This window comes from Corylus avellana, chromosome 4 (assembly GCF_965113065.1).
Source record: "Corylus avellana chromosome 4, dhCorAvel1.hap1.2, whole genome shotgun sequence".
Taxonomy (NCBI): domain Eukaryota; kingdom Viridiplantae; phylum Streptophyta; class Magnoliopsida; order Fagales; family Betulaceae; genus Corylus; species Corylus avellana.
Window position 1 is genome coordinate 24,008,834 of NC_142493.1, and position 142,116 is coordinate 24,150,949.

The window sequence follows — 142,116 nt, forward strand, 5'->3', positions numbered from 1 at the left end:
CTATTGAATTGTATTAAGTAATTTTTGATGAATAATATGATTGACATGGATTTGTCGTTCTCTTCCCCCTAAATTTCTCTCTCCCAGAGCGTCTATCTCTTCCTTTTTCTGGCTTTTCTGCTTCTCTTCTTTCTTCTTCAAGCTCTCTTCTTAACACTTGTTGTCCAGCATCACAATAATGTTCCCCTTAAGCTATCAACAAATTGACAATATCCCAAGGATAAAAATGACCCTAAATATTTTTCAATAACACAAAAATACTTCTCCAAAAAATATATATATAATAATTAATTAATTAATTTTTCTTTAATAAAAAAAAAAAAAATTCCACTCCCTAGTTTTTTTTTTTTTTTTAAAATCCACTTTGGAAAATAAATTCCAAATATGCTTTAAAACATCAGCTCTATTTCAACCGCCAACCCTTTTTAACCCCAGCCCTCCTTCATCCTCAGGGACACTTTTGCAGGACCCTCAAAACCCCGCCCCACAAAAATCTATTAAACTTTTGCACCAAGGATCTAATGACTTTCTTTGAAAGAATAAAGACATTAGACCAATAGATCTGAATCAATATTCTACTTTTAGAATCATGTACACTTGTATATAATTCCTTTGGCATCTCTTTGTAATGCATCAATGTAATTTTTTTTACTGGAAATACATATTATTTATGGTATCAGAGCCGGCCAATTCAAGGCTAACACCATCTATTCAAATGTTTTCTTCTCCTGCTCTTTCTTTACCAAGCATTACACACTTTAAATCCCTCAAATTGAATGAATTGGTTTTCCCAATTCCTTCCTCTTCTTAATTAAGAGCCACGAGCTCAATGGGCATTATTGACGGCACTGTGCCATGCCCTGAGAAACAGGTATATAACTTTGCATTGTATACTTGTAAACCCTAGAACACTGGTTCTAATTTCAACAAAAACGAAACAGCAACCATTTTGTCAACGTTCAAAAGGTAACTCTTTTCTCCAAAAATACTTCATCTGGTGATTCTAACCATCCAATATTATTGCAAGATCTTCGTGTTAGATTTGAAGGAAATAAGGACATCTAGCTCTTGACTATTTTCAGATGATGAATTTCTCATACCAGATGTCAATGCAGGCGGTTAAAAACCGTCCATCAACCGCTAACCGCCTAACCGCTATAACCGCCTAGCGGTTAGCGGTTATTGGGTTTACTAACCGTAACCGCCTTTTTATATAATATATTTTTATAATTATAATTATAAAAATATTTATACATATAACATAATCACTTGATCCTTAAATCACAACTTTTTAAAAAAATAATTAAATCACAATTTGAGTATTAATATATTATCACTATAATTTATATGATTATATCATATAATCACTTGATCCTTAAATCACAATTTTTTTTAAAAATAATTAAATCACAATTTGAGTATTAATATATTATTACTATAATTTATATGATTATATCACATGATCAATTGATTATTAAATCATTTGATTATATAATAACAAATTATACATATATAATATGACATAACTCATAAGTATACCAATTCATACTAATACAACAATTAAATATCTAGAGACTTATTTTCAATGTATGTTATAAACTTATAAGTCTATATAAGTCTACACATGTATATGAATAATATAAATGTATAATATCAATACTTAATCATATGATTCAATGACAATTCAAATACTTTATTCAAAACTTCAAGTGAATCATATTATTAATGTACAATGATGATATGATTCGTATAATATCAAATTTAGTAATTGACATTGGATTAAACAATGACCAATGTGTTACTTATAAGCACAATTTAAGTATTAATGTATTATCATTATATGTTGTGACAGTTGTCTGAATTATGAACTTTTTTTTATATATTGTGTTGAATTTTTTTTAAAAAAAAAGTTAACCGATTATGATTTAATATTTAAGGAAATTTTTTTAAAGTATAAGTAAATGTAAATTTTGGGTCAAATATTTTTGATTTTTCAATATGGGCTCTTTTTATAGCAATTGGGCCCAATAAGACACTAAAAATACCCCCAAAAAAAAAAAAAGGTAAAAAAAAAAGGCCCAAAAACGCCCCCCCCAAAAAAAAAAAAGCCCAATTTTGAAAAAGCGGTTAGCGGGTGGTTATCTATTTCACTAACCGCTAACCGGCGGTTAACCATTAACCGTTACCCGCTAGGCGGTTAGCGGTTGCGATTAGTGAAGTCTACTAACCGCTAAGGCGGTTACTGTTAGCGGTTATTGCCAATAACCGCTAACCGTAACCGCCTTGACACCCTTAGACGACACCCTCCTACTCAGCTGGCTGCTATGGTAGCCAAAACAAACTCTCAAATCTAGAATTCTGAATTCCCAAGAGCAACCATGATATGTTGACAATGGTGCCAACAACCACATCACAGCTGCTCTCGGAAATAAGGACACAATTATCATGTTGGTTATATATTTACAAATCTCAATCCTTGTAATGAGTTTGTTATTATATCCAGAAAACATGTACAAATTACATTCAATCTACCTTAGTCTAGTAGTGGTTTGTTAGGTTAGAATAAAATTGTAATCGTATGTTTTTCCCTGCACTTTAGTTTGTTATTTGATGTTAAATTTTATCACAAAATGACCAAATGAGAAGATTGTTAGGTTTTAGAAATTGAAGCTATTGACTGTTCAAACATTTTGTTACTAAATATTTGAGGACAAATTAAGAGCACGAGGACCCATAATTGAACCAAAAGAAAGCAAGTAATATGAGCCATAATGATTTCGGAAAGAGAAATGTTACACATACTCTTAAGTGTTGAATGCAGCAATAAAAATCATCATTAAATACTACATGTACTTTCATTTTTTATTTCATCCAATGATGATTTTCACAGCCACATCAAACGGTGAGGACTTGAGAGCTCCAAAGCCATGGCAGTCATAATTGAAGCAAGCTCCCAATAGCCAAAATTTTCAGCCATGTAGTCCTGGAAGAAGAGATGTCGAGGATCTTGAATAGCGTTCAAGGAGGGCCAAGACTTTGGCAGCCTTCCTCCCAACATGGCCATTCTCATGAACAGCCCTGCCAGTCAGACCAACAAGAAGTAATCTGGCCGCTGATCCATAGTGCTCAACCATTTCTTTTGACACAAAAACTTTCTCCAAGAGTCCCAAAGCCTCCTCCTTCAACGAATCTGTTCCCCACGTCAAAGTCTCTAATATTGGTTTTATGGCATCAGCCTCATGCAAGACATTGGCCCCTCTCTGAGGAGACCCTACCAAAAGAGTGGAAAGTGTCTGAATTGCTTCATAAGCAGTAGCATGAACCTCTCCATGTAAGAGCTTTACCAAGTCAGGCAAAGCATTTGCCTCCAATAGACAGAATGTAGAAGCCACGCTACAGATACCACCGTGTGCTAAGCATAAAGGAGCACGTGACGGCCGGAAGCACCAGCAACTAACCGATTTGGAGACAACAGTGAGCTTCAGGCTGCTCGTTGAAAGATTACCAATGAGTGCTGCTGCTCTCGCCTTTGCTGGTACTGAACCAATCCTGAGAAAGTTTACAAGTAAAGGGTACGCTCCTCCTTCAACCAAAATACGCTGCGACTCGAGATTTGTGGGATCTGAGAACCTGAAGAGTGCACTTAGAGCATTTTCTTTTGCTTCCATGGTCCCATTTCGTAAAATGTTTAAAATTGCATCAATTCCATTCAGTTCAGTCAACTTCATGGTGAGTGCTCTCTCTGATTTTGGTAGGTTGGCTAATAAACCAGCAGCAGCCATCTGTACATCACCCTTTTCATCATTCTCAAGAAACCCCACCAAGGCCTCCAGCCTTCTTGGCTTGAGAAGGTACTCCACAACCCCTTGTGGCTCATGCTGCGAGAATAGGAAGAGCAAACTGATAGCAATCTCCCTGATTTCGGAGTCAGAATCATCAAGAAGCGGAAGCACTAGCGATACACCATTAGCAGTGAGAACCGCCTTCTTAACCAACCATGCTTCAAACCTGCAAAGACCAAGAAGTGCATGCAAGGCAGGCCTCCGGACATTATGGCCTGAGTTAGGTTTCTGTTGCAAAGCTAACAAATTGGTGATGATCGGTTCTAACTCTAGTTGGGCCCCTTCTTCGTCAACAAAGAATTTAATTCCATAATCTTCAGAAGAAAGTTTCTCAAGGATTTCAGAGCATTTCGCAACAGTAAATGAGTGCACTTGGGGAGAGAACATTAGTTTCAGAACAAGTGGAACTCCACCAGCAGCAGCAATGAGCTCTTTATTGGCATGGCAACCTGATAATTTAACCAGAGCTGATAAGGATAAGTCTCTGGAATCAACATTCCCAGATACCATCTCAAGCAAAGGAGGTATAACCCCTTCCTCGCCAAGGAGCTTCAAGTTCAAATCAACTAACTCCATATTAACAATTGTTCTCACCATTGATATCCTTGAAGACTCTGGCCCTGAAAAAATTAAAATCATCAAATTAGATGACTAACCTTGCATTCAAAGGATTACAGTCAATCAGGCAAAGCAGCTTTATTGTGAAGACTGCTGAATAGAACACAGAAAATCTCGTATAGAGAATGACACAATGGTCAAACCATTTATCTATAGATACAAAGAATAAGACAAGAAGTGGCATATCCGGATGTTTCATGATAATGAAATCAATCAACAGTGTCAGGCGTAGGATTTCAAACCAGACATTTTCTATATCATAATTGTGCAGTGCCTTCTTACTCGTATACCAGGACATGGAATGGTGCTTGATGCTATGGGAGTTATGAAACAATGTTGTGAGGATTGATTACCACTAAATGCATTGAGAACGATGAATAATATTGCAAGGATTATGTGGTAATCTGCTGATTCTAATGACACATTCTCTGTTATTTCTTTACACAACTAATTGAATTGTCACAAGAAAGAATCACAAACCCTTTTTTTTTATAGTCAACAACGAATAACTTGACATTACAAAGCTCTTTCTCTTTGATAAAGTAACAAAATGTTAAAATATTAATTATATGATGAAATTTATCAATTCCTATTAGCTTTAGCTTTTGAGATAAGTGGTGACATAACATAGTATCGGAATAAAAGTCTTGAGTTTGAACTTTGTCTTCAAAATTCACTTTCCATTGCAATTAAATATTTCACGTGAGCCCTCACTTATTGAGGGGGAGTTTGAACCCACACGTGAGGATGAGTGTTAGAATATTAATTAAATGATAAATTTACATTTTCCTATTAGTTTAAACTTTTGGAATAAGTAGCGATTTAACACAAACAATGAAATGTTATCTCTAAGCCTAAAGGAAATAGATCCTCTTACCTTGGATTATGCGATCAATAAGTGGTTTATACCAACCAGACTTAGCAGCACGAGAAATGTTCTCCTCATCTATCTCAAATAGCTTCATCATGATTCTTTCTGCAGTCTCAGCTGACTCCATCAGAGGACCCTTTAACAGGGTAACAAGGAAAAGAATTGCACTGCATTGCTGAGAGAGTTTCCTGCAAACAGACACGTTCCAACCAGATCTCTCTTGCAACAACTCATATAGCAATTCAACTGCAGCCTTTGAAGTGCTTGAGTCACGTCCCAAGCAACGGATAATGTGATCCCATCCCTCAGATTCGATCACTCTTTCCTATGAATTTGATCCAATTGTTCAATTTAGAATGAGTTGAAGTATTTTTGTAATTCGCTTTTTCCGTGTCTTGTTTTTAAAATTAAGCAGTATTTCATGACAAGGGTAAAATAACAACAAATTTGACTTGCACAGGATCAAAAATCTATGCAGTACCACATCTGATTTAGTCCAGTTGGTACGAAATTCAAATTTTTTTCACTTGACATATGTAACACAGAATGAGAGTTAATAAAACTCAAAAAGAAGTATATCATAGATCCAAAGCTAGCAAATTCACATTAATATTCATTAACCAAACACTAAGAGTTGTCGGAAATATACTATTAACAGTGCATACAAGCTGTAAAGAAAACTTTACTCACATATAGAGATTCTATCCATAAATGTTGTACAAATTTTTTGCTACGTGAATTAATAGAAGGCATTGGATATAGAACTCATCTAGATTTTTTTTTTTTTAACATGTCTGCACAAGGGAGGAAAAGAGGGGAGCGGGATTCAAACTAATGACTTCTGCTACATGAGGCGTGGTCTCCAGCCAATTGAGCTACTCATTGGGGACATAACTCATCTAGATTTGGAAAACTAGACTGCATGCTCTACTCAATAACAAAAAAATAAAAAAGACAATAAAAAATGAAAGTAATCAAGAGCACTCTTTTCTATTGCCCTAGATGATTGATTGGTCGAACATTGGAAAATTTGAATCTTAACAGTGATTTTTTTTTAAAACCTCTTCTTACCTCTTTGTGCACTATGAAATACTTATTTCCCTTTTTTGTTTGTATGTTTCCTTTTCAATTCACTAGATTTATGAAAGTACCTTATTTCTTGCATGCCCTTCTACAATATCCTTCAATGTAATTAAAATCTTTCTCTTCACATCTTTGTTGCGTGAACGCTCTAGGATAGAGATAATCATATCAGTGAGCCCTCCAATGGAAATCCAGTCCTTGTTAATAGAATTATCTCTCATGAGACCCTGCATTTGGCTCAGGGCCTCTTCCACAGAAGAGTCCACACCTGACAACAACTTTGCATTGGAAGATCGTATATTGAGGCAGTAATTAAGTTCTCGCCACTCCTCTATTGATTGTCTCAGTGGAAGGTTAGACCTTAGAGAAGTATCTTCAAGAACCTCACCTGTTTCAGGGTCAGTTCTGGCCCCACTGTCCAACCAAGCTTCAATGGCAGCTCGCTCACATGTAGTACCAGTGCAAAGGCTGACAGGATCAACCATCACATTTCCGCAGATACGACAAAGAAAAGAATTAAGTGGTTGGATATACTCTTCCTTCTCATCATATCGCTCTATGACCTGAACCCTTTGGAGATATTGCTTCTTGACTTCTTCGTAATCCCTTGCAGCATCAGCTCGAGAGAGCAGCTCAATAATCTGCTCCAAGAAGAGAACTTCAGCCCTTTCTTTCCGGTTGGCAGCTTCTTCTTTTTCCCTTCTGAAGCTCGCTAGCTCTTTGCTTATCTCAGAGGGCTCAACAGGCACCCCAACTGCCCTCGCTATTTCTTCGAGCATGTCATTTGCAAAACCCTGGTCATGTTTCTGGTCCCTAAGACCTTGGTTTAACTTGTCAACAATTTGGAGCCGAGAATTGGAAGCCTCAAATTCCACTCTTTGCATCTCATTATGTAACCTACTCACCTGATCAGATATCCTAGATAGAACTTCTGTATTTGCAAGGGATAATGCAGCCAAAGACCTTCCAATATCCCTTGTGACGTCTTGTACCTCCTTGACAATGTAGCGGCACTTGACCAGCAAGTAGAAGCGGGCTCGGTTTTTATACTTATCAACCAAATTATTAGCCTTTTTAACATCTGCTTCAAGAGATTCCAGAGCAAGCCTCGCAGCTTGAGAATCATTTAATTCTTGAAGCTGCAATTCCTTTAGGACTGGTTCAATGTCAAACAAGTGCTTTGACAGGACCTTGAAACTCTCCTTCTCAATGAGAACATCCTTTGCCGCATGAGCTGTTTTGATGACCTGGTTTGTTAGTACGGCTAAGATGGTGCCTACAGGTATAAGCTCCATAGCCATATTGTAAGTCTATGCCAGATCCTCCATCAAAACTGAAGAATGTAACTTGCGTCCATGGCCTCAAAGTTGAAGATCAGTTCCCACGGTACATATCCTTCCCCTTCAAGTAACTTCCTCCATCTCGTCCCTCCTCCTGAGCATCAGAACTATTCCTTGTTTACCTATTCAACTATAAAAAATAAATAAATAAATAAATAAAAAGACCTAGAAGAAGCCTTGACTCAGAAAAGGGGGAAAGAAATTAAAGGAAAAAGAAGAAGGAAAGAACGAAAACGAATATCAATTTAACAACACCAATAGAGCTAGATGCCATTCTTTGAAAACCAAAATACATAAATTATGTGCAACTTATGAACTGAGAACATTGTCAATCGGTAAGAAAAGTTCCAGTAGTGTTCTCACATATTGGGGCAAAATTCAGGAGGAAATGATGATAGTTTCCAGAAAAACCAATTTTTTTTTAAAAAAAAAAATCAAATTCATGCACCCAGCAAGCTGGACATAAACCTCCACAAACCTATTTCCCTGGAAACTTTAGGGGAAGAGAGTTACCATCAACCCCTTTATAATATTCGCATAACAAGTTACAATAACAAAATTTAAAATTTAAAAACCACACAACTCAAGGAAGGGCTAAGTGAAAAATTAAAAGAAAAAACCCAATGGCCAAATAAAGCACACTGTATTCCCTCCTTTCAAATTAAATATGTACAAAAAAGAACATAGCGAGTCAACTAGATGACATAACTAGACCTTTCAGATTTCAAATAAAACGTAACTATAGGAAAATCATAATGCTCCGTTTGGTTCATGAGAAAGGGTCTAATAGAATTCAGAAGAAATTAAAGTGTTATAAAGTCCATAATCAATCCAACCATTTTGGCTTTTGAACCTTCCATTTCCAAGAAACAAAAACAACACGAGAACTGGATTTTCAATTCTTTCCCTCAGGTTTCTCGGCTGGCAAACAGAGCGTAATCTTCACCAATATTACTTAAAAGAAAAACCCAACAAAGTCCACACTTAACTATCTTCAATTCCTTCCTAGAAAGGAACATGAGAAAGCGAAAAAAAAAAAAAGTCAAAACGTGGGTGAGAAAATTTACCTCTTCAAGGCGTTTCAAATCCTCGTTTCTTTGTATCTCTGCCACTTTGGAATTGAAACCATGGCTCCAGAGGTAGCTGCCGACCTTAGTATAATACGGATGTTGTGTTGTGTACGGAGGGAGACGACTTGATCAAGTCAAGGCTCTAACGGGAAACCCCCAGACGAATATATATACATAGAAGAGCCTGTAATTGTGTCTACTATTTTTACGCACGCGGTGTGGAAAAAGAAAATGAGAAGAGTGTGTAGGGATGTTTCTGAGAAATTGTCATGCAGAGGGCCAGCCTATCAGAAAATTCTTCTTTTTTTTTTTCATTCTCAGGTCTTCTCCGGCAAAATGTTTTGCTGGCAGAGACAGTTGATTTGACCGTTAGCTTTTCTCTGTTTCAAGTTTATTTTGGTTTTTTTTTTTTTTTCTCGGCTACTGTAAAAGCTAGGATTACGGGATCAAAATTACGTAAGCACAGAACAGAAGGATATATATTTATTTCACTCCTTTTTAAATACTCCTTCATTCGTTGTAAAATATTTTGGAGTTCTGTTTTTCATTTTGTCAAATTTAATATCCGAATTTATGAAGGTTTTGAATATAAGACTTCATTTTATTTCTTTCTCAAATAAATAACAAAACTGATATAAAAATATTATTATATCTTTCCCTTTAAACAAATTTATTAAAAGATAAAGTCCACTTAATCCCTTCAAACTATCACCACAATGACATTTTATCCCCAAATTATCAATTACGACAATTTACTCTCCAAACTATCAAAACAATGACAATATACCCTCAATGCTAGCAAAATGATGAAATTACCCCTATAAAATTTTCAATAAGACAAAAATACCCTTAAAATTTTGAAAAAATAAAAATTTAGTATTTTTGTTTTTATTTTAGTAAAGGTAATTTCATCATTTTTTTAAAATTGGGGTCTGGGGGTACATTGTCATTGTTTTAGTAGTTCGAAGGGTAAGTCCCGAAGAGATAACTCAATCGGCTAGGACCACGCCTAATGAAGTGGAGGTTACTAGTTCGAATCCCTCTCATCCCTCTTAATTGATAGTTTGAGGGTAGATTATCATTAGGATGGTAATTTGAGAAGATTAAGTAGACTTTACCCTTTATTTTTCTTTATTAAAAAGAAAAATGTGAAGAGGGTGGGTCGCAATTTGCAACAAGCAATCGCTATCGGGGTGGCTCATAACCACCTGTATGTATTTTCTTTGTTTTGTATTTTTCTTTTTCTTTTTTTCTTTTTTCTTTTTTTTTTTTTTTTTTTTTGAAGAAAATGGCATAATAATATTTTTATGTCATTTTAGTTATTTATTTGAAGGAAAATTGAGGGAAAAAAAGGGCAAAAGTCTTTAAATTAAAATCTTCATAAATTCGGGTCTTAAATTTGTCAAATTGAGAAGTCGGGTCTAACATTTAAAAATACACACACACACAATTTCTGAAATATTTTTCCTGTAAACATAATCCAGCTAGGTGTTTTGTTTGAAACTGGGCAGATACCACTCTCAACAAACAAAATAAAAACAGGCATCGTATTGACCTTTTGTAACATTGAGATTCTTATGGAGTCGGTTCCAATAATTGGGATTTTATCAGCATTTTATTAGGCTTAAGACACTTTAATAGTTACTGTGTCAAATCATAGCATAAAGAGTGATAAATCAAAAAAAGAATACATTAAAGATGGGATAAAGGATTAGGCTAAATCCACTTGGAGGGTCACCATGTTTCCGAGCTTTAGAAGGGCTAATGATCAATCACAAAGAAAACCAAAAAAAAAATAGTAATTGTATTTTGCAGATTGATATAAGATTGTCATACAATTTGATGATATAACGTAAAAATCAGCCTTTAAATCAGCATTTATTGAATCTCACTATCATATCATCGGATAATAGTGCTTTATTTTACGTGCACATTTTGGACCAGTAGGTTCCAAACAGGGTATTGTTTAGTTTAGTTTATGCTTCTTCAATATGATGTAACTTTGATAGAAATTCTTCGGCGTGGAACTGTATATAAATATCAGCAAACATCATTGCATTATTGAAGAAGCATTCAACCAACTCCATTAGCTTTACTAATTAAATAGATATGCATCTCCCAAGCCAAAAACAGGACAGAAAACAGATGTATATACATTAGTAAAACCAACCAAGTTATTTGATTTTGGAAATCAATTTGGAGATGTTCACATTCTGCATAATAGATAATACACATCTCTTGATTTCTCACAGGCACTGGTAAGTTCAACTGCAAAGCTACAACATTCACTTACAATCCAAAAGAACATCACCGGCTGCTGTTCTTCTTGCGGGCTAGTTCCCGAGCCATCTCCCTCATTTCTTCGGGTGATGGAGGCCTTGGCGCCTCTGGAGGATACACTACATAAGAACGCTTCACACCAAAAGAAAAGGCAACAACGATTCAGAACTTTTGACCTTAGATCAAGACAATGATCCCACCACACCCAAAAGAGAAGGTAAAAGCAAAACTCTATAACATAGTAATTTAGCACAAAAAGATTTGCAGCCATACTCACAAGGATCAGATAATGTATTAGGCATAACGAAGAGAAATGGTTCCAAACAATTCCAACACATGAGCCAGCATCTTAAGGGGCAGCTGAGGTACTGCAATATTCTCTACCACCCCAAGATGTTGAAAATTGGTGTTCTTTGCAAAGCATAAACAAAAGCTTAGGTGGGGAATTAAAGTAATAGGCTCATTAGCTGAATGAGTATAAGTACCCTATAACCTCTTTCTGAAATGTCACGAAAAGCTATCTTTTTTTTTTTTCTAGTAATACTAATCATGAACAAACTCCACAAACTGCAAATAACACAAAATCACAAAAGATGTGCATTACATGGCACTTTGAATCAAATTCTTGCAAAACCCAAAAAAAAAAATTGTTAATTTGGAAAACTAAACAGTTCCATCTACCATCAATTCCCTAATAATGTTCCAAATCTAAGACAACATCAATTTCCAAACGCGTGAAAAAATCCCAACAAAATTAAACAAATTCTGATCCATATATCGGAAAAGGGGACTTCCAAAAGCAAACCCATATGCAAAAATGAACACAGAGAGAGAGAGGGGGGGTTACGTTTCCCATGAATCTCTGGAGATTCTTCGTATTGTTAGCGAAGGCGTACATGAGAACGATGGGAACGCTCACATAGAGCCCGAACTTCGCGATCTCCAAGACTCCTTTAGATGTTCCCACAGACGACATTCTTCCTTCCCCAACTCAAATTTTATTATTTCGAAAATTACCCAAAAAAATGTCCTCGAGAGAAAGAGAGAGACCTGCGGGTTTTTGTGGCTCTGAGGATGGAGACGATACCCTCGAAACGTGGGAGCTTCGGATTGTTACGAGTGTAATTATGAAACTGGGCAGCTGAGAAGGCCCAACCAAAGATCTGCCTAGGCTTCAAAATTTGTGGGCTGACTTTTAGGTGGGCTTGCTTAAGAACTCGACCATTCCAAATTTATATTTATTCCCCAAAATTTTAAAATTTAATAGAATATCTTACTTGAAATAACCATAAATTTGTAGAGGTAAGTTCGAACTCAAGATATTTTGTTCTTGGTCTGATCCATGTTCGTGTACCATGTAGTTAACCCCCTTGGGGGCAAGCTTTTTCTAATCATTAAACCGGCTCATACGACCTTAAGCCTTGCCCACTAGCAATAAAGATTACAAGTCAGCCGAATGCCACGACTATATTAGGCCGACCAAGCTTGAGTTAATGTAGGTTGGCCATACTCTTAACTCAATTAGGTCGACTAGTTCAAATTTGTGATAAATGAGTTAAGTGCATGAGGCATAAAGAGAAACTGCACAATATTCTCACCCTGACTACTTGGATTACTGACATCTATTACTATCAGAAAATGATAAAAGCATGAGCTAAGAGAGTGGGAGCCACAAAATCAAATTCTATTAGCCTCAAGCCCCTCGATCAATCTACTCTGCACAGAAAATGCTTTATAAAATGAAAGGGTTTGAATCATATGCTCATTTTCCTTCCCAAACGCTTTTACTCTCCTTGCTTTCTTTCTCAAAATCATTTACCGACTCAAGCATCCAAGTAACCCTCCACTAGACCTCATACAAATCACTTTGATCTTTCTCTTCTCCTTACTTTAAAAGTACAATTGACCCATAACTCAGTGTGCGATCAACCGACATCTGCACATGTTAAATTATTAACCTTTAAAGTTGACCTCCACAGATCCATTGGGCTTGGGAACGCAGGGTCCATTTTGATTTTTAACCAGGGCAGGACAAGTGTACTGTGATTAAAGAGGAGGAACAACAAAACGAAAAAAAAAAAAAAAAAAAAATACAACACAAAAACCCAGCCATAAAAGACATCAGCACCTCAAAGCCCAGAAGGAAATCCAAAGAGGTGAGGTGACAGTCACGTGGGAATGCAGCTTTTGAAGGCCACCGCCTAATATGATAGATAAAACCATCGAAAATACAAAAACCCTTAAAAACTTAGATCTAATTCGATACCCAAAGAAACTGAACAGACTAAGAGGTGGCAACTTAAATTTAGCCCGATTTCCATGGAAACCGAACAAACTAAGAAGAAAAAGAATAGTGGAAAGGGGATTTCTTACATAGACAAAGAGTTTGAAACTCAAACAATTCGGGTTGAGTTGTACAAACTACAACACCAACAAACAGAAAAATACAACAAAAAAAAAAAAACTCAAAAACCAGCAGCTTCATCTTCTAACAAGGCGGAGGAAGGCGGTGAGCAGAACCTGTCTGACATGTTGGACCCACGCATGAGCGCTGGTGCGTGGTTGTGTTGTGATTTGGAGCACTGATTCACATGGCACGCATGCACGCCGCGTGCTCTTTTGTTTTACCCTGTGATTTGTGATTGAATAAAGGGTCAGTTTATGAGGATCACAGCTTTTGGTTACACGAAAAGCTATCTTTGTTTCAAAAGGTAACATTAAAAAAGCACCTTTGATTATGGTAGAGCTAGCTTCCCTTTCCCTAAAAATCTAAAAATGTCCCATCAAACCACACATGAATCTTGCTAGCTTTGCAGCAAAAGGTTTTGGCTTCAACCTCCATGTCTATGGCTCACATTAGAATATAAAATTCCCACTTGTATTCATATACTATATATATACTATTTCTGATATTTTTATCATAATAATTAAGCTGTCACAAGGTGAACTATAACTTCCAAAAACATCTCTTTCATCTATCAATGAATTATACTTTAATTTACTTCCTTGATCTAGCTAATTGGGCACTAGTGGAAGTGGAATCATTGTTCAACAATTAATTAGAGTATCTAAGCACTTTGTTATATATATATATATATATATATATATATATAGTGAATATATTAAAATTTTAAAATTATATATACCATTAAATATAACAAAAATTATAAAAATAAACTCTCTATTTTCCTTGAAATAGGACATGTTCCAACACCTAAAGAACTTGCCAACCGCTTCAACATAGCTTCACCTTGTCAGATTGTTTATATTACATGGTCTTCATGCTATTCACTGCCGATATATTCTTCCTTTCATGTCAAATTATATATACAGTAAACAGTAATCCCCTTTTAATTACGAAAGACGCCAAAAGGAAAGATTTTTTTAGTCATTTACAACGACGAACCATGCACTATCGTTTGCTCATAGAAAAGAAAAAGAAAAAGAAAAAGAAACAGCATCCTTAATTTGTCAAAGGTAGCAATCATTCACTTGGCTCCTTGAGAAGGTTGGAGTTGATTATTTGTTACATAAACATACTTTATTTTCCAAATCAAAGACAGTGATATGATATCGACGTCAAATCTAATTCCCTCCCCAGTTAGTGGCCTAGTGGCCCGAATGGGTCATAAAAAAGACAAGGCCTCATATTTATGGAGAAGAAGACGATAATTCCGTTAATTAGCTTCAAGATTATTATAAGGTGCATAGATTTTGATTCAACTTCACCATGCATGCACCCTCAAGTACTTGAAGGAGAAAATGTTCCATTATCCTCTTGCATATATATATATATATATATATATATATATATATATTCGCACATTGTTACTATCAGTGGCGGAGAGAGGGGGCCGGCGGAGGCCCGGCCCCCCTCTAATACCATTGTAGGAATTTTGAAAGAAATAGAATTAATGCAAGTGATTGGAAGGATATTTCGCTGAGGGTGGAAATCTAAGAAGACAAAGAAAAGGAAACTATTCATAAGAAGATGCATGGTTTTTCTTCGTTAACCTCCATGAAAATTTTTATTTTTTATGGAAATGCTTAATTAGGTGTAAGATTGTCACACTTGTTTTTCTTCATAAAAAAGCAGTGGGAGAGAGACTAACTGTAACTATTCTACATGAACGTGGCCATTGTAAAACCTTCCTGTTGGGAGCCGCACATGAAAAGCCTAAACAATAAAAATTTTAGACACTTCCTTAAGTCCAATTAAATTGTAGCTTAACCCAACCACATCAAGGCATACGTGGGACATAAGGCAGCTACTACTAATAGATTAATTGAGGGATCCCATTTCGAGAGTCGAACTCTCACTCAGCCTATTACATGTCCAACCACTTTAAATAAATTTTTTTTAGGCCACTAAATCACCACCATATAATTATGTGCACATCCCATACATCATCCATTAATCTTGCTATTTTTTATTTGCCCCCAATATATTTTGAGTTGAAGTTCCTATCTTATACTTTGCAGCAAACGGTTTTAGCAATTCAAGAATCCCTTGCTTTATTTTGCTTGTCTTTCTTGTACAAAATTAGCACATATATTTAATCTCACATGCTGTGAAAGTGATATGCAATATAATTCTCGCTTCCTAGTAGTCCAACGAGGCGCATTTTCATCTAATGGTGCTGTTATTGGTCCAAATTGATAATTACGTCCAATCAATCCAACCAAAACGATGAGTTTTATGACTCAAATAATTATAATATAAAATTCCCGCTTGTATTTTACGATAATCAACTGATTTGAGATATTTTTACAGTAATAACATCATTTTCATTAGGTAAACAATAACTTTCTAAAATATATATATATATAGATATATATCACTAAATTAGAGTTTAATTTGCTTTCTTGATCTGACTAGTGGAAGAGAAATCATTGGTAGGCAATTAATTAGTCGGAATATCCAAACACCATGCAGAGTATATGCTTCTATAGAACCCTTAACCCTGCTCACCTTTTTCGGCATAGTCCGTACAAGAGGGAGATTCGAACTAATGGTCTTCGCTTCATTAGGCATGGTCCTAGTTGATTGAGTTACCTCTTAGAGACATGATTAGGGTTACCTATTAATGTTATTGGTGCTCATAATATATATATATATATATATATTATTTGTTACCTAAACATATCCTTTCTTTTTCCTATTCATCTAAAAAGAAAAAAATATATATAAAATGAGTAATTATGGTTACACTGATTTACAGTAAGCTCTCATGGTATAAAAATGATCTGACAAGTCCTTGTGGTAGCTAAAAATAACAAATACGTTCATGTACCCAACTTTCATATAAATTTTTTTTTTTTTTAAACGAAAACCGTCAAATGTCATGTTAGCACAAATTATATTATAACACATGGCATCCAAAATAAAAATAAATAAATTATAAATATTTATTAAAATAAATACTAGGGTGCTTGAACGACCCTTTCGGCCAAAATGGTGAATGGCCGAATTAACAACCAAAATCAAAAACAACAATAATGACATCGATGTCAAATCTAATTCCTTCTTGCTAGTGGAATAAATGGCCCATGTACAATTAGAAGCCAATAATTCCATTAAATCAAGTTTATACAGTTTAGGATTCAACGGGAGGATATATATATATATATATATATATATATATATATATATATATATTTTAAGGAATATTTGGAATATTCATTATCTGAAAAAGATCCGTAACAAGATCACACAAGTAAAAAAGATTGTTCATTCCGTACAATATTACTTACACTTGATGAGGCATCCAATGGAAGGATATATCTAATACAGTAATGCCAAACTGGACTGCTATATAATTGTGATTACGTGAAAGTAAAAATCTAAAAAAAACAAAGAATAGAAGTTGGAAAAGGATTCATCAAGACTTGACGATTCGATTCTAGATCTTTAATACTCATCAATGGCAAAATCTAAATTAACTGACCCATCATTAAATATGGAGCAAAGATTTTGTTTTTTTTTTTTTTTTTTTTTTTGCTATTTTTATATGGTTGTTGCGATTAGCCTTAATTGATGGATCATCTACCTCGTCTAAGAAAATCAAGTGACATCCATCAAAATAGGAGGTTTGTGATATTTAGATTTTATTTTTAAAATTTTTTAATTTCAGGTGAAACTATTTATCCATATATATTACTAAGCATGTCTATTTATATTTTATACCGGCATCAAATGCCTTGTTAATAATTTTGTGAACTACTCTACATTTGTGGAAAATAAAAGTATTTGCAAAATGAATAATATAATTGTTGACTCTCAATGAACGACAATGTGCTTGTGTGACATGATCACTTTTATTTAATAATGTGAGATTTATTGTGAAAAAAATCTATAGCATGTGCATACAATCTTTTATCAAGAAAATTATTAATCAATTCTTATAAATAGCGCCAACTAAAGAATCAATTGGTCGCATTTGGGCTTTAGGTCGAGATAAGTAGATGATTGCTGACAAGTTAGCATATAATAATTTCAAATATTTAACTCTACATTATGTTATTAATTTATTAATTTTGAGAGTAAAGTAAATGATGTAATCACTATTATAAATTAATCAAATAAAAATTCAATATTGACCCTAAATTTTATAATTTTCTCCAATAATACAAATTATATAACAAAAAAAAAAAAGAAAAAGAAAAAAGTAAAACAGTTTTCAACCACAACCTCCGAAGTCCGACCTTCCCAGTTCCCACCACCAAATTAAATTATTGGTTTTCATACGCGCATATAGCATGCGCGCCTACTCTTTTAGAGTCCACAGAACCGACTACCACGGTAGACCCGGTCCCTAACAAATTTGTAGCTTGTCCAGGTGGCAACTTCCCTGCCGTTAACTCAGTCCAACTGAGACACAACAACCTCTCCTATACAGCACAAACAGGAACCTTATGTAACGCCTTGGAAGTTGCGAACTCCAACATAGCCACGTTGGCAGCGCAAAATTACGTAGCAACCCTCGCTCGAAATGACTGAAAGCACCATTACATTTACGGCTCGAGATCTTTGATCACGCACCAGAGAAAAAGTGTTTCATAAAAGAGGCTGCTGATTAGCCGGATTTGACTGAATGGTGGGGCCAGGTTGCTGGGTACGTTAGTGATAGCCAGTTAATCGTTGATTAGATGCTTGGCAAATTCCACTCATTAACGAAGAAGATTCGTGTACCTTTTACTTCCTGGAACAGAAAATAAACTTGGCATTATAGTCTTAATTATTTTTTTATTAAGTAAATTATAGTCTTAATTCATTGTTAGTGGCAATCTACCTTTCACAAGTTGTCTTTCTCTTCCACTTGCTTATGTCAATAAAATTATTTCCTTAGTCCTCTTATTGTTTTCTTGGATATATTTCTTTCATTTTTTATTTTATTTTCAAGTAAAATGATCTGCGCAATGTGTACTATTTATTTAAATTGAAAATTCTTAGTAGAGAAAATTACTAGAGTATAATTAAAAACATAAAAAGATTTAGGTGGGTTATATAAATTTTACTTTCAAATAAAGAAAAAGGTTTTGGTTCATTTGAAATGAAAGATAGATTAATATAAACGTTAAACAAGATCATGTTTAAGTTAATGGAGTTAATCATCTACCTAATCACTAATAGGGGTTGACGCTGACATTATATCTATGCGAGAAGGAGGTTTCTTACCAATTATTGAGAGAAATTGATTAGATTTTCTTTCTTGTAAATTTATTAGAGAGAATATTAAGTGTGAATGTGATTTATAAAAAAAAAATAAATAAATAAATAAAAATAATAAAAAAGGAAAAGGGGTCATTTCGGAAGTGGCTTAAAACCATCCCACCTGGACAAAAGCAAATCACAGCCGGGTCCTTCTCCAACGACTTTAATATGCTATAAAACCCAAAATCCCAAGGCTTCAAACCCGCTGCCTCGTGTGTCGTGTGGTCTCTCTTCCTCTCTCCCTCACAACCCTCGAGAGCCATGGAAGCAGGGGTCCCGCCGCCGCCACCACCACCACCCGCCACCACCATCCTCGGGAAGTACCAATTGGGTCGGCTACTGGGCCGGGGCAGCTTCGCCAAGGTCTACCAGGCCCGGTCCATGGTCGACGACACGGCCGTGGCAGTGAAGATCATCGACAAGTCCAAAACTGTCGATGCGGCAATGGAGCCTCGGATAATCCGAGAGGTCATGGCCATGCGCCGCCTCGAGGACCACCCAAACATCCTCAAAATCCACGAAGTCATGGCCACCAAGACGAAGATCCACCTCGTCGTCGAGCTCGCCACGGGGGGCGAGCTCTTCTCCAAGATCTGCCGCCGCGGCAAGCTTCCCGAGCCCTCCGCGCGCCGCTACTTCCAGCAGCTGGTCTCGGCGCTGCGCTTCTGCCACCAAAATGGCGTCGCGCACCGCGACGTCAAGCCCCAGAACCTGCTCTTGGACAAGGACGGTAACCTCAAGGTCTCGGACTTCGGGCTCTCGGCGCTCCCGGAGCAGCTCGAAAACGGCTTGCTACACACGGCGTGCGGGACGCCGGCTTACACGGCGCCCGAGGTCGTCTGCCGGCGCGGCGGATACGACGGCTCCAAAGCCGACGCCTGGTCCTGCGGGGTCATCCTCTACGTGTTTCTCGCGGGGTACCTCCCGTTCGATGATAGCAATCTCGTAGCCATGTACAAGAAGGTTCACCGCCGAGACTATCAGTTTCCGGCTTGGGTCTCCAAGCCGGCGCGTCACGTGATCTTTCAGCTCCTGGATCCGAACCCCAGTACGAGAATGAGCATCGAGGCGCTGATGCAACACGCGTGGTTCAAGAAGTCTCTGCAAGAAAAGCCCGAGAACGACAAGAGTTTGTTCCGTTCAGCGACTGATTGCAACAAAAACGACATGTTGAAGAGCATGACTGCGTTCGACATAATATCGTTGTCGTCGGGGCTGGACCTGTCGGGGCTGTTCGAAACGACGGCGTGCGAGAGGAAGGAGAAGCGGTTTACGACGAGGGCATCGGGGGATAGAGTGATGGAGAGAGTGAGGGAGGTGGGAGGGAAATTGGGGTACAGAGTGGAGGAAGGGAAGGGTGGGAAGAATAGCTTAGTGGGGTTGGGGAAAGGGAAGGTGGTTATGTGGGTCGGCGTTTGGGAGATTGCGCAAGGATTGGTGTTGGTGGAGGTTAGGGTGGTGGAGGGCGGGGTGGAGTTTGAGGAGCTCAATCACTGGGGGGATTTCAAGGATGGCCTTCAGGACATTTTGCTTGCTTGCCACGGCAACGATACGGTTACGGTTAGCAATGGTGGAGACGGTTGATTTCTGGACAGGGGTGGTGCGATTCATTTGCAGTTTGCTCTGTAATTTGTATGACGGGATGGAAAAACACGGGGTTTCATCATTGTACATGAAAATCAGGAGTTAGTTTAATTAGAATAATTATAATAGTGATTTTTCCTTGTTCCTTGGCCCTTTACTTTTGTGTTAATATTGTTGAAGCCTTCTGTTTTTTTGATCAATCAAAGAAACGTAAATCCATATGTATGTGCAGCGGCCATGGCCTACAAAATTGCATAATCTGTTCTTGTAATTCTTACTTGCAATCCATTTGAAAGGGGAATGCAAAGCCAAAGATCCTGTGCACAGCAGAGATTATTACTTCTGCTGCACAATTCAGGCTTTACACGTAAAGATGGAATCTGCAGAATCCAGTTTCATAAAGGAAACAATGGTACAAGTGGAGTAAATGCAGCCCCAAAAGCTACCAGGATTTACATATACTTCTTAAAAGGGGTTATCAAACCCCCCACCGCGGAAGCTACAAAGCACAGCTGATTTAGATAAATTACCAATTCCCATTTCAATGGCATAATTAACATCTTAGAGTAAATCACTGAAATCGTGTTCATATTAGCTACAAAATAATGGAGGAGAAGATCCTAATTAAAGCTTGAAGATGGGCAAAATAGAGATAAAACCCTATTATATAGCGCTAATGGGTTATCCATTTCCAGGCCATATTCAGAGAAAGTTGGTGACATTCATACAAACTCAGAGAAACTTCTGCACCAAAAATGCATGCAAGGAGAGACAGGTCAAAATGCCATCACTGGCAAAATGATTAAAAGAGAATATTACAACAGTAGAAGACATCATCACTGGCATTCTTAATTATCCCTGTCACGCAGGCTTCTCATACAAGTGAATTTACAAAATGTTCAATTCGACTCGACAAAACCATATTCTAACTACTCGGGTTTGCTATATTATACATACACTGTTCAGGCAATCAACTCTATACGAGGCCATTTGTTCTACGAAGGGCCCTGTGTTTTTCCTCACATCCTCAACACATGTTCTTGTCGGACTTCTTTCTGGTCCTTCTAATGCCTTCAGGTAAATCTGCACAATATATGTTGAATACAGGATGATGGACATTTTCAACTTCACATTGATTTTTCAGCTTTACAATTGTGAAGAATTACATTCAAGAAGCTCTCAACCAGGTAAGCATGTGAATTTCATCAATGAACTTTATCTTGCAACCTTAAAACAGATATGTCATAGTAAAAACGCTGGTTGCTAAGATAAAATATTTATAAGTCATCATAATCATCCACTCCAACCACAGATGAGAGAGTTGACATCCATGCCTGCAAACCACTCTGAGCATCCTTCTTCATACTTGCTTCCAGCTTGCCAACAGCTTGCTTTGGAACCCCACACTTCACCAGAACAACTCCAAGTAATTTGAATGTACAATTGTCAGGATGAATAGCAGCTTTTATCATTTCATTGAAGGTTTCCACTGCCTCCTTGAATCTGCCATCCATTGCATACAACCCAAGCACATTATTATAACTCAACAAATCGGTTAGAACTCCCAGTTCTCTCATCTGTTTTGCAATTTCAATGGCTTCCTCAAACCTCCCAATTCTCTTATACATGCACAACATCATTGAATAAGTAAATTCATTTGCATCCCTCTTTCTCTTCAAGCTGTTAAAAATCTCTTCTGCTTGTTTAACCATAGATCGCTCACTATAAAGATGAATCATACAATTCGAAGAATATATAGCCGGACCCTCCTCTAATGATTGAAGCATTTTGTATGTTTCTTCTGCTTCTTTCAAGTAGCCAACTTTTGTATAAAGCTTGATGAGGGAGTTATATATAACCGTATTTCCAGGCAAACCTGCCCTTTCCATTGCATCAACATAACTGATAGCTTCTTTAGCACTTCCAGCATCGGCAAAAGCATTTATCAGTACCCCATAGACAATAACATCGGGCTGCACATTAAATCTGATCATCTCCTGATATAGTTCCTCTGCAATTTCCAATTGACCTAACTTTACAAAGCCTGATATCACAGAACAATATGGGATGCAATCACTTACCAGTCCTGCCTTCTGCATCCTCCTCAGATAGGGTTTTGCTATGTGTGGCATGTCGCCGCTAGCCAAAATTTGTATTAAAGAATTATAGCTGCATTTGTCTGGAACTAAACCATAGCCACCCATACCATCAAACAATTCACATGCTCTATCATAGCACTTCCCTATCCCATAAGCTTTAATCATCACATTGAACAGAAGGACAGTCAGCTTCTTCTGTTCTTGGCAACAAATGAAAACTTTTTCAGCTTCCAAAATATGGCCACGCTCCCCATATGCATCAATATTAGCAGAATAGCACTCAGAACTCATTCTCCCGGAAAGATGAAACCTCGTGAACCATAACCATGACTTCTCTAGCATTCCAGCTTCTATATACATTCTAGTCAGAGCTGATTGGGTGTACTCATCAATCTCAAGACCCCTTCCATCCATCTCTGATATCAGGTCTTCAGCTTGGTCAACCATATGCCTTATGGAGTATGCATACAAGAGGGTGCGGTAACTCACAAGGTCTGGCTCGAGGCAGGCCTCCTTCATCTTTGCAAAGTAGTTTGCTGCCATGTTTATATTATCATGCCTAGCACATAGGAAAATGAGAATATTATATGTTCTTGTGTCAGGTGGGCATCGGACCTCCTCCATTTTCTGAATCAGCGAAGCCACCTCATCTAGTTGGCCATGGTTGCCACAAATGTGAATAATTGTATTGAAAGTCACTGTGTTTGGAGCTATACCTTCCTTGAGCATCTGTGCAAAAGTTTCAGATGCTTCTTTAAGTTGCCCAGCCTTCCCAAATGTGTCTATCAATGTATTATACGTATGTGAGCTCAAACTAGCACGAGGTTGCAAAGCACTACCCACTTCAGCAGTAGTTGTAGCACTAGCATTCCCATGCCTCAAAGATTCACTAAATGACCACTTCTTGAAAAAGTCCTCGGCTTTTCGAAACTCTCCTGCCTTCTTATACAACTGCATAACAGTCCCCATAGTAACCTCATCGGGTTCCATCCCTTCGTTGCTCATTCTCTCAAGCCAAAGAAGTGCTTGTTCCTTGAGCCCGCCTTTGCTATAAACATCAATTAGAGTTCCGTAGGTAGAATTTATTGGTGCAATTCCTTTAACATTCATCTCATCCCACAAACTCTCAACATGGCTCCACTTTCGTGCTTTCCCAAGAATCCGAAGCATAATGTTGTAGTGAATCACATTCAATTCATAACAACCCTTTCTCTTGAACCACTCAAAAATCTCCAAGGCCCTCACCCAACTCAGCTGCTCCTTTAAAATTATGCTCCTTTCCTTGTTACCAATCGTGTCTTCCCATGGCCTCAAAGCCTCATCCAAATCCTCAACCGTATCCAATGCTTTCAATATAGCCGGTATGCATCCACCGTAATTGACCCATTTCGTCAAACATCTAGAATGCACTTTCTCCAATAATCCATTTTCCCTCCCTGACCTGAGCTCAACCTCAAAATTCCTCCTTTTCACGATTCTACCGCTATCCCAAGTGCTCCCTCTCTGTTTTCTATCTGGGTTTCTCACCACACTCAGTTTCTTCACTCCAGGTTCATGAACAACACCAGTTCTTCTATCATGGGACTGTCTGTGAACTCCACCGAGCCTTTTGAATTCTCCATTGGGGCATTCAACTACTATCTGTTCTCTGTGTTTCTTGTTATTGAGCTCAACTTGGTCCAGTGGAAAAACTGAGACTCCTGTACTGGGTGAGTTCCTTGAGGAACCCAATATGTGGAAGCAATTAGCATCTAAATGTTGGAACTTAACAAGCATTTCCACAAAAAGAATGCGCCAATTGTTTGAAAAAAGAAAAAAAGGTTGAGAATTATCAAAACAACAACAGTTTGGGGAACTGCCGATGAGTTTCACCCTCTTGGAATGGTCTCGCGCTCGTTCAGGCAAGTGTCTCGAAGTATATTGGGCAAGTCCACTTAAATTGTTGACGTTCGAGGAGTTAAAAACTTAAAAGGCAGTATATTTCGACGTGACACTAGGACTGGGTGGCGCCATTACACGAGGCGTTAGCGGATAATGTTTTTATTTTAGGTTCCGATTGTCTCGGTGTTTCCACCAAAAATGTTTTGTTAAAAAATATTTTCAAGAATTTTAGCTGAAAATATTTTTTAAGGTTTGCATCATATGTTTTAGATTTGACTATAATTTTTTTCAGTCGTAACAAACACCGAAAAATAAGAAAAATGTTTTCCATAAAACATTTTACTCACCCCCTACAAATAGATGAGAGAAACAAAAAGATAGAGAAAGGGAGAGGGTAAGCTTGAGATGAGGAGAAATATAAGAAAATGACCGAATCAAGAGCTCAACAGAAGTAAAAATCCCTTACACTTATATAGAGGTTCGCCCTCAAAAAGGGGTGGGCACTCACAAAAGGAGAGGGTGAATGGAGGCTACCCTTCACAAAGAGGAGTGGCCACTGATAGAGAGGGGTGAACACCCTTGGTGAGGAGACGTTGCCTTACAAGAAAAGAGTCACCACTCTTCATCCGGTGACCGGTGATGGGTGGCCCCTTTCACCAATTAAGGGTGATTGACTATCTTTATGTGTATCTCTATTTTTTTAATATAATAATAATAATAATAATTAATTATTATTATTATTATACTAGCTTATAACTTTTACAATGCGTGAAATTTTTTATTACAATTTAATTATAAAATTTAAAAATATTATAATCGTACTTTTCATAAGTATTATGAAATTTATTTTTCATAATTGCAAGAGGAAAACTTGAATTTTGCTTAATCAGAATATTAATATAAAATTTGAAAGAATCTCTAATATTGTTGGTGTAATACTTATTAGATTTCAACACAAATTATGAACATTCGAAAAGTACTTTGGTTGTAAAAAAAAGTATACACAAGATTTTTTGTTATAGTTTAATTTCAAAATGTAAACTCTAACTTTTCATTATAGGTTGTTGAAAAAAAAAAAAAAAAAACACAACAACAACAACAACTATCACGCCTTTTTAAATAAAAAGGCATATTAAAGGTTATACACCAATATATTACTCAACATAATGACACACAATTATAAACAGAACATTACATAAATATATAAGTCGCATAAAATTTTACTATCATAAGGCATTTAACTTTAATTAGTTTAATCCATATAAATTAAAACACGTTAAAATCTATGTTCCCGTATGTATAGTTTAAAATGAAAAATATAAAGAAAAAAAATAGCAAAAAGAAAACTTGGATTATGATTATCAAAGCATTAATAGAAAGTTAGTAAGAATCTTTTTTTTTTCTTTTTTTTTCTAATCAAATAAGGGAAACGGGTTACAAAAAATCGTACAACAACAAAAGGGTGGTCAACCCAACAACAAAGTCCAAATAAAAAATGCAATACAAATACAGTAAAAATAACAGACAGTAGGCAATGATGAGCCTTAAAAAAGTACATAGCAAAATTATAAAACATCTTTCAATCAACAATGTATTCAAATAATCATCCCACATTATATTAAATCTTAATTATCTCTTAGGTGTTTCAAAGTTTATTTTTTGTATAATAATCAAATAAAATTTTGCCTTCTTTTGCTTTCAAAAGCATAAAACGTACTTTAAAAAAAATCTGAAAATCTGGGTAAATCATACAAATAAACAAAAAATCTCATAGGCGAATAGGTTTCGGGCAAATATCAAATAAGAAGCATGTTATATCGAATAATTAACGATTTTATAAACTGATGGACACTAAGCAAAAATAAGCCCCAAGATGACCGTTGTGATTTTACACTTTGGTTTGGACATCGAATATATAATTGCTCGTAAGATGCTAATCGTGTATATATATATATATAAAGATTATTTTTGCTAATGAAATAAAAAATAAATACCTAATCATTATGTTGAGTAAAAATCCGACAATCTATACAATTAATATACAATATACAATATATATAAAAACCCAAAAATAATGCAATGAAATTTTTGATTAATAATCTTTATGCCTCTTAAAAAACCAGTTTTTTATTATTTTTTATTAAACGACTGAACCCATGCAACTTAAGTTTTTTTTAAACCGGTATTTTATTATTTTTGATTAATAATGCAATGAAATTTTTTTCTATTTTGTTTCTACATCCTATCATTTAGTTCATCTAATTCAACTAGAACATATAATATTATGTTATATACATAGGCTTAAGTGCGGTAGTCCAAAACTATTGCTCACTGCGGTAGCCCAAAACGTGGTCATTTTGGGCATTAAAAGACCACGTTTTGGGCTACAAAAGTGAAATAAAAAGAAAAATAATAAAATAATAAAAGTAATAATATAAAATTCATTAAATATTAAAGTATTCAATAATTAAAAAATAAAATATTAAAAAACTAAAACTATTAAAAAAATAAAAGAAAAAGAAAAAGAAAAATTAAAGGGGTTGCTCCAGCCACCCCTTTGCCAAAATGGGGTGGCCAGACCACCACATTTTGGTCAAGGGGGTGGCTCCATGGACGGACTGGGGTGGACAAACCACCCCCATGGCCAAGGGGGTGGTCCGGCCACTCCCAAAAAGCCAAAAGAGAGAAAGAAAGAAAGAAAAAAAAAAAAAAAAAAAAAAAGGGCCATTGATGACGGCCTCTTGAGCTCGTCAGATCCTTGCCGGAAAACACAGAACCAATCCTCCAAAATCTCCTCCAGGTAAGTCTCTTCAAATTTCCTTCACAAAGCCACACACTCCAAAAACCTAAAATCTTCAAAGCTCAAAAACCCCAATCTAAATTGCTAAAACCTTCCCATCCCATTGGTTTTGCAGTGACCCAAACCACACCCACTAAATCAAACTCTTTACTAATATCACCCATCAAAAATTGTTGCTTTCTTTGATATAACTATGTGGGTCTATGCAAAACCTTCAATTTTTAACATTTCTTTGCTTTCTATTCATTAACACCCAAAACCCATTTCTCAGTAGACCCAAGTTTATTGTGGTATCCGTGAGCTACAAGAGTGGATTGATACTATAGAAAATACCCAGAAAATCACGGAAGCCATGAAGCTTGTCGCGGGTGCAAGGATCTGACGAGCTCAAGAGGCGGTCATCAATGGCCATTTTTTTTTTCTTTTTTCTTTTGTCCTTTTGGGGGTGGTCCAACCACCCCCTTGGCCATGGGGTGGTTCGTCCACCCCCAATTCGTCCATGGGGTGGCTCCAGCCACCCCTTTAATTTTTCTTTTTCTTTTATTTTTTTTAATAGTTTTAGTTTTTTGATATTTTTATTTTTTAATTGTTGAATAGTTTAATATTTAATGAATTTTATATTATTACTTTTATTATTTTATTATTTTCTTTTTATTTCACTTTTGTAGCCCAAAATGTAGTCGTTTAATACCCAAAATGACCACGTTTTGGGCTACCACAGGGTGCGGTAGTTTTGGACTACCGCACCTAACCCTAATCCACATATTAAAGTAATTAAACATAATAATGCATAATAACTTCATTTGCATTATTTGTTTCCCTATTTGATTTTGACATTAATAATACTTAATTTATTAAATAATTTCTATATGAAAATTCTTCAAATATAATTAAACGCAATTAATTGCGCTAATTTAATGACCGATTTTTTAAGTAAAAACCGGTTCACTCTTAAAAAATGAGTTTACAAATTATGTCTTAAAAAACACGTTTAACATTAAAATAAAAAAGGTTCATGCCACATGTCGCAACATTAAGGTACTTCTATGAGTGATTTGGCTTTTTATATATATATATATATGATTTGTAATTTAAAGCAACGACGTCAAGTGACATGTGAAAATATGAACGGGACTTGATGTCACATGCCTACACCCAAACAATAAAAGCACCTAGGAAACCTAGTAAATTAGCAAGTTTTGTGTTGTTTGTCAATGTGGGTGCGGCCTGCGCAGGGCTTAAAAGTTAAAATCAAACAGCTAAAATAGTTAACTTTCTTTATAACCCAACCAAATAACACAATACAATGAGATTAGGAAGAAGAATGATAGTAATAAAACTAGAAGAGGAAGTGGATTTTCTGTTAAATCATAATATTGGAGAAAGTCAAAATGACAAAAATAAAAAAGAAAGGACCCACAACCTGGCAATCAGTTTAGCTAAGTTTTTTTTTTAATATAAGGATATAACTATAGTTTTATGAAATTTATGGGAATATAACAGATATTTTACATCATGTGATGCATTAAATGAAAGGGCTTGGTAAATTGGTAAGGTACCTTACAACTTTTTGAAGTATTGGAAGACTTTGCAAATTGAGTTGAAGAGAGTAGGTATAGTTTCCCCTTATTTTTGTAAAAACCATATATGTATAATTTTACCACAAATATGGATCAGTATCCACAATTAGAGCAAGTATAGGCTCAAATGGAGTATTACCAACATTTGATACCTCAAGAGGTCGCTCAGGAAACCGTACAAAGTCCTTTTCAACATCTCTTAATGGAGAAAAAATTGTACTATGAGAGAAAATAGGTGCCCAAGTCAAACAATTTTTGCCAGGTCAACATTTTGGCTTTCATGTAAGGAATCTATCTACAAACTTCCTAAAAACAATAAAAGAATTTCATGAAGCAAACAATGATAGCTTAAGAAACATACCATTTCTGAACCAAAGATCAAGGCAAAGAATTTGATTATAAGTGGATTCCATACCCTTTTAAGTCATTAAAACATTCAATACTTCACATTTGGACATAAAACCCATAGGTACAACACAGTTGGGCAAGGCCTGCTCATTTACAATACTTCCTGAACCAAACCCCAATATTAAGAAAGCTTTCAAAGTCAGATTGTGGCCTGCAATTCAAGGGGAAAAAAAAAACAGGAGAATTAATACATCAGACTGCAAGATATTGTGCAACATCCTTCGTGAGATTTCCTATATTGACTAGAATGTAAGAGTAATGTTTACCTTTCAATTCCATGAGCATCATTGGGAAACACAATGACTTTAACGACACCACCTTTCTCTTTAAGGGCCCGGGCATACTGCATATTTCAAACATGACCCGGAATTAGCAAGAGTAACAGACCCAGAATTGCAGCTTAAGAGAGTGATTTTCGACCACTAGTGTGAAACTGAATTAAAATATCAACAGTCTAGTTCATCGTTTAAAAGAGAAATGGAATATCTTACTTGCAATCCATTAGAAACTGGAACACGGAGATCCTGAGCACCTAAAAGAAAAAGGATTGGTGTTTTGACCTGCAGATATCACCATCAAAATAAAGTAAATTGTACCACAATTATTTCAAGTAGCAACCTACTTAATATATAAAATTGAGGAAAGTATAGCTATTCCCTAAAAGGAGACTAGGTGCAAGTTTTACAGTTCCTGACTGAAAAATGTAAACTTGATACTACAAGAAGTTCAACAACATACACTACGGCATGTATGCTACTAGAACCCTTCTCACATTGAGTAAACTGTACAATATCAAGGAGCTTCAGATTTCTCGGAATATATTTGTTTAATAACATTATTTAGTTTCAAATAATGACCACAAAAGCAAAGCTTGCAGGAATTTTTTTTTTCACAATTATTTCATTGTGGGTGGACACAAGCCTTATTGTATTGAGTTTTATTTGGCATTAATCCTTGAGAAGGATTTCTTTTCCATTCTAATTGCTTTTATCAAAAGACCTAAATATGCTTTTGAGTACAGTAGCAAAAATCAAGCCTCCATTAAGCATACCTTTGAGAGGTGTGAAATAGGAGACTTGCTGTGAAAGAGAGTCAGTTGTTCAGCTGGAGGGGCTTCAGTAAAGCTATATTTCCCCTTGATTCCAAAGGCCTCCACATAGCACCAATCAGGAATATCTGTTGTACCAACCATCAATGCAATGTTACAGACAGGATTCCTCACAGCTGCAGCAACAAACTTATCTGGCGCCTGCAGCATTAGAAAACAAATATGATACAAGTAAGTGAGTCCTTGTTCACTTGAGCACTGGTCCATACATCAACAAGCAGCCCACTTATTAAGTTTGACTTGCATAAATCTCTCAACTGTCTAATCCCATGATGGAAGAGATCTCCTTGTGGGAAACCGCCAACTGGTGGTAGATAACTTTAACGATCAAATGCAAGATTCAGAATGAATAACAATTGAAAGGCATAAGAGATAAAACAAAATTATAACAGAGAATATATGCAACAAAAACTACAATTTGTGGAATTACTGCACCTGGCCAATCAAGTGGGTTGTCAGAAAGCCACCATGGGAACCACCAAGTACAGTTATTTTTGATGGACTGGCCAGTCCCTTGTCAATTACATGATCTATTGCTGTGAGTACATCATTGACATCCTGTGCATAACATAACTTATAGATTAGGGGGGTTTATATGGGATCCCCAAACTAGTTTTTTCGAACAAGCATAGAAAGAATTCAATTACTCTCTAAGGGGGGAAAAAAACTACCTTAGCAGGTGTGACAAAACTAAATAGATAATAAGTACCTGAGACCCAACTTTCCCTGGAAGAGATTGCAATGCTTCTTCACCAAATCCCAATGAACCTCTGAGATAAATTACCATGTTAGAGAATAGAGAAAATAAAATCAACACCCGACATTTGATGATATAATCTGATATTTAAAATAGTCTGTTCAATCATGTGATGATTAAAATCCTAAAGGACCCAAACAAATATGAATTGTCTGTAATATCAGAATGTAGCACACAAAAAGAAATTCGCAAAGCACTTCCAATTACACCATGTATAAGGGAAAGCAAATAACACTAGACAGATAATTTTCATATGGTAAAAAAAAAAAAAAAAAAAAACCCTAATCCATATAACACAAGCTGGGCATCTTAAATCAAGATCTTGGGCATAAGACAAAAGCCTAAGGAGGCCAAGGAAACTATTTGGATTTCAGCAAATTACAAAGAAAACATAGTAAACCACCCACAAATTTTATTCAGTTTTACAAACTTTTAGTCCTTTAATCTCAAGTTTAATGATCAAAGACCTTTTATTCTTCCTTTTGAGCTTGTAGAAATCTGTGTGAATGTAATATCTAGGAAAAATAAAAGCTAAAGGAAAATAGAATTTGGATATAATCATGGACAGGGAAAAGATATAACCCTTGTCGGCCCAAAGAAAATGAATATTTCCTAGAAAATGGCAAGCGGTAACTTAAAATTTGGAGGTAAAAATTGTGGATTTTTGGCCCCAAAATGGTGCTCACTGAGCGTCGCTTGGCCGCCATGACATGCACACCGAAAAGAGCTTTCTGAATTGGCGTCATATGCAAAATTCTGACATTTGTAGCAAAAGTTATGACCAAATTATTGTCACGTGTGCAAACTGCAGCATTTCGTTCGAACAAGATGGATTTTGTTTGAACAAAAAATAGTTTTCCAGGTGTTAGAGTGCCGAAATTTCATTTCTTAATGACAACGTGTCAATGAAAATTCGGCGCCGAATTTCTTGGTGATTAAGAAAAGTTGTCCAACAATTGAGGCTTATAGTTGTATCTTTTGAGGAGATGTGGTTTTGGGGAGAAATGGTGCGATTGGATTGCTCATTGTATTTCTATGGTGTGTTTCTCCGTGTTGATTAATGGAACTCCCTCTAGCTTCTTTAGTAGTTCTCGTAGCTTGAGGCAGGGGACCCTTTATCCCCTATGCTTTTCATCGTTGAGTAGAATGTTGCCTGCCATTGTGGATAGGGGTTTGTTATCATGTTTTTCGGTGGGGGTCCAGGAATAATGACAAGCTTCTAGTGTCCCATTAATTATTTGCAGAAGATACCTTTTTTTTGTTTTTGCAAGGCAAACTTGGAACATCTCTGTAACTTGTGTTGTCTCTTCTTATGCTTTACAGCTATCTTGGGTCTGAAAATTAGTTTGGCTAAGTCAGAGTTAATTCTTGTGGGTGATGTGGATGATGTTGGAGGATTGGCTAGTATTTTGGGATGCAGGGTGTCCTCTCTTCCCATGAAGTACATTGATCTTCCATTGGGGGCTACGTTTAAAGCAAACTCAATTTGGGATGGAATTCTTCAAGAGTTGGAACATCTCCTGTTGGGTTGGAAGAGGCTATATCTGTCTAAGGGTGGTAGGCACTTTGATTAAAAGTTCTCTTTCTAACTTGCCTACGTCCTATTTATCCATCTTCCCCATCCCTGTAGGAGTTACAAATTGTATTGAGAAACTTTTGTGGGATTTCTTGTGGAGTGGAGTCGGAGAGGAGTATCAATTCAATCTAGTCAGTTGGTCCAAGTTTGTACCCCAATTTCCTCAAGCAGTTTGGAGGTTCGAAACCTACTCTTGCTTAACTGAGATCTCTTGGGGAAGTGGTTATGGAGCTATTGCACAAAGAGGGAGGCTTTGTCGACATCGGTGGTGGAAACTAAATACGGCAACTTGTGGGGTGGGTGGAGCTCCAATGTGGTTGTGAGTTACTTTGGGGTTGGGGTGTGGAAAAAATTAGGATGAGTTGAGGGGGAGTTCTCCAAATTTGTGAGGTTCGAGGTGGGAGATGGGTCTAGGGTTTGGTTTTGGCACGATATATGGTGTGGAGACCATACCATAAAGGAAGCTTTTCTGATGTTGTTTTCAATTGCTTGCTTTAAGGAGGCCTTGGTGGTGGATCTTGTGCAGCTTTCCAACAACTCTCAACAGTGGAATGTCTCTTTTATTAGGGCAGTGGATGACTGGGAGGTAGAGTTGGTCACTTGGCTTTTTAATCTTTTGTATTCTCAGTTTGGGCAGAGGTGGTAAGAATAGAATGTGTTAAATCCCTTCCAAATACAAAGGTTTAAGGTCAAATTGTTCTCCCTAATTGGGTGTCTCTCATGTATATTTCCTGTGTACTTAGGTTGTGCCCTTCTGTGATTTCTAATAAGAGTAAATTACTTATATAAAAAAAAAAAAAAATTGTCAGTCCAGTTTGAGGTTAAATATTCATTTCTGTATTCTATTTTGCTCCAACATCTTAAATGGTCAGATTCCCTTCTCGTCAATTAGGTGTCAGAATCAGTCCCACCATGTTCTTATCAAGCAACACCACCTTAACAGAAGAAGAGGTTTTATGAGAGAGAGAGAGAGGGGTCCTCGTGATCAATCAGATTCTGTTGGATTAATGCAGAATGTGATAGCTGAACGCAATGTATGTTGAGCATACAAATCTGTACCGACTCTGGAAAGCAATAACACTACCACTATTACGACTACGAATAATAATAACGATGACATACCTATAGTTTACAATCAATAAGTTGTATCCAATTGAAGAAAGAAATGCCAGGGACTTTGAAAAGCTTGATATCAAGACGGAATGCGGGCCTCCATGAAGAATAACGATTAGTGGATTACAAGCATCACTTTCCTTGGAGTTGGAAGATACAAAAATTGCTTCAAAAGGTTTGCTAGCACCTAAGACAAAGTAAACACATACAGGCTATCAAAATCAATGCTCTTTAACGCACTAATATTATGATTAAGACATCACACAGTTCCTAGTAAAGGCCAAGGAAACTATAATATATATTCACTAAAAAAAACCATCGATTGTTTCAGTCTAACATCCAGCTAAAGGACAACAGTTGTATGAGGAAAGCATAGGATTCATAATACCCTGAAATTCTCATATACCCTGCCATCTCGATTTCTTTCATTAAAAATATACTGTTTCCTTAAATATGGTTCATGAATGTTGCAAAGTTTATCATTCACTCCTTCTGGACAATGTGATGCGGCATTAATCTCAAGTTTGTATACAAGTTGCATCAGCTATAGTTTCTTCATTATCATCTTCTTTCTATGTAATAAATGCCAATGATAACCTCATCCAAAATGCAAGTTTGCATCAGCTGTATTACTTCTTAATTATATTGTTTGGATTTATATTGGACAAGAAAAATGGCTTAAAAGAAAGATAACTCTTTATTCTTCCCAATTTTGTTTTTTTCAAAAGTGCTCCTTCCTTTGATCTATGAAAATTATAGTCCCCTGACCAACAATGTTTTTGTCAGCTGGTGGAAAGACGAGATATATTCAGCTGAAAATCACAAATATCTCCACTGAACTATTAATATTGACCAGTATCTAATTCAACAGCAATTGATACTTACACTGGTCCCAAGTACTAACTAAAATAGCTTATGATAGTTGATTTCCCTTCGGGAGCAACCCAAGAGAGAATTAACTCCATCAGGCATAAAATTTTATTTTTTATTTTTACCAGTAATAACTAGTCTTATTAAAAGCATAAGGCGCCCCAAAGTACACAGGGAATATACAAAAGGAATCACCTAACTAGAAAGGAAAAAGCAAACAAGAAAATCATCATAACTAATCGACAACGAGGACACAAATGCTACAATCCAAAGATACAATGTATGAAAACAAGAGGATAAAATGTCCTCTGAGGACCTTTCCAAGTCCTCAAAGCACCTATTGTTCATTTCCTTCCATAAACACCAAAAGAGGCAAGTAGGCACCATCATCCAGATCGCAACACTCCTCCACCTTCTAGAAGACCACTAACATGCAAATAAATCGAAAACCCGTCTAGGCATAACCCAAGACATCCCAAAACGACTAAAGATGGCACTCCACAAAGCAGAAGCTACCTCACAATGAAGAAGAAGATGGTACACCGTCTCTTCACTTCTCTTATACATGCAACATCTATTCATCACAATAACATGCCGCTTTCTGAGATTATCCAAGGTCAGGATTTTACCCAGAGCCGCCGACCACGCAAAAAAACCAACCTTGGAGGAGCCTGCGTCCGCCACACACTCTTCCATGGAAAGTGCCTACCTTCATTACAAACCAAGGAGTAAAAGAAAGACTTGACCTTGAAAAGGCCTCTTTTGGAGAAAATCCACCACAATCTATCTTCACACCCTCGTCTCACTTGGACTGAATGCAACACCAGGAGAAAGGAGGCAAAGACCTCCAACTCTCAGTCATGTGCCTCTCTAGAAAATCTCACATTCCACTGATTGGATCCACCTAACTCCAGATTAGCCGCAACTGAGGCATCCTTCAAACAAGCAATACCAAATAAAACTGGAAAAGCTACCTTAAGAAGCATATCTCCACACCACAAATCATGCCAAAAGCTAATCCTAGACCCATCCCCCACCTCATGTCTAGTAAAGCCTTTGAGAGTCTCCCACCCTTTCCTGATATTATTCTACAACCCCACCCAAAAGCTCCTCCAGGCTCAAGAGAACACCACCCGCCCCATAAGCTGCCAAACTTCGAGTCTACCACAACTCTCCACCAAGCATCTCTCTTAATCTCATAGCACCACAACCATTTCCCTAAAAGAGCACGGTTAAACAGCATTAAATTTCTGATACCCAACCCTCCCTCATTAATTGGAATGCAAACCTTCGACCAATTCACCAAGTGGTACTTGAACTCTTTACCTATCCCACCCCATAAAAAATTGGGTTGTAACTTCTCAATATGCTTAGCAACACTCGCTGGGATATGAAAGAAAGACTAGTATGTGGGCAAATTAGCGAGGGTATTGTTGATAACGGTGACCCTACCACCCTTTGACAGATACAACCTTTTCCAACTGGCCAACCGATGTTCTAGCTTCTCGATAACGACATCCCAAATAAGCTTAGCCTTATAGGAAGTTCCCAACGGAAGACCAAGGTACTTCACTGGCAAAGTGGCAACCCCGCACCCTAAGATACTGCCTAACATTCACACTTGATCCACATTCCCCACCAGAATCAGGCATGAAAATTATTAAAAAATACAAAACATTGAGAAGGCAAATGACTTACATGAAATTGTAAGTTCAGCCCTGCTTTTCTTACAAAAAAATTTCTACGTCCTTAGGCTGATACTCAAAAAATAAAAATAAAAAACAAAATCAATGAAAAAACGGCAGGTAAACATGCACAAAATTAAGAATTAAGGGTAGGAGTGGTTGAAGTAGAAGGTCTTTTTCAAAACTTATAAACTTTTGCAACTATCTTTCTTGTCACCCAAAGTGATGCAGCGTAGGCTTGTGATAGGCAAGAAATAACAGCAAGTAGAAGGGATAAATACTCCTAAGATCGTGAGACTATCAACGAATCAAAGAAATCCTGATCTACATCACAAAGCATAGGCATTTTAAGGTCATTATGAATCATCAGTAAATATTATGATAGCCTCAATTAAATTTTAAGCATTACACCAGTGCAATGATGCCCCAGCATAGCAATTAAGCCAGTGTATTCAACAAGGATGTTTAGGTTTGAGAAAGAAATCAAAATAGCATTTAATACCTTTTGTGAGGCCATCAGAAACATCCTTGACTGGTATCTTCATTATACTGAACTGAAGAGATGAGAGCAAAGATTTAACCTGCAGCAAGAAGACACTCATGCAAAAAATTGCAAGCATTTAGGATAATCTCTATATGCAAAAGCGATCCATATAACATCAATAAAAGAAAATTAAGTAAACCTTCTCAGAGGACTTAAATTTGGAACTTGATACGTCTAACCAACTCCATGCAGCAGCCTTATTTGCTTTCTCAACAATGCAACCATACTTGATTTGAGGAACATCTACTGGACTGCTAGACACTTCAAACAATAAAGCACAATGTAAAAATTGTATTCCAAATTTCTACACTATTACAGGCCAGGCATGTTGGTAAAGATCAGCATTTGATTTACCAGCAACAATATTGTTCCCATCCAGTGTAAGAACATCCCACGAAAAATTCGAATCGGCAGGGCTGATACGTAACACTTCCCCACTGTAATTTAACTGAAGATATCATGAGTTCATCATAGAAACAACGCTATAAAAGTCTGCCAACACAAGAAAAAGATATGTAACCAGCCATTTAAGTTACCTCAACACATTCACAGAAAGTATTACTTGACTGCTGCCCCATATGGAAGATATAATCATAGTGCACCCATCAGGAAGCCATGGATCGCTAAGGACACTTGAAAAGTACAGCCCCGGGAAGCAACCATCATCAGCACACATCACAACAGGAATCTTCAAAGATTATATTGAAGGAAATAGTGATGAGTGAAGCTACAAGAAAATTACAGAAAATAGAACTAATACAGCATGTCCTAATTCTATAGTTACAGTCTAAATAAATCTTTTATTGTATGTAATTATTGAAAATAATAGAAGAAAGATGTATGATATATTTTACACAAGTATCATTCAAAAAATTCTTACACTAAAGTATGGACCAGAAAATTTGCACACAATATTCCAGATAGGAGGGGGGAAAGGGGGTTGCTTCAAAAAACCAATCCAAATTAAGTTTTCAAGCATCAACTCAGTCTTAGCTCATTTGGATCTATCAATTAATTCCGCTCACTTGGAACAATCATATGAGTTACCTCAGTCTTAGTAAATATCGTCATTTAGCACTCATGGTGCATGATAGCAACATAAAATGTCAAGTGTCATATAGAATGCTTCTAGTATAGCAATAGAGCAAAATTTTGTCCAGTCAAAATCAGCAGACACAAACAAAATCACAATTTGAGTTGTGTTAATTCCAGAAGTTGGCCATATATAAGTTTGCATCCTTGAGATGCAAGTTCTTATGCACAAGCTCAACAAGGAATTTAAGAACTCACCACATCAACGATTTTGGCAGACGGCCACAGCTTTACATCGGTTGGCCAATCAATTCTGTGAAGCGACTCTGTAGCGCAATGTGCCCCAGAATCCACAGAACTTCTTGCGCTTAAAAACACCAGGAAATTTCCATCTGGGCTGGAAAAAGAAAGATAATGCACTTTCAATGGTTGAGAAAAATAAATGATGGGCTTATATTATTTTTATCCTACACTAATGTTAACTATGTCTAAGAGAAGTACATTTCAAGATAACGATAAATATAACAAACATATACAAACTGAATTACCACCAAACCTAATAAAAACTTTGTTGATAAGTAGATAAAAACAACATAAGGATAAAATCCTCTAAAACTCCCCCTCAAGTTGGAGATTATCATATAATCAAAACTTGGAACATCCGTGACAAATGGCTTTTAGGGAGTAAGAAAATCTACTTGTTGCAAACAATTTGTCACGAACAAAATCAATGAACTGAACAGGTATTGAAAAACCAATGAATCGGTCGAAAAACCAACTGAACCGGCCTAAAACAAATAGAATCAACCGAAAAAATTATGAATCAGCAGAAACAACACCATACCAGCTCAACAAAACACAGCAAAAACAATGGGAACCAGCTGAAACAACAACTAAACTAGCTGAAACTCCACAAAACTTGATCGAAAACAACCAAAATAGGCCAAAATACAACTAGTCCAGTCGAAAAGGCATTGAACTGGCTGAAACTCATGATACTTTGCTGAAAACCTACACAATTTTTTTTTTTTTTTATAAGTGATCAAGATATCTTTAAAAGCATAAGACGCCCCACATACGCAGGAAGGAAGTATACATGAGAAAATAGCAAGCTAGAAGGAGACAAAAGAATAAGGGAATCATGACAACTAATCACCAAAGGAGAAATAAAAACAGTTGTTCAGAGATATTAATAAATGAGTCTCCTTCTACGATCCCCGGTGATAAAACCTAGTATGTGTGATAAGTAGCATACCTGAACCGTGGAAAGAAGGCACTGCTTATGTGTTGAGTAAGATTAACAATGGGCATATCTTCATTTGAGCCATCTCTAGACCATTACAAGAAATTCATAAGTATTTTATATATTGAAGTAAAGGCACTCCATCTCCAACATGTAATAATTCACATGAAGAAAGGCGTAATGGTGAAATAAAAAGAAAGATCGTTTTACAAAAGCAACCCACTTGAGTTCAAGTCCACTGGCTTCTGACTTAAAAAGCGGTGCCCTAACTGCATATAATGCACAGGGCCTGTTATAGCAGTACTTTATACCAAGCTTTCTTGTATCCGACGACCACCCAACAAAAACCAAATATTGACACACGCCTTTAGTTGATGGAGCCCACACAACTTGGCCAACACTCAAAGACTTCTCAATTCCTTTAACAGCCTGTACCTCTCCACTGCACAACACAGGTAATTTCATAGTAACATTTTTCCATCAAAAGAAAAGCTCTTATAAACTTATAAACCAATGATACCCAACCTGTTAATATTGATGACAAAAAGCGCAGGCTGCCTTTTTCCTCCATAGGTTTCTCCCCAGTCCTCCTCCCAATCCCCTTGACCTTTCCAGCTGCCGCAATCCTTATCGGTGGAACCACCTTTCTTGTAGCCAAGGTCATTAAACGTGGGCTTGGAGGGGGACGGTTCCTCAGCAACATATGCAATAAGAGTTTCATCAGAATTCCAAGAAACCCCCTCAAACCTACACCAACAAGAGTCTAGGTCAGCGAGGATGGTATATCATAACAATCACTATCTTTGAACAACAAGAATTACTAGCATGACTACTAGTACACTTGCTGCTGCTACTAGTACAGCTATGAGTGGTATTATTACCAAAAAATGGACAGCTTCTAAAACTAAAGCCATATACAAACAAAGTCAATAGTAAACAAAGTGAACATCGAATATTAAATAAATTTACAATCAGAAAAATGAGATTTGTATTATTAGTTACCATCCATCAGTATATACTGGGCCATGAACAGATTGAGGAATGTGAAACTCCTTTTCCAACTGAGATGAACCCCAAATTTCAAATTTCGAAGGAGACTCATTTTCAGGGTTGCGAAGTACAAGAAGCTTTGAACCTGATGGTGATGGAACAATTGTAGAAACTCCTGTCATCTCAACAGGAAATGGGGCCCATTGAAAGCTTACTGTACCCTTAGTTTCTTGAGATATATGAGCAGATATAATACATTTCCTCCTCTTGTTTGCCAAAAGATTTGCTTGGCTAATTGAAAACATTGCCTGAGAACCTATTCCTGCAGCAAAAGTTTTAAGGGCAAATATTATTGCCAGCAATTCCTGTTGGCTGTTTTGGCTTGGAGGAAAGAAGTACCAGACATTGGAGAACAAAAACGCTATAAACATGAGAAGCCATACCACCATCGGACTTGAAAATCCATGCCTTGTCAATGTTGGAGATACTAGAAAACTCTTGAAGTAGCTTAGATTGTGAAGCATATTCTTCCTCCGTTGCAGCATCTAATCCCAGTGGCATTTCCTTTATTGGGCCAGATTTAGAATCATCCATGGCTAAAGAGGCTGAAAGTCTTCTACATCAAATGGCAAAAAAAATTAATAAGCAGGATAAAAGCAAGAATAATGTGGCAGAAAAGGGGGGAAAACAAAAGCACCCAGAACAGGAGAACAACAAGAAGAAACAGCAAACTAGGAAAACTATAAGAACATGGTAAGCTTCTTAATGTCAACAGAAAGTTATCAAGCCTATAAGTTCCAAGGAGCAGTACAAGAAAGAAACAGTAGCTCAGAACTCAAATAATCTGCAGCACTTGACTAAATCAAAAGTACCCATGATGTTGGTACCACTCATACCCTCTTCCCTTCCCACATGAATCAATAATGTAATTCGTATGTATAAAACTAAGAAGTATAAAAAAAAAAAGGTGGGAAATGGAACAAAGTGATGCAGGGTTTTTGTGTTCAAGAATTGGAAACTGAGAATCTTATAGGAATTGAAACATAGAACAACAGCTGAAAATGACAGTTAAGAACTTTATAAGCTTTTTGATTGAAATGAACTCTATCACACTAGGTCTTTGCTTCAATGGAATATAGCACCCTTTTTTTTTTTGGTTAGGTTTGACAAGAATATAGTGCATGTGAATTGGAACAAAATTTAGCACATTACGCCTTTGTTTCCTCAGAATATTCCAAACTAACAAACCAAATATGTCTCAATTGATAACCTAAAAGTGGCATATTAATATACCCAATAAGTTCAGGATGCAAAGGCAGCGAGGGGTTTGAAAGCTATAAATGAACTCAAGTTAAAAGATAACAGATAACATAAGGTAATCATTTTTAATTCCATAAATTGGATTCTAACTTTTTGGAATCTCACTTCGAAGTAATTATCATTATTTTGGTCGATACATAACAGACAAACAATATTGTCACACTAGAATTTCTTTGTTCAGGTTCTTTCCTTGTCAATCCATCACTCTTTTTTCCAGCTATACTTCTATCTATTCACCTCCAATACTAATTCTCTTTGCTTTCAGTACATTGACTTTTATATACTTTTGAGATTTGCAAAATCACAAGGGGCTTACACCATTGGATTTCAACACTCCCAAAGCCAACCTATACTATATCAGCAGGCTCCAGAGTATATATATTTCAATACTTCACATGAACCAACTTCAATTCAACGGGTTCTTTCCATTAAATTTTATTTTTAAATAATCCTAACTAGTGGGATTTCCTAGAGGCTTACAAAAACAACAACAACAACACATACACACTCAGATATACACACTTTTTCTGGCTTGAACATTAGAACTATTACTCCAATACCAACTCCCAACAATCCCTTTCAGATGCTTGTACTGATCATCTAATTCTAACGATGCTACACACCCCTCTACTAATCGACGAGCAAAAAATGACGGAGCAAATAAAAAACGGAAACACCAATTCACAGTCTAAGTTCAATCATTCAAATTAACAAGTAACTATAAAATTCATCCAAAAATAAACAACCAAATTAAATCAAACCCATCGAAAAAATAACAAAAGCATTCAGCCAAGGGTCAAAAAACAAAAGATCATAGATACCCAGAACCGAGTATGTGAAATTGTTCAGCAAATTAAAAACGACTAACAGCTTAGCATCAGTGAGAAAACGGATTCTAACACAAAGCCGGGAAAGAGAGAAGAGAGAAGTCACCTTGAGAAGAGAGAAGTTGGTCTTAGAAGAGTGAGACGACGAGATAAGATAGGAAGAGGGAGTGGAGGGCGAAACAAGTTTGACTTAAAGTTCACGCACCAATACGAGGTACTGATACATTGCAACCTGGCCATGCCGAGATGGATCGGCTTGCATTTTATCATTCGGCTTAGGATTCGCTCTTTTAAGCCCCACTTTAATTGCCAAAAGGTCCATATGGCCCGGTTTAAATTAACGGGATAATAACTAGTTAGTTATGGTGAAAGAGATTTAACTAATTGAATATTATTTCGGTTCAAATAAAATGAAGGTAGAAATTAATCATTAGATCAGCATCTGTAAAAATAATTAGGGTTAATTATTTTTTAGAACTTAGGTTTTCACTTTTTTATTTTTTGCCACCTAAATTTTAAATCATATACATATAGTATTTAACTTATGGGTAAAGACCAATTTAATAAATTTGTCACATTCTGTCAGTCCAAATTAACGGACTGTCACGTGCTGTAACATAAACATACCACACGTCCTAATAAAAAAAAAAAAAAATTAAACAATTAAACCCTAAAAAATAAAAAATAAAAAATTATTGGGTGGTTTGAACACCCCATTTTTGCCAATAACAGTGGCCGGTTAATGAAAACTTTAATTTACTCATTTTATTAAGTAAACTTTGTTCGAGTAATGGAGCGAAGCGCCAACTTACTCGTACCGGACACTCCAAACCCAAAAGCCTAACCGCGGAGTGCCACTTAAGCACCAATGAAGACAAACTCTCTTTTTAGCCACACCTGTCACGATGCAACTAGAAATTCTCTTATCCTACAGAGACTAACCGTTACTTGAACATTATCTTACCGTTGCGAAAACAAGGCGCGCATTTAATCACGAAAAAGAAAAGAAAAGAACAGATAACGACAGAAAATGGCGGTCTGTTCTTCACTCTCAGTTCTCTCTGCCAATTCAGCCCCAAGTCTCATTTCCGATCCCTTAGAAACTAGGATTAGGTTTTTGAACCTCACCAAAACACTAGCACCTATGCCCTCCAAATTGTGCGGAAACCAGTGGAAGAATCGCAGGCTCACGAAGTTAAACCGTGCTGGACTTACTGAGATCGAGCCCGATCTCAACGAAGACCCAGTTGACCGTTGGGCCACCAACAGTGTTTCATCTGTACGGTCTCTCTCTTTGAGCCGCTTACTATGTTAATATCTGTGTGTGTGTGTGTGTGTGTGTGTGACTTTTGTGGTGCACTTTGGTGTTTCAGGACGATTTCAAGTACGGGGAGTATGATGGGCACCACACGTACCACGAAGGCGAAGAAAAAGGTATTTTGTTCGCTTTTATTTGTTTATAGGGGCTTGGAATTTGAATGTTGAAGTGGTAGTGGTGATAGGGTTTTTTGGGTCATGAAATTTTGGCGTTAGACAAAATTTTGAGGATTTATTTTCATGTTGGTATGGAAGTAAAGCTCCAATTTTTCCCTACTATTACGTTTCTTGGGTTATAGGAAATTGCATGACGATGTAGGGTGTTTGTTAAGGTTAAGAAGCCTACTGTAGATGGTAAATATTAGGGGGTCCGGTTTTGGTCTAGAGAAAAACTAAATTGCAAGAAAAGAAAAAAAAAGTTCTCAATGGTTTGAATGACTAGTAATTGTAGGCTCTCTCTTTTACGCGCATCTGCTAAAAAACATTAACTTACTTTCTTTTTTTGCTGCTCCTATCTGCATTACTATATGCACCAATTAACTAATACTTAATTAATGCATTTTCACAAATATTATGAATGTGGGAAGTTTTTTTTTTTTTTCTTGATCATTTTTTGTTTCAGTGAATTGTTAGGGTTTTGCAATTAGAACATTGGTTTACTGTCTTTCAGTGTTGCTGAAGCTCAGGTCACATTACTTGTTTTCAGAGTGAGTTTAATTTAATTTTACATGTAATTGGGGGAGTGGGGTAGCAGGCAAAGACAGTGTTCAAGCTCGTTAGAGACTTGAACCTAGAAACAACCAACGGACTTTCATCTTGGTTCCAAATAAAACTACTTCATGTAAGTGTTGCCAAACCATCAATTCATTAAAGTCACTCTAAGCTAGAAGGCCCTTTTTAAAGAGAAGTTGTGACCTCTTTGTTAGTGAGACTAGCTCACAATTTCTCTTTTTGAAGATTAAAATCCTTGTTTTCTGATCGTTCTGAGCAGGGGTGGTAGCCCCCTGCCCTAAATGCTCCAACTGGTCACAGAATCTTTTTGTTTTGTTTTGTTTTTTTTTTTTGTTTTTAATTAAAAAAAAAAACTATACAAATTCTTTTAAAATGGACTTTTTAACCACCTAAAAGTGGTTTTTTAGTTTTTTTCCCCCACACCTAAAATTCTAGTTATGCCCCTGGTTTTGAAGCTATTTATGCTGATTAGCTTTTACCGGAATCTTCACTCAGGAACTTTTTGGGGACTACTAGCAGAAGAGATTGCAGCTGCAGAACCTCCTACGGGATTTCAGGGTATAAATAAGTACCACTGACCTTTGACAATTTACTAACTAAAATTAAAAATACTAAGATCCTCTGGGTTGATTTTCTTGGCAGGGTTTATTTCATGGCTCTTCCTCCCAGCGATTGCTGCTGGGATGTTCTTCCATGTCCCGGTAGTAAAAAGGCCCATATTTAACATATATAAAATATCAGATCATTAAAGTCAATTTACTGTAAGACCAAAATGGTCTTAGTTAGTGATGATTGCGAAGTCATTCTCTCATTGCTTGTCTTTCAGATGGTGTACTTGTTCATAGGAGCAGGCTTGTTTACGACAATATTTACCATAATTGAGCTGGATAAGCCAGATCAACCTCACAACTTCGAACCTCAAATATACAATATGGAGAGGGGAGCTCGTGACAAGTTGATAGCTGACTACAATACCATGAGCATATGGGACTTCAATGAGAAATATGGGGACCTCTGGGATTTCACTGTGGTAAAGAATGACATAACAAAGAGATAGTTTTCTCCTTAGCATATGATGTCATGAGAATATCCAATATGAGTAAGAAAGGTATTTTCCCCAAGTTTTTTCAGTGACTTTTCTTATACTTTGTATAAATTTCACTTTCTTATGTTTATCCAGCAAATGAATCCATCTCAAGTAATCGTTATTCTAGAAGCAAACATTAACATTTAAATGATGTATGATTGCTGCGAATCTAGCCATTCTAGCCTTGATTTGTTTAATTTTCTAGAAATTATGATGAAAGAAAAGAATAGATTGTAAATTCTTTCCTTAGTTGGTACTAGGCTTTGTTGAGTCAAGCTGGTGAAATCTTCTAGAAATTTCAAACAATGAAATATTCAAGTAATGCTGTACTTTTTGGTGAATTTTGCAATTGCATGGCTAATAATCATGTCATATTGCCTCCCTGAATTTGTTGAGAGGACAAACTATAACTATATTGGATGTCTTTTTGAACTGTGAATTGCTCAAGATATCATGGTAACTAATGCAGTATCAGGATCATATGCATCTTCAAATTGGATGCTTTCTAAGTTTAAGAGGATTATGAGTGTTTTTTTTTTTCCTGTTTATAAAATTTTTTATGCTAAACTGCATCTTGCAGTTTGATGAGATTATACATGATTAAAGGTTTTATTTACAATGTGAAACTGTTGGAAGAGCCTGGCTTCCCCAACCCCTCCCAACAAAAAAGGAAAAATAAAAAAGACACAGTTTGGAAACAATCAATTTGAGCTCTTTGTCTTCATAAGCATGTATATGAGGCTTTGAGTACTTGATAAACACTCGTGTCTTTAAAACCAGCTAGCATTTTAAAATTCTTCTTTGAGTTGTTTGCTTGAATCATTCAACACATAATTGTTCGTCAAACTTTCCCCACTTGGTTTTCTTATGTATACTTACTATACATCAGAGCATCTTGTGGCATTGGATTGCTGCCTAGGAGGTTGATAGTTCATTAGTCTCAAGGAGTCCTAGTTTTATAGCAATCACAAGTCCTTAGGGACTATCATAGTCTTCTCCTCCACCCCAAAGAAAAAAGATGCAGATGTGTCTTTTGGTCTTCATATCTCTCTTGTCCAGATTTGCACTTCTTTCGTACATCATTGTCTCTTGTTGTCACTATATTCTTGTAGTTAGTTATAAATGCCTGAAGTGTGTTGGAGGGCATTTACAATGGGTCCAAAACCTTGTCCTGCTACCACCAACCTGTGAGCTCACAATTAGCATCCCTTCCACAATCTGACCATCACATGGGCTGATCTTGGTTTTCCTCAAGGCAGTGAATGTCTACTACCAAAAAAGGTTCACATTTATTTTAGGGTAGCATAGTCAGCCTGCTCCTCAAAGACTTCTTGAGTGAGTTGTAATTGCCTCTATTAGATGTGACTGCTCGCTCCAATGGGACACCTACTAGCATTAACATGGTAATGCATTAGGTCGTGACACTTAGCTTGTGTAAACTGGCACATTTTTTCCCTAATTAAGGTAGGTTGTTAAAATACAGTATAAATATGGTTTCTTATTCTAATGTTTTTGGGCTAAAGCAATCAATATGGTTGAAACTGCCCTTTTCTGCTTTAATTCTGTCTCTTTATTTTCTTACTATCTGTTTCTGAAATTATGACTATTAGATATGTATTTTTGTGTGTAAATCATGTTTTGACAATCTTGGTATGATGGCATGGCTTGAAAGTGGTGTATGCATGATGGTGGTGGAATGGCTATCACAGAGGTGCACTCGGCAGCACTGGTATACTTGGAACTTTTATAGTTACCATTTACAGTTCATTATGCACCATGGACTGTTACCAGTCAGTTGAATAGCTTTATGAGGAGGGCAAGATTGTTAGATGCTCTGGCTTGATGATTCTCTCCTTACATACTAATATATACCATGTATACTGAATTCTGCTATTTGTCATATTTCAACAATATCTCTTATCGATTTTCATTGTAATTTTCATGGTCTGTGCTGTTTGTTTATTCAAGAGCTTCAGCAGATTATGTGTAGTGTAGGGCCTCTTTGAGTAACAGCATGGTGAAAGAGCAACATTTGTTCTCATGATTGATACTATGGTTGGTTTTACAAAAGATGTTTTTGCCCTGTTTCTGAAGATTTACTTTCATTCCTGGTTTAGAGATTATGGAGTTTGTGTGTCATGATTAAAAAAGGTGCGATATGATTAAAGCCTATTATCTAATTCTGTCACTTTGGAGAAGACAAAGTAAAGGAGAAAGTCAGGAACCACGACCAGTGGAGATATGTTAAAGAATTTGCTGGTGCCAAAAGTCATGGTAGTCGGATAACTAATCTGATTAGAAAATTCACCTTCTCTCATGTCATCAAATGTGAAATTACCTTCCAATCACTACTTGGATTCTAGAAGCTGGACTTTATATATTGCATGAGTGAATTGTTCGGTAACCAAAGCTTCGTTCTTTAGAATTTCATGGCGATGTCGACTTTCAGAGTTGCTTGTCTTACGTGGAGACTAAATGAAATTCCTGGTCACGGTTGTCTTGTAGGGGATTTAGCTTTGGAAAATGTTTATCAGACAACCGTATGGGATGTGGAGTAGAAAATTAGAAATGGACGTGCCATCCGGTGCATTTGTTCAACCTAATGGACAAGCGACTATAGACCGGGTAGCAATTCGTGTTTACGTATCCAAAAGTATTGAGTATAAAACTATACAAGTTAATTCTAACTTAACGTCAGGTTCAAGTTATGAGTATAAGACCATATAGGTCAACTATAATTTGATCTATTTAATTAAATGAGTTAGACCTTTTATCTTTAACCCGTTAATTTTATGTAAAATTTGTATCGGGTTGGTTGTGATAACAACAAAGAACACCATGAGTCCAAGTCCCATTAGTTTCTACTTTCAACTTTTAATATCAAAGGTCATGGAATCTTATGGTACAAAACTCAAGCAGGCACAAGATTACAACCATTCGTATGATTGGTTCAAAATTTCTAGTCCCGGGATTACCTTGACTGCCACATGCTGCTAGTCTAGATATTAAATTTCTTCAAATTTCATTGCCCTTTGCCCACATACAGGTCTAGTTTTCCCTTGCTGCCGTAAGCTTAAGGTAATGTAAAGTAAACCAATTTCCGTGCCATTTGGGTTGCTTGCTAAATTAAGGGCCAACATTTAATGGGATGTTCAAAAGTTTACAGACTTGGATGAATTACTGACGTCAAAAGGTGACTGGCATGGCCTATTATTTCTTGCTTTTGTGCCCTCATTGAAAAGTCCAATTAGGATAATATATTCATTATAAAATATAATCTGTAAATATCTTATTGGTGGCTACATTTATAATTCAACCACTTTGACCAGAAGCAGTAGGACCAATGTGAAACTGATGGGAGATGAAGGTGAAAAAGCAGGACTGTCTTGACTGGGAACTTCATAAACAGAGTTTCTCTTCTATATTATGGATCTTGCAGAATTTCACTACCTAACATTTCAGGGGTTGGAAGGAAGAAACCATAATGAAAACTAAAACCCTTTACAGTTCTTCTCTCCTGCTCTTCTTCTTCTTCTTCTACCATCACCTTCTCCAAACATCACATGCCCAGCCAGCACCCAATACAACAGGCATCACCTGCACAAACCAGACAGCCAATCCATGCCAAACCTACGCCTTCTACCAAGCCACAGCTCCCGACTTCCTTGACCTGGCCTCCATAGGTGACCTCTTTTCTGTCAGCCGCCTAATGATATCAAAACCAAGCAACATATCCGCCCCCAACTCCACTCTCGTTGCTAGCCAGCCCCTCTTTGTTCCTCTTACATGCTCCTGCAACTCTGCCAATGTTAGTAACATTTCCACAACCATCTCCTATGCCAATCTCTCGTATACAATCAACTCAGGCGACACTTTCTACCTTGTCTCCACCAATAAATTTCGGAATCTTACAACCTACCAGTCTGTTGAGGTCGTCAACCCCTCTCTCGTCCCTACCAACCTTGCTGTTGGTGCTAATGTCATCTTTCCCATCTTTTGCAAGTGTCCAAACAGGACCCAGTTGCAAAATCAAGTCAATTACCTGGTGTCCTATGTGTTCCAGCCTTCTGATAACTTATCAATAATTGCTTCAACGTTTGGAGTACAGCAACAGTCTATAGTTGATGTTAATGGAGATAATTTCCAGCCTTTCAATACCATATTCATTCCGGTCAATCGGCTTCCAGTACTGTCACAGCCTGCTGTGGCTCCTCCTCCTCCTCCTCCTCCTGCTGCTGCTGCTGAAGAGACTGATAATCGGGAAGGGGTTGTTACAGGATTGGCGATTGGGTTGGGAATTACTGGATTTTTTCTACTTTTGCTTGGTGGGTTGTGGGTTTATAGAGAGGCTGTGTTGAAGAACAGGAAGGGCCTGGAGGAAGATAGGGAGAAGCAGAGGCAGCTGTTGGGTATGGAAGGGAAGGGGTTGAAGAAAATGGAGTCGAATTTGATGGCAGATGTCTCAGATTGCTTGGACAAGTACAGGGTGTTTAAGATTGAAGATTTGAAAGAAGCCACTGATGGGTTCAGTGAGAGTTCTTTGATTCAGGGATCTGTGTACAAAGGTTGCATTGATGGGGAGTTTTATGCCATCAAGAAGATGAAGTGGAATGCCTATGAGGAGCTCAAGATCTTACAGAAGGTAAAAGTCCTCTTTTCACATAATATTGTAGAGTCTTTACTGTTAATTAGGTTACCAATGAAATAAGGTAGATTAGATTAATAAAGGCAGAGGAATTATGTGATTAAATAACAAAGTCTCACTAAGGTTACTTTCTAATGTTTACCATTCACATTGGGCTAGCCAAAAGTGGCTTCTATTTTGGCTAGTCTGTAGTAAATATAGCCCAAAAAAATCCTCCCCATCCGGCTAGCCTCTTTGGGTAAAGAATTGGTTAGTTACTACAGTGTTGAGTATAGTTCAACAATGAATAAAAAAATCGATATGATTGTCTCTTCTCTTTGGGAATAGTAAAAATAGATAAAGAAAGAATATTTTAAATGAAATAATGAAAGTCAATAGTTAAAACCTGAGTCAAATTAAGTGCTTTAAAAAAGCGGATAGCTAAACATTTGCTGCGCTGACTCGCTGGGTGTGAATGCTCTGCGGTTTCACGAATAAGGTTAATCACTATTAAATTACACAATCAAATGCACTGCCTTTGTATGGTAAAAGAGACAGAACTAAAGCTTCTGTCACAATGCAATGGTAAAATGGCGTTTTAAGCCACTCATCAATTCAAACCACTGATTTTTGCAAAATTTCAGCCGAGGTTCAAAAATCCCATTTTAGCATCCCATTCATCTGTATATATATTGGTTTTAACTTTTGAAAATGTTTCCAAATATATATATGAGAATACATTTAAATTTGTAGAACCAGGCACTTTCCCATTAAATGAATCAGCTGTGATATACTACAATAGAACTTTAATTTAATTATGTTTGGATTTGAAGCTTTCCAACAGATTAGGCTCCATGACATGAGTCGAGGAGCATAATAATATCCTAATTCTTTATTACCAAAGGAATCATAAAATAATGGTTAGGTGATGTGATCTGTCTATAAAAAATGCTAGGGTTTTAGGAAGTATTATGTTAGAGCTATGTCACCATGATGCACTTGTTTGGGTTGAAGGTTGTTCAAAGCAAAGGAATAAACCTTTAGATGCCCATAGAAATGACATTATTCTTTCATGTACCATAGTGCTTGATGCATAATACATTCATCTAGAAATACTCATGAAGATTTTATAATATGATGAAGGGAAATCTACAAATTGAACCATCACCAAAAATGAATTAAGAAATTTAAATTATTGTCACTTGTGTCGGAAGATAGTCAGTTCAATAGAAAAGATTATTCCACCAACTCCCAACTGTCCTTCCCCCCCCCCCCACCCCCCCCAATCTGTATTAATTTAGCCATTATTAATGTTATTGCATTGGTTGGGCCACAAAGCTGACTTGATTCTTTAGCTGGGAATCTTTTCAACCTTTGTCTTATTTTTTAACTTGATCTTAATTACATAATAGTTTATGTGAGCTTTCTTTTTTGTTTGTTTTTGCTCCTCAAAAAAGAAAGAAGAAGAAGATAAGCTGTTTCTTTCCTTTGTTTTTTTCTATGATTTGGAAATTTAAGCGAACAACCGGACAAACAAGAGACAGACGGAAGAAAAGACCCAGGCCTGATTTCTAAAGAGGCCAAGGAGCCCAAAATGCCTTGCCTAGGAATAACACTAAGCTTGGCCATTATAACCAAGCAAGGCAGAAAGCCATCTATGCTCTTAGGAGATATATGGGCTTTGTGCGCAGAACTGTATAAAATTGGCTAGATAATGACAATTTTTATTTATCTTTTTTTGTTTAATTATCTGTCTCACCGATTTACATGACATATATTAAGTGGCTTTATTTTATTTTATTTCTCTAATAATAGTTGATTCAAGGGTTGATGAACATTGACACATCAACTCAGTGGCATTAGAGAAAGTCTAAATAGCAAACTCTCATCTTATCACCATCCCAATATGCTTATGTAGCATTGTGAATCCACCGTTAGATTTTCTCTCTCTTTTAATTAAGATTGGTTTAAAGATGGATTGACAATATCATGTCAACATAGTGGGATGAGAATATGTTATATAGCATTCATCATTGCATTACTCTTGTTTTTTGAAGTGTTTGATATTGTAAATCTCTCAAAGCACGCAATATCAGCCTATGTGACATGGGTATAAAGAGTAACATTATTAGACGGTATTTATTTTCTCTATTTTTGTTCCCTATAAAATAGCTTTTTCAATGAAAAAACCATGATTTTGTCTTGTGCAGGTAAACCATGGGAATTTGGTGAAGCTAGAGGGCTTCTGCATAGACCCAGAGGATGGGACTTGCTATCTAATCTATGAGTATGTTGAAAACGGATCTCTTCAATTATGGCTGCATGGAAACAAGGATGAAAAATTGAACTGGAAAACAAGGTTACGAATAGCTATTGATGTTGCAAATGGTCTCCAATACATACATGAGCACACCAGGCCAAGGGTTGTGCATAAAGACATCAAAAGTAGCAACATTCTCTTAGACACAAACATGAGAGCCAAAATTGCCAACTTTGGGCTGGCAAAATCCGGATGCAATGCCATAACCATGCACATCGTTGGAACTCAAGGCTATATTGCACCCGAGTATTTAGTTGATGGGGTGGTGTCAACAAAAATGGATGTTTTTTCTTTTGGGGTGGTTTTGCTGGAACTTATTTCTGGGAAGGAGGCCCTTGATGAGGAGGGGAATGTTTTGTGGGCAAAGACTAGTGGAATTTTGGAGGGCAATGAAGAGAGGAAGGCAAATGGGGTGAAGAAATGGATGGATGATGTTCTGAAGGCAGAGTCATGCTCCATGGATGGGGTGGTAAATGTCATGACCATTGCCATTGCTTGCTTGCATAGAGATCCATCAAAGCGGCCAAGTATGGTGGATGTTACTTATGGGCTGTGTAAGAGTGATGATTTGAACTTTGACATCTCAGATGATGGGATGTCATCTCCACTGATATTGGCAAGATAATTCAAACAATGGTACTTATAGTCAACGACCTGTTTGAGTATGCAAGTTGATGGAATTTGTGTAAGAATAATGTGAACATTAGACTAGATATATAGCACTATTAGTTGTATGTATGAGATTTTGAAATGCATTATTATTTTACCTTTTTACCAAGAAAAAAAAGTAGTGACTGAGTCAAGTTTGTGTTTGATTGTTGGTGGTGGCACAAGAAAAAGATAGAAACCAACAAATGGAGTGAATTCCTTGTGCTCACTATCCCATATGGAGAAAACTAGTAATTTTTATTATTACTTCATGTCAAGTAAGTCCAAAACCATTCTAAATCCTAATAAATTTGCCTTTTTTTTCAAATAGAAGAATTAGTGTTCGATTTATAAACCCATTTTTGAATGTCCTTCTTACCAAATCATGAAACAAAGTGGGGAAGAAAAAGACACAGAAGTGTTGCTGCTCTAGTGCTTTAGGTGTTATGAGTGTAAGAATATCTTGGTCTTCTCACCATAATTGCCTTTTTTTCTTCTTCTTTTTTTTGTCGTGTCTTGATTGTCTGCGATTGATATCATGATACTTGCCTTATTTGCATTGTGATTATTTGTCAATGAAACCTACTTAGTTATGAACCTATCATTAAATCTTTTGTTTGTTGGACAACTTTGTGAGCTTTATTGAGAATTATATTTCTCTAATCGAAGTTGTGATGTGCAAGACCCATAGATAGGTCAGCTCTTTGGGATTGATAGTCATACCGGGTGTCTATTTAAGCTCTACTCATTCCATCTTTCTTCCAAAGTGTTTGTTGCTACTCAAACTCGTAGTTTTTCTCCCTCAATTTATTGCACTCTCATGTAGGTCATCCTTCAATCTTTTAAGTTTGTTCTCTAGCTTCTTTTCCTAATGGTTATATTTATTTTAAAAAAAATCTAACAAAGTAACAGTCATATTTTTCAAAATTTATCTTTCTTCCTAGCGGTCATATTTTTCCTAACTGTTAGTAAAGATTTTAAAATTTACTAAAAAAGCTCACATGTACACTGGTTCCATTCTGATCCTAGTAAGTTTTTTCTTTCGTTGCAGTAATGTTAAAAATTATATTTTTATTTTTTATGATTGAATTTCAATGTTTTTTTTTTAATATTTTTTGTGAGTGAACAATATTCTTCTGATTTAGGTGAATATTGTTCATGCTATTCAAATTTTTACCAAATTGAGAAGACGGGTGTAGAGTCGAAAAGAGACATTTTAACATTTTAGCTCACCAAACTAGAGATTTTAATAAAGAGAGATACCCATCTATTTATTTTGCAAATACAATAACAAATTTGCAAATTCATTGTCCGAAAACATAGCGGAATAATTTTTATCATTTTTCTCTACCAAAATAGAGAGCGCAAAATGTGAATAGTTAAAGATTTATTTAATAGCTAGTGATCTGGTCACCCTCTTTATTCTTTATTAGGTGTGTGGCCTAAAAAAAAAAAAGGGTGACAAAAATTGCAGAGTGGAGCAATATTGTCCATGGTATTTTGTGAACAAAATGTGGAGCACCTTATTTAGCTTCAATAGGACACTTTTGGAGCGTGGTCGTGGGGTGGCTTTCATAATCCCTTAAATGGGGTCCCACCCTCTACACTTGACTAGTGGTGGAAGAAAATTTGTTCCCTCATTGAATCATTGAAGGGTGTCAAAGTCGATCGTTCTATGTTCTTCTTGATTCTTCTTCTAGGTGGGGCTTTGTATAATTGTTTGTATTATGATGTTTAATAACAAGAACAACACTCCGACGGCGACCATTGAATATTTTTTTTCTTCTTGTTTTTTCACTCCTTTGCTATGGTACTTTCTCACTTGAGCAAATAAGAAATTAACAAAAAAAAAAAAATTTGATAAATTATAAATAATAATGAATTACCCAGCAAAATAAGTTTCGCCCATCAATGGACTAATCAACAAGTCATTGTCGTGATACATCAAATCCAACCCAGCTGTCACGAATGACTGTTAGTATTCATCAAATTGAGAATAATGTTGTATATTAAATCACAATTAATTAATGTTGTATATAAGAGGTCTATATATACAAGCTAGTAATACCGACACAACATATCTCTAACCCATGTAGCAGTAGGACAATACTACATATAATATTCTAACACATCATTAATTTAGAGTTTTCCTCCATAAAATTGTCTTGTGTCTTCTAAATATGTGAAAATCACATATGTTTTTAATAGTTTTATAAAAAAAAATCTATGTTTTTTTAATAACATTTAAAATATAGAGGTAACTTCATTGAAGACCCTAAACTTTTACTCGATTTGATAAACTCCCATTTAAACTTCAAAATCTCTCAATTTAGTCCTCTGAACTTTCAATTGCAATCAATTTGGACCCTTCTATCAATTTCAATAGTTAAAATCCTTAAAAAAGTGCAAAATTACCCTTCAATTTTCTTTTTATTAAAAAAGAAAAAAATTGAAAAAAAAAGGGTCACAAGGTGGCCCAACTGTTGGTCACCTTGTGATTTTTATTTTTTATAATATATATTTTTTAATTTTTAATTTGAAATTAAGGGTAAATTTGAAATTTTATAAAAAAGTTAGGAGTATAAATGTCATTGTTTAACTAAAATCTAACAGAGGGGTCCAAATTAATTGCAATTGAAAGTTTAAAGGACTAAATTGAGAGATTTTAAAGTTTATGGGAGGCTTGTCAAATCGAGTGAAAGTTCATCGATCTTCGGTGAAGTTACCCATATATATATATATATATATATATATATATATATATATATATATGGTTTTCAAATATATTTTTTTAAAAAAAAAATACACTTTTCACATGCTTAAATAATACATAATAATTTTATAATTTAGATTGGAGAAAATTCTATCTAATCTCGGTCTGCTTTTTTATCATAAAAAAAGGAAATAAATAAATAAATATTGTTCATCTTTGTTTAATTAATGTTTAAACTTTAAAGTAGTCCATCTTTTCTTGGACAATTTGCAGCATTGTTGGGTGCAAGAAAATTGCGAGGAAAGGTGGCTGGTAAAGCGAAGCACGTGCTCGACGACCGGCATCAATGAAAGCCACGTGAAGTCTTTTTAAAATATAAAATTTTCTCTGCTAGTATGCACCAAGCCAATCAAAACTTAAGAGCAGAATAAAAGATGGGCCAAATTGTGGTTGTCACCTAATGTGAATAATTGGGCATTAAGATAGGAAGAGTAGGAAGAGGAGTTGGTTGTTTTATGTGACACTAAGATATTTCTATTTTTTTATTGCACCGATTTTAAATTGAATCAATATGTGTCTATCATTCGGTTTAGTTTTTTCACATGTTTTTTTAATGTGCTTATATTTTTATATTTTATATTTTTTTTTCTAATCAAATGCAAAAAAAAAAAAAAACAAGGTTACTACGGAGAATTATTCTCACTCTTGATTCAAATGGAAAAGAGAACAGAAAATGACAGAATATACTTATATGTCTGATTATGTGTAAGGAAAGTCATGTTTTTCAATCAATGAATTCAAAATAGTCATAGTTTTAGTGGTCTAATAGGATATACTATATGATCCACTGTAATTTTTGTAGTTATAATGTCGTCAAACTTTGCAATATAATTGCCAAATTATAGAAAGTTTGTTAGGTTTTTAGTGTTGACAAATTTAGTGTATATATATATATTGAAGAAGAAAAGTTGGCAATCACAACCTCTATTGAAGCTTGTTTGATCAATATAGTGTTTCAAGTTCTAATGAGAAAACCATAATGTCTTTGATCGAACTTCATTCAAATGCAACCAAATCTAAATGTTTAACAAGTTTCATAGGAAGCCTTGATTGCAATCATTATCAAAGCTCGTTCGATCAATGTTGAACCATGGTGTTTCACATAATGCCTCGAGTTCAGTCTTGATTGAACTATGTTCAATCGAGATGATCATTAAGCAAGAATCAAGACCCTCGATGGAACCACGTTTAATTGTGTCTATGCAATCTTTATGAAACCCTAGTTAGTGGTCAAACAAGATCCAATCTCGTTCAATCGAGACAATTTTTCCTTGTTTAATTTTTTAATTGACTTATTCATTAAACCCCATATTTCTCTACACCTATATAAGATCAGTGAACCTCAATTTTCATAGGGCGTGTACCGGTGTACGCTATATTCATTGTTCTTAGAGAGGTTCCTAAGTATCTTTAAGCCTAAACAATTTGATTCATTTCCTTGTTCTTCATCAATCAAAATATAGAAAATCCCTCTCGAGTAGATTTATGGATGACAAAAGGTTTGTTCGTGAAGGTGATTATTGGGAAAAAAGACCATAAGTTCTACAGCGAGAGGTGAACGGGCTTTTTTATTGGGGTTGCAAACTAAGTCATGGCTTATGAGTTACAAAAGTTTTGTAAGTACATCACTTTGCAGCATAAAATCATCTATACAGTTGATACCTTAGGGACCTCTAGAGCATATTTCTTAAAAAGAAAAAAAAAAAAAACAACTATGCATTATATTAAAAAAAAAAAAAATTGCCTAATATTTTCTTTTTATCAAAACTCAAGCTTCTGCCTTGAGTTTAATGAGATGTTAGAACATATAAGATAATTTTTCAGATATATTTTTCTCTATAGGTATTTACCTTGTTTCATTGTAACCAATTCTTTAGGATTTGATTATATTTTCTAACCTACACTACATACCATTTTTCTTTTCTATAAATAGACCACATACCAATTGTATAATCAAGTTATACAATAAAGAGTTAGTCCTATTAGGTATTTATAGTGATGAACATAGATTTTTAAAGTTAAACCACTCCAAATTTATGCGTTCTCTTTCCATTTTCGTAATTCACATTTAATTTTAATTAAATATTTAACGTGTTGATCTTATTTTTAAGCCTATAACGAAGAAAGTTTGAATTCACACGTGACAAAGAATGTTAAAATATTATTAAATAATTAAATTATTATTTTCTCATAGCTTATGTTTATGAGACAATTGACTATTTAACACGTTCATTCATTTACTTAACAAAAGAAAAATTAATCCTAATAATTTTTTTAGGAATTCCCACAATCTGTGTATAATATATTCATATAATAATATGTGTACCTTGAATTTCTTAAAAATTTTCTGAAGAAAATCTTGGTGAATGTACACATGATATAGCAAACAAAATACTCAAACGTGAAGCAGGCTGTAATGTGCAGTGATGACAGTGGTCCACTGGTTCTGTTTAATTTTATTGTGGACGTTAGAAAGGGACTGCTCAGACTCTTTGACGAGATTGATGATATCGGATGGCCATTAACCCATTTCTCAGTGCACTCGGCTTCAGTGTTTTTTTACTCCTTATCTGTCCCTCCTTCCGTTTTTTAGCAAATTATTTCTGGTATACTTGTTGTTTGGTTTCTTTTTTCCCACCAAGAAAATAAACATTACCGAGGAGTACGCCATGTTCTGTTGTGCTTTGTATCCAATAGTCTGATCCTCTCTCTACAGACAAGAACGCACGCACACAGAGAGAGAGAGAGAGAGATGCTTCTAAGTCAACTGCATAGCTTGCAGCCATGGATTTTACCCTCCCGAGTACCTAGGCTCAACCGGGTTTCTTCTTCCAGGAGGTGAATTCTTCATGTCCAAAGTCTCTTTCTTTTTCCATTATTTTTTCTGGACTTGTCTTTCAATCGATTATTTGAGTTGAAAGATACGGCATTTACATCATATATGTATCTGTGAAGTTAAGGAAAGGGAGTATTCGAATTATCATTTATAGTTAGAACAGAGGATCGTATATAGATGGGTTGACCGCTTGTTGAATCACAGATTATTTTGAAATGAAACGATTCAAAAGACATTCCTTTCTTTTGGGTGGGATATTTGTTATAGGAAAGAAATTGTTTTTTTTTTTTTGTTGTTGTTGTTTTTTCTTTTTCTGGGAAGCACTTATGGTTATGAGCTTATATCATTATCAAAGTAGTAGGAAAGGATATGATCACTCTTCTTAGATAGGGCTGAATGGTGAAAAGGGATTCGTGCAGGTGGCTCCAATTAAGGAGAGATTCAGAATGCCAATTTGTCGATCATCTTTCTTACAGTGTTAAAGGTGGCCTAATGTTCTGGTCGATGACCCCACTCAACCTCTCTCACTGTTTTGGCTGTTTCTTCAGGCTTTCTGCCACCTGTTGTTTCTGTAATATTTTCACATTCATCTAGTTACCTCATTCTTTTCTTCAGAAAAGCATTTGTTCTTGGAGAAAATTGTTGAGTGAGGGTTAGTGTATTCCCAAGTATTATAATAGTTGATGAACAGGTATACTGGAATATTACATTTAATTTTTGTATGTAATATTATTTTTTAGTATCAAGATTGAAATTTTGCTTGTTTTACATTGGAAAATATTGTCATATGCCGTATGGCATAATAAACGGAAACCGTTCTGCTGAATGCATTTTCTGGTGCCTGTTATTGTTGAATGATGACAAATGTTGCTCACATGTAAATTTATAAAAGGTTTTGTTATATGTAAAGTGCTTTTTCTCACAAATTTTATTGTGACCTGGAGCTATAAGAGGCTGACATTGCCCTGATACTTTTCAGGATATCAATGCCAGGCCACTTCTGGTGGATTAAACATTCGGCCATACATGCATGCAGTTCCATAATTCACAATGGAGGTGAGTATAAGCTGTCTGAAAAAAGAAAAAGATATATTTATCCCTGTACATGTCTATATAGAAAGGTAAATTAATCCATTCAATTCCTATAACACATGAAACGATTCTTGTTAAGTTCTTGACTTATATTCGTCCACATCTTAGTTTTCCATCCATTCTCCACATTTGTATATAGTTTCAAACAGGTCATCATGCCATATTGGGGGTACTTCTTTCTGGTTTTCAACTAACTGTCAACTGTTTGGTCAAGGACACATTAGCTTTTTTGTTTTTTATTTTTTTATGGTGACAATTAGATTTGTGCTGGAAGTGATTCACTTCCTGTCTGTTTCTTAAGGAGTACCTACAGGTTTAAGCTTTCTGATTATCTTTGAAAAGTTCTTTTTATCTTAAATTTTTGTGTATTATTTTTGCTATGATATTGCCTTCAGTTTCATGCCTCAATTCTTTACAAAAGATATTCTATAATGTTGATCTTTTGCACTCATCAGTCTCTCATTGAGCTTCCTTTGGAGTATTGCTTGCATTGTGGTTATTGTTGATGTGATTATTTGCTGTTCTTTTGTTGGGTAACTTCATGTGTTCATGTTGCCTATTTTGCCCGTTGTCAATTGTTTGTCCTCGCTCTGTTTATCACAGGTTTCCAAAGTAACTTAGATCAATCAAATGTTGATTGGCTGGTGATGTACCACTTGATGTAGCATGCAGTTTGACTATTCATCTAATGCTGTAATGGTGTCATGCCAAGTTGCCAACCACTACCTTTAAGTTGATTTATGTTATTTTTTTCCCTTCAATGTCTTGTCTTGACTAGGAACATTCTGACCCTTAATAACCGTAAGGTAGATTCCCAGTTAGAAGCGTTCTTGCAAGGGAATTATAATATCATCAGTTATCCTTATTTGTTTGCCATCATCATCTGGGTGGGATGCCTTTGTTGCTTGATCACTCTAATAAACTCTATTATTTTACTTTCTTTTTAACTTCATGAAGTCTCATGAACATCAATGATTGACTAATCATGTGGTGTATGTTCCCTTTTGGGAACTTCGATAAGTCTTTTGGGATGAGTGATTAGTTGGTGTATGATCCGCCAATTCCATAAGTTCAATTAGGAGGAGAACCTTAGGATCATATGTGTCTGATTCATTTGAAGTGAGACATGCTTGAGTTTATTTCATTTATGGGATTTCATAAAAATGCTGTGTATTCTCCAATGGTCCATAGCTGGATTTTAACCACATTATTTTTTGGTGCCTAATCACTTTATAATTATGACAATATCTTTACAGGGAAATGGGGGGCCAGTTCTCCAAGTACAGGGGATAGGGTAGACTCCACCATGCACATAAATGTTTCTGATGACTTGAATGCCAAGTTCTTTAGGATGGACTCGAATAATGACTTTCAGGTAAGCATTTAATGAAGGATTTGGAGCACAGATAATTTTTATTGTTTTCTTTTTCTGGATATGTAGAATTTAGGTAGTGATTTTATGTTCAGAATGTTGAGTTGCATACTAATCTTTCACTTCACTGGACTTAGATATTTGATTTTTTTCCCTTGCCAGTTAGAGTGCTTCTGGTTTGTTCGGTCAAAATCACATGTTAATACAATCTTTCTTGTGATGATATTTATATCTGTTTGTTCACAGTTTCTTGCTTATATCTGATGATATTTATTTATTTATATGGTCTCATTGAAACACTTTATCAAATCAAAAACACAAAACACTCCCTAAAACAGATTAACAAACATACCCAAAGTGGGTGAAGAAAGTTGGGAATCTGCAAGAGAAAAGAAGAAAATAACTTGGTATTCATGCCAAATAAAGGTGGCATAAGAAGCTTCTTTAACCTGTATTAACGTGTCCTAGTGATACAAACCTTAGGTAGAACTCACCCTTGAAAATCGGCTTGCAAGGGAAGGGTGCCCAAAAGCTTATATACACATGGTTAAGATTAGACTTAACCTATGTGGGACACTAGGATCGTAACATGCCACCACGCTCCGCAGTCGACATCCACGACGACCCACTCTATCGACACGGACTCTATAGTTGCCTTTTCTCTTTTGGCAGCTCCACTCATCTATCAATATTCAATGATTTAATTCTATGCCCATACATAGTACAAAGACATTTTAATCCGGCTTATAGGTCGCCTCCTTTGTGACTCGACCACAAAGCCGCAACTCATTTGATCCCATACTCGACGAACAGCGTCCGATCCTATTCTCGATGTGGTGGTTAGCTCTGATACCAAATGATACAAACCTTAAGGTAGAACTCACCCTTGAAAACTGGCTTGCAAGGGAAATGTGCCCAAGAGCTTATATATACATTGTTAAGATTAGACTTAACTCATGTCGGACACTAGGATCGTAAGACCCATACATTCATGTGCAGAAGAAAGCAGTAAAGGATGATATTCAATGCATCTATAGTCATATGTTCTTTAATAGGTATCCAAAATCTATACATGAACAGTTTGCTGTATGTGGAATTTAAATACAGAGTAAGAGGAGACAACACTAATGTTTGTATATTTCAATGTTTAGGGGCGATGGTAATTATCTCAAAGAAGAAACTGACACAAGAAATGTTGAAAGGAAATTCCTCTAACAAAGAAAAGAAAAAAAAGAAAGCAAAATGAGGATGACGCTGATATAGTCAAGAAAAGCTAACATGAAGAAGATGGCATAATTCTTTTGAGTAATAAAAAAAAGTAACATTGGCTTATATCTGGTCTGGAAATTAGTTTCCTCGTTATTTTGGGATTTTCAATGATGGATAATCAATCTAGAAGTGTTAGATCTCATAAGAGAAGAGATATATAGCTACTTCAAGGAGATTCATAAGCTTTGATTGGCTTCCAAATCTTTAACTGATCCATGTGTTGAAGAGCTGATGAAACTTGAACAAGTTAACAAGGCCTTGTTATGTACCTGTAATGTTGGGTCAAATGATCAGCTCAACTTTTTTCAAACTCTGTCTTGGTAATTTTTATGCGATATCTTACTGAAATTGACTAATCAAAATTCTATGTACAATCTTGGACTTGCTTCTCTGAAGATTGAACTTATTGGAAGTTCGTAAGGTTGAAGAGAGTGAAAGGCAAAAAAATCTTGAAATAATTCAAGTTTGAGCCATGCATGCCAGACCCCTAATCTTTGCAAGAAAATGCATATCAAATTCCATGATTCATTAATTATTTTATTTTTAAGCTTATGATGATCTGAACTCCCTAACTTTCTAATCTATTGACTGGTATGTTACACTGTGTTGGCCACCTATTTTGTTTGACTGCTCTTTTGGATGAGTGGAAGATTGCTGCTAGTTTTATGACCCTTGGAATAACTCCTCAGATTCTTTATATATTGGCCAAGAAATCATCTAGACACTTGATTTACTTGCTTGTTCTCTGTTAACAATGAGTTTTACTATGACAACTTGTTTGAACTCATTCTGGAATAATTCTCTTGGGCGAGGGAAAACCAATGAGGTTCAACTTATATGTTTGATCCATGATGTGCTGCTGGTGTTAAAAATGTGGTAAATATCTTCATGCAATGCTCTGTGCAGGATTATCGAACTAAGATCATGATGGGGTCGATGTCATTCTATTTCATACTGAGAATGGCACAGCTAAATTTTGCTAATTCATTGATAGAGATGGTCCAACAAATACTTCCCTCTGTGGTTCAGACTTTTGGGGCAGCAAGCTTGCCTTTTGCTTGTGCATCTAATTCCCTGAATAAACCCAGGCCTCTTCACTTGGATGTGTCCTTGCCTTTAATTAAAGATATTAGATGGAGCTTTGCACGGTTATTGTACTTGCTTGACGTCCAATTTGAGAAAAATGTTGCCACGTAAGTGAAGGATATTCATTGTTCTTGAGCCAGTGAATTTCTTTATCAACTGTTCCATGAGTAAATTTTTGAGTTGTTGAGATGAGTTCATGGCAGTTTTTTTTTTTTAACAATATTATTCACTTTACTTTGTCATACCAGACAATAAGATTTAGTGTAGTGTTATCTCAATCAAAACAATGTGGCTTTGGCTTAAATCATACACTTTAGACATGTTTTCTTTATGGTATTATATAGTATGGAATGCACTTCAAATGAATTATTAGCTTCAAGAAGGTAACCTGTCATGCCGTGCGTCATTTGTCCTCAAAAAGAGAGCTTGCAAACGGCCACCAAACACTGGCATAGGGGCTCTCAAAACCCCAAATGAGCCACGTCTGCCACCTCAACCCCTTTCCACCATGGCATACATTTTGTGTCATTGCTCGCCGCTTTGCTTCTATTTGTTTAGATGTGATCCACGCAAGTTCAAGTGCCCGAAGAGCACATTTACCGAAGCAAATGCAATTACTCTTTAGATATTGCTGCAAGTTCTTCCCCTCTGAATCAGATAGATTCATATCTGAAAGAGGTTTACAATAAGTTATTTCAAAATTTACTATTTGTCCCTTTGTTAGAGGTGTTCTGAAAATGCCTGCGATCGTGTAAATAGCTCTACAAAACACATGAAACAAAGATATGAACAAGGTAAATAGAAATGGCAAAAAGATGTTTCCAATTCATCAAAAGCAGAAGCTTTTTGTACATCTATATCATCTACCGCCAAAAAACTGATTTAGATGTAGGAGGCCCTGTGTTCGAGATCTCATTCACTGCCTTTTGGCACCCCACACAACCTTTGCTCCCCCAGGGTTAAGATCATTCTCTTCCTTGCAATCAATGCTATATTGATCCTTATTTATTTTATTAAGTTATACTCAATTCCATTGTGCATACTGACCAAAAAAATTCTATGCATTCATCTGTATTTGGAAAATTGTGGAAAACTTGGCAGCTTTAGGAGAATGGCAATGTTGGGGTTATGATCATTGCGTAGGTTTAAAAGGTGAAACTAAATGTCTTGGGGTAGTGTAAAGAATGTCAAAAACCAGAAGTTTACTGTTACTATAATTATGAAACTAGCTCTATGGGCAAATAATGCACCTTCTTCATGTGGACAGTAAAGAATTTTGTTGAAAAAACTCCATGAATCGAAGAGAGTTCACCCTGATTTGATATCTGTAATGCCTCTCCTAGAGTCTAAATTTCTGTGATCAGATTAATTTTGTTAATATATGCTTGCCACTGGTTATAGTTACATAGATATTGCCAATATGGTGTTTATATGTCTGCTATACACTCGATGAATGTCTTCACCAATTCACAACTGTCTTTATGTCCTAATTGATGTGCTGGATTGTACTATTGATGTTTCATAGGATCTTTGTAGTGCTCCTCGTAGCTTGCTTCTCATTCGTTGTCATTGGTGGTTTCCTGTTCTTCAAATTCAGGTAACCTACAATCTACCAATTTTGGAAGAAATTTTGATGTATCCTTAGTGGTTGGACTTTTCATTTGGTAGGCGGTCATCTCATTCTTGTTTGCTAACTAAGATATGTCCAATGTTGAATAAAATAGGGGTAACTCGCAATCTCTGGAGGACTGCTGCTGGGAGGCTTGGGCATGTCTGTGTTCGTCATCTACTCATTTGAAAGTGTGATAGTCTTGTGAATTTGATTATTTGGTTAACTTGATAATTTGCCACTGCTTCTGTATTGCCTATCTCATCATAGCATTGTACGCACTGTTACTAAAAAAGTATCTTTATGTGTTACAGCAAAGATCACGCATTGAACGTGTTATTGGCTTTAGTCTTGCGATATGGGGCATATTGGTTTACTCTCGCCTGTTGAGCACAATGACAGAACAGTTTAGAGTAAGCTATTGAAACTAGATTCATTTACTGAAGCTTGCTTATACAGTTATACGTACCTGGCATCCTTCTGACTTTTTTCAACAGAGCAATATGCAAAGGCTCAGAGAAGGGGCGCAGCTACAAGTGATGGAGTCTGATCATATCATTATATGTGGAGTGAACAGTCATCTGAATTTCATACTAAAGCAGCTAAATAAGTATCATGAATTTGCTGTCCGCTTAGGTACTGCTACAGCCAGGTAATTTGGTCTTATGCTGCCAGTTCGGTTCTATATCGGTATCTTATGATTAAATTTCCATCTCCTGTTTACCTCTTTTGTATGTAATTACAGGAGGCAGAGAATTCTTCTTATGTCTGATCTTCCAAGGAAACAGATGGAGAAACTAGTTGACAATATTGCCAAGGATCTTAATCATATTGATGTCCTTACAAAGAGGTAATTACTGAGTAATTTCCTGTCTTCTAATCATGCCAGTAACTTGAAGAAAGCGCCCACTTTTTTCTTCACTGGGAATGTGCGTAGAGTTTCCTCAATTGTTACTTTCTCAGTTAGGAATCCCTTGATTTTTTTTTATTTTTTTTTTAAATTTTTTTTGGCCTATTCTAGGAAAAGACAGTTTATTACTATAACGTTCTTGTTTTTTCTTTGTATTATTATTTTACTGTTGTTTTTCCACATTCCATTGAGATATATCCTAAAGTAATAAGTACGATATAATCAAAAAGGAAATCCCTGTTACTTGTGTAGCCAAATTCTCTCACAAATTTGAAATAACCATTTAATTAACCATGATGGATATATTGCTTTTCCAATGTTGCTTTTGCTGATCTGGTGACTTTAAATTGAATAAAACATTTGCAGACATTTGATATTGCTTTATTTGTAAAACATGTATGGTGCCCACTCTTCAGATTGGATGCTACCTGTACATAATATGTATCAAGTAATTTATAGATTTTGGCTGACAAGGTGAACCAAGTGGTTCTTTATTAGTAAAGGCTTGACTTCTTAATGACTTTTGTCAAATCCTTTCTGTTTCTCTAGCTAGTTTCCTTTGGGAGTAAGGACTTTATCAATCATAGATATCATCACTTATCAGGCTGGTTTCAGGTTTTAAGATTTTAAATAATTTGATGATATGAAATGTAAATGGATTAGTTATATAATTTTCCAAAATTGAATTGCTTCCAATCTCTTACCTTTTGAGGTTCCACTTTCACAGTTGCAGCCTTAGCTTAACAAAATCGTTTGAAAGAGCTGCAGCCAATAAAGCTCGTACAATAATTATACTGCCGACAAAGGGAGATAGGTAAGAACCTGATAACTTAAAAGAGCTGATTGGGCTTTTGACATTTAATCTGAAGTTTGATTAAAAGCTGCTTGCCTTCTGTATCAATTGACTGTCCAAGGATACGCCAAACTTGCTTTTCCATTAATGGAGTATATTTTATATTGATAAGAGTTTTGGGGAATGCTAAATTCTAAGCATTAGCTTGTTAAATCATTATCCATATTTGAATGAAAGAATAATAACATCAACTTACATGTAACATGAAGTATACTACCTTGATAATGAAGATCATCATGAGAGCAAATTTGTTTTGGATTGGTTTAGGCAAAGACATATAATGGTGGTTTTCAGTCTCAATATGGATTGGATTTTACTTTGTGACGTTGCATTTTTATGTTGTTTTTGAAAGCAGATATAATTATTAATGGACACTCCTTGGTGTTATATTGAAGCTTTGTTTTTAGTATTTTAGACATCTCGACATATAACTCTGGTTCATTAATTAAGCAACTAAGATCACTTGCAAAGAATGTATAATCTTGTTAAGATTATTGACACTGATTATTTTCTTGAAAATCTCAGATTGAATTTATATAGCGCCTGTAAAAATTTTCTAATTAATACACCTTAAGTTAATTTGTATCTTAAATTCTACAAGTTATGCTATTTGGATCTCATTACAACATGAGAACCATATCTTTTGGCAAAGTGGATTATTTAAATTATTTCCATTGTCTCGCCCTGTGTCATTTTTAGCACTCCTCTTTTTTTTAACTGCTTGATTATGCTGTCATTTATTTCCATGTATCTGGTTGATTTGTCCTAACTATTTCACTATCTCATTCCTTCTCAAAAGATTAGGTTAAGTTGATCTATTAGGATAGTAATGATAGGACTAAATCTGAATTCATTGGTGAATGATGAGTTGGTTTTAATAAACTAGTAGGACGAGATAAATTGGTTAAGAAGGCTGGCTTGTCAATGATTAGCAGCAAATTATTTAGCTCTGATTGAAGGGTCTCAAAATTAGAGGGGGGAGGCCGTAAAGGATGTTGGTTGTGGTTAAGAATTGGCATGATCGCATCTGATTTAAGACACAATTGGAAGCACTGAGTATGCGCCCCCCCCCCCCCCCCCCCCCAACTCATCTGTATCTGTAGCTGTTTGGATTATTTCGTGCATAGCAACATTTTTACTTTATTGAAGTTTCTTAAAATTTCACTATTGAATTTTAATGACTTCAGAGCCTCAATTGATTAGGTATGACGTTGATACTGATGCATTTCTATCTGTACTGGCCCTTCAACCAATTCAGAAGATGGAGTTTGTCCCCACTATTGTTGAGGTAGATTAATTATTGGTAGCCTCTAATTGAGACTATATTTTAAGATTTACTGTGTTTTTCTGGGTTGAATATATCCTCTTTAATGAATGCAGGTGTCAAGTCCCAGTACATGTGAGCTCTTAAGATCAATAACAGGATTGAAAGTAGAGCCTGTAGAAAATGTTGCATCCAAGTTATTTGTTCAGTGCTCTCGACAGAAGGGGCTCATAAAGATCTACAGGCACTTGCTTAATTATCGAAGTACAGTACAAATTCTCTAAGGATTTATAATACTCAGCATGTCTCCAGGAGAGAGAGAGAGCAAAATAGAAGTTTCTGACAAAAAAATTGGTGGCCTATCTATTCAATACTCTATCATTGAATGCTCTACTTATAATGTTCTCCATCAGAATTTTTTAGACTTATTAGAGAGAGAGAGCAAAATAGAAGTTTCTAACAAAAAAATTGGTGGCCTATCTATTCAATAGTCTATCATTGAATGCTCTACTTATAATGTTCTCCATCAGAATTTTTTTAGACTTATTATTAGGTGAAATGCTCGTACTCAATTTATTTGGGATGGCATCTCCCGTTTCAGCTCTGGGTGGTTACATGAGTTCCATCTTGATTGAACCCAAACGAAGTTGCGCCTATATCATATAGTATTTATGATGCAGCTGTCAAGAGCGATCATTGTTTTTCAAATGTGATTACTCTTCCATCTACAAATGTTGTAGTTTGTACTCAAACACTAATTAGTATTATGTCTACTCATTGCAGAAAATGTATTTAATCTTTGCAGCTTTCCTGATCTAGCTGGAACAAACTATAGGCAGATAAGGCGTGGGTTTCAAGAGGTAATACTAGCTTCCAATTGTAAATTTTTTTTGCCTGTAAAGAGCTTATATAAGTCTGCTTGTTTTGACTCTTTCTCTAAATGGATTTTGTTTCAGGCAGTTGTTTGTGGTCTTTATCGGAGTGGAAAGATATATTTCCACCCAAATGATGATGAAGTTCTGCAGCAAACTGATAAAGTAGGTGGATACTATGGATTTCTAAACTTAGTATTATGTTCCTCTTTGTTGTAAATAAAATTAGCATCATGGTTTGGAGATTTCCCGTGACAGATCTTCCTCTTTCAGATGTTTGACTCGTTGAGTGGTTCTATTTATATGTTTAGACCAAGGTTGGATTAAAAAATAAAAAATAAAAGCGTCGAAACTCCTCATTTCACTAATTTCCCAAAGTATTCATTTAGGAGGTTAGAGTATGCATTCCTAAGTGTACTTATAGTTTAAGTGGTTCTATTTATATGTTTTTTTTGGATGAATAAGTCATTCCATTTAACCAATGAAGTTCAGTAAATAGCAAACAACTTGTCACTCTTAGAATTTCTAACTCACTACTAACCACTCATTCAAAAATTTACAGCACACAACTCACTTGCTCAAAACAGAAAGGGGAATTCCCACACAAAACAAAGAGATTCAACAAAGATTTCTTAAAACCCTTCTTCGAAAACACTCTATTTTTTAATCCCATAAAATGGCCTTCATTATGCTTTCTTCAGACTTTACTTGCCCTCAAAAATTATGCAGTTCTTTTGCAACCAAATATAGTATACACTTGCCCCTAGTAGCAGCTTGCATATTCTGCCCTTAACCTTTTTTCCTTTTAGCTTCCATCGCAAATCCATAATTCTTTCCCAATCCGTTACAGGAGCACCCCTTATACATTTTCTCATTACTTCCCTCCACAATCTTTTAGTAAATCCACATTCAAAGAAGAGGTGATCTCTACTCTGAGTACTCTCAATACAGTTCCTGCAGAACACACATTTAGAGTCCCCTGTATATCCTCATTTCAGAATCCTATCTCAGGTATCAAGTCTATTTTTGATTATCAACCAAAGTATAAAAGCATGTTTTGGGATTGCACATGAGAACCAAACAGTTTTCCAAGGTAATTTGAATCTAATTTGGCAGACTGCACCCAGAAGGTGCCTAAGCCCTTGATTTTATATAAGTGCAAAAACAAGGATAAGAGGGAGTCGAAGTTGGACGTGGGTCTTCTTGCGGGAGAGGTTTGCGCTGGTGTTTGTTTTCTCAGGCGGGGTTTCCTCAAGTCGATTTTGTCCCTGTCTTCTCTGGCAGCTCACGGTGGTCTGTCACATTCTTCTTCGGTGCTGGACAGCACTGTTCTCGGGGAAGGGATGGATGAAGATTCGGGTAGCTTTCTCCCTTCTCTCCTTTGGAATGGTCTTTGCTTTGCTCTAAGGTGGGGTTCGGGACCAAGGGGCAAGAGGAAAAGATTGTGGCCTACCTTTCTACCATTGAGGAGGAGCATTATCGGGAGGATAAGACTTTGGGTTTCGAGTCTTAGGGGTCTAGGGTTTTGGTGTTCTATGGTGTTTTTGTTTGGGTTGGGTCGGTGTTTAGTTGCGCTCTTCTTATATACTGCGTGTGTTCACAGGGGAGCCTTATGCTGTTTCTAATATAATTCACTTATCAAAAAAAAAAAAAAAAGTTTCAGATGTATTAAACTTACCTTATTAAGAGGGCATCTAAGAAGGTTTGTCAAAATCACCAATCTGGATAGAGGGGAAGAAATGTATTGACACTAAATCTTCTGATATTGCAGGCCTCCAAATCCATTGTTTATCAACCAAAACACTAAAGAGTACTCCTAGGGGATGCCGCCAATCATGCCAAAGAGAATTGTTTTTCCCATTCCCTACTGCATAATGCAAAAAAGATCTTGCAATCTTCTTGAGCTTCAAAATTTTATTCCAACCCCAAGAACTATTTGAAGATTCAGTAATAGTATAGAATGATCTTCCCTTCAAAATATTTTCTTTAACCCAAGCAACCCACAACGAACCTGCCTGATCAAAAATATTCCATATGTGCTTCAAAATGGCTGCTTTACTCCAATCCTCTATTCTCTCTAAACCCAAATCACCTTCTTTTTTAGGAACACAAATTGATTGCCAAGACACCTTTGCTCCTGTAGACTGATAGGAACCATATGGTTCTATTTATATGCTTTGACCAAGGTTGGGTAAAAACTATAGAATGTTTTGCATTTTTGTACTTATGGTTTAACAATTCCGAAGTGTGGTCATACTTTTTTGACACAGACAGACATGCCAGCCCACAAAGTCCTAATATATCCCCTTACTGAGCACTACTTGTAGTCCATTTGAATGATCTAGATCTGTGAAGGCAACCATTATAGCATTCAATTTTGTTGTATATTAAGATGTTTCATGACTGGTGCTAGGCTTGACTAAGAATGGCCACGTGTGTGCAGGCCCTCACTCCTTTTAAATGACTGAATTGATTCTTGTTTCAATGCAGTATTTTCTGTCATTTCATAGTTGACAACCGGATGGTTAATACTTTAGTGAGAAATCTGTTTGATGGATAGAACTTTGTCTAGTGCTGAGACTTCTCTATGAATGGCTATTTAAAAGAGGAATAATGGCTTTTAGTTGAAGAATATCCAGTTTGGCTGTCAAGTACTAGAAAAATGGCTCTCTTTGGAAGCCAGTGCTTGATCTGCTTGGAAAGGATCAGTTAGTGGAAGGAGGATATTTGTTTATTTAATGTCACATGGTTAAATAGTCTGTATATTACATGGTTAAGTGAATGAGTTGAATTATTGTACCCCTAGACTTTAGGAAGGTTTCAACTTAGGTTCTGTCTCTTCCTTTCAAGGGAAAACTTTGATGCATAATGTGTTGCCATTTGCCCCTGGTGGATGAGCTGTACAGTGAACAGTGTTACGCTTGCATGTCTGCTAATTTGTTTTAAAAAAATGCTATGACGATGATGAGACTATAGTCTGCATCAAATTTTAGTCATTACGCTGTTGTGTTTCTGAACTGTTCATGATTGATTGTCTAATTCAAATTTAAATACTTTTTCTTGTTACAAGGAAAGATAAGTTTGCCAAGAAATTGTTTAATGTTTATTTTTGATGACTGAGTTCCTGACATTCCATCCCTGGATCTTATTTTCTATACTCTAAAACTTATTTTACTTTGCTGTTTTAGATTTTGTTTATTTCACCTGTTAATGAGACGAGGAAACTGCTGGTTACATATGTAAATGATGTCAAACAAGGAAGTAGTTCTTTTGAAAATCAAGTGGTTCTAGAAAATAATGGTGAGTATGCAAATCATGCGTCTGAAGTGAAAAAAAGAAGACTGGAAAATGTTGTGAAACGTCCCAACAAATCAGGTTCCAAAGTAAGTATTCCCTACACAGATGCTTTGAAGAGATTTGGATGTCACTTTGATGTCCGTATGGGTAATGTTTTATGCATGAATGCAGGCATCAGACTGGAGTCTTGGACCAAGAGAATACATACTTTTGCTTGGGTGGCGCCCAGATGTTATACAGATGATAGAAGAATATGATAATTATCTTGGACCTGGCAGTGTTGTGGTATCCTCGTATATTCCATTTGGAACTGTCACTCCATGTTTACTATTTGCTATGAACTTGTACATTTATTAGACACTGGTCTTGGAGTTTGAGGAAGTAAAAATTAAGCTACTAAGGGCATGTTTGGGATTGCGTTAGAGAACTTAAAAAATACTTTTAGTACCTAAAAAGTTGTGCAAAACAAAAACTGATATGTTTGGTAAAAAATTCCAAAAATACTATTTTGACTTTTTTACTCTAAAAATGGCCAAAACGCAGTATTGGCAAAAGCTTAAAAGCAAAAAACTTTTTTTAATTTAAAAAGCTCTATTTTTCAAATACAATCCCAAGCACACTCTAACATGCACTGCGGAGAGGTATTTGTTATCATAGTGGTGTATCACAGGATAATTTCTGTAAAAATTTGGTGGTTAGTGATTTGGGTTATATTCTTGATAGTTCAATTGAGTTGTGGTCTCTCATTGTTTGATCGATCTATATGATACGATGAAGAATATATATATATATATATATATATATATATATATACACCAACTTTTAACTATTGCAGGTCCTTCTGTAAAGCTCTCTGTCTCAATTTAAATGTTTTGTTTTCTAATTTCAGATGTCCCAATATACATGTCTATTTCTAAAATTGGAAAGTTTGTCTTCCTCAATTTCCTATATACCCTTATCTTTTTTTAAGAACTGAACAATAGTTTTAGGAAAATTACTATCTTTTTATCTTTTATTAATAATCTTGTAATTTCCCATCAAAAGAATATAAATCGGGTTGGAGGTATCATTAATACACATCCCTCTAGTCCATATCAAAGATACTATAGTGCTTCACTGAAAATATTCAATCCTTGAATTTTCCCACCAGAAACTTGACAGCCAATATGCATCACTTACTGAGGATGGCCAGATTGGTGACCTACTTTTTTTGCTGTCAATCAGTTAAAAAGAACTCTCTAAGATGCACTTTGCCACTAAATCATTGCTATCTTCAGAAAATATATGTTTGACAAACAATAGGGATATTACTTTGGGAACCACAAAAGAATTAACATCATTGTTAATTATTGAGGCTTGATGGAACATGGTTTTAAGAAGTCATATGCATTCAGGTTCTAGATCATACATGAATTGATCTATGGCTCATAGCTCATTATCTGTACCTATATATGTATGCAGGAGATATTGTCAGATACATCATTAGATGACAGGGACAGGGCAAGAAAGAATGCTAGTCAAGGCAAACTAAAAAACGTCCGGGTTTCTCATAGGGTACCGTCTCATTAAGTCAACCCATAGGGTTGAACCATTGTCTCCCAATTTCTTTGGTTTTTTTTTTTTTTTTTTTTTTTTTTTTCCCCTTTTCCTTATTTCTTTCTAATCCTTGTTTTTTTTTCTGCTGCAGGTTGGAAACCCCATGAACTATGATACCTTGAAGGAAACCATAGTAAACATTCAAAATTCAGTCAACAATGGCAAAGATTTTCCCGTGTCAATTGTTGTCATATCTGATAGAGAGTGGCTACTTGGAGGTAATGATGCATGATATTTTAGTTCGCTGAAGATTGCCTTTCATTAACTATTCTGTCTTCAGATCCGACCAGGGTAGACAAACATTCCGCATATTCTCTTCTCCTTGCTGAAAGTATCTGCAACAAGCTTGGAGTGAAGGTGAAAATAGATTACTTGCATTAACTTTTATCTTATTGATCCCAATTTCTTATTTCCAAATATTAATTTCTGGGATTTATTAGTATGAGAGTAGTAGTAACCATGAATTTTTGTGAGACAAGAGAAGTAAGATGATGAATGATTGTATTGCAGGTACAAAATCTGGTCGCAGAGATTGTTGACTCGAAATTGGGCAAACAAGTAATACTTCTTCTGCAGATACAGTTTTTCTTGTGTGAAACTTTGTAAGCTTTTATGGTATTTATATGTACTGAACTCTTGTGGGTCCTACAGATTACCAAAATCAAGCCATCCTTGACTTACATTGCAGCAGAGGAAATAATGAGCCTTGTTACGGCTCAAGGTCTTGAACCTTCTACTCTACCTGCTGTCACATTTTTTATAAAGTTCTACTTTTATATTAGATAGTAATTATATGTTCCTGCATAGCAGTGGCGGAGAATAATGAGCTGAATGAGGTGTGGAAAGACATCCTGAATGCAGAGGGTGATGAAATATATATGAAGGTAATTGTGTTTTTTTTTTTTTTTTTTTTTGTCTTGCTGTAGTACATTGATTTTTCTGAATCAAGGATAATGAGGTGATTAAGGATTAGAAGATCTTTGGTGCATTTACCAGTAGAGGGTGCTGCCTTGGTTACAGTATAGAATTAGATTGTAGAATAAAAGGGTGAAAAAAGATTGTCACGTCACTTCACTCGGCAGACTGCTGATGTTATTTGACATAATATGTGGGCTTTGGTGATTATTAAATTGTTTGTTGTATCATTGAATTGATGGGATAACTTCTCCGGGTCTGATCTGTCATATTGCGTTCATGATAGGTGAGTGGACAAAAGGTAACTTCAACTAGATACGGGACTACTAAAGTTCTAAATCATCTCACTTAAGTTTAGAGATGCTCACAAATAGATCAAATGGTTTTCATCTCTACTATTTGCTCCTTAAACATATTGGGAAATCTCTAGTCTATGACCAGTGATGGTGTCAACCATTGTGCATTGCTATCTTTATCCAAGAGATTGGAACAAAATGCAGCTGTTAGTTAAAAGCAAGATGATGGTGTTAATATTCTGCTATAACCAGAGATCTTCCATGATAACAATCTATGTGACAACCGATGCATTTATCCATAGTAGCGGCATATTTTACTTGCCTCTCTTTTTTCCTGATAGGATATTGGCCTCTACATGAAAGAAGGCGAGAACCCCTCATTCTCTGAGCTCACTGAAAGAGCGTATTTACGGCGAGAAGTTGCCATAGGTTACGTGAAAAACAACAAGAAGGTACAAATCTTAATTTGGTTTTGAATAAAAAGTGTTTAGGAATCATATTCAACCTTATGTTATTGCAGGTAATTAACCCAATTCCCAAGTCGGAACCCCTCTCCCTTGAATTGACAGACTCATTAATAGTTATATCTGAGCTTGAGGGAGAACAACCGATCATTGTGTAAGATGTACAGTTCAGTCTACATGTTCCCTATTTATTTTTCCATTGTTGCAGGGGCATCAATGTCACCATCTTGTATGAATTTGAGCTGAAACTATCACGTGAATTTTCTTCTCAGCAGATCAAACAGCAAAAGATTCAAAGCAAAGGAAGTTTTGACTGTGAAGTAGTGTTCTCTAAATTTTTACCATTTTTATTGTGAATTTTAGCTGATTACTCATTTTCCAGTCTTCTAAAAGATTTCCCATTCAAATAATTGTTTTACATAGGTTCATTATTTGAGGTGGTGCACTCTCAAAATTGATGAATTTGAAAGGTTGTATATCCTTTAAACAGGATTGAGTTTTAGGTACAATGAAAGGGAAAAAGAATAAGAGGGGGAAGGGAAGGGAAGATGGTACATTAGAATTCAGGATGCATGAACCAATATGAGTAATGTTGTTATTCAGTAGACTACTATACAATTCCCATATAACTAGAATGACGTGGCAGAAAATTAACCCTTGTTTTTTCTTTTTACAAGTATTGATCAAATAGCTGATTTTTGTTGCTACATCATTAAATTGTATGACAGTCGTATAATAGTCTACTAAATAGCATTACTCATCCACTATTTGAGAGGCAATTGTTTTTAATCATATATAATAGCACGTGTAGCATTTTCTTTGCCATATCCCTTCCCTTGGCCTAAACTGACTTCCCCCTAACAGAAGGAATCAAGGAGTGTCCCAATTTCCTTCTTACAGCCCATGGTTGGATCACATTATAACATTGCCAAGTGCAACATGCACTCTACTTCAAGCTATGGTTTCTGCATAACTTGGAAACTAGTGTCAGTGGTATGATAGTCTGGTTTAGTCACACTGCTTGAAAAACACAATTCTGATGATTTTGTTTTCTCCCAAATATTTGGTCTTCTAGAGGTTCATACAAATCAAATCAAGGTCATGAACCAACCATGTATAACAATTTCTCAATTTTTTATCATTATTATTTGATGCGAGACTTTATATGCTCAAACATGCATTCTAATAATCATGATATGTTTTGATCTTACAAAACTAAACATAAAATCAATGTAATGAGTTGATAATGTTAGTTTTTGTAGCCATTATTTTCTATAAAATCAGTCAACTAATGGCATGAAATGGGTATGTGTTTTCCAATAAATAAAAGAATCTGCACTTTAGGGAGCCATCCCAAAAATTCACTTTTTGATAGGAAAATTAACTTGAGCAACGACTCTTACGAACTGTATCACAAATATTGCCAACTAAAATCAAATGTAAAAGCAAGAGAGATTAGATTGCATGCCTGCGTATCAATGAAACCATGGTAAGAAAGATTAGCTATTTATTTTGAGTACTTATTCTTTTGTTTGGTTATATTTTATTATTTTTGTTAGGTTTTTAATGTGTTGGCAAATTTAGTGTCAAAGCATGGTATCCGGGTTGTAATGTTTAGTTTTGACTTCAGTCGGTGTAGAAGTCGGCCAAACACATGAAAAATTCAAGTTTGGTAATGTAATCTAGCAAAGACCGGTCGGAGTAAAATGGTCATATCTTTTAATTCCAAGATCAGGTGAAGCAAGTTTAGTGGTATTGGAAATTTAATTCAAAGTGCTATGATTTTGTATTTCACCAAAAAAAAAAATCAATTCCAATGTTTACTAGGTTAAAAAGGGTTATCAATTGAGGTTTAAAAATATGGTACAAAAACTTCAATTGCAGTTCGATCAATCGAACTAGTGCAAATATAAAAAAATCCCAAGAGGTTTGATTACAGCTCGATCGATTGAACTTGCGACAGACTTTTTTTATTTAGTCTACTTATATTATTAAACCTGGGTTTTATCCTACTTATATATACGCTTATTAAGGCACGGTTTTCAAAAAGAATGAGACAACGTTTTCATAATACGTTGGAGAGAGATCCTAAACACTTAAGAGCATAAATTGAAACCCTTTTTATTGTTCTGTTTCTTTCAATTAACCATACAAAAACCTTTAGCCACTAGAGTTTAGGGTTGTAGGGGACAAATTTGTTCATTAAGGCTATTCCTGTAGAAGAAGACCAAAGGTTAGCGAGTCAATGCAGTAGAAGGCAAATAGGTTGTTTGTTGGCGCTGCAAGCATGTGTCTAGATTATAGATGTTTTGTAAATAGTATGGTTTTAACGTAAGTCCTCTATAGTGGAATTGCTTTGGGGTTGGCTTGCCACTATAATGGTTTTTCTTTTAAAGAGTTATTCCAAAGTTTTTCACTTCATTACCAATATCTTTGTGCGGATTTGTTCTATGCTTGCTTGGATTTTGGTATTGATAATTGTGGAATTTGGCTTAATTGTTATACAAATTGCTAATTGGTATTGTGTCATAAAATTAAGATATTCTCGCGAGGTTAATAGGCAAATTAATGACCAAAAAGGGATAAAAGCTTTTGATTAAATTTTTTAATAAACTCTGGTCATGCGGTTGCATGTGAACGTGATTCAATCGCATTCAAACGTGCTAAGTGTATTGTTCAAACAAGATGACATCTTCACGTATCATCGTGTGCGAGAGTGGTAGGTAAAGATCAACGATCCATATCTTTCACACCTGTGAGTTAGGTGGGATTTGACACGCATTTAATGTAACAACCAAAAGAAAAGTGTGAATATAAACTAGATTCCAAAATACACCTAGATTGGGGTGAATAGGTGTTTAATAAAAATTAATGAAGAATTAAAAATAAGAAGCATGCAACAATCAATCAATCAATAAAACATGTAAAGCCATTTCAAAAAAAAAAAAAAAACATGTAAAGCAATAAATCACATAGACACAGATATTTTGGTGACGAAGATGAAACCTTTTAAAAATCTCTCAAAATGTAAAACCTCTTCGGAGTAGTCAAACCTAGGAAATCATTAAAAGAAAATTCAGATTACAAACACAATGATACTTACAACCCTTTACAAATCCTAGTCTCCTAGTTCGACAATCTTCTTAAAGTGATTTTCATTTATCGAATCCTCCGATAGACTTCTTATCCTTGATAAACAAATTTGCTTCTCAAACACAGCAGCACTCAAAGAGAAAATAGCTTCGAAGCTCTGAATACTAATAAACTTCTCTTAGCATAATATAAAATTTTGCCTCTCAATTGCTTAGAAAAATCATGCTCCATAGAGTAATCTATATAGGCACTAAGAATTAGGTTTCCTTGCCAAAACAGAAAATCTTATTATGGAAAATCCGCAGTAGCGTTCGAACAGCTGACAATCATATGGTTTTATAGAAGTCCAAGCTGAAGTTGGAAAACCTTGATGCAGCAACTGCATGCTTCCATTCAGGTGGAATTGATACCTGTTCAAATGTGGCTAAGTTAAACTTCTTTTTCTGACACCTCTCATCCGAACACTTAGTGAACGGCTTATGAACAAAGCTCTCTGGATTCACTAGGTGCAACTACCGTTCGGACGACTATGTGAACGAAGCTCTCTAGTTTTACTATGGATCACATCACATCTTGACAGTCTAGCGAACGGAGCTCTCGGATTTCACTATGTGATGCAAGCCGTTCGGACGCCAACATACACTTTTGCAAACGGAGCTTCAAACAAGAATAGATGACACTTTTGGACACCAAATTAGCCAACCTAAAAACCTAACAAAATGTGTTAGTCACATCTGCACTATCACCCCAAAAGGACTAGTCAATTTGAAGCTTCCCGATAATCACTTATAAAAGCTAAGTTTCACCTAGTAAGTAAGTAGTGTGAGACTTATAGTGTCTTTATAAACCACATACTCTATGTTGCAACCATGATGTTATAAACTACCCCTTAAACTCTTGACGTTCTTGTCAGAGCTACGTTATGCAGTGCTGATAGTACCACATGGCATTAGTAGGTGTCTCTGAAATTATTTGTAATAACTTAAAGAAAAGTGCTGACTACATATGTTCTATCATCTCAAAAGGTTTAATCAATTTGAAGTTTTCTTATAATCCCTTATAAAGCATAATTTCACTTAGTAAGTAAGCATTATAAACTTAGCACTATTGAGTATCTTCATAAACCACACTCTATGTTGAACCGGGGTGTTACGTTTAATGCGGATTGATGCATCGCGTTCAAATGTGGTAAAATTGCGTTCGAACAAGACTCACCTTTTATTGCGTGTTGCGTGTATTCAAAGTTAAAATGAGAAAACAAAGGGGAGAGAGAGAGAGAGAGATATCTTAAAGTGAGGGGAAAAAAAAAAAGAAAAGAAAGAAGATCGAAGGAAATTTGAGGAGTAAAGCTTTGAAGAGGTAAGTTTTTATTCCTTTTTTCCCATTGATTTTTGAGTTTTGGGTTATCAATTGTTTGATTTTGATTGTACGGTGATTGTTGGTGTTTTTTTTTTTTTTTGTAAGTGATTGTTGGTGTTTTGGATAAGTCTTGTGCGATTGTTTTTGTGTTTTGAAGTTTTTGTTTGTAGTTTTGAAGTGAAGGGATGGAATATTGTTGTGTTGTGGTATTTAAAGTTTGGGTGTTCGATAAATAGGAATTTGGCCGCATGGAGTAATTTTGTTATTTATGCATATTGGATGGATTTTAGAACATTTTGAAACTATATTGAGCTTTATCGCAAATAAGATAAAGTAAATGGACTGATTTTATATATTTTCAAAAAAAGAAAAAAAAAAAAAATTCAGGACTGATTTTATATATTTTCAAAAAAAGAAAAAAATTTAAAAAAAAAAAGAAAAAAAAGAAAAAAAGAAAAAGAAAATTCAGTCCAACTATCCAGCCTCTGACGTGGCAAAATAAATTGAATTGAATTAAACTATTTTCCGCTGACATGGCAAACAAGAGCACATAACGCTACCGTTTTCGGGGCCCCAGAGGCCCTTTTAGAAGGGCAAACAAAAAAACGCATAAAAATCTTGCATTTGGCTCAAAAGCCGCCCTAGTCCGTACACCAAAGAAATCGCACTGTGTCTCGGCGATTTCAGCGCACGGCATGGCGCACGGTGGCTACGGCAAGCGCAGGGTCAATCCCGCGGGTCGACGATCGAAGGGTCTGGGCGTGGAGAAGAAGCCCAAGCCCAAGCCCAAGCCCAAGTCCGTTTCGCTCAAGAACCAGATTCGATCCATCGAGCGCATGCTCAGGAAGGTAGCTACTTCTTTGCTTCTACTCCAACTCTTGGTTGGTCATTTTTTCGTCTGAATTTGCTTGTAGAAGTTTCTGTTAGATTGTCTGGGGTTAGGGTTTGCGTGTCTATGTGTGGTTGTGTATTTTGTGGGATTTTGTGAACTGTGTTAAATAACCGATTGTCCCTAAAGTTTAAGTTGAGAAGAAATAATAAATTTAAGGGTAAATAACATTCCTCCTCCCACAAGCTCCATTAAGTTTAACTGGGTGCAAGTCGAACTTATTCAGTGATAGTTTGCCCTCTGTCAAGATTAGAAGGTAAGTTGGATGGAAAAATATCTAAGATGACTAAACTATGATTTATGCGAAAAGAGAGTCGTTTCTCACGGTAATGGCAATTTAGTCATTTCACTTATGAAAAAACTTGACAGTTGATTTGGATGGAGGGGAAAACAAACTAACAGTGAAACTTTAAAGTAGTGTGTGAGTTGCATTGAGTTAGAGTTTGTAGAGATGGGTGATATAAAGGTGGTATATTATGGGAACTGATATTTACCATAAATTTAATCATTTATTTATATTCTAGAAGTGTGGGCTCAACTCTTTCTCTAGAGCTCAACACATGAAATATTTAACTTGGAGTGAAGGTTTGAACTCAAGACAAACAAATTGGCGGAAAGTTAATTTTGGTTCTAATTTTGAATGTTGGAAGGGATTTTACTACAAGATTTAAGTACTTCCTTTCCATACCATGTGATTAGTTGCTTTATGCTGCCAGATGAACTGAGCTATAAACTTTAACTGATTGTAGTTCTAGTTGTTTGGATGTTTACTTAGAATATTGTACTAGCAGTGATGGGTTATTTGGGCTTTTTTTTTTTTTTTTTAAAATGTCGATACCAAGTCATTTGAGATTTTGTTAGAAGTTGGGAACGGTGGAGTTCGTTTCGCCAAGAGGAGTAGAGGTGTATACTGAGCGGTGATTTTGGGCAAGCTGAGTGTGATTTGGTTTATGAAAACGGTGGAGGAACTGATCAAAGGAGAGAATTTGAGAGAGTTTTGTAGAACTCATCGAGATGGTAGCATAGTGTATGTTGCGCAGTGAAGAGAGGATAACCATGGAAGATTCTTGGAGCTTTTGGAATACAGTGGAGGAAGGCGGTGTAGCTTTATTATCATCCCAAAGGGTTGAGAAGGAAGTGGGTGGGGAAATTGTGTTTCACGGACAAGAAAGGTGGTGAAGTTTTTTGAGCAGAAAGGTGGTGTCGAGAGTCAAAATAATGAGGGATTTGGTGCTAATCATGCGACGTCCTGGACGGTGGAGCAAGGTTGGCAGTTCTATATGGAGGCTCTGGTTGGGAAGGGTAATTTTCAGAAAATAGAGATAAGGAGCAGGGGTGTAATGGGTAATTCAGGGAAACAACCGTTGAAGGGTTTGGAAAGTATTAGAAGGATAGAGGCGCAAACAATGCCCGGAAATCACGAAGCTGGCAAGGCAAGTGTGAAGAAGACTATAGCTGTTTTGGAGGGAGTTTCAAATTTTCAGACGTTAAGGAATATATTGATTGCTTTTAAAGAGAAAGTAGATCAATATTTGGTGAGATTAGACGTGGGCCTAGATTTAGTGGGGGTTGGGAATATTAAAGGCCTGGTGAAGGGCCTAGCTAAGGATCCGTTAGATAAGGTTGTGGGTAATTTAAAGGACGGTGAAGGTAATATCAATGCGGGCCAGGGGGTTCTTGGCCTTGGGCCAGAGTTAAATGAAATAGGCCCTAGTATTCATCTTGGAGGGCCTGATGTGTTGAAATCCAACACTCAAGAAGATTTGGAGGTCCATTCAGTTAAGTTCGGTGAAATATTGTATGGTATGAGTAAGGTGTTGTATGCTTTTAGAGTGAGACAAGGTGGTGGGGATAGTATTTGGTGGATGCCATCCAAGAGGCAGAAGTTTGAAGGTTGTTTTATCAAGTGTTATCCATTCCAGCTAGTTCACATTTCCTTAGAAGAGTATTTGGAGAATCAAGGTTCCATTGAGAGTGAGTTTCTTTGTGTGGACAGCGGCTCCCGGGAGGATTCTGGCTTTGGATAACCTTAGGAAGAAGAAAGTCATAGTGGTAGACTGGTGTTGTATGTGTTAAAAGAGCGGGGAATACATAGATCATATTCTTTTTCAATGTGAAGTGGCGAGACAATTATGGACTTCGATTTTTTGCCTTTTCGAAGTAGAATAGGTCATACCTAGAAGGGTGATATGGCTTATTGGAAAGGTAAGTTGGGAAGTTGTTCCATTTTAAATGCTTGGAGGATGGCCCCTTTGTGCTTAATGTGGTGCGTATGGAGAGAGCAGAATATAAGGTGTTTTGAAGATTGACAGATTTCGGTTGGCAAGCTAAAGAATATCTTGGTTAAATCGCTTTTTGAATTTGTGGATTTTTGTTTTGTTTTGTTTTTTGCTTTCCTCATTAAATGGGTTTTTCTCTTGTATACTTCCTGTGTACTAGGGTTGCACCCTTCTGCACTTTTAATGAAATGCAGTACTTCTAAAAGAATTGTTGGCATCCTATTGTGTGGGACGGGACCTACTCAATTAGGTTGTCTAGGTTGAATACCACTTGGGCTAAGTCTTTGAATCTCGAAATGCATATATACATTGTGGATGCATTTATGTTTGTTTTTGTTTCGGAATGGTTTTCTACCATATAATGCTGACAATCTGAAATGGGAAATTGGTAGAAGAGGTGCACGTAGCTGCAATTTTAGGACTGAGCTTTTTTTTTTTTTAAAAAAAAAAATCACAGCTATTAGTATAGTTAAGATTTCATAATGTAGAGTTGCTTCTGTGTAACGAGTGCTTAGGCATTGCTCAACTTTATATTGCTAAGAAAATGTTTTATTTTTCATTTGGCGAATTAATGTGTGCCTCTTTTTTATTTGTTTTGTTTTGGGTAGTTTTGTGGGGATTGGGTTGTGGAATGCATCCTAACTAGCCAATTTTTTTCCCCAAGGATTTACCTTCTGAGATCCAGGAAAAGAAGTTGAAAGAACTAGAGCAACTCAAGAAACAGCAGGAGATCCATTCTCGTCTTGCTGTTGAACGCAAAATATTCTTGCGAGACAGGAAGATAAAATTTTTTGGTGAGTATCTTTGAAGTTAGTTTGTGGCTGACTTTCTTGCTTGATGTGCAACTTACTTGCATCAATAATGAATGTTTTGCTTAACTTATCCAAGTAAATATTTGTCTTGTTCAGAGAGAAGAAAGGTAGAAAGAAGAATAAGACGTCTAGAGAAATTGCAACGTGCTTCATCTGGTCAGGCACAAGATGCAGAGATTGCCGAACAGCTTTCTAAATTAAAAGAAGATCTTGAATATGTTAGGGTGAGCTATATATTGAATACTTTCTATATCTGTTGTTTTAATAATTCATGCAATATGGCATTTGTAGATATGAGATGAACAGATAAGTTTTGCTGTCATGAAATTTTTTGAGCTTTTATTATGTGTTTTAACCTAACCAAATTAATATTTCTTACATAGTGATGTGGTGGTTCTCTGCCTTCTTTAGGACAATGCTAAACATCTGTTTGATTGAACTTATGTCCTATTGAAGAAGAGCTGGAAACTCAGCTTTGCCTTGATCACAGCCTTGTGGTCTGTTTTTTTCAATTACACACTTGCCAGTAATGCTTCTGTGGTGGCTAAAAGATCATGTTTAATTGAATTGCAGTTCTTTCCCAAGACTGAGAAATATGTATCTTTATTTACTGGAGGTGATGATTCAGACATAGTTGATAGGAGAAATAAATTGCGCAAGCAGATCAAAGCCAACTTAGTTGCTGCTGCTGCTAGTGGGAAGGATTTGGAAGGTACTTACTTTGCTCAAGTTCCATTTGCACGTTGCCACATTTTGGAGATTGACTTATTTTTCCTATATTACTGGGCCCAATCATGGTCTTAGGACTCAATACTAATTCAAATTGCTGGATAGTGGATACAATTCCTCCCTAAAACATAGTTGCAAAGGTAGTTGGAAATATGTTTGGTTGTGAATGTGCTTCATTGAACATGAATGTATTGTAGGCATTTTTGTTTGGGTTATGTCCATGTGGAAATAGTTTTCTTGATAAAATTAAGCTGAAATATGCTGCTAATAATCCAATACTCATTTTTTGTGGAGCAGAAAAAAAAAAAAATTAGATAAAATGATTTTCTGTAGCTTTGATATTTTATACGCATGCAATGGATCGTAACCGGATGGTGTGACTTGATCACTTATCTAAATGTTAACATAACAAAATTATTATTATTATTTTTTTGATAAGTAATAAGAAGTTTTATTAAAAAGCGTAAAGGCGCCCCAAGGCTCTTTTCTTATATAAGAGCCTTCAAGAGCCTTCATAACAAAATTATTTTTAGAAGGCTCTTGTATAAGGACTGGACAAATCGTTGAAGCTCCAAGGTCTGGCATGTGAAGCTATTGATATTAGTAATTAGGGATATTAAAATAAAAGAAGAATTGTTTTGAAAATGTAAGAAAATTATTAAGATCTAATTGAAGGTGAATAAGTGGGTTGGATTTGGATAGACAAGCCTAGCTATCAAACTTGTAATCATTAAACTCAAGTGTGTTTGAGGAGCTTGGTGAATCCAGGCCAGGTGTCCAGCTCTGCGTGTAAGTTTGATGTTCAGCCTTTTCCCTTTTGGTTATCTGCTCCTGCTCAACCACCCTTAAACACCCCCCTCCCCCGCACAAAAATAAATAAATAAATAAAAGCTCCTGGGTTGGCTTTCATTTGATCATAACTTCTTGGGTTTTGTTATGCACATAAGGATCATGTATTTACTTCAACTTTTCTCAACAGAGACAGGGAGTGAGGATGACGGGCTTATGGATCTAAGTGAAGATGATTTCTTCCTTGGTAGTTCAAGTGATGAAGCCGATGCAGATGATGAGTGGACAGATAAGAGTACAAGGTACTTATTGCATCTGAGAGGAATGCTAATTTTTAGAATTTATGTTCTTATTTTGAGAGGAAATGCTATCCTCTATTGATTTAAGGAGTAAGAATGGCATATGTATTCCTTATTTGATTTCATTGGTTACATTCAAAAATAAGTTAAGGATTGAGATGGAAGCACATATAAAAGTGTGAATAAGTTTTATACAGATGATTGACAACATTGTAATTGCTTGAAGAGTCAATTCCAATACTGATTTAATTGAACCCTTTCATGCAAGCTCTTATTTGGTACATTAGCAGCGGAAATTACTACCCATATGATCTTGCATTTATGTTTATTTTGTATCTTATATTAAGAAGTTGGTTTTGGGTTGAGTAAATGTTCATCTAAAGCATTTGTGATCGATTTTTCAGGGAGCAGGCTTCTAGTGCTTCTGGTAAAGCTGCATCTGGCATGTCCAGTGATGAAAGAAATCAGGTTTGTTGTCTAGTTTTAGTATTGCATTGTTATAAGAAACTAATTGACTCTTTTGGCCTATTCTCTTCTTTTCCTCACTTCAATATATCTATGTAGAGGCAGATTTCTGCTAGAGCTTTAATGCCTCCACCCCGCCCAGCCACCATTACAGCCTCAAGTTCAAGTCGTTCTCAATCAAGATTTGGGCCTTCATCAAGCAAAAATAAATCAACACTGAGGGCTGAAATGTCAACATCCAGCAATACATCAAATGGCAGAAGTGGTTCTGCCTTCAAATCAAGGGGTTCCTCAAAGTCAAAGTCAGGTCACAGTAGCAATCTAAGTTCCAACTCGGATGCTCATAAACCCCGAAGAAAAAGAAGGCCAAAGAAGAAAAAGCAGCAGGTGTTTACTTTTGTCCTATTTATATATACATTGGCATTTAACTATTACCATTTGCCTTGCTAACAATTGATAGAACATTAACCTAGCCTATCATTTATACTTTTACTGACGTCTTAAACTCTCTAAGATAGTTTGTCTTAATATTATTAAATAGAGACTTATCAAAAAAAAAAATATTATTAAATAGAGCCTTGGAAGAACTAGAAGGCCAGCAAGAGAGAACTCACTAGCAACTCAGATATGAATTCCAAAGTTCAAAAGTCCATCCTTCAAAATTGTTGATGCTTAGTCAAAGGCTACCTGAATGTTGCTCTCCTGCAATGTCTCATCACCTCTTATAAGCACGCTGATTAAAAGTGGAAAAAGACTCTACTTATCTAAGGGTGGTTGAGTAACATTGATCAAGAGCAAGCTGTCCAACCTTCCCATCTATTTCCTCTCCCTCTTCCCTATTCCGATTGGTGTTCCTAATCGATTAGAAAAATTATAGTTGTATGAAAACAATGGATGAGCTTGGGTGATATAGCTTTTATTGTCAGTGTTTTATGAGCATCAAAGCGTCTTGATGCTCTAAATTTTCCTTTTATGATTAGATATGCGATTATAGATTCTGCCTCGGTCATGTTTACAGGTTCTCTAGGGGTTTTTTTGCTTGATGTACTTAAGTATGCATTTTGTATGACTTTTTGTGTTCGTAGCAGGAGGTGGCATAGTTCGTGTTATTTGTCTCACTATGCAATTTCTTCAATAGTCTAGTGTCTACATGCAAAAACTATATGTGTCACCCAATGTCGGTGCTAGATGTCATCACACTTATTGTCAACGGGCTTTACTGAGTTTGAGCTATGTGAATGTCTTTGAAATGAAAGTAGTTTATTGTTTATCTTATGTTCCAAATAATTTATGTTAGTCTCGGATCGCAGTATTACAGGATTCATGGTAAATTTTTTTAGTTTACATGATTTTCATTCCTTGAATATGTAGTGACTTCTCTTCTTTTGTTGCAGGCATGAATTGGATGAACTTGTTGGTAACCAATTGAACCAGTTTGTGAGATGTCAAAGCAACTCTTACATCCCCGGAGTTTTAACTGTTTCTTTTCTTCTTTCATAGATAGGTTATACTATTCTCTGTAATAACTAGTTTGACTCTTAGTTGAAGCTTAAGGTTAATTGAGAATTAAATTTCAGTAATGGTAGACGAAGTCACAAAGCGCTACAAAGCGAAAACTGGGAAGGGTCAATGTTGTGTTAGTATGAAATTTTTGTTGCTCATTATTCTAAAATATTATCAGTCAGCTTTGTCTTTTTTTTGGAAGGCTTGTAATTCTCTTATTATGATGCATATCTATCTTTCATGATATCACTATCAAGTGTCGAGTTTATGTTACGCTATCCCTTTATTTTTTTGTTTTGTTTTGTTTTTGTTTTAAACATGTATGCCCGGTGGTAGATTGTTTTTTCTACTTTTTTTGGTGAAGAGAATAGGTGGATACAAAACTAGTAGTAGATTGAAAACTACAATTTTTATTTTTTTGAATGATAAGAATGTTAAGACACTTGAATTGCTTGGGAAGCAGTCTATTAGTTGGACTGCGCCTCATCGTGGTGTTGAGGTTTGAGTTCTAATCATGGTAATAGGAATGATGCAAAAACTGTCATATCCTGGACCTGGGCAATCACTTTATTATTATTTAAGAGGTTTAGTATTTCACTTGATATGTGCAACAAATGGGCTCTGTTTGGTAAAAGCATTTGGTAGTAAAAATTGATTGATGTAGAAAAAATGATGAATGTTTTATATGGAAAAATAAAAATTTTTATTTTGTAGTAATTTTTTTATTTGAATAATAATAAAAAGTAATTGATAAGTCGTAAAAAATAGAAATGTTTGAGGGATTTATTTTTTTGATTAATAATAAATGGCATTTCAACAAGTAAAAACTCGTATTTTTTGCAATTATCGAAACTTGGAACAAAATTTGACAATAGCCGTCCACATTTTTTTTTTTTTTTCTTTTTTTATCATGATGGGAAAGTAGTAAAATTTGACACTTGCTTAACATGATATTATATCAATTAAGTCTTAGAGTTAGTTTAATCGGCTGGAGACCACGTCTTACAAAACGGAGGTCTCTAATTCGAATTTCTCTCGTTCTTCTGTGTCGAACATGTAAAAAAAAAAAAAAAAATTATATCAATTAATCCAATATATTACTCAGATTTTAAAGATTACGAATATGAATAAGTTGTGTGTAATGGAAAAACTTTGTAGCACGCGCTAGCTAAGGCAGATACCCGAAACTCAAAAGTAGATGTTAAAGACCGAGTGACAGAAAGAAAGAGTGCACACAATGGAAGCTCCGAAGCCATTGTCTCAAATCCTCTTGCTCTTCTTGTTGCTCTCAGCTTATCCTAACGCTTTCATACTCACAGCTCTTGCAGAGGGCGTCACTCCCGAGGAAGCCAGACAGCTCCGAGACGAGGTAACCCCCTGTCGAATCCTATCCCAAAACGAAATTTGGGTTTTTTTTTTTTCGACCAATGACCATTGCCTTTATCGTAATACCATCAATGCTTTGCTGTTTCTCTGGTGAATGTTCGAACAGTTGGGATGCAGAGTTCCTGTTAGGTAGTGAAACATAAAAAAAACAGAGGTCTATTCAAAAAACCCATTTTGGAATTTTAAATGAAGGGCTAATGGGGTCTTAAGCTGGTGATTCTTATGGGGCATGTGTTTGAATGAGAAATCAATTATGTCTTTTCATTTAAAAGCAATTGCAAATATATATACGCGGTTAGGGCTGAAGAAAAGAAAAAAACTAGAGGAAATGATATTCTTTGTAGTGCTTGGGGTATAGATGGGATATTGGTTTAATTTTTGTGGAGATTTTATTTGTTTGTTTAGGTATTTTCAGCTTTAGCTTTTCTTTGTATAGTGTTTTGTTGTTTTGTTAATGAAAGTTACTCATTCATCAAATATATATATACGCGGTTACGTTCACATTTCAATTCCCCTGGTGTGTTTACAAATTAAGAAACTGTGGTTTCATAGTTAAAAGATATTTGTACGAGTGTTTTATAAAACGCTTGATCGTTTTCTTATCTGGCCTTTGAATTTTGTTCTCGTAAAATTCATAAATATTGCGTAACATTAAGAAATGGTTTTGTTGATGATCTTGTTTTGTGTCAGGATATGATCTTTCTGTGTTTATGAAAACATTGAATTCTAAAGATGGAAATAGCTCTGAATTTCTTTTCCCAGGTTGTTTTCCTTGTAAATTGTCTTCCATGCATATCAGGAGTTTTGATTTAATGTTAATTGGAAATAGTGTTGGATTTGATTCTTCCGAGAGAACTGACTGCTTACATTGTTGGCAGGTTGCCCTTTTATTAGCGTTTGAGTTGTGATGTTATGTATGTTCTGTTTGATCTTTTAATTAAAGTAGGAGAGATGGATTTCTATATGCAATTCAGGTGCATGGAATGTTCTATCATGCTTTTGATTCATATATGAAGCATGCCTTTCCACTTGATGAATTAAGGCCTCTATCGTGTGGAGGGGAAGATACGCTCGGTGGTTATGCCTTAACTTTGGTACGATAGTTTCTTCTTTTCAAATTTGATCTATATTTAAGTTCTTGCATCTCTTACCTGGCGTTGCCATCACACCATTCTCACAGATTGACTCCTTAGACACACTGGCTTTACTTGGTGACCGTGAACGCTTTGCTGCCTCTGTTGAATGGATTGGTAAAAACCTTCGATTCGATATAGTGAGTAATGCTCTTTTTTTTTTTTTTTTTTTTTTTTTTTGCATTCATGTTTAAAGTTAGTTGGGATTGGTTTTTGGGTTAATTTGACACCATCAAATAATCATTTACAAAAGTAAAGTAGGCATTTGTGAAAGCCAATTTTGTCTTGGCAAAGATACTTAATTAGTGTAGTTGTTATTTCATGTTTAACTTGATAAACTGACTGGTTCACTCTGAGGCTACCACAACAAGCAAGTTTGTGGTGACCTGTGAACTTGATTATACAAATTTTGAAACTTTTTTTTTTTGGAAACATTTTAAACTTACATTTCGTTAAACTAAATTTAGCATCCATAAATTTTTTCTCATAATCATTTTTTTAGTCGGGAAATATCGAAAATTATGATTGAAACTTGATGGATTATATTGTATCTTTGTGAGAATGCTCTGTGAATTTCCATGTGCTGTTAATAAATAAATTAATAATCAAAATATGCCTATTCCCAGTATACCTCATAGTTGGGGTGCCTTGTAAGTCAATGAGGTGCCAGCATCTAGTATGAGTAATGTAGAAAGAATTTATGTGATCTACAGGGTTCCTCCTCAGATTATATCCATCGTTGGGCTCTCCAAGTTTATCTCTTACTTATAAGTGGTGTAAATTTGCTAAAATTTAGCAAAAAGCCTGTGAAGGGCTGAATTTTAATGCAATGGGGGGGATGATTGATTTTAAATGGCAGAGGAATGTTTTTGTTGTCATTCAAGTTAGTGTTAATTGACAGGTTTTCTTCTACCTAATGATGGATGTTCAAAAGTGATTCTTCTATCTTATCCCTTCCTCTAATTTTATTATGACCTGTCTCTTCTTGATCAGTATCAAAATTTTGAACTTAAGCTTCTATAAAAATCCAAAGATCCTGAACTTCTCTTCTATCATCCTGGTCTTTGCCTTAGTAAGTAAAACTGTCCTAGTTTCTTGCAATCCAACGACAGTAACATTCATGTGCTACATGTATGATCTCGTTGTAAAATGGGGTTGCAAATATTTCTTGTTACATTGGAAAAAATTTTACGTTCTAATACTATATATCTTAATTGCAGATTTTCTTTTTGAATATCTTGGAAGTTTAAAGATTTTAGTTTTGTACTTACATTTGTCTTCATTGCTTTCTGTTGATTCTTTTCCCCGCTTCTGGCCATATATAGTTTTTATTTTAACGCACATTCTACATTTTTTTGGCTAGAATTGCTCTCAGTCAATGTACATATTCTTTGGTTATAATAAAATGAAGTTGAAAATCTAACTTGGAATTTTTTATATGCTTTGCAGAATAAGACAGTATCTTTGTTTGAGACTACTATTCGCGTTCTTGGAGGTCTACTTTCTGGTCATCTTATTGCGAGTGATTATGCTACGGTATTAGTTGTACATGTACCTCTATGAATCATTTTCCTTACAATTCTGTTATTAAAGAAAAAGCATTGGATTTCTCTTTTAGGCATCAGCATAAATAGTACGGGCAGTTCACTTTCAATGATCCATGTGAACGCTATGTCAATGCTTTTTGTTTCTTCAATGGGAGGTTGGGCCCCCTAAGTGGGTGTGTCTCTTTTTATACTCTTTGCATACTAGGGTTGCTCCCCCCTTTGTGCTTTCTAATATGATTTAATTACTTATTAAAAAAAAAGGGAGGTTGGCATTGAGAGAATAGAATCAATGGTGAAGCCTAAAGATATATATAAAACTGGCTTTCTGAGGTTGCTTGGTTGATAAAATATTATACATGGAGTAGTTAGGGACCATATTTTGCTGAGAAGAGGGTGATTGTAACTACAAAAGAATTTTCTACACGCTTGCTTTAGGTTGTAATTATATAGGTGCACCTTTGTAGGTGAAACCTTTTCCAGTCAGCCAAACCTTGATAGTGTTTGTTACCCCTTAATAATTAGTTGTTCTACTGCCCTTTCATAGAATATGGCGTTGCTATAATGTCCTCAAACGCTTTTGATTTGTTCAGGGCATGAAAATCCCTTCCTATGACAATCAATTACTTAACTTAGCAGAGGATCTGGCCCGGAGATTGTTACCTGCGTTTGACACTCCTACAGGTATTACTACCTGATGATTTTGATTGATCTGTGCAAGTTATTGCAGGTTGAATTTAGCTATTTGTCTTGGATTTTTATGATTTCAATTCTTGGGTGGTTTATTTTATGCCTATCTCCTGACTTTTGGGTACTTGATAGCATCTTATCACCATTTTGCAGAATATTAAATTAAGAATGTTTTTTACTTAACATATAATAATACCACTAATTTTGGAATATCGAATGCTATGTTTGACAAGTGGCACGCATACCTCTCTAGTTTTGATGCAAGGCTTAGATTGGCAGAGGTAGGCCATAAATGAATGTTAATATCTCATTACTTATCAAAAAAAAAAAAAAAAAATGAATGTTAATATCTCGTTTATTATCTCAAGTTAAATGGTTGAGGAGTTTTTACTTGACAATTACCGAAGGGCTGTGCATGACTAGCTTTGTGGCTCTAGCAGTTTGGCTTGATGGAAAGCAACTTTTAGCTTCATAAAGATTTAAATCATTTGTGTAGCTTTGCCTTTAGTGGGGCCTTTTTTTGTATACATCCTGTGTACTAGGGTTACGCCCCTTTTCGATTTTCAATGAATTACTTATTTATTGAAAAAATCATGTGCAGTACTGAACCATGTTTGAACATCAAACACTTTGTTTCCAATTGCTGAAGAAGTAAATATTTCACATACGGGCATTTCAAGTATAAATGTTCTATCATTTTATGATGATGTTCAGGTACTATGTATTGCAGGCATTCCATTTGGATCTGTCAACCTTTTGCATGGAGTTGATGAAGATGAAAGCAAGGCAAAGCCTTTTTGCATTTCTCCTCATGTGCAAGTTTGTTTTCTCGAGTTTTGCTGTTGCATTCTAGTGTGAAAGCAGCTGATAACATTGTAGGACCACACATTGATTTCCAGTTCACTAATTGCTACTGTATAATGCTTACCTGGATAAATTCTAATAGTCTGCGAGTTTATGATTACCACGTAATTACTGAGGACTAATGAGTGAAGATGCAGAATTGTACCATTGATTTAATACTTACTAACCATCTTCTGTTAATTACTTATCTTTCCTGTGTCTTTAATCTCTGTTTCGTAATATATAGGTAGAGCATTAAAATTCCACTTCTGGTTTTGTTTAGATAACATCAACAGCTGGTGGTGGGACTTTGACTTTGGAATTTGGAGTGCTTAGCCGTTTGACAAATGATCCCAGTAAGTGTTACTACCTTCATTTTGTGGGAAGACATGCTATCAATATTCAATAGTTTAGACAAAATGCTGTCTTGCGGCCTTTAATTGACAATATGTAGGAGAAAGTTGTTGTACAATACCAAGTTTCACTTTTTAAAGGTCTGAATCTTGAAAGGCAGTACATTACTGGCAGCTGGTTTTTTGTTGACTTCTAGTGCCCTTTGTCTCTCCAGATTTTGAAATTTGTGCTCCTATGATGTGTCCTAAATTTCCATAGCTAGGGTCGACTTGGTACTGTAGCACTACTTAGTGATTTTTCTTTTTGATCTCTGTGTCTCTCCCAAAATATGATCAGGCAGGCTATTGGGCTTCCTGCTAGAGGCTAGGCTTGATGAGCAGCCACTAGCTTGGTGGCTTGCCTATATTTTCAAGCAAGTCTTAATCTTGGCAGCCATAACAGTTTACCAATTTTCCTAGGCAGCTGACATGAAAAAGGACTAGATTTTTCTAGCTCATCGGGGGATGCTACCACCTTTCAAAAATTTTAATGCTATAATTTCATTTGATATGGTTATGGAGGCTGAGGTATTATGGCATTGTCTTAAAGATACCTAGAATATCAGATATACTTTTCGTGTACCATGGTGGTTGCATGCCTTTGGTGCTTTCTTTTATTTTTTATTTTTTTATTTTTTTATTTATTTTTTATTTTTTTTATTTTTAAACTGAATTTAGTTTTCAAAAAAGATATCTAGAATATAACCTTTTCACTTTATCCTTCATGATGCTATCAATATACTACTTTCATATGTATCTAATGAATAATGTTTGGGGTCATTACTCAAACTTCCATTTTTTTTTTTTGGTGTTTTTTAAGGGTTCAATTACTCAACGCCCCTCAACTACTGCTCATTTACACATTGCCCCTATGGACTACCAACTATCATACTCAAACCCCTTCAAGTTGTCAAAAAAAGCCCTTCCATTAGCCCAACTCATTAGAATGGATAAAATCTCGATCACGTGCCATACATGTATTTTTTAGACCTGATTTGCCTCTTGCCCTCGTTATATTGTTATGGACAATGGATCATTTTTTTTTTCCCTTTAGCTTAAAAACATGAAACATCCTACATTGAAGATGTTATTGTGCTACCATATTAATGATGGTCTATCAAGCGGGTGTTGTGAACATGTGACCTTTCTGGCTATACTTTTTGTAGCATAGGAAGTTATAAAAATACTGGTTTTATCCTCTTATTTTTGGCTTCACAGACTAGAATCTCAAAGTAGGGTCTTGTATACGACTGACCTTCTTACTCCTCTTCTCCTACTTATTACTTTGTTCTTTTCTTTTGCTTTTTCTTTCCCCATTTTCTGTTTCTTTTCTTTTCTGGGGTAAAGGGACGGGACTCACTGCAAAATGCATAGTTGACATATGGCCCAACTTCACTGAAATGCAGTTTTTGAACAAGTTACCAAGAATGCAGTTCGTGGACTTTGGGCACGTCGTTCAAAGCTGAATTTAGTTGGTGCTCATATCAATGTTTTTACAGGTGAATGGACACAAAAGGTAACATTCTACTTAACTTGATTTCATTGCGAGGGCCATGCTAATTGGAGTTATCTGTATCTGTTGTTTAATATCTAATCTTTTCCTTCCTTTTTTTTTTTTTTTTTTTTTTTGGGTTAGATGACATCATAATGTTAATACTTACTTCTTTTGGATAAGTCAACAGAAAGTAAGCTTTACTTCTGCAATGCTTAGTGTCTCAATTCTTTGCACAGCTGTTTGTAGGCCTGGATGAAGGAAGGTTGTAGTAGGTTGGCAGCTAACATCAGCTAACATAAAAACCTGTACTTCCATCTTATGAGGGTCCTTTAGACCAATGAGAATCCTTTTCAACTGTCTTTGCCTTTTTTTTCTTTTCTCTTCTTTCATTCAATAGATCTTCTTGAGTTAGTTGTAATACTGTAGTTGAGGTGTAAATAAGATAAGGTAGATAATTACATTTAACTTTATGTCCCCTCTCTCTCTCTCCCTCTCTTCCATGGAAGATGCCTTTGAGATGAGCAATGTTAACTGTTTTGCACACGTCATTTTCACCTAAGGTTGTTGGAATTCTTTGGTTATTTTCTTTTTGATAAATAATTTAATTTCATTAGAAAAGCGCAAAGGGGACCCTAGTAAACAATAACCGTAGTATACAAGAGGAGTAATGATAGACGTCACCCTTGGGTTTTCCTAGTGTCCAGCAAAAATTGATGTGGCTTTTAAAATTACTATTGGATTTGTGATAGATCGTTATTGAATTTCCTCATTTGTCAACCCTAACTCTCTCAACGAAAGAAGAGTCTTCCTTCGGACATGAAGACTTTCCTGAATTCACCGCCACTTTCAAACACCCATTTCCCCACAACCATGACTCTCCTTTACTAATTCCTGACCCATCCTGATATTCAACATTCAAAGAAATCCCCTTAAGCAAATACCCACTTTCCTGTCTTCTTACCCCCTCATTCTCAGCACCCTTGCTTCCTTCGGCCTTGTCTATACAAGCCCGAGATGATCCAGCAGCTTCTACTATCTTCCTCTAAGCCGTAACCACCCTTATTAGAGAACCCATACTTTCTTCGACCATGTCTGAACAAGACCCAAGTGTTTCGGTAGCTTCTGCCATCTTTATTTGAGCATTAATCACCCTTGTCGGTGTACCCCTATTTTCTTCTATCTTGGTTGGACAAAGCCTAGTAGTATCGGTTAATTCTGCTCTCGTCGTTTGCATAGTTATCATCCTAACTCCATCATTTCATCCCTCCTGAACTCTTGAGCTCACCTCAACTTGTCATGGTTCAGCTGGAGTAGCTTCCTTCTTACCAGACTTACTCGACTCAGCGATCGGACTGCATCTTCCTTCACTCTCTAAATAACGTTTTCTGTTGGTTTTACCCCCTTTTATAAATTGCCTCCCTTTTCCTAATTGGCCCTTAACCTTTCTTTGACAAACTCTGGTCTTCCTTGCAGATATTGGTGTTGGATTCACCCTTTTTCAGCCCAATATTAATTTTCCCTTTCCCATTGATTTTTTTCCCCTTTGGCCCATCAGACTTATTAAAGCATAATCCATTTCAGCCCCTGATTTTCATGAGCCCACATCCATAGCCCCCCCTCCATCGTTCGTAATATCTTGCAGCTTGGGCTTAATCTTTAGTGCGTCAGGCCCGGGCTCAATTGGAATCTGACCCACTTCCAGTTTACTTATCCATCTGTCCACTTCCCTTTTTATGGATTATCACCATATCTTTGACAGAGCTGAAATTAAGGAAATTCTCCTTAGCCTTCGAAGTGAAAATCACATTATCACTGCCAGCTTGACCTCTTTGTAACAACAAAATTTCTTTCTTACCAAAACTATCCATCTTCTTTAACATTTGAATCTCCAAATTACCCAATCTGTCCCTGCTCAAATTTTCTATTCCTGATCATGCCCCTTCCCTACTAGAGCCTCCGCAAACGTCCATTGACTATTCCCCACCAATCGTGACACCAGCGGAATACCACCATAGGTTTTCTTGTTCATGCTCCCTGCATTACCATGAGGCTTGAGAAATCTGACCACCTTGCTCATCTGTGCAACACAACCCTCCCATCCTCTTCCTTCTCTGCCCTCCGGAATGACAATGACGCTTCTCTGGCCACCTATTTCATACTTTGATATCTCTAACCCTCAATGGCTATTCGTAATTTCGTATGCCTCTGGGCAATATATATTATACTCCCAGACCTAAATGATCTGTAAAACTCTCTCAACTCTGTACACCTAACCAATTTCTCCACCGTTGGCCTCCACCACATCACACTTGGCTTGCCCAATATCACTGCTTGGTAAGTTCCTTTGCTCCTCTCGGCAAAACGAATGCCTCCAATTCCCTCTTCAGATCGAAGCTCAAAAGCTTTTGGTTTGACTTAGAAAAATTCCAAATCGCCCATCGTAAACAACTCAGCAAAATCGAGAAAAACTGAATACTTCCTTGTTTGAACATGTCCTAACCAATTTCTTCAACTTGCTCACATGCAAATGCGCTGCCTACTTTCTCATCTGTACACGTCCTCATGGACTCATGCCATCATTTTTTTTCTTCTCTTTGGTTACTTTGTATGTTGTTTCTGAATTCTTCTTCTTTGGCTCCTATATCACTGTATTGAATATGGAATGGAAAACTCCATACAATGGGACCTGTGGCTACATTTGGAATTTTATGATCTAAGATTACAATCAAAGATTCATTCATCCTTTCTTCCAGCAAAATTGTAGCATTCTCACTTTGGTGTGCAAACATTGTATTGCCTAGAAAATTTCCCAGCCAGTTTCATCTTGAAATGCTTCTGGTAATGTCCAGATGTAAAAAATAGTTGATTTAGCTGGATTATGAGAATCTCAGCCTAATGATACCGGATAATTGATGTTTTGCTTGAATTGGAGGCTTATGGTGAAGTGTCAAAAATGTTGCATCTAACAATGGAAGACAACATTACTGCACTATTTCTTTGATTGCATATCCCAAAAGAGCTATTTCGCTACATTTGTACTGGCTGAGTGACTAATGTTTTTATCAAAGTAAATAAAATTTTCAATTTGAAGTTTTCTTGAATAGAACATACTTCGCTATGGTTTATAAACTTAAACCTCTATGTGATTGTCTATGTACTTAGATATGCAGTGAAGTGAGATGCATTGGTAGTTGATAGTTTTTACTGTCTGAGGTCTGTTTGAATAGTTCTTATAATATCATCAACCAGCCTGCCAACTTGTTTTCCCCCTAAATTAAATTCCATGTTCTTTGGGAAGACCAATTTTCTCCTTCCACTTTTATGTCACTATGTAAAATTATGTTTCTTTGCTGCCTTTTCAGGATGCTGGAATAGGAACTAGTATCGACTCTTTCTATGAGTATCTCCTAAAGGTTAGTAAACATGAATTGGAATGTTGAAACCTCCTTCAGCTCTATAATATGAATTTTGATAATTTGAAATGACATGAGGCAAAATCATAGAAATATAAATCTGTGAGGTAAGAGTGCTAGATACAATATACTTATGAACTAACTTATAATTATAACCCATGGTAAATATCTTTTTTGGAATGTTCTTGTGCTTTGGAGGTTAAGAGGGGAGACTGCAGATATGTTTATTGTTGTTCCAAGTTTGCATGGAAAGAAAATAGTGAAAGAGGAGGCTTACCTTCCTGCCTTGCCTCTCTCGTCTCATAATCTTTATATATTGTAATATTCAATGCAATGACTAAAATACCCCTGTTACAAAACCTTGTCACCAACTTATTCTTTTATCCCTAACAGACTTCTAACAATCCCCTTCAATCTGGAGCATATATATAATAAAGTCCAGCTTGAAACCAATAAACTCTAACCACTTCTGCCAAAGGATTTTGTAAACATGTCAATTAACCGGTCTCCAAACTTCACGAATGGTGTAGATATTTGTTCACTGAGTATCTGTCTCGAATAAAATGATAATCAACCTCAATATGCTTTGTCCTTTTATGAAAAATTGGGTTAGACGCAATATGTAAAGCAGCTTATTTTATCACAAAACAATGGAATAGGAGTAGGAGCCGAGAATCCAAACTCCTAGAGAAATTCTATAACCATGTCAACTCACGAGCCGTTGCCTTGGATTCTACTTCGACGCTGGACCGTGCCACTACTCTCTACTTACCTTTTCAAGTGACAAGATTACTGCCCAAGAATGTATAATAAAAAATAAAAAATAAAAAAATTTTATGGATAAAAAAAATGTATAATAATATTTAGTTGTAGATCGTCTATCTGAGGGCCTCAGATAGCCTGCCCAATCTGCATCAGTCAAATTTTCTACCCTGAGATGTTTGTTTGTCTATGCGATAGCCCAAGACCAAGTGTTCTCTTCAAATACCAGATAATACGAATAACAACTTCCCATTGTGAAACCATAGGAGCCTCCAAGAGCTGACTAACAATATTATCTACATATGACATATTTGTCCTGGTAATAGTAAGATAATTCAACTTTTCAACTAGACAACGATACTTGCCAGCTCTCTGCTGGCCAAACTTTTTCGTGTGCCTCTCCTTATCAACCCACCGGTAGACTTCTTGGCTATGAAAGATTGTGTATGGTGTGGTTTGAAGGAACAAATTCCAAGAGAGAGAAAGCTATAGGCTTTTTACAAATCCTCCCATGGCACAAGGATGATTGAAGTAAGATCATCTCTAGAAAGGTTCAATGGGGTATTCTCAATGTTCTTGCCTAAACCCATAGATGGCATAATTAACAATTTATATCAGATGGTTCTATTTCTCAATCTTTCTGATTTGCTCCTACGGAACCAAGGTCGAAAAGATTGAGAAAATGGAGGTCAACAAGAAAACAAAAATGCCTTCCACATTGTGCAGTTCGCGTTGTGGCGTCTTGACGGCAGCTAGGGTTTCATCGCTAACTTTCTTACATTTGGCTGGCAATGTCATGACGTCTATTTGATGGCTATTTGGTGTTGTCAAACAATAGCTCTTAGATCTTTTCAACATCAGCACTTGGATCTAATGTTGTCAGACAATAGCTTTCTGGAGCTCCAACGTCATGACGTCTATCTAATGTATATCTAACATTGTCAAACAGTAGCTCTTTGGAGATCCAACTTCATGACTTCAATCTGATAGGCATTTGACGTTAAACAACAGCTCTCTGGACCTCCAATGTCATGACTTCCACTTGACATTAATCTGACTTCCCAAACTGGAGCTCTCTGTGGCTCCAATGTTAGGACTTCTATTTGACGGTCATTTGGCAGTTAAGCACTGGAAGAGCTTTAATAGCTTCAGACAGAGGATGTTAGAATGTCCGTTTGACACTATCTAATGTCGAGAATTGTAACCCATCTTTTTCACACCAAATAGTTACGTGACGAAGGCGATTTAAAAGCAAAGTTTTGAACACAAATGAGACCAATTTCTAAGACCTAACAGGCTGAAAACCCCTGAGACCAGACTTGAACTAGCCGAGAAATAACACAAACCAATCGAAAAACATTGAGAAGTGATCTGAATCGGCCGAGGAACACTGAGAACTAATCTGAACCAGCTGAGAAACAACACAAATCAGTCCCCATCAGAAAACACTAAACACTAGATTGAGCCGGCCAATACGGGTTGATCCAGATGAAAACTCGGTTGGCTTGATGTTTTGACCTCGTTTCCATTTGGGTTGAACCTGGCCCAAACTGAACTTGAGCTATCCTTAGACCCAAATTAAACTTGAATAGTGGATAACCTTATCCCGATGGGAACTAGAGAGCACCGGCAAGCAAATGGCAATCCTCGTCTCCAACAATTCCCCTGAAACTCATCGGCGGCAGCCATACCTCGTCGGAGAAAACGACGATGCCCACAGACCCAATCGACGACCACAATCAATCTTTTCAACGACAACAACATTGACCATCGAAACACTTGACTTCTGCAATACTCCGTAGCCACCATAGACATCACCAACCACGTCAAACAACTCCGGCCAACACAAATCGACACCCTGAGCAATTGTTTCTAAACATGGTAGAAAACTCATACCACAATGGCCGCAATACCAGTTATGCCATATACACCAGTGGGGACGTGGTAGAGTGTACAAAACTGACGGTAGAGATGACGACGACATCACACCATTGATGGCAGTGATATCGGTGCCATCTATCCCCAATCACAGGCATGAAGCCCACTCTTAAGAAGTTTGCAATTAGTAGCACACGAAAGAAAGCCAAAAAGAAATAAGAAGAAGAGAGGAGAGTGGAAGCAATTAGAGGATGTGCGTGTGCGATGTAGTCAAACCCTAACGTCTGATACCATGTTATAAGGTTTGCAAGGAAAGAAAATAGTGAAAGAGGAGGCTTACATACGTGCCTTGCCTCTCTCAACTCATAATCTATATATATTGTAATATTCAATACAGTGACCAAAATGCCCCTGTAACAAAACCATGTCACCAATGTATTCATTTGACCCTAACAGACTCTTCTAACAATTGCTTATGTTGTCGAGGATGGATATGTTTATTTTACAAAAAACCAATTTGTACTCATGAAGGATTGGTGGGAGGTTCAGTGGAGCATTCATAACTAGGTATTCTGCTGAACATCAAGGAGATCAAGTAGTGAGATTTGTTTTCTTGCAGGATGTTTGTTTTAGTACTCTTGAAAAGGGTGTATAGTGAGTCGACATGATGGGAGTTCAAGGAATCATAGTTCCAAGACCTTATTGATATCTTTTTTTAGTATCTTTTTTTTTTATATATATATAAGTAAAAAGATTTGTTGAGAGTGGGATATGAACAAGTCCTTATTGATATCTAATGTGCTTGTTAGCAGGGAGATTGAGAAACCATTGTTTTATTTTGTTTTTGTGCCTTTGTTTTGGTCTTTTTGGGAAAACCACTGTTTTCTATTTTTTTTTTCTGCTTTCCTTTCAAGTTCAACCTATGCTCTTCTACTGATAAAAAGATGGAGTTGTACTAACTATTGTCACGTAATTGAGCAGAGAGTAGAAGCCAAAGAAGATATTGATCCTTTATAGTTCATCTCTATCTTTTGTTAACTTATATTCTTTTCACCTGCACATAGCATGTATCTTTCTATAGTTGACGCTAGAATGCTTCAAAGGATATACCACGTGATTTGGTGAAATAAAGTCAGTCTTTTTAACTAGCGCCTGCCTTCTTATGAACTGATGTGATTGCTGCATATGATATGTAAACAATGTAGCAGAACACACACACAGATGATGCTAAAAGCTTTTTTTTGTGGTGAACTGATGTTGCACTTATGAACTGATGTTGCACTTATTTTCAGTTCTTGTTTACCTTTTATAACCGACATTTCAGGCTTATTTGTTATTTGGAGACGAAGAGTATTTGTTCATTTTCCAAGAAGCTTACAGGGCTGCTATGCAATATCTTTACAATGACCCTTGGTAAAAGCTTGTGGCTATTATGTGCCACTATGTAAACATACAATTCCTTGCCCTGGTTTTATCATTTATTTATTTTTTCTTTCTATGTTCTCATTGGGATTTAGCTTTATTGAAAGCTTGGTTTTCTAATTTTTGCATGTCTGTGCAGGTATGTGGAAGTTAATATGGATTCTGCTGCTATTGTCTGGCCATTGTTTAATAGTTTGCAGGCATTCTGGCCAGGTCTTCAGGTTTGCAGTCTATTTTTGTTCAGTCTTCCATGAAATATGTAAGTGACCCTTTGGTTATTTGATATTTTTCTGATTGTGTAATTTGTATTACTGTTATTGGAAGGTTTTAGCTGGGGACATTGATCCTGCAATTCGAACGCATGGTGCCTTCTTTAGTGTCTGGAAAAGATATGGTTTCACTCCTGAGGGTTTTAATCTTGCTACACTCAGTGTTCAGGTATCTTAATTATCATTATCTGAACAGCAAGACAATTGTTATTCAAACTTACGTTACATTTAGGGCAGTTTACTAGAAGTGTGCTGGTCTCATAATTAAGGATTTGATATATGTACCTAATATAAACCCAAATGCCGTTTCTTGTGCTAAATTTGTATTCTTGGATCTGTGCATTTCCAGTATGCTTGATTAAATTTTGGACTTTTAAGGGTAGCACTTAGACCTCTGAACATCTAGGTTTTGTTTGAAGCGTTTAGCAGGTTAGAATAATGTTTAAGTGCACCTTCCCTTCCACCAGCCAAATGGTTTGTCAGGTAGCACCAACTTGAATGTGTTCGAGCATCTTGCCTTGTAGCCATTCTGTGGAATGTTTTAGATTTCAGGGCTGTTTATAGAAACCATTAGGCTGATGACTTTAAAAATCAACAGTTATATTTTGCTGCTTTTCTCTGTTTCATATTTTGTTTTTGTTTTTTTCTTCTTCTTTTTAGATTTTTTGAATGTGGTTTTCTTCGTCTGTAGATGATATATTTGCTTATACTACTAGATTGATGGTATTATAAGACTAGTGTTTGTGTAATGTTTTATTTCTACATTTGTTTTTCAGCATGGGCAAAATAGTTACCCACTGCGTCCAGAGTTAATAGAGAGCACGTATTGGCTTTACAAAGCTACCAGAGATCCCAGGTTTGCTCTGACCCACATAAATTTTCTGGCGACTTTTTAATCTTCTCAACTCAACCCAACTTAATTGAGCATGAATCCCAATTAAATTAGAGTTGACTTTATAGAGGCTTCCTTTTTCACCGTTCTTGGTGCCTATTTTTTTCACGTCTTTTTATTTTTTATTTTTTCACCAACTAAATAGAGGGGTGGTTTTGTGATATCTCTTTCTTTTGTTTGTGTCTGTATGCATGTGTGTTTCCCTTGTGCTAAATAACCTGGACAATTTTTAAAAGCTAAAGAGAAAAGAATATCAAATTGAAGAAGAATTATTTTACATCTTGATGATATCATAAAAAATAAGAGTACAACTTTGCCTTGATTAATTGATGGGCAAGAGGATGAAGAATCCATTACCGTATTTCCGTTGCTGGAAAAGGTTGAACAATTGAACTTCTGGAACTGCAAATCAGTTTTCAGACCCTTAATTTTAGAAGCAATTTGAGTGTTAAATATTGTTACATTGTGGTAGAACCCTTCTTTTTTTTTTTTCTGGGTAGAACTCCTGATCTGTGATGGGCCTCTGCACCGCTTCCATGCATTTATGCCAAAAGCATCCTGTATATTACTATCTGTGATGGGCCTATGTGGCGTTGTCATGTATTTGTGCCAAAAGCATACTGTATATTGCTAAAATCTTGTTTAATATTTTGTACATCTTCCCTTGTAAAATGAAAACCATGTCAGACGAATCTCTTTTGAGTTGATTAATATAGTGTTCAAAATCATTATCTTGAATGTTATGAGAGATAAATTCCGAAACATAGATTGCAGGGAAATTAGTGTTCCTGGTAATTGGGGTTCAATAATTCTGCTCTTGTTGATGCACTTTCACTTCTTTGCTACTGAAATATTGTTTATGGTGTTCCTTTGTAGATATCTTGATGTTGGCCGGGACATGGTTGTCAGCTTGCAGTATGGGGCCCGATGCCCTTGTGGATACTGTCATATATCTGATGTAGAGTTTCACACACAGGAAGATCACATGGAGAGCTTTTTCCTAGCTGAGACTGTAAGGGCCAATTTTACATGAGTTCTCTTTTGGTCTTCTATCTTCAGAAGATCATAATTGTCAAGTGGATCTGGAAACAGTTTCTCCTCTATATGTGGTGCTCATGACTCGTGTGCTTTTGATGGGAGTTCAAAGAACTATTCAAAGTGTCTTGGTTGGTAGATCTACTAGGCTTAATTGCCTTGTCAATGCAATTGTCACTGACTATTGGTGAAAAATTAGATTTGGGGCGCACACAGAATATAAAGTGGAGCTAGATCAAATATATGTGGAATATGAAGATGCTTTGATAGGATTCTATATCAATGAGTGGTTTTGACCCCTCTTTATGGCCTTAATGGATGGCCACTTAGACAAGGGTTGCGACACAGTCCGTTCAGGTTGTGTTGGTGGGTCCTAACCCAACCCAGTCCTTGAAGCTAAGCACCTCATTTAAACCATCCTTGAGTCCCAATCTGGCTTGCCTGTGCCAAAACCTAAGTGCTAATTTCTCTACCTTCATGTCGAATCTTTCATTTTGAACTTAAATGGTGGTCTTTGTTTTGTTTATAAATCTTACGTGGCCAGGGATAGTTGGGGAACAATTTATTCACTGTACTTCCAAATATTCCATGTTTTGCTAGCTTTTGACTTCTACTCCGTGCGTTTAAATTTTTCTATCATTTCTTTCTTTTTCATTGCATGTAATTAATAACTTGTAACATTATTAGGTTAAGTACTTGTGGCTTCTTTTCGATTTGGCCGTTGGTCCAGATAACCTTGTTGAAAGTGGGCCATACAAGTAAGTGCTTTCTGCTTTCTAAATATTATCTTTAAGTGCTGGAACTTATGAAAGTGATATTCCTTCATTATTTTTATCTCTTCCTTATGCCTCCTGAAAATTTCTCCATTTTCCAGGTACATCTTTAGCACTGAAGGCCACTTATTGCCTGCAACCCCTCAGATATCCTTAGTGCTGGAACATTGTTCATATGTCGGTGCTTTTTGTAAGAGTGCAGGCTATAAACAGGAATCTCATGCATCAGACATTGCAACCGATCTTCAAGAAGCTAATGTTAGTAGATCTGATGGAGGTCGGGTTCACACTGGATTTCCTTTATACTCCTCTTCTTTTGAGTCAACCTCCACAGCAGGGTTGATTAAGGTCAGTGGCTTTTGTTTTTGTTTTTTTTAGACCCTTTTAGAATACCTTGCTGGGTTTTACTTCATTTCTAAATTGCCTGCACTATTTCCTCTGATCTTTCTTCTTGATTGAAGTACTAATAATCTTGATTGGTAAAAAGGTCCAGAAATGCAATCTTAATTAGTTAAAAGATTAGGAAATTATATTTGTCATAATAAAATTATGTTCTCCATGCAACTTACTGGAAAAAAAATAAAAAATCAGGAATCATTGTAGTACCTTTTTCACAGATCTTGAGAACAGTTGTTGTCTCACTAATTTTACTAGAACTAAGAATGGGGATAATTTTTCACCATATCAGGTGGATGAGGGGTGAATGTGCTTGTACTCCTTGCTCAATATTTAGGTTCAAGTGGATGTGTTATTTTAAGGGGTGCCAACACCCCCCTCCTGTCTTGTGAAGAAGAAAGATTGGGGTAATTTAGAAAACAGTCTAATGCTTTAACATCATCAAACTACCTAAACAGAGAATGAAACTGAAGTAAATGAATTAATGTATGAAAGAAAATGCAGTGTTATAAGGCAGATGATGTGCGGGGGCTCAGAGAGAGTATAAGTGCTTTCCTTCACGAAAGATATCAGCATGCATAAGCTGAATGCAAAAAGCCTTTTAATTTCACATGTATAATTTTATGTTCTGCAGGGATTTTACTTATAAAAAAAATGTTCTGCAGGGATTTTGCCCAGGACTATCTCATGGGCAAAAGTTAGGGATATCATACGTGGCTTCAATTGATACAACTCACCAGTATGAGTCTGCAAACAAAAGGGAACCAACTGTTTTGCAGAGCCATTCAATGGTGGTTGTCCCAAACCCCAGTTCTGCTAACTCACCGTCTGACAATGACAATAACCATGACAACTTTCAGGAATCCAGTGAGGGAGGATCAGAGAGGGAGTCACTTCATCTGTCGTAAGTATGATGAAGGCCTTTTAGGGTGGGAATAGAACTCTTGGAAATCAAGGTAATTGGTTGGAACACAATCCCGAATCATCAGGATCTTAGCCTTCTACATCCTCCCGTGAGATGGACTGAATTTTTAAAATGGATCTGACTTGTTAAAGTTTTATCGGGCTACTCAGAAGACGAGCAATTGCAGTTCTCTTTGGACTGTTTGCACATTGTGATCATATGTTTGAGCAATTTGGCATTATTGATAGTGATTGAGGATAGAAATTTATGCTGGAAGAACAACTAGGTCTGTCTGATATCCATATTGCTGGTTTTGCTGCCTTGGGATGGATACTTTAACAGTGGCACTTGGTCAACATTTTGGCTCCTGTAACTTTGCACAGTGGAACTGAATTTTGTACATTCCTTTTTCATTATAGTTGATTTTGGTGGAGGGCGCATCAGCCCAGGCTTGGGTGGTGTAATGGCATATTTGGAAGAACGCAGTTCAAAATTTGCTAGAAGGGGACAATTTTAACCATTGATTTCGTTTATCTATACAGCCATTGATGGGCTGGTGGGTGCGAAGCTTGACATCTACTCTTGCGTCTCCAGCTATTCATCCCTGTCTAGGAAAGGTATATCTTCATTTGAAAATTGTTACAAACTTGAAATTATTTGATGAGAATGACATAGTTGATCTGATTTTATTAAGTATTTATGTTAGATTTTTCGTGGAGTGTACTAAAGGCCCTAGTTGGATGATGATTGAGAATTTGCGGTGTTTCAAATACAATTGAAGATTAATTCCTTTCCCCAACTCCATTATCTTTGTCTCTCTTTGTCCAACTCCATGTTTGTGCACTTTTTTAAAAAAATAAAAAAATAAATTTGTAACTGTCATAAAACAAAATGAAAGAGACCAAACTGATCTATCATCCACTTGATGAAGAAATAAGGAAAAATCTGGTTTTTTGGGCTTTTGCTAGAGTAATATGAAGAACAACTCGGGTGCAGAGTTTTTAAGGGTAAACCCATCCCGGCTCAGCCCCAATCTTTTCTTCCCCTGGAAAAACACTCTCGTCAGCCCGTTGTTCCTCGGAAGCAAACACTTCATAATTTTCAAATGTCAGATGTCTTGCCGACTGTTAGATTCCCTCCGTTTAGGAAACTTGTCGGTATTTACTGGTGATTTGGAGCCGTTAATGATCACAAATTGTTTGATGAAATTACTCAACCAATTGCAGATATTGTCATAATGCCTACTTTATGAACATTACATTCATTGTGCACAAATGACCATTATAGGTGAGTTTTTATTTTTATTTTTATCTTTATTTTTATTCAAAGTGGGAAAGAGGAGAAAGGGGGTAAGAGGGAGCTTTATAGGTGAGATGTGGTCTAGAAGATGCCTTGCACCCTCGGATGTTTACATATATATCTTGGGCTATTCCTTAAATGATGAGAAAGTTCTCCTCAAGGCATCCCACTTGTTAGGATTTGAAGGCTTTGTTGACCGGTAAAATTTTACGCGTTTACTCACAGTAAGCAATACCTACACCAAGTATGTTCACATGTGAAAGAAAGCAACGAGCTAATACATTGACTATATATTATGGTAAGAGAAATGCTACATGAACATTCTTTTTTACATTTTTACGTGTTTATTTCTTAACGCAGCAGTTGCTACATCAGCTTTTTCACTACAACATTTTTTAATCTCATCTGCTTACTCTCTTTTTGTAACTGCCACGTTATAGAGTATGCACTTGAGAATGTAAAAGAGGAGTTCATGTAGCATTGTCTCTTATATAATCAGGCACTTATTTTTGTTATCTTTTAGCTCTTCTGCCTGCTAGGTGTTTTTTTTTTTGATAATCAATTGATCATTGATAATAAATTATCATCTATCATCTTTTAGACTAGTCTTCATTGTTTAGATGCCCTGCAAGGACAGGCCCCTGCAGCCTTGCTGACTACTCAACTGGCAGTTTCTTTGGGCTATAGCTTTCTCTCCTTAGAAGGAGACGCTCTTCTAGTGGTTCTAGCCATCAACAACCCTACCTTATTTTCCTCTTGGAACTTTGCTAATTGTATTGCTGATGTTAGTTTAGTTTTATCTTCTTTTCAAAGTTGAAATGCTTTGAAAATGTCTCGTAGTGCCAATTTTCGTGAGCATGCTTTAGCCAAATAGGTCGCTTTTCATCTTGTTTTTGAAAGTATTCCTACAAGATCTCCCCTATTCTCTCTTCCATCCGCATTAGAAAAGGGAAAGATCTCCCCTATAGTCATTTTCCCTCATTCAATTAGTGTTTGGCAACTGTTCTTATTAGATCTTCCTACATTATTTGATAAAGCCGATCCTGGCCAGTATTATTCATGTTCTTTGATAAGGACCATTTTGGTGTACATTCAGAGTTCTTAAATCCAGTCATAAATTAATATACAGGCTTCCTAACAACTGCCTGGCCCCAATATTGTGTGTTGTTCATGCATTGCTTAGTCAACTTCGAAAGAATTAAATTAGCAATATATATTGTTTGGCCTCATAACTAATAACATGTTAACGGATAAGGATAGAAATTCTTTATGATAAATGATGATTTGATTAAGGGATTTAGTTACTTTGATTTTGATTTAAGGAATTGGCCGGTTTTTAAATGAAATTATTCAAATCTCCTGTAAAGCTCAATAAATACTTAAATAAACTTAGAATATTTAAGAGTCAAGCTGTCAAAATTTGTTTCTCCATCACCATCAATATATATAGATTATTTTGTTAGCAGAGAGAAGATAGTGTTGGTGTTTAATGATAAAACAGATTTCGCAAAACCTGCAATGAGACTGGTTGAATGGTTTTGCACTAATTAATTAGATGCATATGCCATCTTGTAAACCTCACCTACCTAATGTTTAATAACTGAAATCTAATGAACCTTTACCATTTTTAATCTCATCGAAAACTATCACTAAAAATATTTTCAAAGAGGGTTGGGGGGTGGGGAGAAACTTAATTGTAAGCTAATTTATTATGAGACTAAAAGAAAATACTATGAAAGAGGGAAGCTTTGCCATTTGTTAGGCTATTAGATCAAATGTGTAAACTCAATTAGAAATCATTGGTTTTTAACATATACTTTAACTTTAGTTTATTAGACTTAGAAAATGTTTCCAAAATGATCGATCAAGTGAACTGAACCTAAGAAACCTATTAGAATATGCATGTATATAAAGGTAAGAGAGCAAGTTTCACATATATAGGATATATAGTAATCTTAAGTGTAAATGACTAATAAATTAAACATAATCCAAACCCATAAATTTTAAGAAAACATATATATATATACATCATGTGTCATGTACAGTTTTTCTATATGCAATTCCTTGACATGACTTTCAACTTGAACACATGCATCATTTGTCATTCTTGACATGACTTTAACATTTACTTGCACATAATTAAGCATAATTTGTCATGACATGTGGCATCACTACCCTGGTTGCATGCTCGAGCCTTCTCCTTGATTGATCGGGATTTACACAAAAACTTGAAACTTCAAGTTTCGACACCAATCTTCGGTCTTCTTTTAGCTGTCTCTTACGATTATGTCAAAATATATAATTATTGTTGGCAGGGGCGGAAGTAGACATTTAAGGGTGGGGGGACAAAATTTTAAGAAGTAACAATTTAGGGGTAAAAATTTAGTTTTGGGAGGACATTTCATAAAAAAATTATAAATTTTAGGTGTAAAATTTAAAATTTTAAGGGTAATTTTAAAATTTTGGGGGGACTCTACACAGGTCCGCCCCTAATTGTTGGTCAATATAAGTATATTTTAATTAAACATAGTTTTAGGTTGATGTTTTTAGCTGTTTTAAATATATTAAAAGGATTTCAATTTCATATTGAGCTCTAAATATATATACACTAGGAGGAATTGAAGAAACCAATAAAGGAACTTGTGGAATAGGGATAATCACGAGGTCCCCTTTTCTCACATAAAAGCAAACACCCAACAGAGAAAGGCACGAGAGAATTCTATGACTTTGCAGAGGCATGTGTTTTTAATAAACAATCGTCTGGACCTAGTCATTGCAACCTCATTTGTGAGAAGGCATCACTTCTTTTGAAATTATGAGGAACCCTAGTGACTAGTAATGTTCTCCAGGATATCATCTTTTGGGGCCGAGACGAGAGGTACCCTAGAGACTGTCCCTGTAGAAAGTTGGACAAACTGATCTAATTGAAGGCGAAGACTGGCGATTGTTCAACTCTTCGACAACATGAAAAAACCAAAATATTTTTATGTTGTAAATAAATGTAGATATTTATAGGTTAATATAATAATATGGATTGAATGAATATATAAGAAATATTTGTTGATTGTTTATCGTATAAGTTAAAAGTCAAAAAAAAAAAAAAAAAAAAAAAAGTTTTATGTGGATGATTTTTTAACCTGTCACATCTATCAAACTTAATTACCATCTCCTATATCATACTCTTACTGAATGCGTCAAATTTATAGACTGCCCTTTCTTATAAGCAAAAAATTTGGATCTTATTTCATTTGAAGTCTCACAAGCACTAGGGGCAAATATAAGGTATTATATATATATAGATTTGATAATGAAGGATTATTGTAAAGATTCTGTCTTAATTAAGACTTTAGATCTGGACAAATTAAGGTGGCCGGCTCTAAGAAAGTTTTACAACCCTTTGAAGAGTTTGCTAAATCCGTGATCAAGCTGAACAAAAATTATGATCGATTGTTTTCCCAATTTGAACAATTTAGTATTGGAAAAAGGAACAAAATCAGATGGAAAATACATTAATTGTATAAACATATAATTTGGTATATATATAGCTTTATATGATTATGTCCATATTAACAATACAAAAACCAAACTGAAGTAATTAAACACATGTCATTTCGCTTATACATTTTCTTTCGAAGCAAATATTTCTGTGCAATGCAGTTCGATCGGGCTTGATAGAATCAGTAGAAGCAATAGATTAGCATCAAAAACACAAGCTCAAACCACCACGTACGTACAGATGTTTCTGCCAAATCCCAGGAAATAAACTGTAACTGCACTATTGATCTTTCTGCCCAACACCAGAGACTGTGAATCTAATTGAGACCAAAATCAAATCCAAATTTCTTCCTCGAGAACCCAAGCTGAGAGATAATTTACTCTAATTTAGAGTGATGAATCCTTTTTGGGTTGCTGTGGCTTGTGACTTCTCTCAAACACCACCTCCCAAGCCTCTTGCTTCTGATCCTTTCATGATTCTCAGCCTTTTGCAGGACGTCATGAACATACTGCAACAAGATCGTAGGTAGATTTGTAAGTAGTGAGACATATAAAGTTTGTACTTATTTTAAAAGCTTAAGTTGATGATAAAAATGATTGAATTTAATGGTTTTAATTTATATTTTAACGCTCTTCTTTGCATGTGGACTCAATTTCTCTCTTATTAGGTGAAATGCAACACAAAATATTTAATTGAAATGAGAGATGAAAACGAAAACATTGTTCAAATTCAAGATCTCTTCTATGATATCATGTTAAATTATTTTAATTTATATCCTAACAAGATGGAGAGTGAGAGACAACTTACTCCCATGGAACATCTCCAACCAGCATCCAGTCACCATCTTTGTCTTCGTAAGTTGGTGCATATTCGGAACCCTTGTAGCCATCCCTCTCTGAATACTCACCTGGAAAAAGGCAAAAACCATGGTTATCAGTTTCACCGTCAGAAAACACCACCAAATTCGCAAGAAACAACTAACAACATCAAAACATTTAGACAACAAAAGCAACAAGAACAACCGATGTTGTTGTTAATTACCTATGGTGAATTTGAATATGTTCTCCAAAGCCTTGAGGAGTTCCGGATAGCCTTTGTAAATCCTCAGGTCAATCTTTCTCAGGTAAGGGGCTCCATCCATGCTTACTTTCACGTAAATCCCAGATGCCTCAGCCTCACTCTTCTTTGGCTGCAAGTTGTTTTTCCTGTAGGATCTGACAGGCGGCCACCCAACTATTTGCGTCCTGTCATGTCAAAATAAGATGAATTTAATTATTTAATTTATATTTTAACATACATGAATTTAATCATTTAATTTATATTCTAACGTGAACTTACTTGGCGGGAGGGGGAGTTTCATGATCATCAGCATGTTGAGCATCAGAAGAAGCACCACCCTTTGATCCACATTCCTTGCTTGTATCAGACAACTGCCGCTTGTTGTTGTTTCTTGCACCAAAAAGTGATGCTTCTTGAGAATCATCTGTCCCCGGCAACCCCAATCTAAGCTCGGTTGCCTTGAGGTTGAGCTCAATATTCTCATATGCGACCTTGCTTTCCATTTTGAGTATAATCTTGGACCAAAATTGTGATTGTTGAAAGAAGATGAAGGAAATGTGTAATGGGTTTTGGGAAGGTGGGAAATGGAAGGTTGAGTTTTATAGGATATTAATAATTATAAAGAAGGTAGTGAATGGGGGAGGGGGGGCTTTGTTACTCTCGCAATATATGCATGAATTATGGACAAAGGCAAGCTAAGCTGTCGGTAGCAAATAGAACCAACTTTTAGGCGACAAGGGTGGGACAAGCTCAGCCGCCCATATGGAAGACTGTGGATTAAGTGGGACGGTCAAGATGCGTTTTGGGGGGTTGTGTGAGGGAAATCAGGAGCGTCGGTTTGAAGGAAAGGAGGGGGACATGCCCATGTGAACGGGGGTCCACATGGGTGTTTGGTATGGGCAAGCCATGGCCATGTGGGACTCTATTTTGGCAGAGTTTTCATTTGGTTTATGGATTATGGGGTACATCACATGTGAAATGCCATGTGTATATGGTCCGCCCAGCTGACATTCATTTCTATATATATATATATATATATATATATTTTTTTTTTTTTTCCTTTTTATTTCTAACCTAAGAATTTACTATTTGGATCCAGGCCTTTTATAATTAATTGGGCAAATGCTATTTGTCATTCCCCTCACCATCTCCTCTCTCTTGTTTTTATTTTATTATTATTTTTTTTTTTGGAAAAAATCAAAATGTTGAAAGAGGAAGATGGTGGGAAAATGGTGAGGAGAATGTATTCTAGCATCCCTCTAATTAATTGAGATGATCGAAATTCAAAATAGATGTGCACTCAAATATCTGCATGTATTGGACCGTACCAAATTATTCCTTTTTTTTTTTTTTGACATATTTCTTATTTGTTGTTCTTTTATATATATATATATATATATATATATATATATTCTTCCTTATGCAGCTTATTTTGGTTTAACAATAACTTATAGGGTAAAGTTCACTTAACCCTCTCAAACTATCACCTCAATGACAATTTACCCCCCCCTCCCAACTATCAATTGCGACAATTTACCCCTAAAACTACCAAAACAATGACAATATACTCTCAATTTTTAAAAAATGACAAAATTACTCTTACTAAAATAAAAACAAAATACTAACATTTAATTTTTTTTTCAAACTTTTTAAGGGCATTTTTGTCTTATTAAAAATTTTATAGGGGTAATTTTGTCTTTTTGCTATCATTGAGGGGTACATTGTCATTGTTTTGGTAATTTGGGGGGTAAATTGTTGTAATTGATAGTTTGAGAGTAGATTATCATTGAGGTGATAGTTTGAGGGAGTTAAGTGAACTTTACCCTAATTTATATTTGTTGAATTCTTATTTTTGCTGTCCACTTCCTTTATGTATTTTTTTTTTCTTCCTTATGCAGCTTATATTTGTTGTTCCTATTTTTTTTTTTAATTTTTAATTTTAATTTTATTTATTTTTTTCATTCCCAGCCATTGCCAATTTAAAGCTTGAAACAACTTTAGTTTTAAGGAAAGAGAAATAAACTATACACACTTTCACACTCTCAAGTACACATTTTAAGATGTAGCACTAAAAACCACAACTTTAAAGAAGACATAAGTTGAGAGTGTGAGAATAGGAGTGTGTGTAGCAGGTCTCTTTCTTTTATATATCCGTCTCTATCCACCATCCATATATATTTCTTTTAAATTCACCATTAGAACTGTTTAGGGTGTAATCAATTTTTTTCTAAAAATAAAATAAAATAATGGACGATTAAAAAATAGGAGATCTCATGCATGCATATTCTCAAATGTGTAAGGTACCATGCATTAATTGTTGGTTGCATTATTAATTGGCTTGAGTAATGTAGGGATAGCAACATTGATGAAATCCAGAAAGTAAAGTACTGAAGTTTGTGGTATATATCTGATGAACATGGCAGAGGGAAGCTGTAAGGGTAAATTGCAGTACGTACTTGTGGTAGCAGTCTAGCAGACCTAAGAGCCTAGCACTTGCTCACTCCAAAACTGTTGGAAAGAAAGCGATCGATGCACAACCAATTGAATCATATCTACCTCTACCATTAATTTGCAGATTTTGATCCACAAGAATTGCCAGGTTGGATATGATATGACGCATCAATAGCGTTGATAATACCGCGTTGGCATTGCAGTGAGGGCACCAAAGCTTTGACCAACTACTTGTGATACTCTCTGATTTGTGTTTGGAATCCTAGAAAGAAAACGTGTGGTTGACATTGAATTCTTCTTCCCATCTTTCCTGCTTCAACTATCTATCTTGAATTCTTGTGGTATGTTCAATGTTGCAATTGCCACCTAAAAATTAGGTGAAAAGGTGGGTGGTTGATAACCAATCGCTAACTGCTAACTATTTTTGAAAGCGATTAAAAAAATCATTTACCGCCGAGTAGTTAAGTTAGTTGTTTTAAGTTTTTTCAAAATTGCTAACCGCTAACCGTTAACTGCCTATACTAGAAATAATGTTATATGTAGTATGATATTATTTTATTACCATAGAAACGACATCGTTTTGATTTTTTTTTTTTAAACAAGTTTTAAAATTTTTTCTTTTAAAAAGCTGTTAACGGTTATTAAAGTTATTAACCACTAACTACCGGTTAAGCGCCTAGCGGTTAGTGAATTTTACTAATCGCCTGGAAGATTACGGTTAGCGATTTTAGCCAATAACCGCCAACTGTAACCACCTTTTCACCCTTATTAAAAATATTGGACCTCTATTCTTTCGGTGTTTGGACCGCCTCGAAAGTCTCTAGATGTATCAACTCTCGGGCACACTCGATTGTAAAATAGGCCGCTTCTCACTTAATATTTGAAAGCATTCTTGATAATTTTTCTTTCATTTCTGCTTTGAAAATTAAGAGTGGCAAATACCCTCTCTTGTAATTGTTTTGTTGTTTGTTTTTCCTTCCCCTTTTTTCCCACACTTGAATTAAAAAAAAAAAAAAAAAAAAAAAAAAAAAAAGAAGAAGAAGAAGAAGTTGCCTGGAAAGCACAAAATGAAATAAATCATGTATTAACCTCAATGTGATTGATAAGCTTTAGAGTTCTAGGCACTCAATTGAAATGTTCATTTTTCAACCAAAAACAAAACCACACACACAAATAATGAGAGATCCAAACTTAGGACTTTTAGCTCTGATATTATTTTTCAACATGATTGTAGGTATATATTCCACAATATGGTATAGCGGTTCTATAATTAACATGTAAAAACAAGAGGCAGTTCTAATGAAATAATTTATATTCTTGACAACTATAGTTAATTATGAATTAAGTATATGCTCTTGTCATATATATATATATAAAAGCCGAGTTTTGAAGTAGGGAATGCTTAGAATTGCAACACGTGTCTTCCTAACTCCATCTCTCACGTCTCTCTCTCTCTCTCTCTCCCTCTATCTCAACTTAAATGTCTTAAACTAATTCTATGGTTTAAGACACTATGGTTTAAGACATTTAATTAATTGTGTTAACTCTCACTCTCCCATAATTTGTGTTTCAACCGTTTTTTGTCTCTCTCTCTCTCTCTCTCTCTCTACTTAAATTTCTTAAACTAATTTTATGGTTTAAGACAATTAATTGTGCTAACTCTCACTCTCCCATAATTTGTGTTTCAATCGTTTTTTTTTTTTAATTAATTGTGCTAACTCTCTCCTATAATTTGTTGTTTCAACCGTTTTTTGTCTCTCTCTCTCCCTCTATCTCCACTTAATTGTCTTAAATCTCTCTCCCATAATTTTATATCTAAATTCGTTTTTTTTTTTTTTAATTAATCATATATATATATAAAAGCCGAGTTTTGAAGTAGGGAATGCTTAGAATTGCAACACGTGTCCTCCTAACTCCATCTCCCACGTCTCTCTCTCTCTCTCTCTCTCCCTCTATCTCAACTTAAATGTCTTAAACTAATTCTATGGTTTAAGACACTATAGTTTAAGACATTTAATTAATTGTGCTAACTCTCACTCTCCCATAATTAGTGTTTCAACCGTTTTTTGTCTCTCTCTCTCTCTCTCTCTCTACTTAAATGTCTTAAACTAATTTTATGGTTTAAGACAATTAATTGTGCTAACTCTCACTCTCCCATAATTTGTGTTTCAATCGTTTTTTTTTTTTTTTTTTTTTAAATTGTGCTAACTCTCGCCTATAATTTGTTGTTTCAACCGTTTTTTGTCTCTCTCTCTCTCCCTCTATCTCCACTTAATTGTCTTAAATCTCTCTCCCATAATTTTATATCTAAATTCGTTTTTTTTTTTTTTTTTTAATTAATTGTGTTAACTCTCACTCTCCCATAATCTCTCTCTCTCCTATAATTTATGTTTCAACCGTTTTTTTTTTTTAATATAATTTTATGTTTGAACCTTTTCTTTTCTTTCTCTAAACTAATTATATGGTTTAAGTGTCATAACTATTTCTCTCTCCCATAATTTTTTTTTAATTAATTGTGCTAACTCTCTCTCCTATAAATCCGTAGGTCTCTCTCTCTCTCTCTCTCCCTCTATCTCCACTTAAATGTCTTAAATCTCTCTCTCTCTCTCTCTCTCTCTCTCTCATAATTTATGTTTGAACCGATTTTTTGATTTTTTATTTGTAATGCATTGAGTTATCTTAATGAAGAAAACAAAAGGTTTTCAAATTCTCTATTTCTCTCTCTTTATTTAATTTTCTTTTTATCTTCTCGTACTTTATGTTTATATCTCAATGTGAGATATATTATTATATATATTCATCATCATCATATATAAAAGCCGAGTTTTGACGTAAGGAATGCTTAGAATTGCGACACGTGTCCTCCTAACTCCATCTCCCACGTGTCTCTCTCTCTCTCTCTCTCCCTTTATCTCAACTTAAATATCTTAAACTAATTCTATGGTTTAAGACACTATGGTTTAAGACATTTAATTAATTGTGCTAACTTTCACTCTCCCATAATTTGTGTTTCAACCATTTTTTTGTCTCTCTCTCTCTCTCTCTCCCTCTATCTCCACTTAATTGTCATAAATCTCTCTCCCATAATTTTATATCTGAATTCTTTTTTTTTTTTTTAATTAATTGTGCTAACTCTCACTCTCCCATAATCTCTCTCTCTCTCCCATAATTTATGTTTCAACCGTTTTTTTTTAATATAATTTTATGTTTGAACCTTTTCTTTTCTCTCTCTAAACTAATTATATGGTTTAAGTGTCTTACTATTTCTCTCTCCCATAATTCTCTCTCTCTCTCTCTCTCTCTCTCTCTCTCTCTCTCCCTCTATCTCCACTTAAATGTCTTAAATATTTCTCCCATAATTTTATATCTGAATTCATTTTTTTTTAATTAATTGTGCTAACTCTCACTCTCCCATAAAAGCCGAGTTTTGATAGGGAGTGCTTAGAATTGCAACACGTGTCCTCCTAACTCCATTTTTCTTTTGTCTTAACTCTCTCTCCCATAAATCCGTAGGTCTCTCTCTCTCTCCCCCTTTATCTCCACTTAAATGTCTTAAATCTCTCTCTCCCATAATTTATGTTTGAATCGATTTTTTTATTTTTTATTTGTAATGCATTGAATTGTCTTAATGAAGAAAACAAAAGGTTTTCAAATTCTCTATTTCTCTCTCTTTATTTAATTTTCTTTTTATCTTCTCTTGCTTTATGTTTATATCTCAATGTGAGATATATTATTATATATATTCATCATCATCATATATAAAAGCCGAGTTTTAGCTCAGAGAGAGCGTAGAATTGCAACATGTGTCCTGAACTTTTTTTTTTTTTTTTTTTTTTTTGTCTTAACTCTCTCTCCCATAAATCCGTAGGTCTCTCTCTCTCCCTCTATCTCCACTTAAATATCTTAAATCTTTTTCTCTCCCATAATTTATGTTTGAACCGATTTTTTGATTTTTTTTTTTTTGAGAAAAGCAATCATTCTTATTAATATCTCAGTTCAGCAAAGTTTGAAAAAAACTCAGCCAAAAAACATCACATGAAAATCAGTCCAGTACATCATCCCTATCCACTCTCTCCCCACCAGATAACAGACAAACAGTGAGCGCCACCTCAAAGGCTGCACAAACTGCTGCCCCCGATGGGTTTTTTGAGAGTGGAAACAGATGCTACATCTCTACTGTTTGCTTCAGAAAATTCAGCTGCCGCCACTCTAGCTTGGTTGACCAACACGTTGGGATGCATGAAGGAACCTTCATGAACAAACGCATTTCTGCGATTCCACACACGTCGCACAATTCCCGCAAACAGCCGAAGTTCCTCAGTATCACACATCTGGAACATCGCTTCTACCACCTGTCGGAATGTTGGGCCTGCAAGAGAACTTTTGTGAAACTTCTTGATACTCCCACTCCATACATCTCTCGCAGAGGGACAGCCCCACAAGATGTGGAAGCACGTCTCCTCCTCAAGAGCACAAACTGGACACAATGCATCCTTGGTGATCTTCCTCCTAAAAAGGCTCGCTTTAGTCGGAAGGATTTCATGGCATGCTCTCCATAGGAAATTCTTTTCCGCATTCGGGATTTTTAAGCTCCATAAGATGCCCCACAACGCCTTATCTGCACCGCTGGAGGAGCTGCTGGCCTGCAGCTGAGCAGCCCGTTTCATAGCCCCATGGTAAGCGCTCTTAACTGTAAACAAGCCATTGGCAGTGGCCCCCCAGATGACCTCATCATGTCGGTATATGTTAACAGGGATCTTTAGGATTGCACTTACCTCCTCAGGGAGAAAACAGGTTTCCAGCAACCTTTTGTTCCATCCATGTGATTCACGATCAATGAGTTCCGCTACTTTGGCTTCCGGATTAAGCACCTGTGGAGCCGATTGGATTGCATAGGTTGTAGGAATCGGTACCCATTTGTCACCCCAAATCTTCGTGTTTTCCCCATTTCCTATCTTCCAAAATAGTCCTTCCTTTAGAAGATCACAAGATCCCAAAATACTCCTCCATGCATAGGAGGGCTTGCTCCCTAATTTCGCTTCAAGAACCGAGCTATTGACATAGTACTTTGCCTTCATAATTTGGGAGACTAGACTATCGGAGGTCCGCCAAAGCCGCCAACATTGCTTGGCGAGGAGTGCCTTATTAAAACATTTAAAATCCCGAAATCCCATACCTCCTTGGGATTTTGGAATGCCCATTTTGCTCCACTTCATCCATCTTATATTCGACGCTCCCCACCAAAATTGTTGCATTAGAGAATTGAGCTTTGTGCACAACGCTTTTGGAAGCATGAAGACACTCATACAATAAGTAGGAATGGCTTGTATCACCGCCTTGACTAATATTTCCCTCCCTGCTTGCGATAGCAATTTGAGTTTCCAATCTTGCAGACGCTTCCACACTCTATCAACAATGCTTGTAAATTCTTTTGTCCGAGATTTCCCCACCAATGCTGGCAATCCCAAGTACCTATCATATCTTTGGGAACTTGGGATTCTGGACACTTCAAGAATTTTTTTTCTACTCGCCTGAGGGGTATTCCGACTAAAAAAGATAGCCGTCTTGGAGGTGTTCAGTTTTTGACCCGAGGCCATCTCATAGTTGCGGAGTAGGGACGATAACCTATTCCAGTGACCCAAATCTGCTCTGCAAAACAGTAAACTATCGTCAGCAAAAAAGAGGTGATTTAGTCGTGGGCCTCTCTTGGAGGTGGGGACACCCTCTAACACACCCCTTCTATCCGCCTCCGATAGGGAGGAGCTCAGCGCCTCCGCACAAAGCAAGAACAAATATGGCGAAATAGGGTCCCCTTGGCGAATACCCCTAGTAGGGGTTATCGTTCCCGTTGGTATCCCATTCACCAAAACTGCATATTTCGCTGAGGTGACACACATCAGGACAAGTTGAATCCACCTTGGTGCAAACCCCATTTTTTCCATAACTGCCTCCAAAAACCCCCATTCCACCCTATCATAGGCCTTACTCATGTCAATTTTGACCGCCATATAGCCCTTCTTACCCCTCATCCGCGTGTGCATCGTATGTAGGGTCTCATAGGCAGCCAAAATGTTATCAGTTATCAACCTCCCTGGTATAAAGGCACTCTGATAATGGGAGATAATATGGGGTAAAAACACCTTCAGCCTATTAGCCAAAACCTTAGAAATAATCTTATAAAGTACATTGCACAGGCTAATCGGTCTAAATTCCGAAACACAAGTGGGATTTTTAGTTTTTGGAATGAGTGCTATAAAAGTGGAATTTAGCTCACAATCAATAACAGCATTATTAAGAGAGTAAAGAGTAGCTTTGCAAACCTCGGGACCCACAATATCCCAGTGTTTTTGGAAAAAGCCAGCGTTGAAGCCATCCGGACCCGGGGCTTTTAATGGAGCCATCTGAAACAAAGCAGTCCGGATCTCTTCCTCCGTAAAAGGCCTCACCAGGGACTCATTCATTTCCTCCGTTATACGTCCTCCCAAGCCACCCAAGCACATATCATAAGATACATTATCTCCGGCAGTAAACAAGCTAGTAAAATAGCTTTCAAAAACCTTTCCAATCCCATCTTGACCTTCCCATACTCCACCATTCTCATCCCGAATGTGATCAATTTTATTCACTTGCCGTCTTTGGCTTGCACAAGCGTGGAAAAACTTTGAGTTTCGGTCTCCAAATTTGAGCCAATCCGTTTTTGCCCGCTGCCTCCATTTTAATTCTTCCTTCTCCATCAATATTGTCAACTCATTTTGGAGTTTTATGGCTTTTCCCATATCTGTACCATTTTCAGCCCCTTGTAAAGCAGCCAGTTGTTTACTGTGTTTGATAATATTCCATTTTGGTTTCTCTAACTCTTCCCTTTGCCAACGTATCAAGGAGGTTTTACAAGCTTCCATTTTGCCCGCCATACTTTACCACGGGTCTACTGCATGGGTCATACTGGCCTCCCATGATTTTTCTATAAGTTCACGACACTTTGCATGCAAACCCCATCCCTCCTCAAATCTGAATCTGCGGGGCCCTTTATAGCTTGTAATCTGGTTCTTTAACAGCACCCAAATAGGAAGGTGATCAGAACAAATCGAGGCCCCAACCACAACCTCCATACCTTGGTATAGTTCAGACCACTCCCTATTTGCCACTACTCGGTCAAGTCTCTCTTTTGTAAATTCCGCCCCTTCTCTACCATTATGCCATGTATACTTAGGGCCCTTATATCCCAAGTCCGACAGGCCACACACCTCTAGAGTGTTTTGGAAATTTTCCATCAATCCCCTTTGACGTTCATTCCCTCCAAATTTTTCGTCAGCACTTAGGATTTCATTAAAATCACCAAGACAGACCCAAGGAGTAGGATCCATTCGAGCAAGGTGTCGAAGAAGGCTCCAAGCCTCCGGTCGCTTACTAGGGTCCGGCTGCCCATAGAAAAATGTAATTTTCCATTGCGGTAAAATGGGGGAACGGCACACCTTCGCATTTATATGTCTCCGACTAAAGTTTTGAATTTCCACTCCAGCGTCCGACATCCAAAGTAGAGCTAGGCCTCCACTTTTTCCCACACAATCAACCACGAACACATGCTCAAACCCCAGCTGGATACGCACTCGTTCCATCTTATTTTTACATAGCTTAGTTTCCATTAAGAAAACTACATTGGGTTTCTTGTCTTTCACCAACCGGCGAAGTTCCTGAACTGTCCGAAGGTTCCCAAGCCCTCGGCAGTTCCAACTTAATATACTCATTGCGGTCGGCGGGGCTGATTTCCAGCCGCCGCCAGTCCCGATCCACTTTTTACATTTTTAACGGACACGCCAGGTTTGCCTTTTGATCGACCTGCTTTCCCCACTTCTATTCCCCCCTCCTTCAACCCATCTTTTTTACTTCGATTGTCACCATCAGTTACTATTGGAAGCTTTGATCGGCCACTTTGTCGCCATGTTTCGTCACTGGTCCCGCGTGGTCTCCCTACCTCCTCAGAGAGCGCATGTTTCATCCGTTTCTCCACGTCAGACATAGTAAAAAAACCACTACCGGAATTTCTGGAACGTTTTATTCCCCTTGGCCCATCATCATCACAAGGCCCAGAAATATCTTCATCACATTTCCCTGCTACCACGTGTCCTGCTGTCTGTTTTTCTTTTGTTGCCAGCTCATCTAAATATTCATTAACCGATTCTGAGTCCGCTCCCTTAAGATTCTCATTCTCACCTTTCTCCAAATCAGCCAGGATTTCCGTGTGGGTACACCCAGAAAATATCTCTTCTGTGGCTTTGTGCGTTTTGGCTCCCAAATCCCCATCCACCGCGCTCCCTGGATTCACGGCTTTCTCGTTGCCCTTCATTATGCTCCCATGATTTGCGCCACTCATCCCATCTCCTTGATTTTCCTCATTCAAATTTCCGCCCATCTCGCTCCCTGATGATACTGGGGATCTAACTTTTGATGGAAAGTGTTTATTACGCTTGTCTCTTTCCATATGTGGTTTCTCCTTACGCTCCGCCGGCCCTGACGGTGAACCCCCGTCTTCTGGACTATAGTACGGCGGTTTCTGACTATCCGGTGAAGATCGGCGCCCATGACCCTGCCGTCCGAAGCCACCCAGGTTCTCTCGCTGATGCTGTGGTGGGTCTCGTCTCTCCAGGCCCTGCCCAAACCTGCCTCCAAATATCCTTTTAGGGGATGTCGATCTCATCCACGGCCCAAAAGCAGTTGGTGCATGTTGTTTCCGGCCATTATTCCTCTCAGAGCACCCCGTCACCCCATGTTTGATCACTCCACAGCTAAAGCAGAATTTAGGGAGTCTTTCATACTGGAAGGAGACCAGCGTTTTTGACCCATTTATCTTCAATACTCTCCCCCTCGTCAAAGGTTTCTGCAGATCAAGAGTAATCTTCACCCTCAGGTATTCACCCCAACCCATTCCACCTTCGTCGACATCCACCTCTTCCACATGACCCATCGCTGATCCAATCTGATGGCCTACATTCAGACTCATGCATGCCAAGGGTAAGTTTATCATCCTTACCCAAAAGGCTGCTTTGTCAAAAGGGATTTTTGATGGTATAGTGAAACCATCATAATCTTCAATTGCAAACAGATTGCCCTAAAAAACCCAGGGCCTACCCTCCAGCACTCGTTTCTTATCTTTCTCATCCACAAAATCCACCAGAAAGAGATTGTCGCCCAATACCTTGAAAGATGGAGTACCTGACGGTTTCCACCCCCGTATTAAGGTGGCTCGGATAATCTCCTTACTCACCAAATGATCCACAATCAGTTTTCCAATCACACAGGTTTTACCCCGGTTGGTTCCTTCTTCCCAAGCATGGTTATTGATCTCCAGTTCATCCTCCTCCACCTCGGAAAGTGAAAAACTTCCCCACATCCGGCTGAGGTCGTCTGCCATGCGTTCGTCGTTCATCATCACACTCAAGAAATCCTTTCACAGCCGTGACAAAAACAGCTTGAAAAACACCTCCTTCCACAGCTTTAGTCGAGCTTGGAAAAAAACATTAAGACGTGTAACGAGATTTAACAAAGACCGGTTATAAAATAATATTTACGTAGGAGTAGGAGGACACTAGGCCCATTGAATTCTTTCACTATGCATTTTTTTTTTTTTTTTTTTATTTGTAATGCATTGAATTGTCTTAATGAAGAAAACAAAAAGTTTTCAAATTCTCTATTTCTCTCTCTTTATTTAATTTTCTTTTTATCTTCTCTTGCTTTATGTTTATATTTCAATATGAGACAATTAAAATGTATGAGTTTTATTTGTAATATATTTAATTGTCTTAATGAAGAAAACAAAAGGTTCTCAAATTCTCTCTTTCTCTCCCTGTTTATTTTTCTTTTTCTCTTCTCTTGCTTTCTATTTATATCTCAATGTTCCTCTGTCAATTTCACACTCAAATCATGAAAAAGACAAGACTACAAGAGAGAGGTAGAGAGAGTTTCCAATCGTTGTTTCTCAATTATTATTATTATTTTTTTTTTTTAAAGAACAGTTCTTTTTAATTTTCCAATCGTTGTTTCTCAATGAAAAATTAGATTATTCTCAGTGAAGAGTAGAATAACTATTTTCAATTATATTAGTATTTTCATTTTTTTTTTGTTTTTTTATCTTTATTTTCGGTGCTTATGTTCTTCCATTTTTGTTTTTGTCCCTTATATTTTTTTCTAATATTTTTTTTTCTTCTCTTACTTTCTATTTATATCTCAATATTCCTTTGTAAATTTCACAATCAATTCAGAAAAAGAAAAGAGAGAGAGAGAGAGAGAGAGAGATTTGCATTGTTGTTTCTCAATGAAAAATTATACTACAGTTCTTTTTTTTATATATATATTTTTTTCTAGAACTGTTCTTTTCAATTTTCTAATCGTTGTTTCTTAATGAAAAATTATACTACAGTTTTATTTATTTATTTATTTATTTTTATCTTTATTTCCGGTGCTTATGTTCTTCCATTTTTTTTTTGTCCCTTATTTTTTTTTTCTAATTTATATATTATTTTTTATTCAAATGATTATTTTTCTTTCGTAAATTTTACATTGAACTCAAGAAATAATAATGAGAGAGAGTTTCTTATCGTTATTTTGGGTTGATAATTTTTTAGTTTGTACATGTTGTTCATTGAGTGATTTAATTTTTTTTATCTGTTTACATGCTTAATTAATGAATGACATTGGTTTTTAAGGTTTCATTGGAATCGAGAAACGTATACAGTAGAAAAAGACAAATCTTTCAATTATATTAATTTTTTTTTAATTTTTTAATTTTATCTTTATTTAATGTATTTATGTTCTTCCATTGTTATCCCTTAAATTTTCTACTAATTTATATATTATTTATTCAAATTTAATATTTTTCTTTTTTAAATTTCACATTGAATTAGGAAATGATAGTGAAAGAGTTTCCTATCATTATTTTTGGTACGATGTATGATGCTTTTTTAGATTATGTCAATGTTCATTGTGTAGATTTTTTCGTCTTTGTTTTCCTGTATGTCTTAAAATTAGTTTCATTTGCTTTATATATGTGAAGGATGGTTGTAAAAAAAAAAAAAGTTGTTATGTTCTTCCATTTTTTTCCCTTAAATTTTATACTAATTTATATATTATTTATTCAAATTGATTAGTTTTCTTTTGTAAATTTCACGTTGAATTAAGGGAAATGATAGTAAAAATGTTTCCTATCATTATTTTTGGTATGATGTATAATTAGATTATGTTAATATTCCTGCCAGTATTTTTTATCTCTTTCATTTTTAAAAATAAAAATTAAACTACCAACATTCTTTTGTTTACAAAATTAGTAAACATAACTGTAATCAAATATCAATATGCTCATATATTTTAGAACACTTCTTTATTTTTGTCAGTGTAATAGAAAAATTTCTCAAAAAAATTGTTTATGAGGAGAAAATTCAACTCCTGAAAGACAAAAGTTTACCATAATGGATTGTATAGTGGAGGAGAAGTGGTGTCATTGTTGGAATATAATGATTAATCAATCATTTTGTATAATTGATTAATCTATGTTTTTATTTTGAATTTTTTTCCTTTATATTTCGTTTTAAACTACATATATGGGAACAAATATTTAATATGTTTCAGTTTATAAGAATTAAAATTTATGAATTTTTAAATTTATTAGATATGTATTGAGAAAAACTATGGTTTAAAAGGATCTTATGAACATTTGTCATTTTTGGTAGCTAATTAGTTAATTAAGATAAGAAAATAAAAATTGTTGTTGATAATCTTTTAAAGACTTTTTGAGTAAATTACAAAATAAAAAAAAAAACCCAGCGCGTAGTGCGGGCTCTAAGCTAGTGCTTACTAATTATGAAGTTTAAGTGGAAATACTTTAAGAAAATGGAAAATTTTGTTGGGTGTCCCATGGGATGGGCCTAACTCCTTAAACATTCTCAACAGCTTCCTCGTTATTTTCTTTACATTTAAGGATTCAAACTACTTTTTGCTTCCCTATATCAAAATACACCTCAATAGCTTTCCTTAATCATTCTCTATATCATTAAAATATTTATTTTTTTTTAATTATATTATATATATGAGATGAGAGATGAGAGAGAATTGTAAGACATGAGAGGAGAGGAGAAAGAATCATTTTTTATTTATCTTAATAATCATAAGGATTACAATAATAAAACCAAAAATATTGAGTTCTATTGTAGCAATTATAATAATGAGAGTTTATTTAGAGAGTCTCTTATAAGATATTTTTTGTGATTTTTTAAACATTTTTTTTAAAACTTAAAAAACATATTTTATTATAAAAAATCTACTGAGAATGCTATTAGACAAGATGACAAATATCCATCAACGACTTTAGCTGGGAGTGGCAGTACCTTTGAGGCACCCACAAACAAGCTAGGAGCACTGGACAAAATTAGGGTGTCAGAATTTTTATTTATTTATTGATTTTTTTTGCATTAAATCCGTGGGTGTCCTATCCTCTTGCTAGGTTCCATTTTCTGGATCTTATCTGGCTAAGAACAATCAAATCATCCAGTGAGTAGTGAGCAGCTAGCTAGCTAGCTCCCCATTTTCTGTATAATATCTGGCTAGGACCACTTTTGCAAATACCTTGCAATTATATATTGGACCAAGATCACCTGTTTCAAAAGAATCGTATCCACCACCCTGTTGTGGTATACAAAATGTCTCCATAATGTTGGTGTGTAATACTATCATTAAATGATCACTTTGGATCATATGGGATTTGAAGGGCTGGTGGGTCTTTCACCGTGTAATCTTTGGATCCTGATTAGTTGTCTTGATTTCTACTGAAATCTTGATAGAACAACCAAAATTAAAAGAATGCATGCGGTTTTTACTGTTTTATGTCATTTCTGTACGATTCCAAGCAAGCAAGTGCTACCATTATCATAAAATAATCGTTATGATTGCATATTAGGAAAAAAAAAACAAAAAAAAGTGGCCTCTCCGTGAAAGAAAAGTCTAAATATTAATTAAAAAAAAAAGATAAAGATAAACTCATCCAGAGTATTGTATTTAGTGGATCTAGAAATCTTGATGAAGCAAACTATATTTGTGGGTGAGCTTTGTTGTGTTATCCGGGAACAATATTTGTCAACCTATTCAAAGCTACGACAACTACATATACCAAAATTCCTCTCCAACTATAAATACAAAAGGCTTTGTAGTTGTATCTAATTTCCTAGTGATAATCAACTTGGAGATAAATATTTGGTTAACTATTTTGAAAATACTTTTCTGATTTTAAAAAATTATTAATTCAAATGTCAACAGTAAGCCCACAAAAAAAAAAAAAAAACTTCAGTTTGGCCCCCTGAACTTTCAACTGATTTTATAAACCTTCTTTCAATTTTCAAATCTCTCACTTTAGACCTCTAAACTTTGAATTGCTCTCACTTATGACCTATTTGTTAGTTTTCAACGTTAAACTCAAACAATTTGACTTTTTATGTTCATTATATCTTCACACAGTCCACTTGAAATTTCGAAAACACCCAAAACTATAGCATTCACCTCAACCCAAAACAACATCGTTTTGGCCAGGCATCTATTAAAAAAAAAAAAACAAAAAAAAAAAACCAAAAAGCAAAATAAGTTTACGTATCAAATTTTCAAGTCTTATTGTGAAAAATTCTCATCCCTAAATAAAAAGTCAGTCTATAAATTTGGTCAAACCTGAGATGTGGTTCTGGTTCGGAGGATCCTACTCCAACCTGTAGTGGACCAGAAGAAGCGTGTGATGGAAGCGCGTGAAAAGGACGTTCCAGACAGGAAGATTTTAATGAGTTTGTGGGTCCCAACTCCCCGAGACACACGAGAGGTACAGTTGGGCCCCATCCTATGTTGTCCCGAAGCAGAAGCCGTGTTGTCCTAATAATTTCCTACCCATTTGTTGTTGGTCCAAAACTCTAAAGCCACGTCTATCCACCAAGGACCATTCGTGGGCATCACTGTTGATGTGGGAGTGGGTCCCCGAGGAACCTGCGAAGATGGAACACCATCAATGATCATGGGACCAAGATGTTTTTGTCCAGGTCAATTTTTGAGTTGCACTCGATCTTTTACCTGCTTCACAATCACACCTACTTTCATTTTTAACTCCATTTGCATGGCCATCATCCAAACAATTTTGTCTTTAAGAGGAATTCAATTGCCTATTAGTTTGAATTTTTTTATATCAAAAAAAAAAAAAAAAAAAGAAAGAAAAAAAAGATCCCGACCATTTTACCGTAAAATGGTTAGTTTTTTTCAATGGAGTTTACTTATTTGAACAGATTTTGGGTAAGTCGTCTTTTTGTTCGATATGTGAACGGTAAACCCTTTAAGACTCGCTCACATTTACTGTTTAGTAAATATTAGAATTTGAAGAAAGAAAAAAATTATTTTTCACAAGGGGCGGCCGGGATTTTGCTTTCCTTTCAATGGAGAAAATTAGCATCTATGTTAAAAAGGCATGTTCTTTGAAATCCAAGAACAATCCAGACATAACAAAAGAGAGCTCTTATAAGTATTAATTATGAGAAAGAAACCCATCAAGTTTTCAAACGAAAAAAGGAAAAAGAATGGAGTGTTTAAACAAGAACTTGTAAGTTGTTATCCAGCATTATCATTATTAATTAACTTATACAATGAGAGAACAAGGAAAAGGCTTTCTATGGTGCTTTTTCAAAGGAATAGTCAGTCATCTTTTGACTCTGAATTTTTTGTTATTTTGTGAAGTAAAATTTTTAAACCAAAAAACGTGAATCTTGGCATGTTATGTTATCAGTTGGATTTTGAAAGGCCCGACAACGAACCAGTGAATTGGACATGGACCAAAAAGGCCTGTTTGAGCCTTAAGAAAAACATATATGTGAGCTTGGAAAACTCCTTCCCAACTTGGCCCAAATGCAGGATGGGCTGTCAATATATCTATATACCTTAATTAATTTGTTAATTTGTGATATATATATAGAGAGAGAAAGAGAGATCAAGACAAAATGGTATGTCAACTATGAATTCAAAGATAATACCTTGATAACTTGTGACAATCATCTAAGTAACCAAATCAAGAAGATTCTTCTCTTTGATGGGAAATGAAAGGTGTCATGGATGACAATTTAATGCAACATACTATATTCCTATCCTACTTTATTCTTGTCACAGTTCATTCTATTGGGTTAATGTGGCAACTCTCAAATTAATCTTTATAAAAATAATAATAATAAATTGAAGGATTGATGGCGCTGCCGCACCGCCTATTGAGATAGAAGTATAGTATATGTAGCATTATTCTTTAACATAAAGCACCCCCCCCACCCCTTTTTTTTTTTTTTTTTTTTTTTTTTTTTGAGTTGCAAACAATGTGTTCTGAGTTTTAGGCCAACCAACTAATAATAAGAAAAATGCAAAATCAGTCTCTGAAGTTTCATAGATTTACAAATAACTCGTTGTATAAAAAGTTACTAAAAACTTCTGGTGGAAAGCAAAATTAACAAATAAGTCATTACACCCAACTTTCATCCAAAATTTTGATAGATTGAATTGTATCACCAAATATATTGTGACACGTGTTTCCTACAATAAAAAAAAAAAAATCATAAAAAGAAAAAAGTATAAATAAAAATAAAAATTGGGGGGTTGGATAATTTTGGGGTCGACCATCCCAAATTTCTCTTTCTTTTTCATTTTTAATTTAATTAATAATTGATATATATATATATATATATATATATATATATATATATATATATATATATATATATTTTATTTATAATTTTTTAGTGCAAGGGGCACATGACACAATATGATTGGTGTTTACATAGCACTATGAGAGTTTTCATCAAAAGTTTGGACAGAAGTTGGGAACGGAAACCTATTTGTTAATTTTGTTTAATTACTTAGTTACTGTTTACATCACAGGGTGTTACTTGCTCCATAGACTGATTTTTATTTATTTTTTTCCTAATGATAATACATGATCATGAGATCCTGATCGATGCATGAACATGAAAAAAATAGTGAGTCAATTTCTTCTAAAGTTTCCCACTTTTTTCAATTTCTTCCTTGTACCATCGCCATATATATATGGCTCTCAAAATTTCTTTCTTCTGCACCTCTTAGGTTTGTTTACCAAATGGTCCCCTGGGTGGCCTTCCCCATGATTATATTGTCCACCTAACTTGATGCCATAGAGGGGATAGAAAAAAGAAATTTTTTGGACTTGTAATTTAATTGATTCCTCTAATCTCTTTCTAAAAAGCATAGTGATTCTTTTCCCACCCACTAAGCCGCTAAAGGATTTGGTATCCTCTTCGAGTTCATAATTAGTTCAACAATCTTATATTTCTATAATCTGCCCCGGCCACATAATATATATATATGAATCTTCATCATGGGTGACTTCAGCTCAGAAAACAGAAGATTAATTAATATAATTAAGGATTAATACAAAACCGCGTAAATTAATTAGAAGAATTAATGATATAGGAGCAAGAGGTATATTTTTAACTAGACATTCCAAGCAAAGAGTGCCCTGGTCAGCCCCCACCATGGTATCCAATGTCCCAAGTTCTACCAACATTTGGAATATTATTATTGTGGGGAGATTCTCATATATTTCTTTTGTAGGGCCAACATAATAAACTAGATGTGAGTGATGATAATTGTTAATTAACTAATGCCTCATTGTTATTCATATGTCTCCTTTGCAAAAGTCTCATATGGGATCAAATCTGGATCTACCCCATTGAGATCATCATAGAGCAATTCTAAGCACCTGAATATTGAGATTGAGAGTATCACCAAAACACCTACTCACATTTATGGTAAATAACTCTATGCTATCTACCTGTATTTGAAACTTGCAGGGAAAAAAGAAGAAGAAAGGGACGTAGTTTAATGTGTTGCACCCACTAGGTGTTGAGTGACACCATACAGAAGAATACAGTCTGTTTTGAATAATGCTAGAATCCACACTCTTATCTCATTCCTATCTCACTTGACTAATATGTCAATACCATTAGTAATGATTTCTTTTATTTATAACACGAGCTGATCCAATGGGATGAACAATATGACGTCAGCCAAGTGAAATGAGAATTGATTATGTGAATTATAGCATGAAATGTGGTGATCAAAAAATGTACAGAGGGCCACTTGGATTGACCTGATATTTTGACCCTATCTTATCTTAGTAGCTAGAGGCTAGAGTATTAGGACCACCTAAAAAACCCTTAGAACTCATGAAGTGACTGCATTGTAAAAGTTATATGGGAAGGTGGGGGGAGTCACTTTCTTTACTAGATTAGAGATATGATGTTGGGCAATTTCAAAGCGGATCAAGAATGGTTTCTTGTATTCTTATATGATTTTGACTCCTCCAAGTTTGAAAGATGAGAAGGGTATGTTCTTATATCCATTGGTCACTGTTCTAAAAAGGAATATGTGGCTGGGACTGGAGGAGGATGTTGAACCATTGGATAATTATCATAGAGGTAGGTTAGAAAGAAACAAGCCAGAATGGGGTTGGGGGGATGTTGACAGGGCAAGGGCACAGCTAGGGTTTGGGATGTTTCCTTCTCTTGGGATGTGACCTGTCTTTTAGTCTAATCCATGCCCTAAAAGTACTGCTATTGCTTGATGTCTATGTGTCCTGCAGGGGGATATATATGCTTATCTTAATTAAACTATATAACACCTATTGCTTTAATTCAAACAATATATATACATATGTACACCACCAGAGACGGTGGTTCGACGGTCTCAGAGGCATTTCCATTGGGTTTAGATAATGTAAGGGCTTGGGTTCGACTCCCGAATATGGAAATCCTCATATTTATTTGTATTATTCTCTTGAGTCCCATCGATGCACTGGCGAGGAGAGCGTTTAAGTTATGGCGAGGCTGGTCTTGAGGGTGCGCCTGCGATTTTCGCCATTTAGGTCCTTCCTGAGCAGTCTCCTGCGAGTTTGTGTTAATTACTATGGTCACGCTCAATTAGAATAACCATTATTGTTCTCCCTCTCCAACCTAGCTAGATCAAAGTTCTTAAAAATTAAAGAGGAGGCAGAATATAGTTAGGGGTTGAATTTTCAACAATTCAACTTCAACAAGAGAGTTGTTAATTAATTGCTTAATGACATTAATCATTTTATAGGCTTATTTACAAATTATTCATCCATGTGCTTATATGCATAAATGGAAGCTTCCTAATTAACTAGGAGAATCTTGCCATAAACTATATTGTACATTGTTAATATATATATATATATATATATATATATAGAGAGAGAGAGAGAGAGAGAGAGAGAGAGAGAGTAAAATAATAAATGGGGAATTAGTCGTCCTTGGTACTATATGCTCTCTCCTCCCAACACCCAACGCCCCTAATAAATTGAAGGAAAAGGAAAGGAGGCGGCGAAAGGAACGTGGTGCTGCACGAAATTCGTTTATGCGATTTGCTAAGTGTGTGTGGTACCTCTAAGGTTGATAAGATATTAATTTTTTAAAAAAGGACTTTTGAAACTGATGGATGGGAGAATGATGCTCATGACTCCTCCTTTTGCAGGCATAGTAAAATGGAACATTTTCCGGGATTCGTGACCTACAACATTACTCACGTACATACACTAGCTAGCTAATAGCTAGGCCTTGCAGCTGCCATGTTCAAAGATTCAACCAGATTTGGAACAATATTTTATCTTTTTCTCATAAAATTTTCCCCACTTGAAACCCTACTGAGCAGGTTAGCTATAGACAAATTGTTGCCGCCCTTAGTGGGATGGCATGTGTGAGAGTGAGACACACATGAAAATATGAGAGATAAGCTAGCAAGCAATGGCAAACCTAGATTTACCATGGATTGGATTCATCTAAGCCGAATGAGCGATACAATCATATATATATATATATATATATATATATATATATATATATATAGTCACCAAATATGAGTATGGTTGAAAATCAATTAGACAAGAGTATTAAGTCACATGAATATGTGTGAGCATTTTAAAAGGTTCTTTGATGAAAATAGAATCAAACGACAGTTAATGATGATACTAAGTACACCACATCAAAATGGCGTGGCAAAAAGGAGAAATCAAACCCTGTTAGAGATAATTAGGTCAATGATGGCATGAGCAAATTGGCATATTGGCATGATGCACTTTTAACTATTTTCTACATTTTTAATAGAGTTCCCTATGAGTTATGGACCGACATAAACCCAATTTGAATTACTTGAGGCCATGGGGCTCAACGGGTTTAATTTGTTCACGATACTTCTCATAAACATCGTTCAAAGGCTAGGGTTATCTCAACATACCTATATTAGAAAGATTCGACTTTAACGCTTTTGGATGCATATATGATTGCAAGCCCATTGATAGTACTCCTAATATTGCTAAAGGTGAGAATTTGTGCTACGAAATGTGTCCTAAAAGTCAAGATGAGATAGAAAAGATAGCCCATGTTCCGTACGCTAGTGTAGTAGGTAACTTGATGCATGCTATGATGTGTACTCGGCCAAAGGCAGTTGGCTTAGTTAATAGATTCCAGTCTAATTAACGCCGAATTGCAATACCTTAGAGGAATTGCAAACTACGTACGTATTCTGCATAACCCTTGGCACGTGGACTAATGCTCAGGCGTACGTTACTCGATCTAAGTCTCATCCTCCCCATCAATGGGGTCCCCCCCTCCCCAATTTAATGGGTTGAGACATTGAGAAAGTCGGCATTGAAAATTTTTCTGATTCTTAGTGTAGTTAATTTTTGTTTTCTTATAGTACTATGAGTTATTGTGGGTACGTATTACCCTTATAGTGTACGTACTCCACTGTCGGGAGGAAGAAAACACTGGAGAATCAGATGAAACAACCTTAGAAAAATTAACTCGATTTCAGTGCAAGGGATCAGGTATTGATGTTATTCCGCTATGTACTTTATTTTTCAAAGATTTAAAAAAAAAAAATTTAAAAAAAGAAAGAAGAAGAGAGATCGAGAGAGTAGAGATCAATATATGGAACCAACAATTTGGATTTTATGAGATGTGAATCCCAACTGTTATATTATATATCATTTAAAGTTTATATATGATGTTGAAATATAATCACATATATAAATAACTTCTTAATTAATGAATTAGGATCATTTCTAATTCATTTAGACGGGAGAATATCCACTTAATTATAATAGAGGAATATTTTTGTCCATAAAAAAGTAACAAAAATATACTTTCACTATAACTAATTGGATATTCTCCGGTTCAAATGAACCGGAGAGGACCCTGTTCCTGAATTAAGCCACTAGCTGCAAGTCATCATTGCACATGATCATGTCACGAAATGGCATTAATCTTGAATATTTCGTGGTAAGCTTCAACTGTTCAGACACATAAAATATCGTTAATTAGTTTATCATCCCACATAATTTGGAGCAAAAAGATTATCACTCTCCAACTTTTCCCCGAGAGAGATGCATGTGACAGTTGACTGAATAACTGTATTAGGGCACAGTAGCGGGTGATCCACAGCCACTACCTCCAAATCCTATCACGTCGGCAAAATCATGTGTATCATGTAAATCATTAGCTCTCCGAGATCAACGTCCCTAGTACACCCCACGTGTCAACACACCATATGCCAGAAGCTCGACATGACGTACACATGCTGCCACACGCACAAACTTCTACGCTGTTATATTATTGGGGGGGTGGGGGTCTCTCTCTAGCTAAGCAACATAATAATAGAAGAAGAAGCAAGGAAAGCAAGTCTCACCAACAAAACCGGATATAGAGGAGCGCAAATACATTGAAAGTTTCTGAATTTATATTCTTCGTCTGAGCCAGAATTTCTCATGGAAGTTAGCCGGAAAATAACCAACATGCTGGGCGCCACCGGTACCGATCAGCGTGATTTGAACTTCAAGGAGACTGAGCTGTGTCTGGGATTGCCCGGTGGCGGTACTGGAAGTGAGCCTGAGACTGCGAAAGCCACCGGAAAGAGAGGCTTCTCCGAGACCGTTGATCTGAAACTTAATTTTCAGTCCAAGGAAGATAACATCAAGAATGCTTCAAAGGAAAAGAACCAGCTCCTTCCTTGCACCAAGGATCCCGCTAAACCACCAGCCAAGTGAGTCAGTTTATTATAAGATTTTTCTTTTTTATTTATTTATTTATTTTTTTTTAAGAAATCTAGTTATATATATATATATATATATATATATATATGCTCAGTATTATTCTGATTCTTATATATCATGATTGTGCACATCACCATTAGTTTTGCTGTTTCCATTGAATAAATATGCTTTTTTTTTTTTGGGTAATTGGTAGTAGCAAAAGATCTAGTTAATTACTATTAGGGTTTGATTTATAGTTTTGTTAAACATGGGATTAATTTCAGGGCACAAGTTGTGGGATGGCCGCCGGTGAGATCATACCGGAAGAACATGATGGCTCAGAAGAACACAAGTGAGGAGGGAGAGAAGGGAAGTAGTGGTACTGCAGCCTTCGTTAAAGTTTGCATGGACGGTGCGCCATATCTTCGTAAAGTGGACTTGAAAATGTACAAGAGCTACCAAGAACTATCTGATGCCTTGGCCAAGATGTTCAGTTCCTTCACCATGGGTAAGTAATTAAATCTATAATATATAGTTGCATTTATGTGTAAATTATGGACTAATATTATTGACAAGAAATTAAATTCTTCAAGCCCATGCCCACCCTAAAGAAACACAACGTAACCAAAAAAGTTGGGGCATACAATTTAGAATAAGAGAGTAACAAGATCATATTCATGGTGGGTAGGAAAAAAAAAAAAGAACACATAGAAATGCAAATAATGTTATAAATAAATGTATAGGTTGTAATTAAGTTGCAAGTTCAATATTTTGTTGTATTATTTCCGCCTTGTGTAGATCTTGAACAATCATATATGTCAGTGCAAGAGGAACTTAATTATATTGATTAATTTCATATTACAACCTAGTTTTTATATATAGATTTCACTTTATTGCTGGTGTTTTATCTTATATATATATAAGTATTTTTTTATGGTTGTTAATTGAAGGAAATTATGGGGCCCAAGGAATGATTGACTTCATGAACGAGAGTAAATTAATGGATCTTCTGAACAGTTCCGAGTATGTGCCAACCTATGAAGATAAGGATGGTGACTGGATGCTCGTTGGTGATGTTCCATGGGAGTAAGTACTTGATCCTTGTAAAAACATTAAACAAAATAATTTTTTTTTAAAATTTTAAAAAACCCTAATTAAATTACACAGATAATAATCAAATAAGCTTGCAAGAACAATGTATGGTTGGCCTTATAAGATATATTATAACAAATTATTGTTTCAGAATCCTTAGAATAGTAAAAAAAATCAAGTGAAAATTAACACCAGCTAGCCCTAATGTGATCGTTTCATACATGCAGGATGTTTGTTGATTCATGCAAGCGCCTTCGCATAATGAAAGGATCAGAAGCTATTGGACTTGGTATTTAATTCGAAATGGCATTAATTAGTCGATTAAATATATATATAATTTCTCATAATTAAATTATGTAATTATTAATGTAAGTTTGGTTTAATTAACTTTCAGCCCCAAGAGCCATGGAGAAGTGCAAGAACCGAAGCTGAAGAGGCTTATAAATTATCCATCATGAGGCAAGACAAAACGATAAGGCACTTGCTGCAGGGTGTTGTTAATTTGATTGTGTCTGTATTTTATTTAATCGTATATAGATATGAAAATTAGAATCTGGACATTTGTAATAGACAAGAAGCAATAAACATAGCCCTATTGTCTGCCTTGTTTATTGCTAATGGCTTGTTTAATAATCACCCATTTAGACATTGTTTGTTGCTGGTCCTGCTGTCATAGTTGTTGTGTGTTTTATTCCTTCAATTTTAATATTAATGTTACTCTTTTTTTCCTCTCAAGATTCTTGATATCACTTATTTCCTTTTTTTCATTCATTAATTTATTCCAAGTTATTATTGTTTTTAGGTGAGGAAGGTATTAAAACCCGTAGCCCAAGTGAGGGCAGGGAACAAGAGCATGTGCATGTTGATGGGGCTTTCATTCATGGCCATTAGTTTATGGAATTTGTTGGGACATTCGTATTAATTTTTGAATGTAGACTTGTGCTTGAAATGTTGGTGGCATTCTTTGGGCCGGGTTGGGTGGTAGTTAGTAGCACTTGGACTCAGATCCTCGATCCATTTTAAAGGAAATGGAGAGGAGCTGGTCCCTTATTTTACAAGGTAGAATGGTCATTTCACTATTGTAGAATGGTGAAAGGAGGACCGGCTCCTCTCCATTTCAAAGGAAATGGAGAGGATCCTTCTCCATAACACTTGCATGTTGTAATTGCAATTATTAATTTTGGGTCACAAATGAATTTAGTGGGACTATATATATATATATATATATATATATATAGTTTTTACTATAAGTTCTATTACAAACGGACATGGTAAAATTAAAATAATTCTTAATTTGTACAATGATTAAGCAAAAAATCTTGTTTGTCAATTTAATTAATTAGTTAGTGGTTGATTTGTCAATCATATATGCACGTTAAATCATTTTATCAATTATAAATTGTTATATCAGTTTGTAAAGTAAAAGTTGTAGTATCCTAAGCATTTTTCTTTCCTATCTAACTTCATTTGCATTATTAATTTTTAGAATGTTGGTAGTGATACTACAATTTCTCTTACAAATTAACATGACAATTCGTAATTAGTGAAATTACTAAGCAAAGAATATGACTCATTAATTTAATTAGTTAGTGGCCGACTAGTAAACAATTGGCTATTAATCATTTTACCAATTTCGAGATGTAATGCCAGTTTGTAAGGGATTTGTATTAAAAGAAACAACATTTCAATCAACAGTTCCAAGAATCCAGGAAGAACCGGCCGGTTGGCTATATTGCAAGCGTACCATATAGGGAGCGACAAAGTTTTCCTCCAAACTGGGTTGGAGAAATTTCTTTCAACCTAATTTATAAAAATGACATGTGTCCACTTTTTTAATAACATGTGAGGTGCACATGTGTTTTTAATTAAATTTATTTCAACTCTGTCCCTGTTATAAAAAAAACACATGTGCATCTCACATGTTTAAAGGACACATGTCACTTTTATAGATTAGATTGAAGGAAATTCTACCAACCTAGTTTGGAGAGCAAAATCCTGCAAATTACTGCAATCCAACAAAAAGGAATATTTTATCACCAATTTTCTTTTTTATGATCTTTCTCAGTCAAAATCTCCTTTATTTCATAATCAAGAATTAATGTAACATTCATTGTAGAGTAGATCCTTCTCTTTGAGTTGTTTATTTTCATTTTTGACTTGTAATATAAAAGCATTGCCGCATTGTAAGAACGAGAACGTTTGAATGAAGAAGCAAATTCATAATTTTTTTTTTTTTTTTGGTACCAAACTTTGCATTAGAAACAAAAGAGCATATAATCCTCAAGGGGGAAAGAAAACAGAAGGTGGTGCTACACCACTACAAATAACAGGAGGGAGAGGAGAAATGGGAAAAATGGGAATGTAGCCTGAGTGAACTCTTGCCGCGGTCCAATAAGCCACATGATGGGCGTAGAAGTTAGCGCTTCTGTTAATCTTCTTTGCCTCCCACTTAGGAGAAGGAGGAAGAAGAGCTAATATATCTACTATAACCTTTTCTATGTGCTAGTCTTGTATGATTGATGGATGTCGAAGAGCAATATTGACAATGAGGGAGTCTCCTTTGATGGTAAAATTTTTGAGCTTCAAGGACACTGCTAAAGAGGCAGCCAACAGAGTTGCCAGTGCTTCCCCAATGTTAGGAGTGCAAGAAGGGCTGATCAGGGAGATAGCTTTGATAATTTTTCCTTTGTGGTTTTTACAAACGGCTGCTTGAGCTGATAAATGCTCTCTAATGACTATATTAAAGTTGATCTTGTGATAACCTTCCTGAGGAGGGGACCAGACTTCGATTCCTCTAGGGGAAGATGATTTCCAAGCTGCAGCATGAGATAAAGTGGACTTTTTGATGGAAGAAGCTAAAGTGGCAATGTCTGGAATGACACCTTCATTTGAGCTTTATTCCTGCTAAACCATAACAGATCACAAAAGACAGCAGCATAAATTTGGAAAAGGTGAACCTCAGAATTTGGAATGCCAAATGTAATATAGGGATTGATGAATCCAACTAGATAGGCTCATAGAGGACCAGGCTGTAAAGTCCAAAGGCTAGAAGGAATTCTCCAGGCTATTCAAGCGAAACAGCATCTAAAGAACAAATGGGGAAGAGAGTTTTCTTTTGATTTGCAAAGGGGGCAGAGAGAATCTGAAGAAGGATTTGGGAAAATAGACTTAAGTTTGGCCTTAGAGGGGATTATATCCAAGGCAATTTTCCACAGAAACAGTTTGAGTCTGGCATTTGGATTGAAGAGGTACGAGACTAGATGAGGAGGGGGAAATAGAAACTGGAGAAAGAGGAGAGGGCTAGAAAGAAGGGATAGAAGGGATCCAGGGGGAATTCCAAATAGAAAAGCTGGACAGAGAATGAACTCTGTGGCAGGCTCATTTGGAAATGATAGGTTGCAAAGAGAGGATGCCTTGCCATAGCCAAGAGGGGGAAGAAAGTGGAGGGAGGAGAGAGAAAAGAACCAGAAAGAAGATACTTACCTTCGAGTTGATTCACCCACATGGAGTCTGAGTTGGTTTGGAGCTTCAAACCTAGCTTAGAAATGAGAACTAGATTAACTTCTTTCATTTTCCTGAATCCCAAACCTCTAGCATCTCTTGGCATACAGAGAGAGTCCTATGATTTAAGAGAGAGATTTATAGCTTTTGTTGGAGGGAAACCCCACAAGAAATTCTTGAACATTTGATCCAGCTTTTACAAATGCTAGTAGGCAACAAAAAAGTACTCATAGCATACGAGGGGATATCTGCAGTCACTGCTTTAATGAGCACCAACCTACTAGCTTGGGAGAGGGTCTTGGCTCTCCAACCTTCAATTCTGTTCCAAACCTTGTCTAAGATGCTTTGGCAGGCTGCACTTTTGGATCTACTAATAAGAATTGGGAGCCCAAGATAAATGGAGCAGGAAGGGTTAGAATTGTAGGGAAGGATATTTAGGATGGAGGAGGAGGTGGAGGAATTGGTATTTTTGCTGAATCTGATTAAGGATTTGCAAGAGTTGATGGATTGACCAGGCCAAGAACAGTATTTTTCTAAACATGATTTGATACTATTTGCTTCAAGTAAGGAAGCCTTTCCAAAAATAAGCAGATCATCTGCAAACAGCAGATGATGGATGGCTGGGGATCTTCTGGCAATCTTCATGCCTCTTATGGCAATGCTTTCTTCTCTAAACAATAATCTTGACAAAACTTCTGAGCCCAAAATGAAAAGGAAATGGGAAAGGGGATCACCTTGTCTCAACCCTCTTTCAGGATAAAACTTGCCAAATGGGCTTCCATTAATAAGAATGGAGAAAGAGGAGGAGGAGATGCAGGTTTCAATCCAACTAATCCAAGTAGCATGGAATCCCAACTTCTTCATGATTGCCAGAATCAAGGACCATTCTATTTTATCAAAAGCCTTTTCCATATCCATTTTGAGGAACATAAATCCACATTTCTCTTTCTTATTCTTGAAAGAATGCAGGAGCTCATGAGCTAAGATGGAGTTGTCTTGACTGTTTCCGCCAAGACCAAAGGCTGATTGTAGAGGGGAGATAATCTTGGGGAGCAAACACTTCAACCGATTTGCTAGGATTTTGGAGATAATCTTGTAAACAATGTTACAGAGGCTTATGAGCCTGAATTGATTCACTGTGTGAGAACCATTTTGCTTAGGCACCAGAGTAATGTAGGTA

General features: G+C 36.0%; 13 protein-coding genes across 18 annotated transcripts; 7 read left to right on the top strand and 6 right to left on the bottom strand.

Moving 5' to 3' along the window:
• Positions 1-2,737: 2,737 nt before the first annotated feature.
• On the bottom strand, positions 2,738-9,143 carry LOC132178877 (U-box domain-containing protein 44). 2 transcript variants are annotated; one of them, XM_059591452.2, is made up of 4 exons: positions 8,822-9,143; positions 6,483-7,876; positions 5,338-5,656; positions 2,738-4,462 (listed from the first exon to the last, which is right to left on the bottom strand). In XM_059591452.2, exons 2-4 carry the CDS (start codon positions 7,713-7,715, stop codon positions 2,970-2,972), a joined length of 3,045 nt encoding a protein of 1,014 aa, XP_059447435.1. In that variant the 5' UTR covers positions 7,716-7,876; positions 8,822-9,143; the 3' UTR covers positions 2,738-2,969. The 2 variants fall into 2 exon arrangements, with proteins under 2 accessions (XP_059447435.1, XP_059447434.1); XM_059591451.2 differs by having other exon boundaries at positions 6,483-7,884.
• A 1,813-nt stretch (positions 9,144-10,956) lies between these two features.
• Positions 10,957-12,209, bottom strand: LOC132178961 (sporulation-specific protein). Its single transcript, XM_059591548.2, has 2 exons — positions 11,952-12,209; positions 10,957-11,236 (listed from the first exon to the last, which is right to left on the bottom strand). Exons 1-2 carry the CDS (start codon positions 12,078-12,080, stop codon positions 11,132-11,134), a joined length of 234 nt encoding a protein of 77 aa, XP_059447531.1. The 5' UTR covers positions 12,081-12,209; the 3' UTR covers positions 10,957-11,131.
• Positions 12,210-19,018: 6,809 nt separating this feature from the next.
• On the top strand, positions 19,019-20,542 carry LOC132178790 (CBL-interacting serine/threonine-protein kinase 4). Its single transcript, XM_059591344.2, has one exon. The coding sequence runs from the start codon at positions 19,080-19,082 to the stop codon at positions 20,400-20,402; it is 1,323 nt and encodes a 440-aa protein (XP_059447327.2). The 5' UTR covers positions 19,019-19,079; the 3' UTR covers positions 20,403-20,542.
• A 700-nt stretch (positions 20,543-21,242) lies between these two features.
• Positions 21,243-24,487, bottom strand: LOC132176903 (Tetratricopeptide repeat (TPR)-like superfamily protein). The gene has a single exon (XM_059589065.2). It carries the CDS (start codon positions 24,275-24,277, stop codon positions 21,680-21,682), a length of 2,598 nt encoding a protein of 865 aa, XP_059445048.2. The 5' UTR covers positions 24,278-24,487; the 3' UTR covers positions 21,243-21,679.
• A 4,653-nt stretch (positions 24,488-29,140) lies between these two features.
• On the bottom strand, positions 29,141-42,505 carry AARE (acylaminoacyl-peptidase-like protein). Of its 2 annotated transcripts, none has more exons than XM_059590050.2 (18): positions 42,342-42,505; positions 40,532-40,701; positions 40,101-40,410; positions 39,624-39,845; positions 39,322-39,540; positions 39,111-39,185; positions 38,114-38,252; positions 37,360-37,511; positions 37,178-37,260; positions 36,963-37,084; positions 36,782-36,860; positions 33,734-33,911; positions 30,988-31,048; positions 30,714-30,836; positions 30,222-30,419; positions 29,662-29,730; positions 29,437-29,513; positions 29,141-29,321 (listed from the first exon to the last, which is right to left on the bottom strand). In XM_059590050.2, exons 1-18 carry the CDS (start codon positions 42,503-42,505, stop codon positions 29,258-29,260), a joined length of 2,505 nt encoding a protein of 834 aa, XP_059446033.2. In that variant the 3' UTR covers positions 29,141-29,257. The 2 variants fall into 2 exon arrangements, with proteins under 2 accessions (XP_059446033.2, XP_059446032.2); XM_059590049.2 differs by having other exon boundaries at positions 40,532-40,704.
• A 695-nt stretch (positions 42,506-43,200) lies between these two features.
• PNSB5 (NAD(P)H dehydrogenase 18) lies at positions 43,201-47,424 on the top strand. 2 transcript variants are annotated; one of them, XR_009439963.2, is made up of 6 exons: positions 43,201-43,514; positions 43,609-43,669; positions 44,780-44,842; positions 44,927-44,985; positions 45,111-45,392; positions 47,044-47,424. XR_009439963.2 is itself a non-coding variant. In XM_059592531.2 (5 exons), the coding sequence occupies exons 1-5, from the start codon at positions 43,266-43,268 to the stop codon at positions 45,339-45,341; spliced, it is 663 nt and encodes a 220-aa protein (XP_059448514.2). In that variant the 5' UTR covers positions 43,201-43,265; the 3' UTR covers positions 45,342-47,424. The 2 variants fall into 2 exon arrangements, 1 of the variants encoding a protein (XP_059448514.2); XM_059592531.2 differs by having other exon boundaries at positions 45,111-47,424.
• Positions 47,425-48,659: 1,235 nt separating this feature from the next.
• LOC132178716 (serine/threonine receptor-like kinase NFP) lies at positions 48,660-53,127 on the top strand. Its single transcript, XM_059591234.2, has 2 exons — positions 48,660-50,013; positions 52,206-53,127. The coding sequence occupies exons 1-2, from the start codon at positions 48,856-48,858 to the stop codon at positions 52,938-52,940; spliced, it is 1,893 nt and encodes a 630-aa protein (XP_059447217.2). The 5' UTR covers positions 48,660-48,855; the 3' UTR covers positions 52,941-53,127.
• Positions 53,128-58,241: 5,114 nt separating this feature from the next.
• On the top strand, positions 58,242-75,948 carry LOC132177317 (ion channel POLLUX-like protein, putative (DUF1012)). 2 transcript variants are annotated; one of them, XM_059589585.2, is made up of 25 exons: positions 58,242-58,574; positions 59,552-59,628; positions 60,921-61,039; positions 63,212-63,498; positions 64,917-64,988; positions 65,116-65,191; positions 65,315-65,413; positions 65,498-65,652; positions 65,746-65,850; positions 66,638-66,724; positions 67,967-68,051; positions 68,144-68,291; positions 68,811-68,887; positions 68,984-69,064; positions 72,088-72,282; positions 72,368-72,481; positions 73,658-73,750; positions 73,884-74,010; positions 74,073-74,149; positions 74,303-74,350; positions 74,444-74,513; positions 74,603-74,676; positions 75,345-75,455; positions 75,524-75,628; positions 75,740-75,948. In XM_059589585.2, exons 1-24 carry the CDS (start codon positions 58,489-58,491, stop codon positions 75,623-75,625), a joined length of 2,565 nt encoding a protein of 854 aa, XP_059445568.2. In that variant the 5' UTR covers positions 58,242-58,488; the 3' UTR covers positions 75,626-75,628; positions 75,740-75,948. The 2 variants fall into 2 exon arrangements, with proteins under 2 accessions (XP_059445568.2, XP_059445567.2); XM_059589584.2 differs by having other exon boundaries at positions 75,524-75,621.
• Positions 75,949-80,507: 4,559 nt separating this feature from the next.
• On the top strand, positions 80,508-87,880 carry LOC132178726 (rRNA-processing EFG1-like protein (DUF2361)). 2 transcript variants are annotated; one of them, XM_059591244.2, is made up of 8 exons: positions 80,508-80,767; positions 83,752-83,881; positions 83,996-84,123; positions 84,473-84,611; positions 85,608-85,719; positions 86,121-86,184; positions 86,281-86,568; positions 87,576-87,880. In XM_059591244.2, the coding sequence occupies exons 1-8, from the start codon at positions 80,615-80,617 to the stop codon at positions 87,579-87,581; spliced, it is 1,020 nt and encodes a 339-aa protein (XP_059447227.2). In that variant the 5' UTR covers positions 80,508-80,614; the 3' UTR covers positions 87,582-87,880. The 2 variants fall into 2 exon arrangements, with proteins under 2 accessions (XP_059447227.2, XP_059447228.2); XM_059591245.2 differs by having other exon boundaries at positions 86,287-86,568.
• Positions 87,881-88,850: 970 nt separating this feature from the next.
• LOC132178520 (Glycosyl hydrolase family 47 protein) lies at positions 88,851-107,715 on the top strand. The gene is made up of 17 exons (XM_059590953.2): positions 88,851-89,053; positions 90,045-90,164; positions 90,251-90,343; positions 91,653-91,739; positions 92,341-92,431; positions 93,168-93,223; positions 93,564-93,636; positions 95,079-95,188; positions 98,530-98,580; positions 102,545-102,633; positions 102,782-102,863; positions 102,967-103,080; positions 103,688-103,767; positions 104,680-104,815; positions 105,526-105,596; positions 105,713-105,959; positions 106,673-107,715. The coding sequence occupies exons 1-17, from the start codon at positions 88,922-88,924 to the stop codon at positions 106,913-106,915; spliced, it is 1,875 nt and encodes a 624-aa protein (XP_059446936.2). The 5' UTR covers positions 88,851-88,921; the 3' UTR covers positions 106,916-107,715.
• A 3,979-nt stretch (positions 107,716-111,694) lies between these two features.
• ATAUX2-11 (AUX/IAA transcriptional regulator family protein) lies at positions 111,695-113,429 on the bottom strand. The gene is made up of 4 exons (XM_059590077.2): positions 113,045-113,429; positions 112,748-112,950; positions 112,514-112,613; positions 111,695-112,214 (listed from the first exon to the last, which is right to left on the bottom strand). The coding sequence occupies exons 1-4, from the start codon at positions 113,266-113,268 to the stop codon at positions 112,139-112,141; spliced, it is 603 nt and encodes a 200-aa protein (XP_059446060.2). The 5' UTR covers positions 113,269-113,429; the 3' UTR covers positions 111,695-112,138.
• Positions 113,430-122,130: 8,701 nt separating this feature from the next.
• LOC148586481 (uncharacterized) lies at positions 122,131-122,832 on the bottom strand. The gene has a single exon (XM_088515658.1). It carries the CDS (start codon positions 122,830-122,832, stop codon positions 122,131-122,133), a length of 702 nt encoding a protein of 233 aa, XP_088371784.1.
• A 13,152-nt stretch (positions 122,833-135,984) lies between these two features.
• IAA14 (indole-3-acetic acid inducible 14) lies at positions 135,985-138,108 on the top strand. Its single transcript, XM_059591080.2, has 5 exons — positions 135,985-136,354; positions 136,628-136,851; positions 137,294-137,429; positions 137,663-137,724; positions 137,830-138,108. The coding sequence occupies exons 1-5, from the start codon at positions 136,080-136,082 to the stop codon at positions 137,865-137,867; spliced, it is 735 nt and encodes a 244-aa protein (XP_059447063.2). The 5' UTR covers positions 135,985-136,079; the 3' UTR covers positions 137,868-138,108.
• Positions 138,109-142,116: the final 4,008 nt, after the last annotated feature.

Excerpts from the sequence above, each read along its gene's own strand:
- LOC132178877 (XM_059591452.2), bottom strand. The coding sequence starts at position 7,715 with ATGGCTATGGAGCTTATACCTGTAGGCACCATCTTAGCCGTACTAACA. Across the intron at positions 5,657-6,482 it reads AAGGGCATGCAAGAAATAAG|GAAAGAGTGATCGAATCTGA; the intron begins GTACTTTCATAA and ends TCAAATTCATAG. Across the intron at positions 4,463-5,337 it reads TATTGATCGCATAATCCAAG|GGCCAGAGTCTTCAAGGATA; the intron begins GTAAGAGGATCT and ends TAATTTTTTCAG.
- LOC132178961 (XM_059591548.2), bottom strand. The coding sequence starts at position 12,080 with ATGTCGTCTGTGGGAACATCTAAAGGAGTCTTGGAGATCGCGAAGTTC. Across the intron at positions 11,237-11,951 it reads TCCAGAGATTCATGGGAAAC|CGTTCTTATGTAGTGTATCC; the intron begins GTAACCCCCCCT and ends TTTGGTGTGAAG.
- LOC132178790 (XM_059591344.2), top strand. The coding sequence starts at position 19,080 with ATGGAAGCAGGGGTCCCGCCGCCGCCACCACCACCACCCGCCACCACC.
- LOC132176903 (XM_059589065.2), bottom strand. The coding sequence starts at position 24,277 with ATGCTTGTTAAGTTCCAACATTTAGATGCTAATTGCTTCCACATATTG.
- AARE (XM_059590049.2), bottom strand. The coding sequence starts at position 42,505 with ATGATAAAATGCAAGCCGATCCATCTCGGCATGGCCAGGTTGCAATGT. Across the intron at positions 36,861-36,962 it reads AATTTAAGTCCTCTGAGAAG|GTTAAATCTTTGCTCTCATC; the intron begins GTTTACTTAATT and ends TTCTTGCTGCAG. Across the intron at positions 33,912-36,781 it reads TTCTGATGGCCTCACAAAAG|GTGCTAGCAAACCTTTTGAA; the intron begins GTATTAAATGCT and ends ACTTTGTCTTAG.
- PNSB5 (XM_059592531.2), top strand. The coding sequence starts at position 43,266 with ATGGCGGTCTGTTCTTCACTCTCAGTTCTCTCTGCCAATTCAGCCCCA. Across the intron at positions 43,670-44,779 it reads CCACGAAGGCGAAGAAAAAG|GAACTTTTTGGGGACTACTA; the intron begins GTATTTTGTTCG and ends ATCTTCACTCAG. Across the intron at positions 44,843-44,926 it reads ACCTCCTACGGGATTTCAGG|GGTTTATTTCATGGCTCTTC; the intron begins GTATAAATAAGT and ends TTTTCTTGGCAG.
- LOC132178716 (XM_059591234.2), top strand. The coding sequence starts at position 48,856 with ATGAAAACTAAAACCCTTTACAGTTCTTCTCTCCTGCTCTTCTTCTTC. Across the intron at positions 50,014-52,205 it reads AGCTCAAGATCTTACAGAAG|GTAAACCATGGGAATTTGGT; the intron begins GTAAAAGTCCTC and ends TGTCTTGTGCAG.
- LOC132177317 (XM_059589584.2), top strand. The coding sequence starts at position 58,489 with ATGCTTCTAAGTCAACTGCATAGCTTGCAGCCATGGATTTTACCCTCC. Across the intron at positions 61,040-63,211 it reads ACTCGAATAATGACTTTCAG|GATTATCGAACTAAGATCAT; the intron begins GTAAGCATTTAA and ends TGCTCTGTGCAG. Across the intron at positions 65,414-65,497 it reads CAATGACAGAACAGTTTAGA|AGCAATATGCAAAGGCTCAG; the intron begins GTAAGCTATTGA and ends TTTTTTCAACAG.
- LOC132178726 (XM_059591244.2), top strand. The coding sequence starts at position 80,615 with ATGGCGCACGGTGGCTACGGCAAGCGCAGGGTCAATCCCGCGGGTCGA. Across the intron at positions 84,612-85,607 it reads TAGTGGGAAGGATTTGGAAG|AGACAGGGAGTGAGGATGAC; the intron begins GTACTTACTTTG and ends TTTTCTCAACAG. Across the intron at positions 85,720-86,120 it reads TGGACAGATAAGAGTACAAG|GGAGCAGGCTTCTAGTGCTT; the intron begins GTACTTATTGCA and ends TCGATTTTTCAG.
- LOC132178520 (XM_059590953.2), top strand. The coding sequence starts at position 88,922 with ATGGAAGCTCCGAAGCCATTGTCTCAAATCCTCTTGCTCTTCTTGTTG. Across the intron at positions 91,740-92,340 it reads TTGCGAGTGATTATGCTACG|GGCATGAAAATCCCTTCCTA; the intron begins GTATTAGTTGTA and ends TGATTTGTTCAG. Across the intron at positions 92,432-93,167 it reads TGCGTTTGACACTCCTACAG|GCATTCCATTTGGATCTGTC; the intron begins GTATTACTACCT and ends TATGTATTGCAG.
- ATAUX2-11 (XM_059590077.2), bottom strand. The coding sequence starts at position 113,268 with ATGGAAAGCAAGGTCGCATATGAGAATATTGAGCTCAACCTCAAGGCA. Across the intron at positions 112,951-113,044 it reads GAAACTCCCCCTCCCGCCAA|GACGCAAATAGTTGGGTGGC; the intron begins GTAAGTTCACGT and ends TTGACATGACAG. Across the intron at positions 112,614-112,747 it reads CATATTCAAATTCACCATAG|GTGAGTATTCAGAGAGGGAT; the intron begins GTAATTAACAAC and ends GCCTTTTTCCAG.
- LOC148586481 (XM_088515658.1), bottom strand. The coding sequence starts at position 122,832 with ATGGAACGAGTGCGTATCCAGCTGGGGTTTGAGCATGTGTTCGTGGTT.
- IAA14 (XM_059591080.2), top strand. The coding sequence starts at position 136,080 with ATGGAAGTTAGCCGGAAAATAACCAACATGCTGGGCGCCACCGGTACC. Across the intron at positions 136,852-137,293 it reads GTTCAGTTCCTTCACCATGG|GAAATTATGGGGCCCAAGGA; the intron begins GTAAGTAATTAA and ends TGTTAATTGAAG. Across the intron at positions 137,725-137,829 it reads ATCAGAAGCTATTGGACTTG|CCCCAAGAGCCATGGAGAAG; the intron begins GTATTTAATTCG and ends ATTAACTTTCAG.